Raw genomic sequence first — 140,850 nt, forward strand, 5'->3', positions numbered from 1 at the left:
GAAGAGAAGAGAATAGAATAGAAGAGAAGAGAAGAGAAGAGAAGAGAAGAGAAGAGAAGAGAAGAGAAGAGAAGAGAAGAGAAAAGGAGAAGAGGAGAGGAGAAGGGAATGTGCAGAAATGAATAGGTTAACACTTGCAGTTAAAGAGAAGGAACAAACTGAATATTATATGGGAACTATTCTATCGATGACTGGAGAATAAGTATGAAAGTTAGAAATAAAAGTAGATTAGCGAAGTAAAGAAAAATATATCAATAGAATTAAATAAGTTAAGATGAGGATTGTTACAGTATTAGATATGTTAGGTATATCAGTATTAAGTTAACAGAAGACAAATAATGTACATGGCTGTAAATTTTAATCGTTATTGCACAAGACATTTGTACCCAGACGACAGACTGTTTAATGGAAGATGGATTGTTTGTATTAAAATCAAATTAAAAATTAAAAAAAGAGAATAGAATAGAATAGAATTAAGAATGATAGAATAGAATAGAAACAATAGAATAAATAGAATTAAGAATGATAGAATAGAATAGTAGAGTAGATACAGTAAAGTAGATAGAATAGAATAGAATAGAATAGAATAGAATAGAATAGAATAGAATAGAATAGAATGCAGAATGGAATGGAATGGAATGGACTAGAATAGGAATAGAAATTGAAAACTGAAGCAGTAGGCATGAGCTTCAATGGACTCCAGAGGATGGTAGAGGTACAGGAAGGCCTGGAGGAATGTTGTCCATGGGGTCGCGATGGGTCGGACACGACTTTACGACTAACAACAATAATACTACATTACATTATATTTACTATACTATACTATACCATACCATACCATACCATACCATACCATACCATACTATAAACACTACCCTGTTCTACATTAAATAAGTTAAATAAAGTTTGCACAAACTGATTATAAACAATAAGAGGAGATGGTTGCCAGAATGATTCACTGGAACATCTGTAAAAATGATCAAGTGACGGTAATGAAAAAGTGGTGAGAACATAAATAAGACTTGAAAAAGCAGTAAAAAAAAATGAGCAAGTTAGAAGAGAAAGAACTGGAGAAGGACACAAAATATATAGTAAAAATCTGAAAATCGAGGTTGAGAGATTTTCAAATAGGGGATCAACCTATTTTCCAAAGCACCTGAAGAAACAATGGATGAAGACTAATCAAGGAGAGAAGCAACCTAGAACTAAGGAGTAATTTTTTGACAGTGAGAATAATTAACCAGTGGAACTCCTTGCCACCAGAAGTTGTGGGTGCTCCATCTCTGGAGGTTTTCAAGAAGAGACTGGACAACCATTTGTCTGAAATGGTATAGGGTTTCCTACTTGAGCAAGAGGCTGGACTAGAAGACCTCCAAGGTCCCTTCCAACTCTATTCTGATTGATACATTGAGATTATGGCTGTAGTGATCCCAGCGGTTATCAGCACATTCAATGCTATACCAAAAAAATCTTACATGGCACTTAGAAAATCTGGGCATTGACAATCTTTGGATCTGTCAATTTCAAAAGAGCACCCAGCTTGGATCCACATAGATATTATACTGATATGTTACACCATCCTAAAATCTTTAAAAAGAGCCCTGGTGGCCCAGTGGTTAGAATGCAGAATTGCAGGCAAACTCTACCGATTTCCAGCAGTTCGATCCTGACTGGCTCAAGGTTGACTCAGCCTTCTGTCCTTCTCAGGTTGGTAAAACGAGGACCCAGATTGTTGGGGGCAAGCGGCTGTCTCTGTAAACCGCTTAGAGAGGGCTGCAAAGCCCTGTGAAGTGGTATATGAGTCTAAGGGCTATTGCTAAATTCTTGGAGAAGGACTTGACGCTTATGAAGGCCAACATCAGCTAAACAACGGGTGATTGTTGTGATTTCACACAGTTGTATATACAATTAATCTTGCCTTGGGTGCAATGCCAAAACATCTGGAGCACCGCTTAAACGCCATCGTCCCTGACACAATCCCCCTCAGTCAATTGCAAAAGGCAACTTTATTTATTTATTTATTAATTTTATTTCTTGACTGGGAACAGCTGACATCCTGCAAATGAGGTCTTTAATTCCCTCAAACTTCCACATCTGGCTATCCCAAGTCCTTGGGAAGGCCTGGGGAAGTGGACAAAAATGCCAGATCCAGTCTGAACATCTGGCTGACTCTGCATTCAACCATAATATCTAATATCGACATTGACAATACCAGTCAATTGCAAAAGGCAGCTTTGCTGGGAACAGCTGACATCCTGAGGTCTTTAATTCCCCCCTCAAACTTCCACATCTGGAAGTTCTTGGGAAGGCCTGGGGAAGTGGACAAAAATGCCAGATCCAGCCTGAACCTCTGGCCGACTGTGACCAACCCCAAGAACGGAAATTGATAAGACTTTGAGCTGCTTTAAGTTTTCAACACCCAGTTCAGGCTGCTGCTGCCTCTGCAGAGTGGAGCACTGTTGAACAGAGAGAGGGGGGGGAGGGAGGGAGGGAGAGAGGGAGGGAAGGAGGGAAAGAGAGAGAGAGGGAGGGAAAGGGAGGGAGGGAGGGAGAGAGAGAGAGGAAGGGAGGGAGAGAGAGAGAGAGGGAGGGAGGGAGAGAGGGAGGGAAAGAGAGGGAGGGAGGGAGAGTGAGAGAGGGAGGGAGAGAGAGGGAGGGAGAGAGGGAGGGAAAGAGAGGGAGGGAGGGAGAGAGAGAGAGGGAGGGAGGGAGAGAGAGAGAGAGAGGGAGGGAGAGAGGGAGGGAGGGAGAGGGAGGGAGGGAGGGAGAGAGAGAGAGAGAGAGAGAGAGAGAGAGAGAGAGAGAGAGAGAGAGCCCAAGCTGTGGGCTGAGACGTTTGGAAAACTCTTCAATCATCCATTGAACCACCCAGGTCAAATCTGAAAATTTAGAAATGACTCGTCAATCAACCATCCGGTCAGGAGGCGGGGGGGGGGGAAGGGGAGGCTTTCCAACTGGTTTTTTGCAGGGCTACTTTTCGGAGGGCTCCCTTGGCAGGCACCCCCTCCCCCTCCCCCCGTTTGGGGGTGCCCCCAACCCTTTTTGCAACCCCCCTCCCCTACAACCCTCTTCTCTCCATCAGCAAAAACCCCGGCACGCTTTTTCCATCCTCAGGCCAAGAAAAGACCCCCCCCCTCCTCCCCAACCTTCCTTTCCTGGCGGGTGGGAAATTAAAAATAGCCGCTGAGATACCCCTGGCGTTCCGGCCTGCGGAAGGGGAGGGGGGGCTGGGGGTGGGGGTCCCGCTGCGGGTGGAGCCAATCCCCTCCGCTTGCTATCCATAGCGGCCAATCCCCAGCGCTGGGATTATCTGGCCGGGGCGGGGGGCGCGTGGCAAAGAAACTTCGCCCCATCATCCCTTACTTGTCGATGGGTCCCGGGGCGCGCAGGCATTCCTGGCGGTCCTTCCTCCTGACGTGGGGCGAGGGGCGGGGGCGGGGGGCGAGGGGCTGGCGGAGCCTTTTAAAACACCCCTCCTTCGTCCCGGACCTTCCACTTTTGAATGAGCTCGCCTGCGCCTTCGGCCGGTGGACGCCCAGCAAACCAAAGCCCGAGCCGAGCCGTGAGACCAGAAGGGGACCCCCTGCCCGCCCCCTCCTCTTCAGAGTCCCGAAGACAAAGAGGACCCCACCCCGGCCCAATTCAACCCAACGCCGCTCCTCCGGGTGCTGAAATTCTTACGCTTTTTGGGGCAACTCTTTTTTGCGGGGAAAAAAAGTTTTTTGCGGAGTTTCGAGAACCGGGAGAGGCAAGAAAGCGGACCCCCCCCCCCAAAAAAAAACAAAAAACTCCCCCACGCCAGCCAGCCAGCCAGCCAAGCCAGGCCAAGGGGGCTGACCGCTTTCACTTTTGAGCACTTTCACTCTTAAGCCGGACACTTTCCCTCCCGTCTCCGGTGCCTCTTTGCGTTTTTCCTTTTTCTCCTTCTTCGCTTTCCCGCAGCAAGTTCGGCTCGCGCGCAGCCCCCCGCCGACCCCCGCCGGGATTGCCGGAACCCCGCCGCCATGAACAGCAACAGCTACTACGAGCAGCCCCCCCAGGGCTACTACCAGCCGGGCGAGGAACCCCAACAAGAGGAGATGCCGGCCACGGAGAAGGACCTGGCCGAAGACGCGCCCTGGAAGAAGATCCAACAGAACACCTTCACCCGCTGGTGTAACGAGCACCTGAAGTGCATGCACAAGCGCATCGGCGACCTGCAGAAGGACCTGAGCGACGGGCTGAAGCTGATCGGCCTCCTGGAGGTGCTCAGCCAGAAGAAGATGTACCGCAAGTACCACGCGCGCCCCAACTTCAGGCAGATGAAGCTGGAGAACGTGTCGGTGGCGCTGGAGTTCCTGGACCGGGAGCACATCAAGCTGGTCTCCATTGGTGAGTCTTCCCCCCCTCCCCGCCTCCCCCCACCCCCAGGGATCGGGAAAAGGGGGGCAGCGCCGCTGGGTTTGTCTCAGCCTGTTTCAGGGCTAGGGTGGGTCGGAGGGGGAGCCAGGCAGGAGGGACGGGAGCGAGGAAGGAGTTTGGGGGGGAGCTGGTAGAGAAAGGGGGCTGTGCCCAAGACAGGAGGGTCACTGAATCCGGAATGGCCAACTTAGCACGGTTTGCCATGGCCATTTAGCCACGCCAATTCAACTTGGTCAATCTGCCATGGCCAATTCACCATGGCCAACTCAACATGGCCAACTCAACATGGCCAACTCAACATGGCCACCTCATCGTGGCCAACTTACCACGGTCAACTTGCCACAGGATGACTCGCCGTGGAACAATTCGCCAATTCAATTTCATTCTTTAAAATAATTTTTGAAGAATTGTTTTAATCTTGATCGTTCACATTGTCTTTTATCCCTCCTCTTGTATCCTTTCTTTACTGACTTTATTCTACCCTTTCTTTGATATTAGTGTAACTCGTTCCGTGGCGAGTTGGCCGTAGTGAGTTGTCTAGCAACAAATTGGCGAGTTTGGCTGTGGCCAGTTGTCCTAGACCCCACTGAGTCACCCAGGAAGGGGAGTTATGGGAGGGGGACAACCTCGGGGTCTGGTGGCAGGGACCACTGACTGGGCTTGTGTGGGTGTGTGGTGCCAGCTCAGGAGGTGTTGATGTGATTGGGGTATGGGGGCTCTGGAGGGTTTGATAAGACCGGGGGGGGGGGGTTGTATGGATGCCCACCTGGACTGTCCCTCTCATGCTGACTTGAAGTGGGTCCCAGATTCGGCTGGTTGTGTGAAGGGGGCCTGCCCCACGATGGGGCTGGGTGGGGAGCACTCAGTTGGGTTTGTGTGGGTATCTGATGTTGTGTAGCAGGGTCAGCGAGAAGTCCAGCTCAGGAGGTGTTGATGTGATGAGCCATTGTGGGTGCCAAACCTGTCTGCCCCTCCCATGCTGACCTCGAATGGGTCTATGTTTTCTGTAAACCCAAGTTCGACTGGTTGTGTGAAGGCGGCCTTCTCAGAAAGGAGGACTGCCCTGGGGATGGGAGGGGGGGGTTTGAAGAGTTCTCGCCGGATCAATGGTGTGATTGGACAGGTAATCCTGGACTGACAGTGCTTCATTTAGTGACCATTTGAAGTTACAATGGCATTGAAACGACCGTCGTTCACACTTACGACCATGGCAGCATCCCAGGGTGACCTGATCCAAATTCAGATGCGTGGCACAACTGACTCATATTTACGACGGTTGTTGTGTCCCCGGGGTCACGCGATCCCCTTTATGTCCACGGGGAAGCCCGACCGACTGAACAACCATGGGGCTGAGAAAGAGAGAGAGAGGGAGAGAGAGAGAGGGAGAGAAAGAGAGAGAGAGAGAGAGGGAGAGAAAGAGAGAAAGAAAGAGAGAGAGGGAGAGAGAGAGAGGGAGAGGGAGAGAGAGAGAGAGGGAGAGAAAGAGAGAGAGAGAGGGAGAGAAAGAGAGAGAGAGACAGAGAGAGAGAGAGAGAGAGGGAGAGAGAGGGAGAGAGAGAGAGAGACCCTTTGCCCGAAGAGCCCTAGATGAGATGCTGGGATTCTCTTTGGGCCTCCAGCTGTCCCTCTGGCAGCTGTTCTCGGACAACCTCTGACCGGGTGCCAGGTTCCCAGGTTACACAGAATGCCTCTTAGTCATGGCTGAAATGTGTCCGTGGGCAGAGCCTCTCGGGAGGCAACGGGGGCTCTTGATGGGTGCTGGCAGCTGGAGATGCCGAGTCCTTGGGCCGCCAGCTTGAAAGGAGGTTGGTGGGAAATGCCTCTGGCTTCGGCTCAACCACGCAGGGAGACGTTTGCAAAGGTGGCTCCTGTCCCAGAGGAGGGACTGGCGTGGGGTCCTTGGGGCTCTCTCTGACCTGGGTGGTTTTCTTGTAGACGTTTCCTGGCCCGAGTAGGGAACAACATCAGTGCTAGAAGGGAGTGGGAGAGGAGGAGGAGGAGGAGGAGGAGAAGAATTATGGGGTCCTTAGTGCTCTCTGAGCTTGGTTTTTTTCTTGCAGACGTTTCATGGCCCAACTAGGTATCATCATCAGTGCTAGAAGGAGAGTGGGGTTTGCAGAGAGGAGGTGGAAGAGGAAGGGGAGGACTATGGAGTCTTTGGTTCTCTCTGTGCTTTGTTATTTGTTGCAGACGTTTCATGACCCAACAGGGGAACATCATCAGTGCTAGAAGTAAGGGATTTTGCAGGGAGGAGGAGGAAGGGAGTGTGTCCACAGACAGGGTCAAAAACCACGAAGATGGAAGCCGCCACGGTCTGATCAAAGATGCATCCCACCTGTGACACCCATACAAATAAGGATACTAGTTGGGCGGCCTACAAATTTAATCAATGTATTAAAATGTGCAGAGGGCTTTGATTGACTGGAGATTAACCAGAGACAGGGAGTCCTTGACGTGTGCAAGCCACAAACGAGGATGTTGGTTAGTTTGGGATTCAGAGTGCTGGCTGCATCCAGATCCTAGGTTAATTCGACGGGTTAAGCCAGGTTGTGAAAATGCGACTCAGGCGGCTCGGAGTTTGCAAAACCTCCTGATGCTTGTTGTGGGTCTGTATCAAAAGAGATAGAATAGAAGAATAATGGAGTCGAGAGGGACCTTGGAGGTCTTCTAGTCCAACCCCCTGCTTAGGCAGGAAACCCTACACCACTTCAGATGAATGGTTGTCCAATGTCTTCTTAAAAACTTCCAGTGTTGGAGCATTCACAACTTCTGGAGGCAAGGAGTTCCACCGATGAATTGTTCTAATTGTCGGGAAATTTCTCCTTAGTTCTAAGTTGCTTCTCTCCTTGATTAGTTTCCACCCATTGCTTCTTGTCCATTGCTTTGGAGAATAGCTTGACTCCCTCTTCTTTGAGGCAGCCCCTGAGATATTGGGACACTGCTGTCATGTCTCCCTTAGTCCTTCTTTTCCAGCCAATTCCAGCAACGGTTCTTTGTATGTTTTAGCCTCCAGTCCCCAAATTGTCTTTGTTGCTCTTCTCTGCAGTCTTTCTAGACTGCAGGGATCCCCAAACTTGGCAGCTTTAAGACTTGTGGACTTCAGCTCCCAGAATTCTCCAGCTGGGAATTCTGGGAGCTGAAGTCTACAAGTCTTAAAGCTGCCAAGTTCGAAGACCTCTCTGTTCTAGAGTTTCAACATCTTTTTTTTTACATTTGGATGTTTTTCCAACCCATCCACCCTAATTTCTCCAGGGGGGAAACGACCTTACATTTGTACCAAAATGAAGCTACTTGCAATCCAGAGCTAAGGTTGCTCGAGAAAGGGTCGAGCTTTTTTTTGCTGGCTACTTTTGAGAAGTTCTGCTCAACTGACATCGGAGCAAAACTTGCCAAGGGTTCTGTTTTACGCTGTGTTATTTCTAAAATCCTCCCGTTCCAACAACAGTCGGTCGGTGGGATGAAAGCATCCAAGGCTTTTTTTTTTTTAAAAAAAACACTAAGCTGGAGGCGTCCAGGAAACAGGATGCAAAATTTTCCTCCTTCGTTTCTCTTCTTTTTCATTTCACATTCCTGATTCATTGTTTCCCCCCCCCCCCACTTTTAAAACCCACAACAGACAATTTGAACCCTGAATAGGTTTCGTTGTGGGGCAAATTGGATGGGGGTGTCTGTTACTTTAACTCAGGGGTCCCCAAACTTGGCAGCTTTAAGACTTGTGGACTTCAACTTCCAGAATTCTCCAGCCAGCATAGCTGGCTGGAGAATTCTGGGAGTTGAAGTCCACAAGTCTTAAAGCTGCCAAGTTTGAAGACCTCTGCTTTAACTCGAGGGAGGTATAGGTAGTCCTTGAGTTACAACAATTTGCTTAGTGATGGTTCAAAGTTACAACAGCCTAAAAGTTACAACACTTAACGACCGTTGCAGCATTCCTGTGGTCGCGTGATCAGAATCCACACTCTTGGTAGCTGTCTCATATTTTATGACGGCCGCAGTGTCCCGGAGGTCACGTGATCCCATTTTGCAACCAACAAAATCAACAGGGAAGCCAGGTTCACTCAACAACCCTGTGATTCACTTAACGACTTAGCAGCAAGGAAGGTCATAAAACTGACTGAACCATTTGTCTTACTTAGCAGCGGCAATGTTGGGATCAATTGTCGTCGTACGTTGAGGAATGCCTGCATCAGCCTCCTGTCCCAGTCAGTCTGTGTGTCTCGATTTTTTTGCAAAAAAAAATTGCGCCACCTTATAGGAGATGACCAGACGGAGCCCGAGAGAGTGGTCGAACGTGTCCTTTGGACACAGCCACGGTCATAAATATGAATCAGTTGCCAAGCATCTGAATTTTGATCATGTCATCATGGGAATGTAGCAGCCCTTGTTAAGGGTGAAAAACAGTCCTAAATCACTTATTTTAGTGCTGTTGCACCTTTGAACCGTCACTAAACAAACCGTTGTAAGTTGAGGACTACCTGTATAAAATTAAGAACCATCCTGTAGGAGATGACAAGGCTGAACCTGAGGGAGGGGTCAAATGGGTCATAAATCATGAATCCCTGGGTGCCCGCAAGAAATCTAAGTCGAGCCCACCTTGAATGCCTTTCTTATCTCCTGCTCATTTTCCCTTAACAGTCAGTTGGCCAGATTCTTGTAGAGAGCATAAGCTTGTAATAAATCTTTATACTCATTTGAGCGGCCTGTATCTCCTGATTTCCCAGGTGCTTGACAAAACCATGGAGATGTTAGCCTTAGGAAAGTGAGTTATTTTTTTAGGGGTAATTAGCGGTAGTCCTCGACTTACGACAGTTCATTTAGCGACCGTTCAAAGTTACAATGGCAGTGAAAAAAGTGATTTATGACCGTTTTCCATGTGGTCACGTGGTATCCCCGTGTTTTACATTCGGATGCTTGGCAACTGACTCATACTTATGATGGTTGCAGTGTCCCGGGATCACGTGATCCCCTTTTGTGACCTTTTTTTTTTTTTTTAATTTGATTTATATGCCGCCCTTCTTCGGAGACTCAGGGCGGCTTACAATGCATTAAGCAATAGCCTTCATACTTTTGTATATTTATATAAAGTCAGCTTTTGACTATCAACGTCAATGGGGAAGGCAGATTCACTTAGCAACCGCGTCACTAACTTGCTGATGGCAGGGGTTCACTTAACCACTGTGGCTGCAAAGGTCGTAAAATGGGCCAAAACTCATTTGTCTTGATTAGCAACGGAAATTATGGGCTCAATTGTGGTCACACGTCGAGGACTACCTGCATTTATGACGATTGCAGTGCCCTGGGGTCATGGACAAGCGAAGTCAATGGGGAAGCCAGGTTCCCTTAACAACGATGTTACTAACTTGGTGATGGCAGGAGTTCACTTAACAACCGTGGCAAGAAAGGTCGTTAAATGGGGGCATAACTCACTTAACAACTGTCTTGATTAGCAATGGAAATTTGGATCTCAATTGTGGCCATATGTCGAGGGCTACTTATATTTATTTCAAATATTTATATAGCCTCCTTTCGTTCAGCCAAGTCTTACGTTGGGACCGGAATTTCCGTCGCTAAGCGAGGCAATTATTGAAATGAGTTTTGTCCAGTTTTATGACCTTTTCTGTCAGGGTTGTTGGGAATTGGCTGGGAAGATGACAAATCACTGCAGGATGCTGCAACTGTTCTAAGTGCAAGAACCCAAAATCACCTTTTTCGGTGTGACCGTCCCTGCAACAGTGGCTAAATAAATGATGGAAAATCAAAGTTTACCCGTCTCCTAACAACTTATAAAATAGCTTATGCAATTCCAGGCAAAAGCTGGATTCTTCTCTGGGTTCAAAGATGTATAAACAGAGGTGTAGAATCAAAATCACGTGAAGTATTAGTAATGATTTATAAAAGTAAGGCCACACCTGGAATCCTGCATCCACTTTTAGTCACCACATTACAGAAAAGATGTTGAGAGTTTGGAAAAAGTGTAGAGAGGAGCAACTAAGATAATTAAAGGCCTGGAGACTAAACATACGAAGAACGGTTGCAGGATTTGGGTTTGGCCAGTCTAGAGAAAAGAAGGACTGGGTGGGACATGATAGCAGAATTCCAGTATTTGAGGGGCTGCCCCTAAGAAAAGGGGGTCAATTTATTCTCCAAAGCCCCTGAAGGCAGGAGAAGAAGCAACGGATGGAAACTCATCAAGGAGAAAAGCAACCTGGCCTGATTAAATAAAACAAATTAAAGAATTAAATGGAAAGATTAGAGGTTGAAAGATAGTATTATTACCCTGTTTTCCCCAAAATAAGACATCCCCCTGATAAGCCCAGTCGGGCTTTTGAGCGCATGGCAATAAGGCTAAGCACTTATTTCAGGCTTCCAAAAAAATATAAGACAGGGTCTCATTTTCGGGGAAACACGGTATGCATGCTTAAACAATGTTGTAATTGGCATTAGAATGACGCATTGAAATATTGAATAATTAAATAATGAAGGTTTATATCTTCCTACAAATAGGGGTATTCATACTAGGAGTATATAAGCTTAATCCATGTAACAAACATTATTGATATTAGTATTGTTATTTGTATCAAAATGAACGATACCCAGATGCCACACTCTTCATGTATGGATGTTGTTGTATATATAAAAATAAAATTAAGAAATATATAACAAAAAAAAAAAAAAAAAAAGGAGAGAAGCAACCTGGAATTAAGGAGAAACTTCCTAACAGCGAGGACAATTAACCAGTGGAACAGCTGGCCACCAGAAGTAATGGGTGCTTCATCACTGGACAAATAGGAGAGGGTCTCCTGCTTGAGGAGAGGGCTGGAATAGAAGACCTCCAAGTTCCCTTCCAACTCTGTTATTCTGTAATTCTGTAAGGGTTTCCTGCTTGAGGAGCGGGCTGGACTAGGTGACCTCCAAGGTCCCTCCCGACTCTGTTTTTCTGTTCTGTTAACAAAACAACTTGCCTTCAGAAGTTGTGGCTGCTTCATCGCTGGAGGCTTTTAAGAAGAGATTGGACAGTCACTTGTTTGAAATGGCCATAGGGTCTCCTGCTTATTTATTTATTTAAATTTTTATACCGCCCTTCTCCCAAAGGACTCAGGGCGGTGTACAGCCACGTTAAAACAACATATACCCATAAAATTTTAAAAAACAGTTTAAAATATATTAAAAATTTGGCCCTTATATTAAAAGCTACAAACACCCAATTTAAAATTCATTTTCTAAGCCAGTCCGGCCCGTTGGAACAAAAGAGTCTTTAAGGGCACGCCGAAAGGTACGTAGGTCGGGGATCATGCGAATCTCCGGGGGCCATTCATTCCTTGGTAGTACAAGGGTTTAAGGCACCCTGTTATTAAGCTGCTTAAGACCAGCTGCCTGCAATTACTGCAGGGTTCGAATCTCCCCAGGCTCAAGGTTGACTCAGCCTTCCATCCTTTCTAAGGTAGGTAAATTGAGGACCCGGATTGTGGGGGCAATAAGCTGACTTTGTATAAATATACAAAAGGATGAAGGCTATTGCTGAGCACATTGTAAGCCGCCCTGAGTCTTCGGAGAAGGGCGGCATATAAATCAAATTAAAATAAAATAAAATAAATTCCAGAGGGCACTGAGCAGAGGGATGGATTAGAAGACCTCCGAGGTCCCTCCCAACTCCCTCCTGATTCTGATTCAGTGGGAAAGAGAAGCTGGTGTCAAACCAGAGAGATTTGCCTCTCTGGGGGAGGATTGACTTCCTTCCAGGCTCCGTGAGAGAGACGAGCCTCTTCTCCTGGAGACGCTTCGGATTCCACCGCGCTCCATCAAAAATCTTTTTGTGTGCTCATTGTCTATTTTTGGGCATGGATTCCTCACTCGGCCCTCCTGGACGGGCAGCGGGGAGATTCCTGACCAGCTTCGGCTGCAGACTTGCTGGCCTTTACAAGCAACCGAGTCCTTGCAGGAAGGAAACAACGGAGCTGGAAGGGACCTCGGAGGTCTTCTAGTCCGACCCACTGCTCGAGCAGGAGACGCTGCACCATTTCAGACACACGGTTGTCCGATCTCTTCTGGAAAACCTCCAGGGATGGAGCGGCCACAACTTCTAGTGGCAAGCTGTTCCGCTGGTTAATTGCTCTCACTGTCTGGAAATGTCTCCTTCATTCTAGGTTCAAACTCAGTTTCTCCTGGGATTGAATCCAAGTAATCACACAGCTAGCCCGAGGGAGTCAGAGCCCCCCCTCCCCATATCTATGGGGCAGATCCTAAGCACAGAGAGTGTGTGTGGGGGGGGGGGAGCCCAGCCAGAAGCCCCGAATGCCAGAAATGTCTCTCCAGCCCAAATTTGCTTTCAGCTGTTCGGACGCTCCACCCACTCTTGTCTTGATGGAACCACAATTTGGACAGGTGGGATAACTCGGTGGGGGGGGGAGAGAAGGGGGGCATTCCTGCATCTGAAGGTCTCAACCCCCGCTTCCCCCCCCCCGGCTGGGTTTAACCCGGGATCTTTTGGTGGTGGCGGTGGGGAGAACGAATGCCATCTGCTCCGACCCCTTTCGGAGTGGGCTTTGACGAAAACTGTCCACGCTGCGCAGAGGCCCATTTCTTAAGCGCTGGAGTTGTGTTCATTTTCAGGTTTTTTTTCCCCGTTTTATGTTTTTACAGCTGGTCCTCGACTTACAACGGTCCTTTTAGCGACCGTTCCAAGTTGCAAGATCACTGGGAGAAGGGACTTACGGCTGTTTTTTTCACACTTACAACCGTTGGGCCGTCACGTGATCAAAATTCAGACCTTTTAACGTTGAACCTTCATGAATACGCACCCTAACCCTGCTGAGTTTTGATCACAAGAATGTTTGCAACGGTCCTAAGCAGGGGTGGGCTTCCAAAATGTTAGCAAAGGGTTCTCTGCCCAGTTGTTGGGTGGGCGTGGCCATGGTAGGCGTGGCCTAGTCAGTCTCCTGCACCACGTCGGGAGGGGGGCGTTTTTTGCCCTCCCCGGGTTCCAGAGCCTTTCCTCAAGCCTCTGGGAGGGTGAAAATGACGGCCGTGGCCAGCGGGGCTTTTTATCAGGTCCGCCTGATTCGCCAGTTGCGTCCCTTTCTGGATCGGGACTCCTTATGCACAGTCACTCAGGCGCTCGTCACTTCCCGCCTGGACTACTGCAATGCTCTCTACATGGGGCTCCCCTTGAGGAGTACCCGGAGGCTCCAACTGGTGCAGAATGCAGCTGCGCGGGGGATTATGGGAGCGAGGGGGTGCTCCCATGTGACACCTCTCCTGCGTGAGCTGCATTGGCTTCCAGTGGTCTTCCGGGTGCGCTTCAAGGTGTTGGTTACCACCTTTAAAGCGCTCCATGGCATCGGACCTGCGGGACCGCCTTCTGCCGCCGATAGCCTCCCACCGACCAGTACGCTCCCACAGAGAGGGACTCCTCAGGGTGCCGTCAGCCAGGCAGTGTCCACTGGTGACCCCCCAGGGGGAGGGCCTTCTCTGTGGCAGCTCCTGCCCTCTGGAACGATTTGCCCCCGGAGATACGAAGGATATCGGATCTCTGGGTCTTTCGCCGTGCCCTAAAAACTTTTCTTTTCCATCAAGCAGGGCTGGCGTGAACCCCCCCCCCCTTTTTAATTTTTTTAGTTTTTTTAGCTTTAATCTGTCAATGGGTTTTAATTCAAATTGTTTTAAATTTGGGCCAAAGTATGTAATTCTTTTAATAATTTTAAATTTTGTATTGGTATGTGTTTTAGTTCTGGCTGTGCACCGCCCTGAGTCCACTAGGAGAAGGGTGGTATACAAATTGAAATAAATAAATAAATAAATAAATAAAACAGCCTTCCCAGGCTCTGGAGGCCCTCTGGGAGGGTGAAAATGGCCTCCCCAGACTCTGAAGGCCTTCTTCCCGAATTTCTGGTACGCCTTTTGCCCTCTCCGAGCCTCCGTGCGCGCCCTGCACTTATCTGCATCCAAAACGGGCCGCGTGGGGACTCCTGGGAGGGACGGGGGTGCGGTGTGAGGGGCCAGCCAGGAGTGGGATTTGGGGGGGTTCTTCGAACTGCACAGAATCTTAGCTAGAGGTTCTCCCGAACCCCTACGAACCCCCAGCAGTCCATCCTGTTGGTCCTAAGTGTGAGAAGCTGTCATAAGTCACTTTCTCAAGGGCCGTTGTAACATTGATTGGTCACTAAACGAATGCTTGAAGGTCGAGGATTAAACTGTAATCCTCTGTAAATCAAAGACATTTTGATTTTATTTATTTATTTATTTTATCTAATTTCCACGCCGCCCCCCCGACCCCCGCCCTCTCTCACTACCAGGGTTGCAATAAGATCGACGGCCGAATAAAACGACGATGCGACGACAACGCGAAAATGTCAGGCGTTAAGCAGCTAAAAAAAGGAAAAGGGATTTTTTTAAAAAACAGCCCCAGATAAATAAAAATAAAACTTCCAAGAGTCGAGAGACACCCCTGTCCCGTCAAACTTTTGTAGACTTGTAGATGATGGAGCGGCAAAGAATATTGGAGAAATACAATATAAATATAAGAGAAAATTAGCTCCTTTTAAAATCCAGGCACCAGCAAAGAAAAACAAACAAACAATCAAAAACCACAGCAGTTGATTGACAAAAATGTTCTGGAAGATTTGGGGGGGGGGGTTTGCCAGTCATGTGACCAAACAGAAAACACCCCTTAATACCCTTAAAAGGAAGGCAGCTTTGCTATTTTGGGATTCAGGAGCTGAAGGATCAGATGTTGGGAGACAGAATTTAGGGGGGGGGGGGTCATTGGGGAAGGAAAAAAAAATAGCCGACCCTTGTGGGAAAAAAGGAATTCTTTGGACCTTGGCCCAAGAATATATTTTTTTTTCCCGAACAAGATTTATTTAATTTTTCTTTTACATACATATTTTATGAATAGAGTCTTGACCGGATCACATCATACACAATTTATAACATCATTATATATTAATTTTTATAATCTGTTCCAATCTTTTTTGTTTTTTCCAAATACAATCTACATATTTCAATTTCCACCATAATGTTCTTTTTTTTTTTTAACGATCCTTTTTTTTCTCCCCAAAATTTTTTTATTTTTAAACAAACAAAACATAAAACATCCTTCATCCATTACAATTTCAAGCAGCGTGTCGATCGGTTAGAAATCCCTTGTGCTTCTTCCCCATAGTCATATTTTACTAATGATCTAATTTCTCATATTATCAACCTGATATATTTATTTATTTATTTATTTATTAATTAAATTTCTATACCGCCCTTCTCCAAATAGGACTCAGGGCGGTGCACAGCCAAGATAAAAACAAAGCATACAAAATTTAAGAACAGTATTAAAATAATTAAATATTTTGGCCGAAATTAAGATAACCCAATTTAAAATCAATTTAAAATTTAACTCAGGCCAGCCCAGCTTGTTGAAATAAATAGGTTTTCAGGGCCTGACGAAAAATCCGGAGGTCTGTTATTATACGTAACTCTGGGGGAAGGTTGTTCCAGAGGGTGGGCGCCGTCACAGAGAAGGCTCTCCCCCTGGGGGTCGCCAGCCGACATTGTCTGGCGGACGGCACCCTGAGGAGGCCCACTCTGTGCGAGTGTACTGGCCGGTGGGAGGCTATTGGTGGCAGAAGGTGGTCTCGTAAATACCCCGGCCCTAAGCCATGGAGCGCTTTAAAGGTGGTCACCAACACCTTGAAGCGCACCCGGAAGACCACTGGGAGCCAGTGCAGCTCGCGCAGGAGAGGTGTCACATGGGAGCGCCTCGTCGCCCCCATAATCCCCCGCGCGGCCGCGTTCTGGACCAGCTGGAGCCTCCGGGTGCACCCCAGGGGGAGCCCCATGTAGAGAGCGTTGCAGTAGTCCAGGCGGGAAATGACTAGTGCCTGAGTGACTGTGCGTAGAGAGTCCCGATCTAGAAAGGGGCGCAGCTGGCGTATCAGGCGAACCTGATAAAAAGCCCCCCTGGCCACGGCCGTCAAATGATCTTCTAAAGACAGCCGTGCGTCCAGGAGGACGCCCAAGTTGCGAGCGATATATATCTTTATATCCTTATTCTCATTTATCATTTATTCAACAATGACATTATCATTCCAAAATATATATATATATATTCACATATTATATTCTAACATTTATTTTACATTTCATATTTCATTTCCATGTTTTATTATCTAGCCATAATATTCTTTTTCCCTACTTTTTAAAATCTTATCTTAATCTCTTCTTAATACGTAATGTATAAACAATATCACCAACCGCCCTTCAAGTCCTAATTTCTTCGTATGACTTCAATTAACTGTCTTATTTCTCCATTTTTTTTAATCGGTTTTAAATGGGATTTTAAATATGGGGTTTTATAAATTGGGCCTATTATTTAATAATTTTAATAATTTTAAAATTTTGTCTGTCTTTGTGTTTTTAATTAGGCTGTACACCGCCCTGAGTCCTTCGGGAGAAGGGCGGTATGGAAATAAAATTAATAAATAAATAAAATAAATAAATTTATAAATTATATTTCTCAAGACCCCCATCACTTTTTTAGCTATAAACATCTTAGTCACTTTTTACTTTGAAACCCTTTAACTTAATTGACCTTCTTCCACATTTTATCTTACCTTGACTCAAGAATCGATCCCTGACCAGAAAGGTTTTGTGTAGCACCCCAATAATGTGGGTTAATCATCTGACGAGCTTGCATTGATTCGGGTGCCAATTTAATTCTTTCGCTCCTGGCATTCTACAGCCCCCAACTCAATTGTTGATTATTTTTAACGGAGGGGTGTTCAGTCTTGGCCATTTTAAGAGTGGTGGACTTCGGACAACCTCGTCTGGTACCTTTTTTTTTTTTTTATCTCAATAGAATCTGTCAATTCTCCATCTATCATTACTTTTGCTGTTTGTTTATGCTATATGGCTTCTAATTTATTTATTTATTATTTATTTATTAATCAAATTTCTATACCGCCCTACTCCCGAAGGACTCAGGGCGGTGAACCACCAAGATAAAATACAGATAATCCAAATATTAAAAAAATCCCTTAAAATTATTAAATATTTCGGCCGAAACACAGATTAAAACACCCAATTTATAAAATCACAAATTAAAAAATTTAAAAAATTTAAAAGAGGGGAGTTAGGCCAGGCCAGCTTGCTGAAATAGAATTGTTTGAATAAATGGAATAAATAAATAAACAAACAAACAAACAAATAAATAAATAAATAAATAAATAAATAAATAAATGAGGATAATGATATAAAGATATATATATCAGGCTGAAAATATGAGAAATTAGTAAAATATGAATATGGGGAAGAAGCACAAAGGATTTGTAACCGATCGAACAACCTGTTTGCAATTGTAATGGATGTTTTATGTTTTGTTTGTTTAAAAAAAAAAAAAAGCGGTGGACTTCAATTCCCAGAATCCCCCGGCCTGCCTGCTTGCCTGCTTTATTTATTTATTTATTTATTTATTTATTTATTTTTAAAAAATAATTTTTATTGATTTTACAACAACAACAAAGGCAGTCAGATGGAAGAGGAGTTTTGACTAAGTTGTGCCAAGTTTGTGATTCTATTCCTGAGTTGGACTAGAAGATCTCCAAGGTCCCTTCCAGCCTCACGATTCTATGATCCCTCCTTCTTTCTTCACCCCCCCCAGGAGAAAAGGATCAGAGACCGTGTGTGTGTGTGTGTGTGTGTGTGTGTGTGTGTGTGTCCCCTTTTGGAAGGGCAAGGACCTGTATTTTGATTTTCTCTTTGGTTTTAACCAATTTGGGGATTATTCTCCTTGTTTTGAGATGGGCGGCTGTAAAATTAGAATAAATAAATATCTATATACACTGCTCAAAAAAATAAAGGGAAGGCAAGCAGAAGACATCCGAGATCTGAATGAATGAAATAGCCTTATTAAATACGTTGTTCGTTACATACAGTAGTTTTGTGTTCCCCTTAGTTGTTTGAGCAGTGTATAAACTACTGTTATGTAACAAACAAAGTATTTAATAAGGCTATTTCATTCATTCAGATCTCGGATGTCTTCTGCTTGCCTTCCCTTTATTTTTTTGAGCAATGTATATAGATATACAGGTAGTCCACAATTTACAACTGTTTGTGTAATGACGGTTCAAAGTTACAACAGCACTGAAAAAAAGTCACTTACGACTATTTTTCACACTTATGACCATTGCAGCATCCCCTTGGTCATGTGAGCAAAATTCAAACTCTTAGCAACTGGCAGGTACTTATGACAGTTGCAGAGGTCATGTCTTCACCATTTGTGCCCTGACAAGCAAAGTCAGTGGGGAAGCGAGGTTTACTTAACAACTGTGTTACTCACTTAACAATACAACAATTCGCTTAACAGCTGTGGCAAGGAAGGTCGTAAAATGGAGCAAACCTCTCACTGCTTCTCGGAAAATCACGGAAAATTTTGGGCTCAATTGCGGTCGTAAGACAAGGACTACCTGTATTCGCCACCCGGAATCAGTTCGTTTGAGATTGGCAGGTGTAGAAACGGAATTAAGAAATAAAAAGAAATAGATTTTGTCAGAAGAATCATTTGGGCTTCCAATGTGAGTTGGGGCTGCATAAATAAAAATTAAGAATAAATAAAAATGAAATCCACACAGCCGTGAGGACAGAAAAAAAATATTTATGCCTAAAAGCAAAATAATAATTTGCTTTTAGGGGCCTGCTGCAGAGAAACGGGGCTGCAAAGAAACAGGGTACAGCAGCAGATTTTTTATAGGGGAGCTTGTCCTGGGGGGCCGAAGTGTCTATGTGCTGATTGTGGGGTGACACCTGAGGTGTGTGTGTTTGTGTTTGGGTGTGTAGGTATGTTTATTTTTGTGAACACGCAGTTCCTCTCTAGGAGACCTAATTTCATTCACTCTGTTCGTATTTGCAGACCTTATCCTTTGATATGTAGATTGGGTCCAGGTTAACTTTTTTTTAAAAAAAAGTTTTTATTTTTATTTCTCATAAACACATTTACATGTACAGTCATTTATCCATCATTTTTCATTCATCTTTTCTTTTAACTTTCATTTTTCATTTTTACTTTTTCGGGGCTGCTCTTTTACCCTTTACCTTCACTCCAACTTTTCTTCTCCTCCCCTTCTCTTCCTTCCTGTTTCTCCTCCTACTTCCTTCGTTCTTCCTCTCCTTCTCTTTCCTACTTCCCCTTCCCTTCCCCCACTCCTCTCTTCTTCTCTCCTTCTAACCTTCTCCTCTGCTCCTCTTTCCCATCCCTTTTCTTTCTCTCCTTTCCCCTTTCTTCTCTCTCCTCTTTCCTCTCTCCTCCTTTCCTCTCTCTCTACTCCTTCCCCTCTCTCCTGTTGTTCAGTTCAACAGGAACAGTTCAACCTTTTCAGTTCAATCTAAAGTGGTATTCGAGCAGCCCCAATTTTCTAATTATCTTTATTCTCAGTTCCTCTCTAGGAGACCTAATTTCATTCACTCTGTTCGTATTTGCAGACCTTATCCTTTGATATGTGGATTGGGTCCAGGGTAATTTATTGTGGGGGTTTGAGGGCCTTTGCTCATTTTAGTGGATTAATTTAGCTCCCGCTCAATTGTCAACGATCTATGGGAGAGACCCTGAGTCCCAGACTTTGGTGAATTCCGTTTAAATATTTTTAAGGAGAAGATGGAAACTCGGCAGAAAGAATAAAATAATTTTCGGATAGGAAGCTTCTCACAACAGATTCATTTAACAGCGGTGCCAATCCAGAGGGGCCGAAATGCTCCGGCCACGCTTTGCGGCCAGCAATCAGAGCAGGGATATTGTCCTGTTAGGGATTAACTGTCCTGCCGGCTGATCCTAGGAGACAATCAGTGGCGTGTTCGTTTCATGAGACCAAAATGGAAAGTGAGATCCGTCCTGCACTCAGCCTCCATATATGTATGTGTGTGTGTGTTTAATATTTTTAAGGGAAGATGGAACATCCCACCCCCCCAAACCTCTATTTAGGGGGTGGCTGGTGATTTTTTTTTGCCTCCGGCTGCAGATTTTAACTCTGTGGTCCAGGAAACTCTAAGAAACTCAGAGAGTTACAGACCCAAACTATTTTTTTTATAATACTCTTTTTTTTATACTTTTATACTTTTTTTTTTAATCCAAATTTCTTTTTTTTTTGTTATGCAAAGTTTTTTTGCATAATGCATTTTTATGCAGACTTTTTTTGTTAAGCCAAACAACTTTTTTCATGCAGAGTTTATATATATATATATAAGTCTTAAGTCTGACAACAGACAACACAAAATGTCCGACAAAGCCTGAAAGTGGTGATTTGAGATATCACCCCACTATGGCTATATAAACATCTTGAGCTACGTAGGAAAAAAACCCTGACTAGAAAAGTATTATATATATATATATATATGCAAAAAATTAAAATCTCGGGTGTTTTCCCACGTCATTGTAAATAAGTTGGTGATTTTAACCAGGATTTTAAATATTTAAATAACCAACTTATTTACAATGACGCGGGAAAACACCCGAGATTTTAATTTTTTGCATATGCATACCCGCGATAACTTAAGAAGACATCTATATCTATATCTATATATCTATAATACTGCTGGATAAGGCTTTGGTAAGGCCACTTTTGGAATAGTTGCATCCAAATATTCCCCAAAAAAAGATGTTCAGACTCTGGAAAGAGTGCAGAGAAGAGCAACCGAGATGGTTAGGCGAAATAATTAAAATTTATTTGGAGAACAATGTAATGAGTTGTAGAAGAAGGGGTTCGGTCAATAGTCTCTTCAGAAAATATGTATTGTTTGTTTGCTTATGTGTTTGTTTTAAAAAAATAAAAAAACTTTTTTTTTTTAAAAAAAAAGATGGTTAGGAGATCGGAGGATATTTTATTATTTATTTTATTTTATTAGTCCAATTTGTATGCCGCCCTTCTCCGTAGACTCAGGGCGGCTTACAAAGCATTATAGCAATAGCCTGCATACTTTTTTTTGTACATACCTGCTTATTAGGGCTTTTGGCTCCCCCTAAGCAGTGTTGTTCTATACAAAGTCGGCTTATTGCCCCCACAATCCGGGTCCTCAATTTACTTACCTCGAAAGGATGGAAGGCTGAGTCAACCTTGAGCCTGGTGAGATTCGAACTTGCACTAATTGCAGGCAGCTGGCAGCTAAGTGCTAGCACTTAACAGCACTTTAGTCCGCTGCACCACCGAGGCACATACGAAGAACGGTTGCAGGAATTGGGGATGTCTAATCCAGTAAAAAGGACCAGGGGTGACATGGATAGCAGTCTTCCAAAATTTGAGGGGCTGCCCCAAAGAAGGCGGGGAGGTCAACCTATTTTCCAAAAAACAGAAGGCAGGACAAGAAACAATGGATGGAAACTAATCAAGGAGAGAAGCAACGTAGAATTAAGGAGAAACTTCCTAACAGTGAGAACAATTAACCAGTGGAATGACTTGCCACCAGAAGTTGGCAAGGAGGTTGGACTAGAAGACCTCCAAGGACCCTTCCAGCTCGGTTATTCTCTAGTTTTGGAAAACGGATAGCTCTTTGCAAATGTTTGCTTCCAAAGCAAACATTAATCATACACGTATGAATTCTTTTTTTTTTTTTTTTCGGATAAGGGAAGAAAAACTTCGGGAAAAAGCAACTTAACTTGGTTGCTGCTTTGGCATTTCTCCTGAATTTTAAAATGTGCGGAAACGTCGCTTCTGTCAAAAGACTTTAGAGTGTGTGTTGTTGTGTGTAAGAGGAGAAGAAGAAAACTCTTCCTGCTGGTTTTTCCATGTCCCTCCACATTTCTAGCTCTGTCACTTCAGGTAGTCCTCAACGTACGACCAGAATTGAGCCCCTTCGCATTTCCGCTGTTAAGCGAGACAGTTGTTAAGTGAACCACTGCAGTTGTTACGTTAGTTGCAAGGTTCTTAAGCGAATCTGGCTTCTCCGTTGACTTGGCTTGTCCGAAGGTCGCCAAAGGGGATCATGACCCCCTTTGTGACCGTCATAAATACGAGTCACTTGCCGAGCGTCCAAAATTTGGATCACGTGACCACGGGGACGCTGCAGGGCTCTTAAGTGTAAAAACAGTCCTCTTTTTTTTCAGTCCCGTTGTAACTTTGAACGGTCACTAAACGAACAAGTCGAGCACCGCCGGTGCGGCTCCTTGAACGACCGCGGTGATCCGCTTAATGACGGTGGCGAGAAAGGCACGCGTGAAACGGGGCAAAACTCACTGAACGACCGTCTCGCTTAGCCACGGGATCATTGGGCTCGAATTGTGGTCGTAAGTCGAGGACCACCTGGCCTTGATTGATTCGATAAGACAGGGCAATCGAAACATGCGTACACACGGAGGTGAAGGGGAAGGTGGCCAGGAATCATGCATCAAAATGGAGATCGGAGGGCCGTCTCGGCTGCTGCACCCACAATTTCGTGCAGGGGTCCCTCTGGGGCCGTCGTATCTGGTGGGCGCCAGGTTGGGGAAGACGGACCCTGCGCACAGGAGGCCTGGCTGGGCCGCTGCTGCAGCTCAGCTGATCTCCCCGGAGAGCCGAGAGGCGGCTCGACTTTCCCTGGCTCTTGCAGCCGCTTGACCTCAGTGCTCAGCTATGAGGGGTGGTGCGTGCCTTTGTGTGTGTGTGTGTGTAGTTGTGTGTGCCTGCAGAGAGGAAGGGGAGGAGGAAGGAGGCTTCTCAGAGTAACCGAATTGCTCCTTGCTGGTTTTTTCCCTGCCTGTTCCCTTGGAGAGAAACTTGTTTTTTGCGTGGGAATCTTCAACAGGCGTTGATCCGGACAGTTTCTTGCTGATCTTGGAAGATGTTTGTTTATTTATTTATTTATTTATTTATTTATTTATTTATTTATTTATTTATTATATTTCTATACCGCCTTTCTCCCGTAGGACTCAAGGCGGTGTACAGCCAAGAAAAATATAGATACACAAACATCATAAAATTGCTAATTAAAATTATTATTATAACATAGTTTATAAAAAAAAAAGAAAGTTTAGAAACTTTCCCCCTTTCCCTCCCACCCCCACAACAATCCCGCTGCGTACAGGTGGTCCTCGAACCGACGACCGCAACGGAGCCCCCAATTTCCGTGGCTAAGTGAGTTTGGCCTCGTTGTATATGACTTTTCATGTTGCCGCCGCCGTTAAGTGAATTCCTGCAAAATGGTTCGGTTAGAAACACGGTTGTTGAGCGAATCTGACTTCCCCGTGGACTTGGTTTGCCAGAAAGGGGAAATCACGTGACCCCAGGAGGACACTGCGACCGTCATAACTCGGAGTCAGTTCCCGAGTGTCTGAATTTTGATCAGGTGACTGCGACGGTCGTAAGTGTGAAAAACGGTCATAAGTCAGTTTTTTCAGTGCCATTGTGACTAAATGAACGGTTGTAAATTGAGGCTCAACATTAGGGGCGACTGAGGCTTTGCTGCTGGGCACCCCCAAATCTAACCCACGTTTTCCCTGCTCTTGAGACTCCACCTCCCATCATCCCCTGCCACGCTTTTTTTTTTCCTTTGAAGAGGGGGAGTTTTTTTCCATCTCAGGGGTCTTGGCAGCTGCAATCCCCCCCAAGGCTTTCATGCCTGCGCAGAGCCCTGGAATTTGTCAAATGAAGTTATGAATCATCAAACAAACAGAAAATGCTTTTTTGAATTACGGGCCAAACTCCTTCAGGCTTCGGATTGGAGTCTGCCAGTGACCTTTTTCCAGGGAAGTCCGGCTTTCGGGCCCTTCTTCCTGGTGCTTTTGGGTGCGCAGGGTAACCTCTGAGGATGTGCAGAGTGTTTCCCTTTTGTGCTACCCTTTGCAAAGCTTCACTTTTTATACATGCAATTGGACACCGGAAGGCATCAATGGCTTTTCGGCCTTCTGTGGGTGATCCAGTCCAGGGTCAAGAAGGCCTTGTCCCCACACCTCCAATTCCCTTCTCTTCTCTTCCCTTCCTCTTCTCTCTTCTTTCTTCCCTTCCTTTCCTTTCCTTTCCTTTCCCTTCCCTTCCCTTCCCTTCCCTTCCCTTCCCTTCCCTTCCTTTCCTTTCCTTTCCTTTCCTTTCCTTTCCTTTCCTCTCCACTCCTCTCCTCTCCTCCCCTTCCCTCCCTTTCCCTTCTGTTTATTATTTCCTTTCCTTTCCTTTCCTTTCCTTTCCTTTCCTTTCCTTTCCTTTCCTTTCCTTTCCTTTCCTTTCCTTTCCTTTCCTTTCCTTTCCTTTCCTTTCCTCTGCTCTGCTCTGCTCTGCTCTGCTCTCCTCCTCTCCCCTCCCTTTCCCTTCTGTTTATTCTTTCCTTTCCTTTCCTTTCCTTTCCTTTCCTTTCCTTTCCTTTCCTTTCCTTTCCTTTCCTTCTTTTTCTTTTTTCCTTTCCTTTCCCTCCCCTTCCCTCCCTTTCCCTTCTTTTTATTCTTTCCTTTCCTTTCCTTTCCTTTCCTTTCCTTTCCTTTCCTTTCCTTTCCTTTCCTTTCCTTTCCTTTCCTTCCCTTCCCTTCCCTTCCCTTCCCTTCCCTCTTTTCCTTTCCTTTCCTTTCCTTTCCTTTCCTTTCCTTTCCTTTCCTTTCCTTTCCTTTCCTTTCCTTTCCTTTCCCTCTTCCCTCTTCCACCTTCCCTCCCCTCCCTTCCCCCTCCTCTTCCCGTAACCCCAGGATTCAGCAACAGTTCTAAATACATGCCCGTTGCCAAGTGGCCATAAACACGAGGACCAGTCTTAAAGTCACTTTTTCAATGTCCGTCGTAACCCCGAACGGTCACTCAACGAAGGTTTGTATGTCCAGGACTCCCCGTAACGAATCCAGCTGGATCTTTTCCAACCGCCCAAGCCAAAGGCTGCTCCCCTCTAGACGGGGGTCCGACTCCCCTTTGCTGCGGGGCGTGCCGGCACGAGGAACGGAGGAGGGTTACCTGTGGCATTAGCAAACCGGCTCAAAATGCATCTGGAGAAGCACAGCTGGATTTGGCCACCCTTCACAGGCTCTGCTCTCCCGTTGCTCAATGCGCTTCTGTCTTTCTTTTCTTTTTTTTTTTTTTAAAAAAAGCTGTCTAGGTTGGAGAAAAAGGAAATTTTTACTCAACACCGCCAACAGCCAAACACAATCACTGACCCCGCGTTTCTGCTGGCACCAAACCCAGACCAACACCTGTTCCCTTTCTTTGCTCCGTCCTGCTGCTCTTCCAAGCCGGACGCTCCGATCCAGCCCCCCTTTTCCTTGCCTGGACGGGCGTCCAGATTGGGAACAGCCCCCCCCCAAGCAGCTGTCCTGGCTGGGGCAGGACGTGGGCGGGAGAGGAGAAGGTTTTGCAAGGGATCAAAATCTTGTCGTTTTGGGGAGGTTGCGGAATGTGCCACAAGGCACTCGGGGGATGAGAAAGCTGCTAAAAAAAAAAAAAAAAGACATCGCAGGCGGTCCTCGACTTACAACGGTTCGTTTAGTGACCGTTCGGGTGCTGGAAATAGGGGCTTACGATCGTTGGCAAGGAAGGGAAAATCTTGTCGTCGTCTCAGATTGCAGAGTGGGTGTGCTTTGTGCGCTCAGAGGATGAGAAAGCCACTAAAAGACATCGCAGGCTGTCCCCGGCTTATAACGGTTCGTTTAGTGACCGTTCGGCGTGACGACGGCCCTGGGAAAAAGGCATTTATGGCCATTTTTCCACACTTACCATCCTTACGGCTTCTCCATGGTCACCTGGTCAAAATTAACTCGGCGACTGGCTCATATTTACGTCCCAAGGTCGTGTGACCACCTTCGGGGGACCTTCTGACGAATAACCGGACGCGTTCATTAAAAAAAGATAGTTCCTGAGCATGTGCAGAGGGCCTTTGCTGCGCCGCTGGGTGGTCCTCCCCTCTTCCCCAAAGGGCTGGTCCTGAGGTTACAGATGAGGCAATTTGCAGAAAGGATAAAATTCTTGAGAGGCTGACCTGACCCTGGGGGCCAGGAGAGGCTCCTCTGCTGCCCCCCATTGGGGGGGGGATCCCCTCTCCTCCTGGCATCCTGAGAGGCATCTGACCCTGGGAGGGGAGCGGGTGTCGCCGTGCACGGGCTGCTGCAAACATCTGTAGCCCATTTCCTTCCTGGGCTCCATCCAGAAAGCGGGCGGGGGGGCTCGCCGGCTGCTTTTTCCCCTGGTGAAGTTTGTGCGTGTGAAGGATTGTGAACGTTTGCACGCTTTGGGGAAAGGGTGACCCCCCCCTTCCTTCCTCTCTTCCCCCCCCCCTTTTTTTTTAATGGGGGGAGAAAACAAGCAAGCGGGGTGCCAAACCTCAGCTTTTGGTCTTTCAGGGAATGACTTTGGTTTGAGACTAAGGTTGGGAGTTGAAAAGGTTGGATTCCGGGAAAGCCTGCTCAGTTTGTCTGCCTGTCTCTATCATCTGTCTGTCTGTCTGTCTGTTCGTCCGTCTGTCCTCCCATCCATCCATCCATCCATCCATCCATCCATCCATCCATCCATCTATCATCTGTCTGTCTATCTATCCTCTATCCACCCACCCATCCATCTCTATCATCTACCTGCCTTTCTTTCTTTCTTTCTTCCTTCCTTTCTCTTTCTCTTTCTCTTTCCCTTTCTGTTTCTCTTCCTTCCTTCCTTCCTTTCTCTTTCTTTCTTTCTCTCTTTCTTTCATTCCATCCATCCATCTATCCATCCATCTATCATCTATCTGTCTATTCTCTATTCATCCATCCATCCATCTCTATCATCTGTTTGCCTGCTTTTCTTTCTTTCTTTCTTTCTTTCTTTCTTTCTTTCTTTCTTTCTTTCTTTCTTTCTTTTCCTTTCTTTCTTTCCATCTGTCCATCCATCTATCATCTGTCTGTCTATCCTCTATCCATCCATCCATCCATCCATCTCTATCATCTGCTTGCCTGCTTTTCTTTCTTTCTTTCCATCCATCCATCCATCATCTGTCTATCTGTCTATCCTCTATTCATCCATCCATCCATCCATCCATCCATCCATCCATCTCTATCATCTGCTTGCCTGCTTTTCTTTCTTTCTTTCTTTCTTTCTTTCTTTCTTTCTTTCTTTCTTTCTTTCTTTCTTTCTTTCTTTCTTTCTTTCTTTCTTTCTCTTTCTCTCTCTCTCTCTCTCTCTCTCTCTCTCTCTCTCTCTCTCTCTCTCTCTCTCTCTCTCTCATCTATCTATCTATCTATCTATCTATCTATCTATCTATCTATCTATCTATCTATCTACATTTTTATTCAGGTAGTCCCAACAAATTTCTGTTGCCCAGTGAGACAGTTGTTAAGTGAGGTTTGCCCCGTTTTCCGACCTTTCTTGCCACAGTTAAGTGAACTACTGCAGTTATTTCTTGTCTTTCCTTCCAATGCTTTGGAGAATAGGTGGACCCCCTCTTCTTCGTGGCAGCCCCTCAGATATTGAAATGCTGCTAACATGTCACTCCCCGGTCCTTCTTTCCTCTAGACTGGCCACGCCCAAATCCTGCAACCGTTCTTCATGTGTTTTAGCATCCAGGCCTTTGATCCTCTCCGTTGCTCTTCTCTGCACCTTTTCCCAAAGTCTCAGCGTCTTTTTTGTGACCGAACCCGGGGGCGATGGGGCATTGCGGGTGTGCGGAGGAGGTCCTGACCGCTTCCCCTTCTCTTCCTCCCCTGCAGACAGCAAAGCCATCGTGGACGGCAACCTGAAGCTCATCCTGGGGCTGATCTGGACCCTCATCCTCCACTACTCCATCTCCATGCCCATGTGGGAGGATGAGGACGAGGAGGACGCCAAGAAGCAGACGCCCAAGCAGCGTCTCCTGGGCTGGATCCAGAACAAGGTGCCCCAGCTGCCCATCACCAACTTCAACCGCGACTGGCAGGACGGCAAGGCCCTGGGGGCCCTGGTGGACAACTGCGCCCCGGGTGAGCGTACGGGGGGGGGGGTGAGGTGGGGGGAGAGGGGAAGGGAGGGGGAGAAGCACAGGATGACCCCCCCCAGGAGAGCCTTACTGGACCTGATGCCCTGCAGATTGATTGAATGATTGATCGAATCTGGAGAGGTTTGCAATATATTTAGCCATAAAGGATATAGCCATTTGTCATCCATCCTTCCTTCCCTTCTCCTTCCTTCCTTCCTTCCTTCCTTCCTTCCTTCCTTCCTTCCTTCCTTCCTTCCTTCCTTCCTTCCTTCCTTCTTTCCTTTCCTCCCTTCCTTCCTCCCCTTCCTTTCTTCCTCCCCTTCCTTCCTTCCTTTCCTCCCCTCCATTCTTCCTTCCTTCCTTCCATTCTTCCTTCTCCCCTTCCTCCCTCCCTCCCTCCCTCCCTCCCTCCCTTCCTTCCTTCCTTCCTCCCTCCCCTCCATTCTTCCTCCCTCCCTCCCTCCCTCCCTCCCTTCTCCCCTTCCTTCCTTCCTCCCCTCCATTCTTCCTTCCTTCCTTCTCCCCTTCCTTCCTCCCCTTCCTCCCCTCCATTCTTCCTTCCTTCCTTCCTTCCATTCTTCCTTCTCCCCTTCCTTCCTTCCTCCCTCCCTTCCTTCCTTCCTCCCTCCCCTCCATTCTTCCTCCCTCCCTTCCTTCCTTCTTCCCTTCTTTCCTTCCCTTCCTCCCCTCCATTCTTCCTTCTCTCCTTCCTTCCATTCTTCCATCTCCCCTTCCTCCCTTCCTCCCCTCCATTCTTCCTTCCTTCCATTCTTCCTTCTCCCCTTCCTTCCTTCTTTCCTTCCTTCCTCATCCATCTATCCACCCTCCCTCTCCTTCCCTCTCTCTCTCTCCCTCTCTCCCGCTCTTCCTTCCTTATCATCCATCCAAAAGAATCTTAAGTCACTTTTTTTCAGTGCTGTTGTAACTCCAACAGTCACTAAATGAATGGACCACCTGTATTGTAAGCTCCCCAGAGATACCCTATAAATTTTATAAACAAACAAACAAAAAAATAATAATAAATAAGTGGTTTCAGCCCTTCCTTTGCTTGACAAGAAAGAAAATCGATAAGAAGGCTTATAAAATCCCGTTGGTGTGGAAAATTCTGGAAGGGACCAGATGCTTCTCCAGTGACGTTAGAAACAAAGCCCAGGGAGATTTTTTTTAAAAAAAGGGTATTTTTCCTCCACACATCCAGGCAAGGATTTACATATCCCGCTCTGGAATTTGCTGACTTCAGGGTTTGCTGGTAGCTGCTGCTGAGATGATTTAAATCAGTATTTCTCACTCTGGATAACTTTATGAAGGGTGGGGGGGGGAGACTTCAACTCCCAGAATTCCCTAGTCAGCACAGCTGGGCATTCTGGGAGTTGAAGTCCCCTCTCCTCATAAAGTTGTCCAGAGTGAGAAACGCTGACGTTTAAACTGTGAGATGGGCTTTAATTGCACAGTGCCGGTGGCCATCTTGACTTTTTTGACTCCCTTCCCCCCAGCAAGTGCCCCTGAATTCATTTTTGCCACTGTCCAGGTTCAGTTGCTATTTTCTCCTGGTCCAATGCTGGTTTTCCAAGGACTTTGATGCAACTTGTCTGTCTGTAAGAAAACCACCAAGCTCAGAGACCACGAAGGACCCCACACTCCACCTTCTCTTCCTCCTCTCCATAAACTCCCCCTCCCTTCTAACACTGATGATGTTCCCTAGTTGGGTCATGAAAGGTCCCCAAGAAAACCACCAAGCTCCCAGAGCACCAAGGACCCCCCCCACCACTATTATTGTCATCCTCTTTCTCCTTCTCTCCTCCTTCTCCTTCGTCTCCTTTTCCCTCTCCTTTTCCTTCTCCACCTTCTCCTTCTCCTCCTCCAGTGGAAGTTTTTAAGAAATTGGACAATTATTTGTCTGAAATTGTATGGGGTTTCCTGCCTGAGCAGGGGGTTGGACTAGAAGACCTCCAAAGTTCCTTCCGACTCTGTTATTCTCCTCCTCCTTCTCCTCCTCCCCTCCGTACACAATCCCCACTCTCTTCTAGCACTGATAATGTTACCTAGTTGGGTCATGAAATGTCTGCAAGAAAACCACCAAGCTCAGAGACCACCAAGGACCCCCCCAGTTCTTCTCCTCTTCCTCCTCCTCTCCCTCCTCCTCCCACTCCCCCTCCTCCTCTCCACAAATGCCACTTCCTTCTAGTACTGATAATGTTGCCTAGTTGGGTCATGAAACGTCTGCAAGAAAACCACCAAGCTCAGAGACCACCAAGGACCCCAGAGTTCAACCCTGAGCCAGAAATATTCTCTTCGGTTGAAATCTGCCAGGTTGGGACGCAAACCTGGTGTGTTGGCAGGGGACTGTCCATCGGTCCATCCTGGACCCGGCAAGCAGAAGAGTTTTGCCCTTCTCTTGCCTTTTGTTTGTTCTTTTGTCATTTTTCCTGCCCTTTCCTTCCTTCCTTCCTTCCTTCCTCTCCCCTCTGGCTGCACGGGTGGCCGGCCCTGGCCTTCCTAACCTAAACAATCTGGAAGCAGATTTATAGCCCTGGAGGATTTGCACACACGGACACACACACACACACACACACACACACACACACACACACACACAGAGCACTGAGTTTGGAGAGCTGGCCAAATTTGGACATGCTCAGAGGCTTCGCTGGATCGGTGTGTGTGCAGAGAGAGCCTGGCTAAAATAGAGTCACTTTGAAAGTGTTTCTCCACCTTCCAGAGGGGTCCTTGGTGGGGAGGGGGGTCAGAAAATGTACCCCTCCCTCCCTCCTTTCTTTCCCTCTTTCCTCCCTCCCTCCTTTCTTTCTTTCTTTCTTTCTTTCTTTCTTTCTTTCTTTCTTCCTTCCTTCCTTCCTTCCTTCCTTCCTTCCTTTCTTTCTTTCTTTCTTTCTTTCTTTCTTTCTTTCTTCCTTTCTTTCTTTCTCTTCACTCTCACTTGTTCTTTCTCACTTTTTCTGTCTCCTTTCTTTCTTTCTTTCTTCTTCCTTCCTTCCTCCCTTCCTTTTTCCTCCCTTCTTTCCACCCCTCTTCACGCTCACTTTCTCACTCTCTTTCTCACTTTTTCTGTCTCTTTTTCTTCCCTCCCTCCCTCTCTCTTCTTTCTTTCTTCCTTCCTTCCTTCCTTCCACCCCTCTTCACTCTCACTTTCTCACTTTCTCTTTCTCACTTTTTCTGTCTCTTTTTCTTTCCTCCCTCCCTCCCTCTTCTTTCTTTCTTTCTTTCTTTCTTTCTTTCTTTCTTTCTTTCTTTCTTTCTTTCTTTCTTTCTTTCTTCCTTTCTTCCTTCCTTTTTTTCCTTCCTTCCTTCCACCCCTCTTCATTCTCACTTTCTCTTTTTCTGTCTCTTTTTCTTCCCTCCCTCCCTCCCTCCCTCCCTCTTTCTTTCTTTCTTTCTTTCTTTCTTTCTTTCTTTCTTCCTTCCTTCCTTCCTTCCTTCCTTCCTTCCTTCCTTCCTTCCGTCCTTCCTTCCTTCCTTCCTTCCTTCCTTCCTTCCTTCCTTCCTTCCTTCCTTCCTTTCTTTCTTTCTTTCCTGTCTCTGCCATTCTTCAGCAAAGGAGCAGCTCATTTAACCAAAGGGTGGGAGACCCAAACATTTGGCCCTTAATTGACTCAGGGTGCAGCCTGCCTTCCCCCCCTCCCCCCGATTTTTGTCCTGAACCATTTCCCTGTAAGGTAGGCTGGGCTGAGAGAGAAGGACTCGCTTTAGAGTCAGCCAATTTCCAGGGTTGCAGGTGGATTTGAACCCAGAACCTAATCCCTGTTGGTTCTCATAACACACACACTCAACTTCACACCAGGGTCCCTTGCTGGCCGCATCCTGCATCCTTGCAGAAGGACCCCAGTTGATGGGGGTCTCTGCCTCCTTGCCCCTCTGACCCTCCCCTTTTCTTTTCCTTCCAGGTCTGTGCCCAGACTGGGAGGCGTGGGATCCGAGGCAGCCGGTGGAGAATGCCCGTGAAGCCATGCAGCAGGCGGACGACTGGCTGGGGGTCCCTCAGGTACCCCTTGGAGATCAGGGAGGGGGGGGGCTGGCTGGCTGGGGGCGGGGGGGGGGCAGAACATCCTGGCACCAGGAAGGGGAAACTCCCAGGGAAACGAGCAGGGAGGGGGGACAGCTGGAGCCCGTCTGCAGGCAGTGCTCCTGGGAGCTTTGCAAGAAGCAGGTGGAAATCCAACAGGTTCAGCCTCTCAGCTAACCATATATCACGCTTGCTGGGAAAAACGGGCTGCCCTCTCCGAATCCCCTGAAACCGATTCGTGTTCTCTTTGCAGGTGATTGCCCCCGAAGAGATTGTGGACCCCAACGTGGATGAGCATTCGGTCATGACCTACCTCTCGCAGTTCCCCAAAGCGAAACTCAAACCCGGAGCCCCCCTGAACTCCAAGCAAGTCTACCCCAAGAAGGCCAAGGCCTATGGGCCTGGTAAGCAGCCCTCGGGGGGGGGGGGGTTTGAGGGTCCCAGAGCCAAGAAGGGTCAAATGATGGGGGGGAATAGTTGCCTCCTCCCTCCCTCCCTCCCTCTCTCCCTTGCTTTGTCGTCTTGCTATTTTAGCAAGTCAATGAGCCAAGTTCCAAATTCCAGTATTCCCTTCCCTCCCTTCCCCTTCCTTCTTTCCTTCTTTCCTTCCTTCTTTCCTTCCTCCTCTCTCTCCTTCCTTCCTTCTCTCCCTCCCTTCTCCCTCTCACCTTCCTTCCTCCCTTCTTTTTTCCCCTTCCCTTCCCTTCCCTCCCTCCTTCTTTCCTTCTCTCCCTCCTTCCTTCTTTCTCTCCCTCTCACCTCCCTTTTTCCCTTCCCTTCCTCCTCTTCCTCTTCCTTTCCTGCTTCCCTTTCCCTTCCTTTCTTCCTTCCCCTTTTCCTCTTCTTTTCCTTTCCTTTCCTTTCCCTTCTTCTTCCTCCCCCCTCTTTCCTGCCTCCCTTCCCCTTTCTTCTTCTTCTGCTCCCATTCCTTCTTCTTCATTTCTCCTTCCCCTTCTCCTGCTCTTTCTCCTTCCCCCCTCCCTTCCCCTTCTTCCTCCTCCTCCTCCTCCCCTTCCCCTCCCTCCCTCCCTCCATCTCCCCCTCTTCTGGAGCTAAGGTTGCCCTTCACCCACTTTTCTCACCTTCCCCTAGGTATCGAACCCCACGGAAACACGGTGCTGAAACCAGCCCATTTCACAGTCGAGACTGTTGAGGCTGGCTTGGGAGAAGTGCTGGTGTACATTGAAGACCCCGAGGGACACACGGAAGAGGTATGCCACCCACTCCCCAACGCCCAGAGGGTGCCCCAGGCAGGGCCGGCCTCAACTTCCCCAGCCCCCCTTCCCAAAAGGCCCTACAGCTTCTGCCCAGCCAGGGAGTCTAACCGCTCTCAAAGCTGCAAAGAACAATTAACCTGTGGAACTGCTTGCCACCAGAAGTTGTGGGTGCTCCCTCACTGGAGGTTTTCAAGCAGAGACTGGACAGCCTTTTGTCTGGAATGATATAGGATCTCCTGCTTTTTTTTATTTTTTATTTTTATTTTTTAATTTGATTTATATGCCGCCCTTCTCCGGAGACTCAGGGCGGCTTACAATGCGTTAAGCAATAGCCTTCATCCTTTTGTATATTTATACAAAGTCAGCTTATTGCCCCCACAAACTGGGTCCTCATTTCACCTACCTTAGAAAGGATGGAAGGCTGAGTCAACCTTGAGCCTTGGCGAGATTCGAACCAGCAGAAATTGCAGGCAGCTGTGTTAATAACAGGGTGCACTAAACCCTTGTACTATCAAGGCTCTTACTCTGCTTGAGTAAGGGGCTGGACTAGGAGACCTCAAGGGTCTCTTCCAACTGTGTTACTCTATTCTTTTATTCTGCTATTGTTCTTCTGTTCTTCTTGTTATTCTAATAGTCTGATATTTTGTTATTCTGTTATTGTTAATATTATCTGTTATAGTTCTTGTTCTGTTATTATTCTGTTACTGTTATTCTGTTATTCTGTTATTCTGTATGAAAGGGTCTCCTGTTTAAGCAGGGGGTTGGACTAGAAGACCTCCAAGGTCCCATCCAACTCTCCTATTGTTCTTCTGTTGTCGTTCTGCTATTCTGTTATTCTGCTCGTAGCCCACCCATTTTTCCTTGGAGATCTTTTTTTTTAATTTTTTAATTTTGATTTATATGCCGCCCTTTCTCCGGAGACTCAAGGGGGCTTACAATGCGTTAAGCAATAGCCTTCATCCTTTTGTATATTTTATACAAATTCAGCTTATTGCCCTCACAAACTGGGTCCTCGTTTTACCTACCTTAGAAAGGATGGAAGGCTGAGCCAACCTTGAGCCTGGTGAGATTCGAACTTGCAGTAATTGCAGACAGCTGGTGTTAATCACAATGCTATCAGTCTGCCTCCTGCCCTGTGCAAAAATCTCCTCTTTGGATTTGAAATAAATAAAATGGGTTTTAATTCAATCCATCCCTTCCCACTGAGGGCTCCAAGAGTTGGAAGCTGCCATGGGCTGCCAGCTGGCAGGAAGATGACCGAGTAGCAAATCACAGAGTTGGAAGGGAGCTTGGAGCTCTTCTAGTCTAACCCCCTCCTCAAGCAGGAAAACGTAAGACCACCCCAGTCAAATAGCTGTCCAATCTCTTCTCAAGAACCTCCAGTGTTGGAGCACTCACAACTTCTGGTGGCAAGCTGTTCCACAGGCTAATTATTCTGACACTCAAAGACTCCCGTCCTGCCCTTCTCCTCTCCTCCCTCTGCCCCGAATGGCATGGCAGATCCCCGTTCCCCGCCATGCCCAGGGAAAAGGGCGCCCTCTTCTCTCACTGCTAGGCTGGGTTTGAGACCCTCAGCTGCTCCGACTGGCACCGCCGGGTGACGCTGGCATCCACCTGGGCCGTGACTCTGCAGGCATCTAGGGCGAAGGCGTGAAGAAGTCCGGAGCTTGTGCTGAGCGACAGACGGCAGCTGTTGGCACAAGCCTCTGGCACGGCTGGGTTAAAGCCCCCTCCTTGTTTCTTTCCTTTCCCCCCAGGCCAAAGTGGTTGCCAACAACGACAAGAATCGGACTTATTCGGTCTCCTACGTGCCCAAGGTGGCTGGCTTACACAAGGTGAGATGACTGTCCCGGGGCAGGTGGGGTGGCGAGAGGGACGGGGTGACCTCTGCAGAATGATCTCTCCCCTTAAAAAAACCCAGACCACATAATGCAGGTCAGCCAACATTCCGTTGAATGTCCATTCAATGTTACAACGGTACGGGGAAAAAAGTGATTGATGAGCAGTTTTCATTATTTTTTTTTGCTCCAAAAGACTCATTAGGGCTTATTTTCCAGATAGGTCTTATTTGGGGGGAAATACGGTACTCACTGCATCCCTCTGGCTGACGATTTTAACTGTCTGTTCTGCCCCAGCTACGGACCCCAAAGAACGCAGCCCACACAAAGTCCGTGCAAACCTTAGTTGACTAATGAAGGGCTACTAATGAGCTTTCCTAGTAGTTGTTCAAACACACGTACAGTTTAAATCCGTCTTTTCTGAACGAGGGCTGTTCGTTTAACTTCATTAACAGCCGACAAGAATCCAAAGAATAATAACTCAATTCTGAGGCACAGTCTTTCAGGTAACCGTCATCTTACTGTGTGGTTGGCAGAATGCCCAGAAGCAATTTGCAGGAAAACTGACAAAGAGAGAAACAAGAATCAAACGTTTCTGGAATCAAGACGCGAAGGAATGTGAATGAAGTTGTTTCCTGCAAATTGCCTCAGTCGGCGTCCTTCCTTAAATAGGCTAGGGGAGTGGCCAATTAGCTCCAAGCCTTACTCTCGAGGAGACCTCCTCCTGAGGAGCCACTCCTGCCTTTTGGCAGCTCTGCGCGCCCGTGCATCGAGAAGAGGCTCCTCCTCTTCTTCCTCTTCACCCATGGAAGCTTCTGGAGGTTCGGAAGGCCCTGGCTGAATCCCCACCTTTGGCACCACATCTTCTCCAGCCTCCTCACTGTCCGACTCGAGCGCCAGCTGAACAGGCTGCTGGCCAGAATCACACCAGCCTCCTCACTGTTGGAATCAGCTACTAGCTGCACAGGCCGCTGTGGCTTCTATTACGAGCATCCTGAAAATTCATGCTAGGGTTTATTTTCTGATTGGGCCTTATTTTTGGGGAAGCAGGGTATATACACTCCCCTCTGAGATGTCATTGTGGCTGCTTTTTTCGGCAGCTTTGTTGAAAAGTGGTATTTATTTCCAGTTTTCAGCCAAACCATCCCCTAGAGAACCATTAGTCCACTTAACGACCGCAGGTTTTGCTTAATGGCCAATGCAGAAAAGGTCGTAAAAATCAGGTTGGTCAGCCGCGAGTCTCGATTTATAACTGTCATGATTTATGCCCACGATGGGCAGGCCCCATGACGGTCGTAAGAGGATGTGTTTTTTCTGTCTTGCTTACGATCTTGCAACCGGGAAAGTCCAAGTCAGTTTCTCACTCTTTGCTGTTTTGTCCTGATTTTTCCCTTTGCTGTTCTCCTCCAGGTCACTGTCCTGTTTGCGGGCCAAAATATTGACCGGAGCCCCTTTGAAGTCAACGTGGGCATGGCGCTTGGGGATGCCAGCAAAGTGACTGCCCGTGGACCAGGCCTGGAACCCGTGGGAAACGTGGCAAACAAACCCACTTATTTTGACATCTACACCGCAGGTAAGGGGAGTTCAATCGCGTAGGGCAAGCAGAAAGAGAGCACATTGCTTTGCATGATACAGGTACTCCTCGACATACAACAATTCAATTAGCTATCGTTTGAAGCCACTAATAACCAGTCCTCAAACTTATGACCATCACAGCATCCCTACAGTCACATGAACAAAATTCGGGCGTGTTGATCATCGGCATGTATTTATGAGGGTTATCATATCCGGGGGTCACGTGATCGCCTTTTGCGACCTCTCCAGCCGGCTTCCAACAAGAAAACTCAGTAAGGGAAGCTGGATTCGCTTAACGACCAGCAGAGTCTTGTAACCGCTGCAGTGATTCCCTTAACGACGGTGGCAAAAACGGTCACAAAATCAGGTGTGACTTACTTAACCACTTCCTTGCTTAGCAATGGAAATTCTGGTTTCCCTCGTGGTCGTAAGTCGAGGATTACCTGTATATATTTTTTTGGGAGGGGGGTCAAAAGAAATCTCACAAGCAATTCAGACAGCTAATGAGTGATGCGGTGGCCTAGAGGTGGAGCTCTCGCCTCACAAGCAGGAGGCTGTGAGTTTGATCCTAGGTAGACGCAGGTATTTCTCTCTCTGGGCACAATGAGAATAAATCTGCTGTGAACTCTGCATTGGTGACAGGAAAGGCATCCGGCCAGTAAACATTCGGCTCCATTCAGTTCCCCCAACTCCACCCCACAAGGAGTTACGGATTCATTAAAAGACAAAAAATAAATTCAGGCAGCTAATGGGGGTCTTCCGTCTACAGGGGCAGGGGCCGGTGACGTGGGGGTGGTGATCGTGGACCCCCAGGGACGCCGTGACACCGTGGAAGTGGTCTTGGAAGACAAAGGCGACAACATTTTCCGCTGCACTTATCGGCCCATCCTGGAGGGTCCTCACACCATCTACGTGACCTTTGCGGGGGCTCAGATCCCCAAAAGCCCCTTCACAGTCAATGTGGCAGAAGGTAAGACCACCACCCCTTCTCCCCTCCCCAGCTCTTCTGGGGTTCCCTCTTCCTCCCCTCTGTCTCCTTTCTCTTCCCACTGACCCTTCCCCGCCGTGCTTGTTTGCCATCTCTAATGACCTCCTGACCACTAAACCAGCAGGCCCCCCCACCTCCTTGTCCCGTGGAGACCTCCGGCCAAGCTTATCCAAGCAAAGGACGGCTAGAGGTGGCCGTTAGAAGATCTCCAGATCTTCTGGGTGAAGTCCCAGGTCCAAACAGGAGGCTGACTCAGGCGGCTAAACGGATCCGGTTGATGCCTCTCTGCCAAATCTACCTCGCAGAGTTGTTGTTTTTCGAGGGAGACCCTCTGCTTCGCTTGGGGCAGGGGTCAGCAACCTGCAGCTCTGGAGCCGCATGTGGCTCTTTCACCCCTCTGCTGCGGCTCCCTGTCACTCAAAATATGCATCACAACCGCCAATGTGCGACACCCGCCGGCACGCAATTTATTGAGCTTTTCAACCTCCGGTAGGCCAACCATGGATAAATCCAAGAAAAGGAAAGTTTCAGAAGAAAACAGAACATTTAATTCAACTACGTATGATAGTTTTGTGGCCGCTCGAGAAATAGTTAGGCACGGGAAGGGTTTTGTGGCTCCCAGTGTTTTCTTTTCTGTGGGAAACGGGTCCAAATGGCTCTTTGAGTGTTTAAGGTTGCAGATCCCTGGCTTGGGGAGAAGGTGCGACATGAGTGTGGATGGTTGCCAGACACAGAATTGCACCGTTATCTTAACAGCGGTTAACGTTTCCGGTTTTGCAGACGGGTTTGGTTTGGGAAGAGGGGATGGTTTCCACGCGAACGGCAGCTCCATTTGTGCGAGTGGTGTGCGTGGACGTCCACGGCTCGCACAAACGGAACTTTGCGCGCGCACATAGTTGCCCACTGCTTAGGAAAGTGCAGCTGCGCACGCCGCTGGCTTTGGCAGCCCCGTTCGGAACAGGACACGGCCCGGGGTTCTGGACCCCTGTTTTAAGGGGTGTTCCTCTTTCAAAACTATGCCCCACCCCCACCCAGTGGTGGGTTTCAAATTTTTTTACTACCAGTTCTGTGGGCGTGGCTTAGTGGGCGTGGCAGGGGAAGAATACTGCAAAATCTCCATTCCCTCCCCAATCCAGGGGAAGGATACTGCAAAATCTCCATTCCCTCCCCAATCCAGGGGAAGGATACTGCAAAATCCCCATTTCCTCCCGATCAGCTGGGACTCGGGAGGCGGAGAATAGATGTGGGCGGGGCCAGTCAGAATTTTTACTACCGGTTCTCCGAACTACTTAAAATTTCCGCTTCCAGTTCACCAGAACTGGTCAGAACCTGCTGAAACCCCACCTCTGCCCGCCCCCCTCTTCCCCCCTGTTTCCATGCTGGAGAAGAAAAGAGATTTCTTAGCATGACGGAGACCCATCCTACTGATAAAAGAGAATACAGGTAGTCCTCAACTTACGATGGTTCATTTAGTGACCATTCAAAGTTACAACGGCACTGAAAAAGGGGACGTGACCGTTTTTTCACACTTATGACGGTTGCAGCGTCCCCGTGACCCACCTGGTCAAAATTCCGATGGTTGGCAATGAGGTTCATATTTATGACGGTCCTGAGGTCACGTGATCCACTTTTGCGACCGTCTGACCAGCAAAGTCCACGGGGAATCCAGATTCACTCAACAACCGCGTTACTGACTTCACCATTGCAGTGATTCACTTAGTAACCATTTTACTGACTTCACCATTGAAGCGATTCGCTTAAAAACCGTGGCAAGAGAAGGTCATAAAATGGGGCGAAACTCACGTTAACAGTTTGCCTTGCTTAGCCACGGCCAACTTGGGCTCGATTGCGATCATAACTCGAGGACTTCCTGTGTTTGTGGCTCAGGGTTGGACGGTTGGGGAAGCTGGCTGGGGAATTCTGGGAGTTGAAGTCCACACACTTTCACGTTGTCGAACCTGAGAAAGACCGATTCAGAGGAGTTTAAAAAGGCTGTGTGTGAATTTGTGCAGCAATTGAGGTAGTCCTCGCTTTACGACCACAACGGAGCCCCAAATTTCTGTTGCTAAGTGAGACATCTGTGAAGTGAATTTTGCCCCATTTTACGACCTTCCTTGCCACCATCATTCAGTGAATCCCTTCAGTGGTTAAATTAGAAACAAGGTCGTTAAGCGAATCTGGCTTCCCTGGGGACTTTGCCCGTCAGAAGGTCGCAAAAGGGGGAAATCACGTGACCCCTCCCTGGGGACACCGTGACCGTCATAAAGTTGAGACAGTTGCAAAGCATTTGAATTTCTATCGCGGGATCACGGAGGAATGCTGCAACGGTCATAAGCATGGAAAAACGGTCGTAAGTCACGTTGTAACGTTGAATGGACACTAAGTGAACTGTCGTAAATCGAGGACTACTCATCCTCTTCCTAATCCATTCTTCTGGCCCTCTCCGTTGTCCCCAAATACAGACACCATCATCCCCGGCTGCAAGATTTTGGTCTTTGTAATCCAAGTGGGGGAGCAATTTTAGCTCTGCTTTGCTGCCCCCCCCACATCCCGGGACTTTCTCGGGGGCTGGGGATCAACCCGGGAGCGGCCCATCATCCCCTGCTTTCCTGCAGGGAAAAACAGGAACCGCTGACACATGGCTGCTTCCTGCATCCTGCGACTCCACCCTGCACAAATATTTTTCCTAGATTTCCAAACTTTCTCCCGGAAACAGCTCGGCGTACATTCAAAGCTGCTGTTTTTCACGTCCGTTTTATCGCTTGCAAAACATTTCCCCAAATTACAGGCAGTCCTCGACTTCCAACGCTTCATTTAGTGACCGTTCGGAGTCACTAAACGGGGCTGAAAAAAAGTGCCTTAGGACCAGGTTTTGACACCACCGTTGCAGCCTCCCACGCGGTCACGCGATCCAAATTCCTTTTTGCGATCTTTCTGATGAGCAAAGAGGGACGTCGGATTCACTTAACGACGGGCAGACTCCCTTGCGGCCGTAAGTCAAAGACTACCTGTACGTGAGCCAGATCACCCTTCTTCTTTGGGAGTCCAGTGGAAAATCTCAACTGGTGTGCATTTTTTGTCCGGGTGTAAAATGCATTTCTCATGTAAGAGGTTCATGTAGCAAGAAGTTTTATGAAAATAAACTTGGAGCAGCTTACACCTAGCTGAAGAAACTCCCTCTATACATGCTCAGAGGCAACCCTAAGCTTAGACTCAGCTGAAAGGACTTCTATGACAGGAGTCCCTAATCCAGGGGCCGCATCCCGAATACAGGTCCTGCCCTGTTTGAAACTGGGCCGTGGAAGCAGTGGTGAAATTCAATTTTTTTTACTACAGGTTCTGTGGGCGTAGCCTGGTGGGCATTGTGGGCGTGGTTTGGTGGGTGTGGCAGGGGAAGGATACTGCAAAATCCCCATTCCCTCCCCACTCCTGGGAAAAGGATATTGCAAAATCCTTATTCCAGGAGTGAAATGCTCCCGGTTCGGACCGGATTGCCCGATCCAGTAGCGATGGTGGCGGGTGGTTCGGAGAACCGGTAGCAAAAATCCCTCCCCCTCATGATCAGCTGAGGGGGTCATCAGAGGCTTTTTTTTTTTTAATTTTAAACTCATTTTTTCTACTACTTCTTCGGCTGAAAAAATGCTTTTAAAAGGAAAAAAAAAGTCTCTGATGATCGTGTGGCTCAGCTGGGATCGTCAGAGGCTTTTAAAAGCATTTTTTCTACAACCTCTTCGGCCAAAGAGGTTGTAGAAAAAATGCTTTTAAAAGTAAAAAAAAGCCTCTAACGATCAGGCAACTCAGCTGGGATCGTCAGAGGCTTTTAAAAGCATTTTTTCTACAACCTCTTCTGCCAAAGAGGTTGTAGAAAAAATGCTTTTAAAAGTAAAAAAAAAAAAAAAGTTGGCTACGTCCACCCAGTTACATTACCCCCCCCCCCCACCAAGCCACGCCCACAGAACCGGTAGTAACAAATTTTACATTTCACCACTGCCCCATTCCCACCCCACTCGGGGGCCAGCCAGAGTTGGCATTTGCTGGTTCTTTGAACTACTCAAAATTTCCGCAGCTGGTTCTGCAGAACCTGTGAGAACCTGCTGGATCTCACCCCTGCGTGGAAGCGATGGGTGAGCTTGTGCAAGCGGCGAGCAAGTGCGTGCACGCTCACAGCTTCCGTTTTGCGAACGGTGGGCACGCGTGCCCACATCGCTCATGCATATGGAGCTGCATGTGCACCCAGGCTCGTCCATCGCTCACGTGTAAACCTTCCTTCTCCCTTCCCACCTGCCACAATCCCCCTGGGCTTCCTTGCCCCCCTGGGGCTCATTCACTCCCCCCGTACTAACCCTTCTCTCTTCCCTCCGGCCCCTGCAGCGCGGCCTCCTGCCCCCCCCGCCCGGCGTCTCCCCCATTCAGATCATCCCTCAGTCCGTCTGTACCCCGCCCGCCGATGCCAAGAAAATGCCACCCCCCACTCTGCCCAAGCCGCACAAACCAAGTTAGTATAAACCCACTCAGCTTACCTTCTGCATTTGAGCGTCCTTGGCATGGGTCGATCCGATGAGAGCATGGCATGGGTGAGTTTTCCGGCGATCCTGGTTTTCCTTCCGACGCTTCCTAGCCAGGATGGTGAACCGGGGTTAGATGCAAAGGTTGCCTGGTGTTTTTAAAACAGATGTTTAACCCTGGCAGAGTTTGAGATGTTGGGAAATGTTTGCACGATCCGGGCATCCTCACTCTGAGATGGGCGGACTTCAACTCCCAGAATTCCCCATTCCTGGGGAATTCCTGGGGAATTCTGGGAGTTGAAGTCCACAAGTCTTAAAAGTTGCTTAAAGCAGGGTCCCCATTTTCAGGCTGCGGCCCATTTTGGAACCATTGCACAGCTTCACTTGTACGAGTAGCGGGTGCTCACACATGCGTGCAAAGCTCCATTTACAGGCGTGACGGGTGCTCACACAGAAATGGAGTTTTGCGCACTCACACACACGGCTGCCGCTCGCGCCACGCCCCTTCCCCTCACCGTGCCGGTTTGCCAAGATTGGGGGCTGCTGGCTTAAAGTCCTGATCTAGGATCAGGGCCCCAGAAGCCCATTTCCTTGACGGGAAGAGCTGTGCCCGCATGGGAAGCGGAGTCCTGCTGGGTCAGAATGATGGGAGGATGGAAAAAATCGAGTTTGGTAACCTTCCATGGGCAGCTTGCAATACAGGTAGTCCTCGACTTATGACCGTTCTTATGAGCATTCAAAGGTTACAACGGCACTGGAAAAAGTGACTCGGGACCTTTTTTCACACTTACGACTGTTGCAGCATCCCCTGTGATCACGTAGTCAAAATTTGGACCGTCTTGGCCACAGACTCGTCTTTATGACGGTGGCCGGGTCCCCGGGATCACGTGATCCCCTTTTGCGACCTCCTGACGAGCGAAATCCACGGATTCACGCCGGATTCGCTTAACAACCGTTCGGCTCATTTAACAACGGCAGGGATTCGCTTAATGACTCCGGCAAGGAAGGTCGTGAAAGGGGACGACAGTCGCTTAACGACCGTCTCACTTTGCAATGGAAATTTTGGGCTCGATTGTGGTCGTAAGTCGAGGACTCTCTGTGTCCTGGTGGCTTTGCTTGGAAAAAGGAGGGTGGGGGGCTGGCATGATTCTACTTCGCTGCCTGTTTAGGGGGTGGAATGCAACAAGGGGCGTTTCCCTGGCACGCGTGCGTTGTGCTCTTGGCTGGTCGTGTGACTTCGTGCCCTGCATCGCATGAGCTGAGGAACCTCCCCCCAACCCTGGCATGGTGCACAGCAGACCCGCCATCTTTGGGGGCCGACCCCTTGGGGGTGGGAGGGGCCCGCTCCTTTGGCCTGCTTTGCCCTCCTCTAGTTCTCTTTCTCACCTTCTCAGTCCTTCTCTAACCCTCAATAATTGCTAATCCAATCATAACTTTCCATCCCTCTCTTTTTCTTTTTTCTTTTTTTTGGGGGGGGGGGGTGCTGGAAAAATCCTTCTCTCTTCCCATCTCCTTCCTTCCTTCTTTCCTTCCTTCCTTCCTTCCCTCCCTCCCTCCTTTCCTCCCTTCCTTCCTCCCTCCCTTCCTTTCTTCCCTCCCTCCCTCCCATTTTCCTCCTTCCTTCCTTCCCTCCCTCCCTCCTTTCTTCTTCCTTCCTTCCCATTCTTTCCTCCTTCCTTCCTTCCCTCCCTCCCTCCTTCCCATTTTCGTCCTTCCTTCCTCCTTCCCTTCCCTCCCTCCTCCTTTCCTTCCTTCTCTTCCTTCCTTCCTTCCTTTCCCTCCCTCCCTCCCATTCTTTCCTCCTTCCTCCTTTCCTTCCTTCCTTCCTTCCTTCCTTCCTTCCTTCCTTCCTTCCTTCCTTCCTTTCTTCCCATTCTTTCCTTCCTTCCTTCCTCTCTTGCCCTAGTTGTTAACTGAATGGCTGCCATTCTTAATCTGCAGTGAATCTGTCTTCCCCCTTGACTTTGGCTTCTCAGAAGATCACAAAAAGGGATTATGTGATCCCAGGACATGGCGACCCTCATAAAGATGAGTCAGTTGCCAAGAGTCTGAATTTGGATCGTGTACAAATGTGGGAAAAACAGTGATCAGTCACTTGTTTCAGTGCTGTTGTAACTTCAAACGGTCACTAAGCGAATGGAGGGAATAAGTCCCGAACTGCCTGCGTTCCAGTCATTTAAGTCCTTCGTGCTGGAAGGCCGCCTCTCTTCTTTCTGTCTGCCCCCTCCTTCTCCTAAGGTTGCTTGCCTATCAGGTGGGGTGCATGGGGACCTGTGGGGGGGAACCTGCTCCTTGGCCCTGGGTGCGAATTTTGGTTTGGTTCTTCCAAGTCTCTTTGTGGTGCTGGGTAAATCCTGGGCACATGCAGGATTTTTGGCGTTTCCTTCCTCTCCATCCATCCATGTGATGATCCAATCTCTCCTCTTCTCCTCTCTTCTCTTCTCTTCTCTTCTCTTCTCTTCTCTTCTCTTCTCTTCTCTTCTCTTCTCTTCTCTTCTCTTCTCTTCCCTCCTCTTCTCCTCTTTTTTCTTCTCTTTTCTTTTTTCTTTTCTTCTCCTCTCCTCTCCTCTCCTCCTCTTTCTCTTCTCTTCTCTTCTCTTCTCTTCTCTTCTCTTCTCTTCTCTTCTCTTCTCTTCTCTTCTTCACTTCTCTTCTCTTTTCTCTTCTCTTCTTCTCTTCTCTTCCCTCCTCTTCTCCTCTTTTTTCTCCTCTTTTCTTTTTTCTTTTCTTCTCCTCTCCTCTCCTCTCCTCTCCTCCTCTTTCTCTTCTCTTCTCTTCTCTTCTCTTTTCTCTTCTCTTCTCTTCTTCTCTTCTCTTCCCTCCTCTTCTCCTCTCCTCTCCTCTTCTCTTCCCTTCTCTCCTCTTCTCCTCTTTTTTCTTCTCTTTTCTTTTTTCTTTTCTTCTCCTCTCCTCCTCTTTCTCTTCTCTTCTCTTCTCTTTTCTCTTCTCTTCTTCTCTTCTCTTCCCTCCTCTTCTCCTCTCCTCTTCTCTTCTCTTCTCTTCTCTTCCCTTCCCTCCTCTTCTCCTCTTTTTTCTTCTCTTTTCTTTTTTCTTTTCTTCTCCTCTCCTCTCCTCTCCTCCTCTTTCTCTTCTCTTCTCTTTTCTCTTCTCTTCTTCTCTTCTCTTCCCTTCCCTCCTCTTCTCTTTTTTCTCCTCTTTTCTTTTCTTTTCCTCTTCTCCTCTCGTCTCCTCTCCTCTTCTTTCTCTCCTCTTCTCTTCTCCTCTCCTCTCCTCCTTTCTTTTCTTTTCTTCTCTTTCCTTCTATCCTCTCCATTCCTCTCCTCCTCTCTTCTCTCTCCTCCTCTTCTCTTCTTCTGAGAGATGCTTTTTGTCCCCTTGACAGCCTGCAGCCCGAACGCCTGCCGGGCCATGGGCCGGGGTCTCCAGCCAAAGGGGGTGCGCGTGAAGGAGGTGGCGGACTTCAAGGTTTACACCAAGGGAGCCGGCACAGGCGAACTCAAAGTCACAGTCAAGGGACCAAGTAAGTTACGAGTTTTTTTCCCCTCCTTATCTTAGAAGAAATCTAATCCTGGTCTCCGAGTTGCAAGAAATGTACTTGGTAGTCCTCGACGAAAATTGATCCCAAAATTTATGTGGCTATGTGAGACGTGGGAGGTGGGTTTTGCCCTGTTTTGCGACTTTTCTGGCCACCGTTGTTAAGTGAATGGCCGCAGCTGTGAAATTAATCGCACCGTCGTTAAGCGAAGCTGCCTTCCCCAATTGACTTTGTTGGTGGTCGCAAAAGGGGATCACGTGGCCTTGGGAGACAGCAACGGTCATAAGGGCGAAGCAGTTGCCAAGCACCTGAATTTTGATCCCACGATCCTGGGGATTCTACCCAGGTTGTAACTGTGAAAAGTGGTCCTAAGTCACTTTTTCCAGTGCCGTTGTCACTTCAAACCGTCACTAAGCGAACTTAGCCAAATTATTGTAAAGCCACGTTTTGTTTTTTTTTTAAGCTGAAAAAAAAAAAAAGCTACAGCTGCTTTTGTAAGTTGCTATGAAGACCCAGAAGCTTACTCCTCTGCTGGGGAATCTCCTAGTGGTCTCCTTTCCTTTCCTAGTGATGCTTCAAAAGGAACCCTCAGGCTCGCTCGTTTGTACAAAGAGATGCTAAAAGAAAGTTGTTGTTTCTTTTTTTCCACCCCAGAAGGAACCGAGGAGCCGGTGAAGGTACGAGATGTCGGCGATGGGGTTTACGAGTGTGAATATTACCCCAAAGTGCCTGGAAAGTACATGGTGTCGATTACGTGGGGCGGCCACGCCATTCCGAGGAGGTAGGCCACTCAACGGCGGATAAAGGTTGGGAAATGTGGCCCTTTAAGAACCTCCACAATTTTGAAGCCCCACCCCCTTCGTTTTACGCTTCTAGTGCAGGGTTCCTCAACCTTCCCAGAGTTGGGAGGGAGCTTAGAGGTCATCTAGTCTAGCCCCCCCACCCCCCACCCGATCAGAATAAGATCTGGTGGAGCAGCTCTGACCATCCACATTTCCACCTCAAGGGCACGTGGCTCCAGCCAGGCCTCTTTTGATTGAACAAATGATAGTTTAGTAAACAGGTTTGAGCCTCATGTCTGCACTCAGACGTAAAGTAGTTTTCGTTCTTCTGCTTGGTCTTTCTCCACCTTGGCCAGTTTTAAGAGGGGTGGGCTTCAACTCCCAGAATTCCCCAGCTGCCAAGAATTCTGGGAGTTGAGATCCGCTCGTGCTAAAGCTGCCGCAGTCGAGAAACTCGGTCCCAGTAGCAGTGAGTTCCACAGGCGATGCTCAGAGAATGTCAACTGATGCAGAAGCTGATCCAAAGGGCTTCTGGGGATGCAACTGGACAGAAGCCTCTGGACGAATTCAGAGAGGGAGTTTCCAGTTTGCTGGATGTATCTAGAATCTGCTTATTTGTTTATTTTTATCTTGTCTTTATTATCCTGATAAATAAGGCAGTGAACATATCCAATATTCTTTTCTTCTATTTTCTTCACAACAACCTGAGCTGGGCTCAGGGAAAGAGACTGGCCCAAATTCACCCTGATGCCTTTTTTTTGTCTAAAGCAGGACTAGAACTCACCATCTCCTGGTGATTGGCCCAAACTCACCCAGTCAGCTTTCATCCCTTAAGACAATACTAGAATTCACCGTCTCCTGGTGACTGACCCAATGTCACCCAGCCAGCTTTTGTTTCTTAAGACAATACAATACTAGAACTCACCGTCTCCTGGTGATTGGCCCAAAGTCACCCAGCTGGCTTTCATGGTTAAGACGGAACTAGAAGTCACCGTCTCCTAGTGATTGGGCTAAGGTCACCCAGCCAGCTTTCATGCCTAAGGTGGGACTAGAACTCACTGTCTCCTGGGGATTGGCCCAAAGTCACCCAGCTGGCTTTCATGGTTAAGACGGGACTAGAACTCACCGTCTCCTAGTGATTGAGCTAAAGTCACCCAGCCAGCTTTCATGCCTAAAGTGGGATTAGAACTCACCATCTCCTGGTGATTGGCCCAAAGTCACCCAGTCAGCTTTCATCCCTTAAAACGATACTAGAACTCACCATCTCCTGATGATTGGCCCAAACTCACCCAGCCGGCTTTCATAGTGAAGCAGGGACTGGAACTCACCGACTCCTGGTGATTGCTGCAAAGTCACCTCCCCATCTTTTGTGCTTAAGACGGGACTAGAACTCACCGTCGCCTGCGTTTCTAGCCTGATGCTTTAACCCCCATTCTTCCTTTCTTCTTTCCAGTCCCTTTGAAGTGCAGGTGGCCCCTGAAGCTGGGTTGCAGAAGGTACGCGCCTGGGGCCCCGGCCTGGAAACCGGCATGGTGGGCAAGTCTGCGGACTTCGTTGTGGAGGCGATTGGCACCGAAGTGGGCACGCTGGGTACGTGAAAGGAGTGTTGGGGACGGGAGACTGGCAGGGTGGGGGGGAACAGTGGGCTTAACTGGTGGACCCAAGGAGAAATATCAAATTCTCCTCCCGTTCAAAACTCCTGAATTTGCCTTCGATGAGATTTCAAAAAGCGCAAAGAAGAGCAACGAAGAGGATCAAAGGCCCGGAGACTAAAACGTACAAAGAAGGGAATATGCAGGATTTGGGTTTGGCCAGTCTAGAGAAATGCAGGTTGTCCTCGACTTATGACCACAATTGAGCCGAGACATCCATTGCTAAGCAAGACCGTTGTTATGTGAATGTTGCCCCATTTTGCTAACTTTCTGGCCACAGCTGTTAAGGCCATCACAGCAGTTGTGGAGTGAGTAACACGGTTGTTAAGTGGATCGGGCTTACCCATTTCCCCCCGCAAAAGGGGACCCAGGGACACCCCAACCGTCATAAATACGACTCTGCTGCCAAACATCTGAATTTTGATCGCCTGACCATGGGGTTGTTGCAACCGTCGTAAGTGTGAAAAACGGTCTTGACTTGCTTTTTTTCAGTGCCATTGTAACTTTGAAATGGTCACTAAACGAATGGTTGTAAATCGAGGACTACCTGTAGTCTTTGACGGATGGCCAACGATTTTTGTCCTTCAGCGAGAGAGTTGTTCAGTGAGTTTTGCCCCCTTTTAGGACCTTCCTTGCCACTGTTGTTAAGTGAATCACTGCAGTTGTTAACTGAGTCACATGGTTGTTAAGTGAATCTGGCTTCTCCATTGACTCCTCCACCCCGTTTCCTAATCCTTTGGCCTCCCCACCGCCCTGCAGGGTTCTCCATCGAGGGTCCCTCGCAAGCCAAGATCGAGTGCGACGACAAAGGAGACGGTTCGTGCGACGTGCGATACTGGCCCACCGAACCGGGCGAGTACGCCGTCCACGTGATTTGCGATGACGAGGACATTCAGGACAGCCCCTTCATCGCCCACATCCTGCCGGCCACCAACGAGTATTTCCCCGAGAAGGTGAGCCTCTCCTGGCCCACGGGGTCTCCGTCAGGGGGGCGGATGGGGGGGGGTCCAAGCGTTGTTGGGCTGCTGGGCTAAGGCTGGTCCCAATCCCCCCCCCTTTTTGCAGGTCAAAGCGTTCGGTCCCGGGTTGGAGCCAGTGGGTTGCATCGTGAACAAACCGGCCGAGTTCACCATCGATGCCCGAGGGGCCGGGAAAGCAGCCCTCAAGATCTATGCTCAGGTCAGTTTGGGGGGGCAGGAGTTGAAGTCTGGAGGCCTGGAAGCCTCTTCTTTGTTTTTGTTATTTTGATGTTTTATTTTCATTTTTAAAATTTTTTATTGTATTATTTATATTTTATATTATAAATTTTATTTTGTTTTGTTTTATTATTTATTTTTTTAAATTTTTAAATTTCTAATTTAATATTTAATTTTCATTTATTTTATTTTTTATTTTATTTTTATTGTTTTTTTACTTTTTATTTTATTTTATTTTATTTTATTTTATTTTATTTTATTTTATTTTATTTTATTTTATTTTATTTTATTTTATTTATTTACATTCTGAGTGTATTATTTTTATAAGCAGCTCAAGGTGGTGAACGTATCTCATACACCTTCCTTGTATTTTCCCCCACGAAAACAGCCCTGTGAGGTGGGTTAGGCTGAGAAAGAGAGGAATTGGCCCCAGGTCACCCAGCTGGCTTTCGTGCCTAAGGCAGAACTAGAACTCACCGTCTCCTAGTTATTGGCTCAAAGTCACCCAGCTGGCTTTCATGCCTAAAGCAGGACTAGAACTCCCCGTCTCCTGGTAATTGGCCCAAAGTCACCCAGCTGGCTTTCATGCCTAAGGCGGGACTAGAACTCCCAGTCTCCTGGTGATTGGCCCAAAGTCACCCAGCCGCCTTTCAATGCCTAAGGCAGGACTAGAACTCACTGTCTCCTGGTGATTGGCCCAAAGTCACCCAGACGGCTTTCATTCCTAAAGCGGGACTAGAACTCACCGTCTCCCAGTTTCTAGCCTGCTGCCTTCACTCCTAGACCAAGCTGGCTCTCTTGCTTGAGGAAGGGAGCCCAGGATCGCTCCCAGCGCCCTGCCGGAAGTGATGACACTTCAGCCTGAGCAACGAAGCCACCTCTACTTGGGACCCTCAGGATGTGCCCAAGGACTTCTTTGACCATCTGGGAGTAACTCAAGAGTTGGTTTTCACTAAAGGTACTTTTCTTCCTAGGATGCCGAAGGCGTCCCCATTGACATCAAAGTCAAGGACAATGGCAATGGGACCTTCTCCTGTGTCTACGTCCCCACCAAGGCCATCAAGCACACCATCATCATCAGTTGGGGAGGCGTCAACATCCCCAAGAGTCCATTCCGGGTGAGTACCTCTGGGATGGAGAAGTGTGTTGGTGTTGTGGCTGTCGGCCGCCGGCCCCTCCAGCAGCCGAATCAGAGGAGGAGGAGGAGAAGATGGCCTGGGAGTCAGGGTCAGCATCAGGGCAACCTGAGACCTCCGAGGGGGAAGAGGGAATGGAGCTGTCAGAGAGAGAGAGAGAGAAAGAGAGAGAGGGAGGGAGGGAGGGAGGGAGGGAGAGAGAGAGGAGGAGGAGCCTGGGCCGTCCATCAGCCCTCAGGTGGAGAGTCAACAGCCCCCGGGTCTGGAGGTGGCTGATAAGGAAGAGGAGGAACACCTGGGTCTAGTGCCTGATGCGCAGAAGGCAGAGGAGAGGAGAGCAGTGGAAATCTATGGGCCGGTTCTTGGGACGGAAGAGCCACCACTGCTAGTGAAGCCCCACCCTGGCTCTGGGGATAAAAGGCGGGGGGCGGAGATGAATAGATGTGGCAGACAACTATTCATCTTCCGGATGGACAGACTTGTTAGCCTGAGAAAGAAACTTTTTGCCGGGGCTGCTGGCGCTCCTAATAAAGGAATCTTTGAGTTGACTTCAGAGGGTTTGTTGGGGAGCTGGGTCAGAACAGTTGGGGGGGGTTCTTGGCCATCTTCTGCCAATGGTCCTTTGGGGAGCAGGGAGCAGTGTGTCCACCCACCCATGGACAGGCAGGAGATCCCTGGCCAATCTTCTACTGAAGCTTAGAGATGGGAAGGTCTCAGTCTGAGCATATGGAGGCAATCAACTCTTCCAGCTTCTTCTTACCATCACACTCATCTGGTTTAGGACCATTCTAATTTTGAACAGTCACTAACCGAACTGTTGTACGTTGAGGTCCACCTGTACACATCAAATGTCCTCCCTGGTTGAATCCTGATCAATATATTTCAAAAAAAAAACATTGATCGCATGACTATGAAGACGCTGCAGTCCTTGTCAGTGTGAGGAACAATTGTCGGTCCCTTTTTTTTGGTGCCATTGTAACTATGAATGGTCATTAAACAAACGGTTGTAAGCCATGGACTACCTGATTCCATAATTCTATTTTGCTCTTCATATGTTCCTCTGCTTTTCTTCCTCATCACAGGTGAGTGTCGGAGAAGGTAGCCACCCCAATAAAGTCAAGGTGTACGGTCCTGGAGTTGAGAAAACTGGGCTGAAGGCCAACGAACCCACCTACTTCACCGTGGACTGCAGCGAGGCTGGCCAAGGTGCTCCTGAGATCCAGGGGGGAGGCTATGAGATGAAAGCTAACCACAAACATTAAACAGAAGAGCAGAGCTGAAGGGACCTTGGAGGTCTTCTAGTCCAACTGTTGTTGGGTTGAAACACCTCCCAAGGTGTCCATTCTGGAGAAGACATCCCACTTTTGAATGCTGATCCTTCAACCACATCCTATTGCTAAGACAATCCTTTCTGTTGGATTCTGGTGGGGCTCATAGCAGTGTTTCTCCCCCTGGGCCACTTTAAGATGGGTGGACTTCAACTCCCAGAATTCCCCAGCCAGCAACGGTTAGTGTTAGGTTTGCTGGCACGGGAATTCTGGGAGTTGAAGTCCACCCATCTTAAAGTGGCCCAGGTGGAGAAATATTGGTTTATAGGAAGACACTGATGTTGTGCACCCTTCCAGATTCATCTGACTAAATTGCCCATCATCCCCAGCAGCAATCTGGATGCTATTCAGTTGGGGAAGACCTTCTGATGTCTTCCAACCTTCTGACGGAGTTCCATCAGCCAGGCTTTCTGGAAGGATTCAAACTGGAGAAGCCAACAATGGATGTTGGCTCGTCCAGAAGAATCTCAGGGAGAAGCTTCATCCTGTTGGGTGCGGAGACCCTCCAAGATGATGCTGAGCTTGGAGTTAGAGATGACCAAATCTGGTCCCCAAACTCTCTAGACCCTTAATCCCATTTTGGCTTTGCAGGAGACGTGAGCATCGGGATCAAGTGTGCCCCTGGGGTGGTGGGCCCAGCAGAAGCCGACATCGATTTCGACATCATCAAGAATGACAACGATACCTTCACGGTGAAATACACACCTCCAGGTCCTGGGCGTTACACCATCATGGTGCTCTTCGCCACTCAGGTAAGGTTCATGTCGCCATGGGGCTGCCCAGCCTGGGAGCCTGTAGCTATGCCAGATGTGGCCTTAGGACCCGTGATCTGGATCAAAACTTTTGGGTCCCTGAGGGTTCTTCTGCTTCTCCATTGCCAAGTTGCACGACTTCATGGCCAGTTTGGTCTAGGGCAGGGGTCAGCAACCTGTTGCTCTGGAGCCGCATGTGGCTCTTTCACCCCTCTGCTGCGGCTCCCTGTCACTCAAAATATGCGTCACAACTGCCAATGTGCGACACCTGCCGGCACAGGATTTATTGAGCTGTTCAACCCCCGGTAGGCCAACCATGAATAAATCCAAGAAAAGAAAAGTTTCAGAAGTAAACAGAACATTTAATTCAACTACATATGCTAGTTTTTGGGCCGCTCAAGAAACAGTCAGGCACGGGAAGGGTTTTGTGGCTCCCGGTGTTTTCTTTTCTGTGGGAAACGGGTCCAAATGGCTCTTTGAGTCTTGCAGGCCCCTAGTCTAGTGGTTATGGCACCAAGCTAAAAACTGGGCGAGAGTTCCTTCTAATTCCACTTTAGGCATAAAGGTTAGCTGGGTGATTTTGGACCAGTCACTAAGAGATGGTGAGTTCTAGTCCCGCCTTAGGCATGTCAGCGAGCTGGGTGACCTTGAGCTATCAGGAGACAGTGAATTCTAGTTCCACCTTAGGCATGAAAGCCAGCTGGGTGACTTTGGGCCAGTCACTAGGAGACGGTGAATTCTAGTCCTGTTTTACGCATGAAAACTGGCTGGGTAACCTTGGGCCAATCACTGGGAGACGGGGAGTTCCAGTTCCACCTTAGCCATGAAAGGCAGCTGGGTGATTTCGGGCCATATATTTATTTTAGAGCTGTAGGAGAAGAGAGAGCAGAGCTGGAAGGTGGAGTTAAGTGCATCATCCACGTAGAATTGTTGGGTTCCCACAAATATTCGAAATCCAGCCCCTCTTGAATTCCGTTGATCCTTACCTGGCGCCAATTTAGCATGGAACTTGAGTTGACCAGATTCTTGTGTGCAGGCATGAGCAATAAATCTTCTACACTGCAACCTCATGTATGGTCTTCCTGATCCATTACCCATGGAAAAAGAACAGATGAACCAAGGAATATAAGATCCTCCCGTTTAAGGTTATGTGTCCGGCCCGATCCCCCCCATCTTCCTGATTCCTCTTTTCTACTGGGTCCCTGCAGGAAATCCCCATAAGCCCTTTCCACATCAAGGTGGATCCCTCGCACGACGCCAGCAAAGTGAAGGCCGAGGGGCCTGGCCTCAATCGGACGGGTGAGTGACCCTCCCCCAAAGGAAATTGTGCATATCCTCTTGACAAAAATAACAAATTTGAAGGACCTTGGAGGTCTCCAACCCCACCGGCCAAGCAGGAGACCGTCAACCATTCCAGAGAAATGGTTCTCCACCATCTTCTTGAAAGCCTCCAGTGATAATTAGAATAACAGAGTTAAAGGGACCCTGGAGATCTTGTAGTCCAGCCCCTTGGTCAAGCAGGAGATGCTATACCAGGGGTCTCCAAATCTGATTCCTCCTTCTTGGTGTTTCCTCCCCAGGCGTGGAGGTTGGGAAGCCCACTCACTTCACCGTTTTCACCAAGGGAGCGGGCAAAGCCAAGCTGGACGTCCACTTTGCCGGTGCCACCAAGGGCGAGGTGGTGCGTGACTTTGAGATCATCGACAATCACGATTACTCCTACACGGTCAAATACACAGCTGTGCAACAGGTGAGCAAGGATCTGCTGTTCTTGTCCTTATTTCTGGTGGTGTTGTGGCCTATCGGCCACCGGCCCCTCCAGCAGCCGACTCAGAGGAGGAGGAGGAGGAGGCGTGGGAATCGGGGTCAGCATCAGGGCAGCCTGAGAGCTCGGAGGGGGAAGAGGGAAGGGAGCTGTCAGAGAGAGAGAGAGAGAGAGAGAGAGAGGAGGAGCCTGGGCCGTCCGTCAGCCATCAGATGGAGAGTCAACAGCTCCCAGGTCTGGAGGTGGCTGATGAGGAAGAGGAGGAACAGCTGGGTCCAGTGCCTGGCACATGAATATGCAGAAAGCAGAGGAGAGGAGAGCAGCGGAAATCTATGGGCTGGTCCTTGGGACGGAAGATGCTACCGCTGCTAACGAAACCCCACCCTAACTCTGGGGGTAAAAGTCAGGGGGCGGAGACAATCTCTCTAGTCAACCTGCGCCTGTCCTGGGAATCCCCCACCCACCTGCAGGTTTTGCGGGACCTTACATAATATATTCCTGTCCTCACTAACCAGGGAAACATGGCAGTGACGGTGACCTACGGCGGTGACGCCATCCCCAAGAGCCCCTTCCCGGTCTACGTGGCGCCCCCTCTCGACCTTGGCAAGGTCAAAGTGCAAGGACTCAACAACAGTAAGTTTGAACTTGGGTCTACTCGTTGGGTACAGTTGAGTTGAAAGGATGGCAAGAGTTGGAGCGCTGGGTTGTGGTAGGAGAGGACCAAGTTGAATCCGAGGGTGGGGTCAAATATGTCATCAGTTTGGGGTGATGAAAGAAGAAACTTAAGCCCAGCCCCCTCCCCTTGAAGTCTGCTGACTCTTATCTGGGGCCAATTTGGCTTGATGATGTTGACAGAGTCAGCCTCGTGCCCCCAACCATCTGGGTCCTCGTTTTACTGACCTGGGAGGGATAAAAGGCTGAGTCAACCTTGAGCTGGTCAGGATCAAACTGCTGACAGTCGGAAGAATTAGTTTGCAATATTGCATTCTAACCACTGCGCCACCACAGTCCTTCCTTCCTTCCTTCCTTCCTTCCTTCCTTCCTTCCTTCCTTCCTTCCTTCCTTCCTTCCTCCCTCCCTCCCTCCCTCCCTCCCTTCCTTCCCACTTAGCAATAGCCCTTAGACTTATATACCGCTTTACAGTGCTTTTACAGCCCTCTCTAAGCGGTTTACAGAGGCAGCCTCTTGCCCTCAACCATCTGGGTCCTCATTTTACCCACCTTGGAAGGCTGGAAGGCTGAGTCAACTTTGAGCCGGTCAGGATCGAACTCCTGGCAGTGCGCAGAGTCAGCCTGCAATACTGCCGTTCCAACCTCTGCACCACCAGGGCTCATCTTGACAGAATTCAATGTGTTTACCTCTCCTGTTCTGTCCACGTGCAGAGGTCAATGTGGGTCAAGATCAAGAATTTACGGTCAACACGCGAGGAGCCGGTGGCCAGGGACAGCTGGATGTGAAGATCAGTTCGCCTTCCCGCCGGCCCATTCCTTGCAAGATGGAGACCGGGGCCACCAACGACGTCCACTCGGTCAAGTACATGCCACCTGAAGAGGGCCAGTATAAGGTGGACGTCACCTACGACGGGAATCCTGTGCCTGGAAGCCCCTTTGCTGTCGAGGCAGTGATGCCCCCAGACCCAACCAAGGTCAGCTCCAGCCGGATGTTCAGTGCTGCGGGATGTCGGAAGGGGAGGGGGCGAGATTGCCTTGGGGGGTGGGAACTGGGTAAGGATTCTGATGCCCTCCTGCAGTGTCTTGCTTTTTAAGGATAACTTTATTAAACTTTTAAGGAAGAGAGATAAAAATGAACAGGGACTCTTAATTGAGGTGAGAAAAAGAAAGAGGAAAAAGGAAGGAAAGGCAGGAAGGAGAGACGAAGAAAGAAGAAAGAGAAAGGACATACAGAAAAAGAAGAGGAAAGAAAGATGGGAAGAAAGAAAGAAAAAGAAAGAAAGAAAGAAAGAAAGAAAGAAAGAAAGAAAGAAAGAAAGAAAGAAAGAAAGAAAGAAAGAAAGAAAGAATCAGAGAGTAAGAAGGAGTAACAGATGGGAAGAAAGATGGGAAGAAAGAAAGAAAGAAAGAAAGAAAGAAAGAAAGAAAGAAAGAAAGAAAGAAAGAAAGAAAGAAAGAAAGAAACAGAGAGTAAGAAGGAGTAACAGATGGGAAGAAAGATGGGAAGAAAGAAAGAAAGAAAGAATCAGAGAGTAAGAAGGAGTAACAGATGGGAAGAAAGAAAGAAAGAAAGAAAGAAAGAAAGAAAGAAAGAAAAGAAAGAATCAGAGAGTAAGAAGGAGTAACAGATGGGAAGAAAGATGGAAAGAAAGAAAGAAAGAAAGAAAGAAAGAGAGAGAGAGAGAGAGAGAGAGAGAGAGTAAGAAGGAGAAACAGAATGAGAATGAAGCCCAAACTGCAGAAAAAAATAGCCAATCACCAGAAGATGGGGAGTTCTAGTCCTGCCTCAGGGATGAAAAGTGGCTGGGTCACTTCAGATCAATCACCCGGGGACAGTGAGTTCTAGTCCTGCCTTTAGCATGAAAGCCAACTGGGTGACTTTGGGCCAATCACTAGGAGACAGGAAGTTCTAGTCCCACCTGTGGCATGAAAACCAGATGGGTGACGTTGGGCCAATCACTAGGAGATGATGAGTTCTAGTCCTTCCTGGGGCATGAAAGCCAGCTGAGTGATTTGGGCCAATCACCAGGAGACGGGGAGTTCTAGTTCAAACAGGCAACCAACGAATGAACGAATGAACGAATGAACGAATGAACGAATGAACGAATGAACGAATGAACGAATGAACGAATGAACGAATGAGCGAATGAATTGAAAAACAAGTAAACCTAACACTTATTCTCTGCTAGGTGTGTGCCTATGGGCCTGGCCTGAAGGGGGGCTTTGTGGGCAAACCTGCCCCTTTCACCATCGACACCAAAGGAGCCGGGACAGGCGGGCTGGGCTTGACCGTGGAAGGTCCCTGCGAAGCCAAGATTGAGTGCCAGGACAACGGCGATGGCTCCTGCTCGGTCTCCTACTTGCCCACGGAGCGCGGCGAATATAGCATCAACATCCTCTTCGCCGAGACTCACATCCCGGGGTCCCCCTTCAAGGCGGACATCAAGCCCGTCTTCGACCCAACCAAGGTGACGGCCAGCGGGCCTGGTCTGGAGCGTGGCAAGGTGGGAGAGGTGGCCACCTTCACCGTGGACTGCTCCAAGGCGGGTGACGCCGAGCTGACCATCGAGATCATCTCCGATTCGGGCGTCAAAGCCGAGGTGCTGATCCAGAACAACAGCGATGGCACCTACAGCATCACGTACATTCCTTCCTTCCCGGGCACCTACACCATCACCATCAAATACGGCGGGCATCACGTGCCCAAATTCCCAGCTCGGGTCAACGTGGATCCCGCCGTGGACACCAGCAACGTCAAAGTCTTTGGGCCTGGCGTGGAACCTCGAGGTAGGTTGTGGCGAACAGGGCGACGGCCATTTTACTTCGGCAGGAGGAAAAGGCCGAGTCCCAAAGTGGGGAAAATATATTATGAAATTAATATATATATATTAACAAGATAACAAGGCTAAACCTGAGGGAAAGGTCAAATGAGTCATAAATCATGAATCCCTGGGTGCCCGCAAGAAATCTAAGTCGAGCCCACCTTGAAAGCCTTTCTTATCTCCTGCTCATTTTCCCTTAACAGTCAGTTGGCCAGATTCTTGTAGAGAGCATAAGCTTGCAATAATATTCATACAGCTCGACTTCATTTAGTGATGGTTCAAAGTTACAATGGCTCTGAAAAAAGTTACTTATAACCATTTTTCATAGTTATGACCTGTGCAGTATCCCTATGATCATGTGATCAAAATTCGGGTTCACGCTTGGCACCTGACTCATATTTATGACGGTTGCAGTGTCTTGGCATCACGCGATCCCCCTTTTGCGAACTTCCGACAAGCAAAGTCAAAGGGGAAGCCAGATTCACTTAACAACCGTATGCCTAACTTAAGAATTGCAGTGATTCACTTAACAACCGCGGCAAGAAAAGTCGTAAAGTGGGGCAAAACTCCCCACTGATTTTCCTTGTCAGAAGGTCACAAAAGGAGATCACATACTCTGGGACGTTGCAACCGTCATAAATACGAGTCAGTTGTCCAAGCGTCTGAATTCTGATCACTTGACCGTGGGGGAGGCTGCAACTGTCGTAAATGTGAAAAACAGTCGTAAGTCCCATTTTTCAGTGCCGTCGTATCTTTGAATGGCCACTAAACGAGCTGTTGTAAGTCAAGGACTGTCTGTATTCCTCTGTTTTTACTGTTGTAAACCACTGAGGGTAGTCCCATGATCAAACAAGCAGCAAATAAATTTAATAAAGCAGAAGTAAATTTTTGGGGTGCCCCCCAGATCCAAGCAGGGTGCTCATTATTGCTCACTCCTTCGCTGTTCTCCCCAGGGGTCCTGCGTGAGGTCACCACGGAGTTCACGGTAGACGCCCGCTCTCTCACCAAAACGGGGGGCAACCACATCCAAGTGCGAGTCATTAACCCTTCGGGGGCCAAGACGGACACCTATATCACCGACAACGGGGACGGCACCTACCGAGTCCAGTACACCCCCTTTGAGGATGGTAAGTCTTCCCTGATGCGCCCCCTCCCACTACTCTCCCCCCCACCCCACGCTGCTTCAATTTAAGCCCTTCTCGGACCCTTGGATGCAAAAAGTACAATTCAATAAATCAAAGTTAGCAACTGGGGTTTTCCTCCTTGCAACGGTGGCCTAGAGGGTGGAGCTCTCGCCTCACAATCAGGAGGCTGTGAGTTCGATCCTAGGTAGAGGCAGATATTTCTCTCTCCGGGCACACTGAGAATATAATATATCTGCTGAATAAAACTCTGTGTTGGCAACAGGAAGGGCATCCGGCCAGTAAACACTCGGCTTCATTCAGTTGCCCAGATTCCACCCCGATGCAAGGGATTATTATGGGGTTGTTAAAAGAAGATGATGATGTTGGGAGCATTATAATAATGGAAGGGAAATGCAGAGACCCCCACTGCCACAGGTAAGGGGGCAGTGATGTTTGCCCTGCACAGGGGATGAAGGCTCATGTGAACTCTTCGTCTCACAGGTATGCATCTGGTGGAGGTGACATACGATGACGTGCCGGTGCCCAAGAGCCCCTTCCGGGTGGGCGTCACCGAAGGCTGCGACCCCAGCCGCGTCCGTGCCTATGGCCCCGGTCTCGAAGGGGGCCTGGTGAACAAGTCGAACCGCTTCACCGTGGAAACCAGGTGAGTCTCCCCTGCCTCTCTCAGAGGCAAACCGAGTTGGACGGTGAGGATCTTTGCAGGTGGAACAGGATCTAAACCGGTGTGTTTCAAAGCCGGCCATTTTAAGATGGGTGGACTGCAACTCCCAGAATTCCCCATTGAAGTCCCTCCATCTAAAAGTCTGGCCAAGTTTGAAAACTGATATAAACTGTATCACAATCGAGAAAGGAAAATTTGCAAAGGGTGAGAAGTACTGGAAACTAAAGCAAAGAATTGCAGTTCTTGTTGTGAGTGCATCTATCTATCTATCCATCCATCTATATCTATCAATCTATCTGTATCCATCTATCCATCCATCCCCCCATCTATGGTATCTATTTATCATCTATCTGTCTGTCTGTCTGTCTAGATAGATAGATAGATACTGTAGCTAGATATAGATAGATTACATTAGTTTAATTTATCTAATCTATATCTATCTATATCTATCTATCTATCTTTCTCTCTCTCTATCTATCTAATTAAATAGATACTGTAGATAGATATAGATTAGATAGATAGATTACATTAGATTAATTTATCTAATTATCTATCTATCTATCTATCTATCTATCTATCTATCTAAATAGATACTGTAGATAGATATAGATTAGATAGATAGATTACATTAGATTAATTTATCTAATTATCTATCTATCTATCTATCTATCTATCTATCTATCTATCTATCTATCTAAATAGATACTGTAGATAGATATAGATTAGATAGATAGATTACATTAGATTAATTTATCTAATTATCTATCTATCTATCTATCTATCTATCTATCTATCTATCTATCTATCTATCTAAATAGATACTGTAGATAGATATAGATTAGATAGATAGATTACATTAGATTAATTTACCTAATTATCTATCTATCTATCTATCTATCTAAATAGATACTGTAGATAGATATAGATTAGATAGATAGATTACATTAGATTAATTTACCTAATTATCTATCTATCTATCTATCTATCTATCTATCTATCTATCTATCTATCTATCTATCTATCTATCTAAATAGATACTGTAGATAGATATAGATTAGATAGATAGATTACATTAGATTAATTTACCTAATTATCTATCTATCTATCTATCTATCTATCTATCTATCTATCTATCTATCTATCTATCTATCTATCTATCTATCTATCTAAATAGATACTGTAGATAGATATAGATTAGATAGATAGATTACATTAGATTAATTTACCTAATTATCTATCTATCTATCTATCTATCTATCTATCTATCTACCTCCCTCCCTCCCTCCCTCCCCCCCTCTCTCTCTTTCACCTACCTACCCACCTACCTACCGAGTGTATATCTATATCGCCCATTTCATTGGCATGCCTCCAGGCAGTTTACAGATAAAACAATAAAATGAAATAACAGCTACAGGTTTAAAAAAAAACAACAAGTTAAAAACCAGATTAAAACAAAAAAATACAATTATAAAGTTAAAAAAACAGAGGGAGGCAGATTCAAAGCAAGAAACCAATCAATCATCACCCTAAATATTGGGATGAAATTCAAGACCATGAAGATCCCTTGGTCTGTTTATGCTGCAGCATTTTTGGAGGTTTGCTGACCTTTGGACCCCAGGTCACGTAGGACCTTTATTAGGTCTGGGGTCTTCTGCATGCAACCCTAATAGATTTCATTTGCATCCACATTTTCCTGTGGTTTTAATTCACCAAACGGAGTTGAACTTCTTGTAGGAATGTTGGATGGGTTTGTTCCCGGTGGCTTTGGCCACAGGTCCTATTTTTGGGTGGGATTCTTTAAAGGGCTCCCTTTTCTTCCCAGGGGCGCAGGGACCGGGGGTCTCGGCTTGGCTATCGAAGGCCCCTCGGAGGCCAAGATGTCCTGCAAGGACAACAAAGATGGCAGCTGCAGCGTGGAATACATCCCCTTCACGCCCGGGGACTACGATGTCAACATTACCTTTGGTGGACGCCCCATTCCAGGTGGGTGAGGAGGATGGGTGAGGAAAGGGGGCTCACCAAGACACGTATGAAGATGGGAGGAGGGGGGGAGGGAAGGGACAGGTAGTCCTCGACTTACGACAGTTCGTTTAGTGACCATTCAAAGTTGGAACGGCACTGAAAACAGTGACTGATGAGTGCCGACTGCTGAAAGCATTTATTTATTATTTTGTTCGTTTGTTTGTAACATTTATTGGTCGCCCATCTTACCACAGGGTAACCTTGGGCAGCTTGCAATACAGGTAGTCCTCCACTTACGAATGTTCGTTTAGTGACCATTTGAAGTTACGGCGTCACTGAAAAAAGGGACTTAGGAGCATTTTTCACACTTACGATGGTCCTAAGTCCCTTTTTTCAGTGACGCCGTAACTTCAAATGGTCACATTGCAACATCCCCACGGTCACATGATGAAAATTCGGACGATTGGCAACTGACTCGTATTTATGACAGTTGCAGTGTCCCGGGGTCACATGATCCCCTTTTGCGACAAGCAAAACCAGTGCGGGCACTGGATTCACTTAACAACCGTGCTCCTAACTTAACCACTGCAGGAATTCGCTTAACACCTGTGGCAAGAAAGGGTGTAACATGCGGCAAAACTCACTTAACAAATGTCTCGCTTAGTGTCAGAAACGTTGGGCTCGATTGTGGCCGTAAGTCGAGGACTACCTGTATTGTTCTAGATCCAGGAACTCTTTTGTGGAAGCCCCTTCAGGTTCTCCAGATCTTCAGGAAGAGATTCCTGAGGGGGGGGTTGTTGGAGTAGCCCGTGTTCCCTACAGATCTCATTCTCGTTCTCCTGGGGTCAACCTTATCTGATAACCCTCTTCCTAAGAATTGCATAGATGAGAATGGGCTTTCCTGGGAATGGTCCACCTTGTGATGGGTGGTATGGCCCAGTTCTAGGCCTTCTTCTCAAAGTTCCTCCAAGAAAGCCTGGATGAGCAACCAGATGTGGTCCAAGAGGCCAAAGAGTTGTGGCCTGTTGACCCCTGGCCCCCCCAACAGCTGACTCAGAGGAGGAGGAGGAGATGAGGGAGTCAAGGTCAACATTAGGGCAATTTGGGAGCTCCGAGGGGGAAGAGGGAAGAGCTTTCAGAGAGAGAGAGAGAGAGAAAGAGAGAGAGGAGAGAGAGAGAGAGAGAGAGAGAGAGAGAGAGAGAGAGAGAGAGAGAGAGAGAGAGAGAGAGAGAGAGAGAGAGAGAGGCAGAGCCTGGGCCGTCCATCAGCTCTCAGGTGGAGAGTCAACAGCCCTCATGTCTGGAGGTGGCTGATGAGGAAGAGGAGGAGCAGCTGGGTCCAGTGCCTGATGCGCAGAAGGCAGAGGAGAGGAGAGCAGTGGAAATCTATGGGCTGGTCCTCGGGACAGAAGAGCCACCGCTGCTAGCAAAGCCCCACCCTAGCTCTGGGGATAAAAGGCAGGGGGCGGAGATGAATAGATGTGGCAGACAACGATTCACTTCCTGCCGGACGGACTTGTTAGCCTGCGGAGAAAGAGAGAGAGTTTTTGCCGGTGCTGCCAGCGCTCCTAATCAAGGAATCTTTGAGTTGACTTCAGAGGGTTTGTCGTCTTTGGGGAGCTGGCTCAGAACACAAAGGATGATCTTCTGCTGGGCACTCATGGTGGATCTCTCTTCCCAGGGAGCCCCTTCCGTGTTCCTGTCAAAGACGTGGTCGATCCCAGCAAAGTCAAATGCTCGGGACCCGGATTGGGGGCCGGTGTGAGAGCCCGGGTCCCTCAGACCTTCACTGTTGATTGCAGCAAGGCTGGGCTGGCCCCCCTGGAGGTGAAGGTGCTGGGACCTTCAGGTATGGTGATTTGGGGGGTGGAGCATTGATTCAGAATGGATTATGGGATGGGAAGAAGGGCCTCAAAGAGGACAGAGGTCAATGCCTAGATCTTCAAGAAGACATTGGACAACCGTTGGTCTGAAATGATATAGGGTCTCCATCTTGAGTTGTGGGTCAGACTAGAAGACCTCCAAGGTCCCTTCCATCCCTGCTATTCTGTTATCTTGGAGGCAGGGGACACAGTTGACCCCCAACAATGTCCCCTCTTGATGGCCTAGCTCCGATGAGAGGGGTTAAAGGTCAGAGAGCTTGCCTTTTGGTTTACTCTCTTGAGAAGGCCACACTTGGAATATTTGCATCCAGTTTTGGTCGCCACGATGTAAAAAAAGATGTGGAGACTCTGGAAAGAGTGCAGAGAAGAGCAACAAAGACGATTAGGGGGCTGGAGACCAAAATATACGAAGAACGGTTGCAGGAATTGGAAATGTCTAGTTTAGTCTTTTAATGAAAAGAAGGACTAGGGGAGACATGATAGCAATATTCTGATATCTAAGGAGTTGCCACAGAGAGGAGGGGGCCCACCTATTCTCCAAAGCACCAGAAGGCAGGACAAGAAGCAATGGATGGAAACTAATCAAGGAGAGAATCAACCTAGAACTAAGGAGGAATTTCCTGAGAGTGGGAACAATTAATCAGTGGAGTGACTTGCCTCCAGAAGTTGTGGGTGCTCCAACAATGGAGATTTTCAAGAAGAGATTGGACAGCCCTTCATCTGAAATGGTGTAGGGTTTCCTTCCTGAGCAGGAGGTTGGACTAGAAGACCTCCATGGTCCCTTCCCACTCTGCCATTCTGTTAAGAACTTGATGGGTCAATCCTGCCGTAGTTGGCTTCAGTTGACCCAAAGCCACCTTAGATGCCTTCTAATGCTCCTCTTCTCTTCCTTCTCTGTCCAGGAGTGGCTGAGCCGGTGGAGGTGCGTGACAACGGAGACGGCACACACGCTGTGAAATACACACCGGCTACAGATGGACCGTACACCATCTCTGTCAAATACGCCGGGCAAGAGGTGCCCCGCAGGTGAGAGAGAGTTAAAAGCTCCTGGCCAATTTCTCCTACAATCGCTGGAGGATCCTTTCTTGATGCCCCCGTGATTCACTTAACAACTGTGGCAAGAAAGGTTGTAAAATGGGGCAAAACTCACTTCACAAATGTGTCGCTTAGCAACAGGTGTTTGGGGTTCAATTGTGGTCCTAAGCCGAGGAGTATCTGTACCAAATTCCTCTGGTTTTATTTATGAAAGTGTCTGTTGGGTAAAGTCTCTTGGAGACCTGGGTTTGCTACTGTAGAATTGCCCAGCTGGGTTGCCTTCTGAGTGATCCAGACTACAATCTCCAGCATTCCCAGCCACAGAGAATCAGGGATGGGAGTTGTAATCTGATTGACCTGGCCTCTGATTCTGCAGAAGGAGGTGCTCGGGTCCTTTCAGGGTTGTGAGGAACCCCAACTCACATGACATGACATGAATGAATGAATGGATGGATGGATGAATATGTCCCCCCAACTGAAAGGGTTCTTGGCTGCAAGGAGAGGAGGGGAGGCCCAGCCAGATCCTCTCTGATCTCCCAGCTTCTGCCTCTTTCAGCCCCTTCAAGATCCGGGTCCTTCCTGCTCACGATGCCAGCAAAGTACGGGCCAGCGGTCCTGGACTCAATGCCTCGGGCATCCCTGCCAGCCTGCCGGTGGAGTTCACCATCGACGCCCGTGATGCCGGTGAAGGGTTGCTCACCGTACAGATCCTGGTAAGTGGTGGGGCTAGGAGGGAGCTATGGGGTGGCTTGGAGGACTTCTATTAGTCCTGAGTGTGGCAACAGAGAAATGCCCTTGGGGAGGTGGTGGGTGGTGGGAGAGGGGCTTGGGATTGTCAGCCCAAATGCTGGCTTAAAGTTGCTAAGGTTGAAAAAAAAAAACCCAACAATCTTGCAAGCCTGAAAATACAAATCACCCACTGTCTGTTTTTAATGCCGGATTAATTAGGATGGATCCTTTCTAAATTCCTTTCTCTGTCCGTTGTACAGCTGAGGGCTCATCTTCCTTTTCTCTGATCCTTTCTAGGCTACATCTCTTCCTCCTACACACACACACACACCGTTTTCCAAGATCATTCTCGCATTCCATTACAGGCTGACCCTTGACTACACCCTCTGCCTCTTTTTACCCCCCAGGACCCTGAGGGCAAACCCAAGAAGGCCAACATTCGGGACAACCGAGATGGGACCTACACGGTCTCCTATGTTCCAGACATGACGGGCCGCTACACCATCACCATCAAATACGGCGGCGATGAAATCCCCTACTCGCCTTTCCGCATCCACGCCTTGCCCGCTGGAGATGCCAGCAAGTGTCTGGTGACAGGTAGGCAGTTGCTCTTCTTCCTACCTGTGTGTGTGTGTGTGTGTGTGTGTGTGTCTGTGTGTCACTTTCTTGGGGCAAGAACGATTTCTGACAAGGATGCTCGTTTCTCTTTCTGTCTCTCTGCCTACAGTGTCCATCGGAGGCCACGGACTGGGTAAGCTTTGACGCGGATTGCAAGAACATTTTCATGGCCCAGTTGTCTCATCATGCGCCCTAACATTTTGAAGCTCACTTTTACTTGGGAACATTGAAGTTCTGGAGGTTCTCTTTGCAAAGGATGGGTTCCAGCTTCCTCCTGGAGATTTGGGGGAATCTTCTTATTCCATCTAGATCAGTGTTTCTCAACCTTGGTAGCTTGAAGATGGGTGGACTTCAACTCCCAGAAATGTCCACCCATCTTCAAGCTTCCAAGGTTGAGAAACACTGATCTAGATGCCCCTTGAGATTTTTCTTTTCTTCCATCCTTTTATCATTCAGGTCCCTAATTTTATTTGAGGCTATGATTTTCATTATTCCTAGTTTTAATCTTAAATCCACCTGCTGGACTGAGACATTGGCCGAGTGACTCTTTTTTTGGTGACTCTTAACTTGAGAGCCTCCTCCAGCATTTCTTTCATCCCCTCCATCGCCGAACCTAACCCTACCTCAATGGTCCCGTGATGTAGGAGAAGGAATGGCAGAAGCTGGGGGTGGCGTGAAAAGAGGAATCAGTTTAGAATCCCTACATAGTCACAAGCCAACTAAGTCAAATCGCCCTTAACCCTTATTTAACTCCAACAAGGTGCTGAATGTTAGTTGAGAAGATTCCTGCGCAGATAGGCTTTTAGTAAGAAGGAGTGGCGCGGTGGCCTAGAGGACAGAGCTCTCACCTCACAATCAGGAGGCTGTGAGTTCGATCCTACGTAGAGGCAGATATTTCTCTCTCTGGGCACAATGAGAATAGATCTGCTGAACAAAACTCCGGATCGGCGACAGGAAAGGCCTCCGGCCATTCAAACACTCTGCTAACTCCATTCAGTTGCCCAGACTCCACCTCGCAAGGGATTATGGGGTCGTTAAAAGAAGATGATAGGCTTTCAGTAAGAAGTCCCTTCAATGGGACCTTCACCTGTAGACTTTTTTTTTTTTTTTTAATTTGATTTATATGCCGCCCTTCTCCGGAGACTCAGGGCGGCTTACAATGCGTTAAGCAATAGCCTTCATTCTTTTGTATATTTTATACAAAGTTAGCTTATTGCCCCCACAAACTGGGTCCTCATTTCACCTACCTTAGAAAGGATGGAAGGCTGAGTCAACCTTGAGCCTTGGAGAGACTTAAATCTTCAAAGCTGACAGGCGTGGTCTCTGGGCTTGGCTGCAACCATTGTCTTCATTTCCTTGTAGGAGCATGCCTTGGTCCCACCATCCAGATCGGAGAGGAGACGGTGATCACGGTGGACGCCAAGGCAGCTGGGAAGGGCAAGGTGACCTGCAAGGTCTCCACGCCCGATGGGGCCGAGCTGGATGTCGACGTGGTGGAGAACCACGATGGGACCTTTGACATCTATTACACGGCTCCCGAGCCTGGCAAATACGTCATCACCATCCGTTTTGGAGGCGAGCAGATCCCCAACAGCCCCTTTCACGTGGTGGTGAGTACAGGACGTGCCCAGACAAAAACCGCCATCGGTGGGGTAGTCGGGACACAGAGCAGCCACCCTTTTCTAAGGACCATCCAGCAACAAAAGTATCAGTAGAAATGTGGAGCTCAAGATTGAACTGTGGGGTCCCTGGTGCCCTCTGAGCTTGGTTGTTTTCTTGCAAGCGTTTCATGACCCAACGGGTTAACATCATAGGTGCTGGAAGGGAGAGAGTATTGAGCGGGGAAGGAGAAGGAGGACGACTGTGGGGTTCTTGGTACTCTCTGAGCTTGCTTGTTTTCCTGGAGATCTTTCATGACCCAACTAGGGAATATCATCAGTGCTAGAAGGGAGTGGATTTTGTGGAGAGGAGGAGGTGGAGGAGGAGGAGGAGGAGGAAGAGGAGGAGGAGGAAAATTGTAGGGTCCTTGGTGCTCTCTGAGCTTAGTTGTTTTCCTGGAGACCTTTCATGACCCAACTAGGGAATATCATCAGTGCTAGAAGGGAGTGGATTTTAGGAGGTGGTGGAGGAGGAGGAGGAGGAAGAGGAGGAGGTGGAGAAGGAGGAGGAGGAGGAGGAGGAGGAGGAGGAGGAGGAGGAGGAGGAGGAGGAGGAGGAGGAGGAGGAAAATTGTAGGGTCCTTGGTGCTCTCTGAGCTTGCTTGTTTTCCTGGAGATCTTTCATGACCCAACTAGGGAATATCATCAGTGCTAGAAGGGAGTGGATTTTGTGTAGAGGAGGAGGTGGTGGAGGAGGAGGAGGAGGAGGAAGAGGAGGAGGAGGAGGTGGAGAAGGAGGAGGAGGAGGAAGAAAATTGTAGGGTCCTTGGTGCTCTCTGAGCTTACTTGTTTTCCTGGAGACCTTTCATGACTAGAGAATGTCACCAGTGCTAGAAGGGAGTGAATTTTATGGAGGGTGGAGGAGGAGGAGCAGGAGGACAATTGTGGGGTCCTTGGTGCTCTCCGAACTTAGATGTTTTCCTGCAGACCTTTCATGACCCAACTAGGTAGCATCATCAGTGCTAGGACGGAGAGCTAGAAGGCTTCTGATGATGTTACCTATTTTGGGTCATGGAAGGTCTGCATGAAAACAGCCAAGCTCAGAGAGCACCAAGAAGTCCTCTGGTTGTGTTTGGTGGCCACCCCACAACTGTTCAGCTCTATCCCAGCAGCCGTCTGATACCGCGAGGTTGTGGGGTGAAGAGGGCTCTCAACATGCATGCAGGACCATCCTCTGACGTCTCCCTTGCTTCCCGCCAGGCCTGTGACTCCATTCCTCAGGTGGAGGAGCCCTGCGAATCCAACCAGCTTCACCAGCCCTTCCCGGTGCACCACCCTGGTGGCTTCCCTCCACACTGGGTACCAGGACTGTGTCCTTGCTTGCCTTTGTCTCCTCTCACTGTCTCTCTCTTTCTGTCTCGGAAAGGAGGGTCCTCCTGCCCCCATGCACCAATGCCAAGAGGGTCCTCAGGATGTGGTGGAAGGAATCAAGACGGTGACCATGATGTGCAGTTGAAGCTCTGCCAACTTTGGATGGTCAACATGGAGAGCTTCAATTGCACACTTTCAGCTGCCATCTTGACTTTTTTGGACACATCCTGCAGATACCCCTGGCCAAGGCTAAATTCCAACCTTGGTTTTCCTCAGATATTTCTGTCAGACTTTCTTGCAAAAATCAAATCCAGAAGCACACACAGATAACTGATTCAGCTGGATTCCTTAACTTCTTTATATACATAATAATACATGAAGTAGATTTTACAATACCAATAGCAGATTCACAGTTTCGTTTCAGCTCGAATCAGCAGACAAGTTCACGCTCACCGGTTTCAGTTTCGTTTCTCTGCACAGACTCAGAAGCTGCAGACTAAGACACGCCTTGGCTCCAGTCTGTCTCAGCTCCCAATTGGCTAACTTAGTTGCTATGCCTATTCATTGGCTGACCTTGTTACCATGTCTTCCCAGTCATGAATATTCTAACAATTTCTCTTCCCCCCCTGCCCCCCTTCCATCCTTCCCAGAGGCCTGGTAGCATGAGATAATAGCAGTCCTCCAGTATTTGAGGGGCTGCCCCAAAGAAGAGGGGGTCAAATTATTCTCCAAAGCACCAGAAGGCAGGACAAGAAGCAACGGATGGAAACTCATCAAGGAGAGAAGCAACCTAGAATTAAGGAGAAACTTCCTTAACAGTGAGGACAATTAACCAGTGGAACTCCTTGCCACCAGAAGTTGTGGGTGTTTCATCACTGGAAGTTTTTAAAGAAGAGATTGGACAATCATTTGTCTGAACTGGTATAACTTCCTGCCTGAGCAGGGGGTTGGACTAGAAGACCTCTAAGGTCCCTTCCAGTTCTGTTATTCTGTTAGGTCCCTTTGGTCCCGTCCCCCCCAAATGTAGGTATTATTGGGACCCCAAACGGCCAGGCCAGACCTCCTTGTGGGACTGGCAGCCGTTCTCTACTAAAATGGTGCATTCTATCTGCAGGGGAAAATTTGAGCTCTTCAAAGCCCAGAGTGGAAATGTTGGCTCGAGAAAGTTTGTAGAAAATCCAGTTCCAGTTTTTTAAGCAGTTAAGCACCTGTAGAATTCAGCACAATGTGGTAGCATCCGTGAAGTCCCTTCAGGGTTTGTGCCAGACAAATTCACCCGTCATCCTGGCCACCAAGTGAGTCATTTGTGGCTCAGTAGGTGGTGCAAACTGAAGAGGGGTAGTCCTCAACTCACAACCGTCTGTTTAGTGACCGTTTGAAGTTACAACGGCACTGAAAAAAGCAACACCCTTATGACCAGTGTGGCACCCCCATGGTCACATGATCAAAATTCAGACCCTCGGCAACTGACTCGTATAACTTGTATTATGACGCAGTGTTTTGGGGTCACGCCTCTTTGGCCGAAAAAATGCTTTTAAGAGTTAAAAAAAAAAGCCTCTGATGATCCCGCGGCTCAGCTGGGATCAACAGAGGCTTTTAAAAGCATTTTTTCTACAACCTCTTCGGCCGAAAAAATGCTTTTAAAAGTACAAAAAAAAGCCTCTGATGATCCCGCGGCTCAGCTGGGATCATCAGAGGCTTTTAAAAGCATTTTTTCTACAACCTCTTCGGCCGAAGAAAAAATGTTTTTAAAAGAAAAAAAAGCCTCTGCCGATCAGGCAAGTCAGCTGGGATCGTCAGAGGCTTTTTTTTTTTTTTTTTAAAAAGAAAGTTTAGCAATCATGTTACTAAGCTAACAAGGGCAGGGTTTCACTTAACAACCGTGGCAAGAAAGGTCATAAAATGGGTCAAGGCTCACGTAACAGCTGTCTCGCTTAGCAGCACAAAATTTGGCCTCGATTGCGGTCGTAAGTCGAGGACTACCTGCACGGTGGTTAGCTGAATGCAGTCGTACAAATCCAGCTGTTTTGGCAAGGGCGGGGGCAATCAATGGACAGTCCTGGACCTCCTCTTTGCCATTCCTGGCTGCCCCCCAAACCCCCTTTCAGGGTGTCTTGGACTCTTCTTCTTTTTTTCGGGGGGGTGTGTCATTGGTCTCCTTCTTTCTTACAGCCCCGTTTCTTCCAGCCTCTGCACCCCAAGATTGTTTCGCCTTCCGAATCTTCCTTTTCAGTTTGCCTCGTCTTGGGGCGCTCTTTCGCTCTCTCTGTCCGCCCTTCCCACTCCTTCTCTATCTGGACTTAGTCTCTCTTTCTTTCCCTCCCCCCCCCTCCGTTTCCTCTCTTCCCCTCCACGCCAGGCCACGGATGAGCCCGTCGCCCCGCCGGAGAACGTGGATGCCATGCTGCGGCCCTTCAACTTGGTCATCCCCTTCGCCGTGCAGAAGGGAGAGATTACAGGTAGCCCGTCCGTCCGTCCGTCCGTCCGTCTGTGGATTGGGGTGTAAGGGGGGGGGAGGGAACCACGGTGTGGAAGCACAAGCTGGAGTTTTGGGGTGGGTAGGGGTTCGAGCCAGATCATCTTGGAATCCCTACTGAGTTTCTGCATTACAGGTAGTCCTTGAGTTGCGACCGTTCGTTTAGTGACTCCTTTACCTATTTTTAGAATACGTTTTCCCGAAAATAAGACATCCCCTGATAATGAGCCCAAATGGGCGTTTTGAGCGCGTGCACTAAAATAAGACACCCCACCCAAAAATACCCCCCCCAAATGCACCCCAAAATAATAAGACCTCCCCGAAAATAAGGACAAGCGGTTTTTTGGGGGTTCAAAAAATATAAGACAGGGTCTTATTTTCGGGGAAACATGGTACAATAGAATTAGAATTAGAATTAAAATTAGAATTAATAGAATAGAATAGAATAGAATAGAATAGAATAGAATAGAATAGAATAGAATAGAATAGAATAGAAAAGAATAGAAAAGAAAATATGGAATGGAGTGGAAGGGAGAGGAGAAGAAAAGAGAAGAGGAATAGAATAGAATAGAATAGAATAGAATATATAGTAGATAGAATAGAGTAGAGTAGATGGAATAGAATAGAATAGTAGAGTAGATATAGTAGATAGAATACAGTAGAGTAGATACAGTAGAGTAGAATAGAATAGAATAGAATAGAATAGAATAGAATAGAATAGAATAGAATAGAATAATAGAGTAGATATAGTAGATAGAATACAGTAGAGTAGATACAGTTGAGTAGAATAGAATAGAATAGAATAGATATTGGAATGTAGAATAGAAAAATAATAGAACAGAATAGAATAGAATAGAATAGAATAGAATAGAATAGAATAGAGTAGAGTAGAGTAGAGTAGAGTAGAATAGAATAGAATAGAATAGAATAGAATAGAATAGAATTCTTTATTGGCCAAGTGTGATTGGACACGCAAGGAATTTGTCTTTGGTGCATAAATTCTCAGTGTACATAAAAGTTATAAGTGATCAATCACGATCATCGTCATCATAAAAATACATTCATCGTGAATCATAAGATACAACACTTTAGTGATAGTCATAGGATACTAAGTAAGCAATCAAAATCATATTAGGAAACTAAATAAAACAATATAAATCGTAAAGATACAAGCAACGAGGTTAGAATCCTCAGTAGAAAGGAGATTGGTAATAGGAAGGATGAGAAGAATAATAGTAATGCAGTCTTAGTAAATCGTTTGACTGTCGTGGGAATTAGTTGTTTAGTAGAGTGATGGCATGCAGGGAAAAACTTTACTGGGTGCTTTGAAAGCACCCAGATTTTTTGGTGCTTTGTCACTTCCTGCCAAGGTTTCCATGGAATCGGGATGCCATGATTTTTAATTAACTTTAACATTGATTTTTTAATTCATCCTTGCCGGTCTAAATAAGTTTATATACTGTATACTGAATCTCCATAGACATTTATATATATATATATATATATATATATATACTGTTTTTAAAGGTTTTCCTATTTTACTTGCGCACCGTACAAAGCCCCTCTATAAGGGAATGGGCTGTTTGCATATTTGGGTGCCTGGATTAAAATGAAATAAATGATTCAAGAAAATCCAGTTTGAGAGATTAAATTAATAATCCCAAGAGGAAAATGAGAGATGGGCTAGAGGAGAAACGGATCCGAGCTGGGGGAGCCGAAAGAGAACAAGGAGGTTGGAAGCCTCGATCTGTGGTTGTTTGCTAGGTTAGCTCAATAGAACCTCCACACCCAGAGGCAGTCTACCTTTGCGTTCTTGGGGGTGGAGTTTGTAGATTTCCCCCCCCCTGCTCCTCCCACAATTGCATTCTGGGACTGCACAGTGTGCCATTGTTGAAAACCTGTATTCCGTTGTTCCATTCTTTCCCATGATGCATTTGGAATAGAGCATCTCGAGTAAATTATTTTTTTTAAAAAAATCTCTGGGGTGGGGGGCAAGCTTGTGGCCGCAGGGTCTTTCTGAGCTGACTCCTTTTGGGGAGGGTCTCGGAGGGGGAGAAAAGGTGGGGTAGCCAGAAGCAGACAGCAAGGTAAATCTTGCCAGCCCCACCCACCTCTAGCCCCGCCCAGATTTAGCTCCTCCCCACCACCTGCAGCTTCCAATTGCTGGACATCAGCTCTGCTTCGACTCTAGATAGGTTGGACCAGTGGTGAAATCCAAATTTTTTTACTACCGGTTCTGTGGGCGTGGCTTGGTAGGCGTGGCAGTGGAAGGATACTGCAAAATCCCCATTCCCTCCCCACTCTGCGGCCAGCCAGAGGTGGCATTTGCCAGTTCTCCGAACTACTCAACATTTCCGCTACCAGTTCTCTAGAACCTGTCAGAACCTGCTGGATTTCACCTCTGGGTTAGAGTCAGCCCAGAAGTGGGCAATGTTAACGAACTATAACCCCCAGGATCCCTCACTGTTGTCCAGACTGGGATGCTGGGAGTTGTAGTTTGGGGAGGTTTCCCCACACCTGGCTAGTCCCATTCTCAGGAGAGAAGTGGGAAATGTTACTGAACTATAACTCCCAGCATCCCTCACTTTGGCCAAGCTAGGCTGCTGGGAGTTGTAGTTTGGGGAGGTTTCACATGCCTGGCTAGTCCTATTCTCAGTCCAGAAATGGGAAATGTTATGGAACTACAACTCCCAGGATCCCTCACTGTTGGCCAAGCTAGGCTGCTGGGAGTTGTAGTTTGGGGAGGTTTTCCCATGCCTGGCTAGTCCCATTCTCAGTCTAAAAGTGGGAAATGTTACTGAACTATAACTCCCAGCATCCCTCACTTTGGCCAAGCTAGGCTGCTGGGAGTTGTAGTTTGGGGAGGTTTCCCCACACCTGGCTAGTCCTATTCTCAGTCCAGAAGTGGGAAATGTTATGGAACTACAATTCCCAGGATCTCTTAGTGTTGGCCAGACTGGGCTGCTGGGAATTGTAGTTTGGGGACGTTTTCCCACACCTGGCTAATCCCATTCTCAGTCCAGAAGTGGGAAATGTTATGGAACTACAACTCCCAGGATCCCTCACTGTTGGCCTGACTGGGATGCTGGGAGTTGTAGTTTGGGGAGGTCTCCCATGCCTGGCTAGTCCCATTCTTAGGGGTGGAAGTCACCATGGCTTGTGGGGGGTCTCATCTGCCTGTTTTCTTCCTGCTCTGCAGGGGAGGTCAGGATGCCTTCAGGCAAGACGGCACGTCCACACATCACGGACAATAAGAATGGGACGGTGACTGTGAAATATGCCCCCACAGAAAAGGGGCTGCATGAGATGGACATCAAATACGACGGCAACCACATTCCAGGTGAGAAAGAGAGAGTGAATGGGGTCAGATGGGTTCCTGGGGAGAGTAAATGGCTGGCTGGGGAATTCTGGGAGTTGAAGTCCACCCACCTTAAAGCAAACTGGCTGAGGAATTCTGGGAGTTGAAGTCCTCCCGTCTTAAAGTGACCAACTTCGAGAAACTCCAGCCAGAAGAACGAAAACACACTACGTCTGGGTGCACATGTTATGCTAAACCCACTTTATTAAACTACAGTTTGTTAAACAAAATAGAACCAGATCCTCTTGAAGAGGAAATATGGATGGCCGTCTGCCAGAGCTGCCCCACTAGATCCTACCCTGATCAGGGGGCTAGACAAGATGACCTCTAAGCTCCCTTCTAACTTTAGGACTTTCAGAAAGATGAGCTTCCCCAGAGTTCCTCCTTCCTCCCTGTCTAAAGATGGCAAGATGCCCAGGATTATGGGATTATGGCCCCTGAGTCCATTGCTTTTTTTTCCCCCCAACCAGGGAGTCCCCTCCAATTTTACGTGGACGCTATCAACGCCCGCCACGTTAGCGCCTACGGACCTGGGTTGAGCCATGGCATGGTCAACAAACCCGCAACCTTCACCATCGTCACCAAGGACGCCGGCGAAGGTGAGTCCCCCTGTACCCCATGTGAAAAACATGGTCAGAGAGTCGTGAAGTGTGCCCAAGAGGGGCCCAAGGAAAGGCAATGAATTAAACTTTGAAAGATGCCACAGAGTCAGGACATAATCCACGGGTTCAAAATCACACCAGTATCGGGTGCGAACAGCCACCAGACTCACAGGTGTAGAGTTCAAACTGGGTAGAGGCAGTCCCTGACTTACAACAGTTCGTTTAGTGACCGTTTGACGTTACAACGGCACTGAAAAAAGTGACTTGGGATCGTTTTTCACACTTATGACCATTACGGCATACTCCATGATCACCTGATCACAATTCCGGTAACTGAATGGACAGCTTGGTTACTGGTTCATATTTATGACGGTTGCAGTGTCCCGGAGGGGGGTGCGGGATATGTGATCATCAACTTGAGGTGGGAGTGAAAAGAGGAATCAGCCTAGCATCCCTACGTAGTCACAAGTGAATTAAGTGCCACCTCCCTTGAATTCCATGGAGTTTTATCTATCCTAGCAGGTACTGACCGTCCCTTGATGTTCTGCCTTAGCTACGGACCCCAAAGAACGCAGCACACACAAACTCTATACAAAGTTTATTTTACTCAAATAACTTAGTCTTTATCAACCAAAGGCTGTTAATAAACTGTCTTAACAGCCGACCAGAATTCTAAGATAAGGTCATCAGTCTTACTAGAGTTGGCAGAAAGCCCAGGAACAATTTTGCAGAGAATCCAGACACGAAGGAGATTGAACTAAAGTTGTTCCCTACAGCTTGCTGCAAGTGGCGTTCTTCCTTAAATAGGCTAAGGGAGTGGCCAATTAGCCCCAAGCCTTACTCTCGAGGAGACCTCCTCCTGAGGAGCCACTCCTGCCTTTTGGCTGCTCAGTGCGTCCGTGCATCGAGAAGAGGCTCCTCCTCTTCTTCCTCTTCACCCATGGAAGCTTCTGGAGGTTCTGAAGGCCCTGGCTGAATCCCCGCCTCTGGCACCACATCTTCTCCAGCCTCCTCACTGTCTGACTCGAGCGCCGGCTGCACAGGCTGCTGGTGCAGCACCACACCAGCCTCCTCGCTGTCGGAATCAGCTACTAGCTGCACAGGCCCCTGATGGGCCACAACAGTTGAGAATAACAGAATACAGATAGTCCTCGACTTAACAATAGTTCATTTAGTGACCATTCGAGGTTACCATGGCACTGAAAAAAAGCGACATGACCGTTTTTTTCACACTTACAACCACTGCAGCATCCTCAGGGTCACATGATCCAAAATTCAGACACTTGGCAATTGACTCATACTTATGACAGTTGCCGTGTCCCCGGGATCACCTGACCCCCTTTGGCGACTTTCTAGGACCAGCCAAGTCAGTGGGGACGCCAGATTCACTTAATAACCATGTTATTAACTTAATACCTGCAGAGATTCGCTAAGGGACTATGGTAAGAACAGTCATAAAATAGGACCAAAGTCACTTAACAACGGTCTCCCTTAGTAATGGGAATTTTGTGGTCGAGGATTACCTGTACTTTGTTGTTCTCTGCCTATAATACAGGAATCTTCCTAGACTGGCAAATTCACCTGGGAAAGCTCAGATAAAGTTGAAAGGCATTCAGTGGAATCAGATCTTGCCCTCTTGTGCTCACATAATGATTCCAGGCTAATTCCCCACTTGACCCCACCTCCAACACCAGAAAAGCAGCTAAGGAGCAACATTGCTCTCACCCCAAAACTAATCTTCCCTCTTGAAGCTAATTAGGCTCTCCTCTCCCCCCCCACCCCCCCACAGGAGGCCTGTCCCTGGCTGTGGAGGGCCCGTCCAAGGCGGAAATCACCTGCAAGGACAATAAAGACGGCACCTGTACCGTTTCCTACTTGCCCACGGCTCCCGGCGACTACAACATTATTGTCCGCTTCGACGACAAGCACATTCCTGGCAGCCCCTTCACTGCGAAGATCACAGGTAGGCCTTCTTTCCTCCCCACCCCCCCCAACCTCAACTGCTTTTTATATTTAATTTTTTATTTTTATTTCATTATTTTATCATTTCATTTCATTTCTTTATTCCATTTCTTTATTCCATTTCATTTCTTTATTTCATTTCTTTATTTTATTATTCTTTCTTTCTTTCTTTCTTTCTTTCTTTCTTTCTTTCTTTCTTTCTTTCTTTCTTTCTTTCTTACTTACTTACTTATTTATTTATTTATTTATTTTATTGAATTTATTTATTTATTTATTTATTTTATTGAATTTATATACCACCTACTCCCGAAGGACTCAGGGCAGTGAACAGTCATAGAATAAAACATATTATTTTATTATTTTATTACATATTTTATTACATATTTTATTATTTTATTTTTTATTTTATTTTATTTTATTAATTTTATTTTGTTTTATTTTATTTTATTTTTCATTTTATTCTTTTTATTTTTATTTTACTTTACTTTCATAAAACATAGGAAGAACGGTTGCAGGATTTGGGTATTGCTAGTCCAATGAAGAGAAGGACTAGGGGTGACAGGAGGGCAGCCTTCCAGTGTTTGAGGGGCTGCCACAAAGAGGAGGGGGTTAACCTGTTCTCCAAAGCAGGGGTCTCCAACCTTGGCAACTTTTAGCCCGGAGGACTTCAAGTCCCAGAATTCCCCAGCTGCTGGCTGGGGAATTCTAGGAGTTGAAGTCCTCCGGGCTAAAAGTTGCCAAGGTTGGAGACCCCTGCTCCAAAGCACCAGAAGGCTGGATAAAAAACAACGAAGGGAAACTCATCAAGGAGAGAACCGACCCAGAAAGAAGGAGAAATTTCCTGGCAATGAGAATAATTAACCAGTGGAACTCCTTGCCTCCAGAAGTTGTGGGTACTCCAACACTGGAAGTTTTCAAGAAGAGTTTGGACAGCCATTTGTCTGGAACGGTGTAGGCCATATCTGTGGGCACGTGGGCATTGCCCTAACTCAGCTCCAGCACGCGCATGCTGATTTTCGGGTCATCCGGAGCCACCGGAAGTTGGGAAATGGGCCATTTCCAGCCTCTGGAGGGCCTTTAGGGGTGGGGGGAGGCCGTTTTCGTTCTCCCCAGGCTCCAAGAAAACCTTTGAAGCCTGAGGGCGAAAAATGGGCCTTGCAGGCCCACCGGAAGTTGGGAAACAGGCCGTTTCCGGCCTCCGGAGGGCCTTGGGGTGGTGGGGGAGGCTGTTTTCGTCCTCCCCAGGCTCCAAGAAAGACTCTGGAGCCTGGGGAGGGCGAAAAAACGGGCCTACCAAGCCCACAAGTAACATTTTTGTCGTTGCATGACAAAAGCGAGGGGAGTACGAGGGGAGTCATGCGCACATTCGTGGGGGGCTGGAGCAGGGGGGGCATTAAACTATGGGTGTGGGCACGCACGTGTGCAATCCCTCCGGTCTCCCCCCACTTTTGGCACGCGACCGCAAAAAGGTTAGCCATCACTAGTGTAGGGTCTCCTGCTTGAGCAGGGGGTTGGGTTAGAGGTCCCTTCCAACTCTAGAAATATAATAAATAAATAAATAAATAAATAAATAAATAAATAAATAAATAAATAAATAAATAAATAAATAAACTCTGTCATTGTGACATCTTTCAAATGCTTTAGAGAAGTCTTGAACCCTAACCGTGACGGCTTCTCTTATCACCATTCTTCTGACCCAGGGGACGATTCCATGCGCACCTCCCAACTGAACTTGGGCACTTCCACCGACGTGTCGCTGAAGATCACCGAGAGTGACTTGAGCCTCTTGACCGCCAGCATCCGGGCCCCCTCTGGGAACGAAGAGCCCTGTTTGCTCAAGCGCCTACCTAACCGCCATATCGGTGAGCTCTCTTTTGCCGCTTCCGCTTAGCCTCGTTCGGAACGGACACGCAACCGTGCAACGAGGAATAGCCGCTGAAGTTGTAGAGGACAGAGGGCTTACATTACAAGCTGTGAAAATCGGGAGGGAAGCTGGAGGAGCAGCAGAGAGACAAAAAGAAACCACCACTGGCTCTTTGCTGCTCCTAGTGGACATTTGGAGTTCTGCAGTCAGATCTGGTATACCTAAAAAGAGAGTAGTCACAGAGGAGAATGATTGTAGCTCAGGATCAAAATGTCGGGGTCCTTGGTGCTCTCTGAACTTGGTAGTTTTCTTGCAGACGTTTCGTTATCAAACTGGGGAATGTCATCAATGCTAGTGGGAGTGGGGTTTGCAGAGTGGAGGGGGAAGGAGAAAGAGGAGGAAGAGGAGAGGAGGAGGAAGAGGAGAATGTTGAAGTCCTTGGTGCTCTCTGAGCTTGGTTTTTTTCTCGCGGACATTTCATACTAGAAGGAAGTGGGGTTTGTGGAGAGGAGGAGGAAGAGGAGGAGATGGAGAAGGAGAAGGAGAAGGAGAAGGAGAAGAATAGAATAGAATAGAATAGAATAGAATAGAATAGAATAGAATAGAATAGAATAGAATAGAATAGAATAGAATTCTTTATTGGCCAAGTGTGATTGGACACAGAAGGAATTTGTCTTGGTGCATATGCTCTCAGTGTACATAAAAAGAAAAGATACGTTCATCAAGAATCATAAGGTACAACACTTAATGATAGTCATAGGGTATAAATAAGCAATCAGGATACAAGCAACAAAGTTACAGTCATACAGTCATAAGTGGGAGGAGATGGGTGGTGGGAACGATGAGAAGATTAATAGTAGTGCAGATTTAGTGAATAGTTTGACAGTGTTGAGGGAATTATTTGTTTAGCAGAGTGATGGTGTTGGGAAAATACTGTCCTTGTGTCTAGTTGTTCTGGTGTGCAGGGCTCTACAGCCTCGTTTTGAGGGTAGGAGTTGAGACAGTTTATGTCCAGGATGTGAGTGGTCTGTAGATATTTTCCCAGCCCTCTTTTTGACTCATGCAGTAGACAGGTCCTCAATGGAAGGGAGATTGGAAGAAGGATTGTGGGGTCCTTGTGCTTTCTGAACTTGATTCTTTTCTTGCAGACATTTCATGACCCAACTAGGTAACATCATCAATGTTAGAAGGAAGTGGGGTTTGTGGAGAGGGGCAGGAGGAAGAGGAGGAGGAGGTCTTGGTAGTTCTTCGATTAGGCTGTTGTTTACCTTTGGATTGTTTGTCTGAGTTGGTAGTTCCTCGATTGGGGTATTGCCGACTGCTTGATTGTTGGTCTAGTAGTGTTAACCTTGGGGTTAACCTCTGCTCACCTGGGCCTTGATTGCGGGTATTTTTTTGTTCCCTTTTTAGCTGTTAGATCGTCTTTTGGGAATGGTGGGTAGATGTTCTAGAGATGTTCCGTTCCATTCCAAAATGAGATAAATTCTCCTCTTTACTTAGGACAATTAATCTTTGCCTCTTCTCCCTCCATCACTTTCTCCCTCCGTTCTTCCATCGTGGGGATTCGTGTGTCTCATTTCCCAGAATTCTTTGGGAGTCCCCTTCCCTTCCTCCCTGGCAGTCCGTGCATTTTGAGGAAAGAGCTCCTGGCTTTGGTGAAACCTTGGGGCTGCCAGCTGCCCCCCAGACCCCATTCGCCCTTGTCCTGCCCCCCCTTCATTTCCCACTCTGTCTCTCCCCCCCCCAGGGATCTCCTTCACCCCCAAGGAGGTTGGGGAGCACGTGGTGAGCGTCAAGAAAAGCGGCAAGCATGTCACCAACAGCCCCTTTAAGATCATGGTGGGACAGTCGGAAATTGGCGACGCCAGCAAGGTTAAAGTCTCCGGTAAAGGGCTGGTGGAAGGACGCACCTTCGAGATGTCCGAATTCATCGTCGACACCCGGACTGCAGGTGAGGAAAAGGAGGTTGTGAGGCTTCAAAACACCTTTCACCAAACTACACAACTTGGTGGCAATGATGGGGCCTTCAGAGCTAGGAAAAATTGACGTAATATAGGCAGTCCTCCACTTATGACCACTGTTGAGGAATTAGCAGAGCAACCCTTGAGTAGCAAGGGTGTGCACATGAAAGCGACTGAGAACAGTTGCAAATAATCACAGTCAACACACAGATACACTGAGTTGTGTTTATTTTTAGGAAAATAGTAATAAGGCACAGTCCAATAAACAGTCAAGGTCATACACAGATAAAGCAATAGATAGTAAAACAATAGTCCAGGGATAATCCAATAACAAAGTCTTCTTACCAGTCGTTGTAGTTATACACGATAAACAGTTGCAAACAGTAGCAAAATTGCAGTAAATAGCAGTAACGATCAGTAACGTTCAGCAAAGAGCAGTAGAGAGCAGCAAAGAGTAATACTAATCAGCAGAGAGAAACAAACCATATTTCTAGCTCCCTCTTAAGGACTTTGGCTACAGAGCTAACCAATCAGGACACAGTATGATGCAATACAGCAATACAGTCTTAAAGCTATATTGAGGTTTTATATATTGCCAACCCAACAAGTTAGGTAACGATCATTTCCTACCAAATGCTGTGGATCATTTATGTCGCTAAGCGAGATAGTTGTGAACTGAATTTTGCCCCAGCTCACGACCTTTCTCGCCACGGGTGTTCAGCGAATCGCTGCCGTTGTTGAGTTAGGAAGACGGTTGTTAAGCGAGTCTGGCTTTCCCCCGTGGACTTTGCTGGTCAGAAGGTTGCAAAAGGGGATTGTGTGACACCCCCCTCCCCCCGGGGACACAGCAACCGTCATAAAGATGAGTCAGTGTGCCAAGTGTCTCCAATTTGGATCACCTGACCACGGGGACGCTGCAATAGTCATAAGTATGGAAAACAGTCGGGTCCCTTTTTTTCCAGTGCCGTTGTAACTTCGAAATGGTCACTAAATGAGCTGTTGTAAAACAAGGACAACCTGTATTCTGTTATTCTCAACCAAAAGCCGGCACCTGCTTGGAGTTAGATAAGGCTCCATGGAATCCAAGGGAGATGGCACTTAGTTTGCTTGTGGTTACGTAGGGATGCTAGATTGATTCCTCTTTTCACACCCACCCCAAATTCAGCCGCTCCTTCTCAACAAGCTGATATTCAAAGCTTGCCAGGAGAATAAACTGATTTATTGGTTCTAGGCTACGGAGGTCTCGGCCTCTCCATCGAAGGTCCCAGCAAAGTGGACATCAATTGTGAAGACATGGAAGATGGCACCTGTAAAGTCACCTACTCGCCTACCGAGCCCGGAAATTACATCATCAATATTAAGTTTGCCGATAAACACGTGCCAGGTATGTCTGTCTGTCGGTCTGTCTGTCCCTGTCTTCCTCGTCCAACTTGTGGCCGAATTTCAAGTTTCTAGCTCTCAGGTTGAAAGCTGGGGGCGGGGAAGGGGGGGATTAGGTCAGTGTTTCTCAACCCGGGTAAGTTTAAAGAGGTGGTAGTCTTCAGCTACCAGGAACATATTATCATATGTGGTGGACATGTCCGGAAGCTAAAAACTATTGGATTAAATTTAAGACTTGGTTGGAGGAAATGATACATCAGCGTATCGAATTTAAACCAGAGCTATTCCTACTGGGTATCCTACCTGAAAAAATTAGCAAGGAAAATGTTTATTTTGATAATACATGTAATAACAGCTGCAAGGATTGTTTATGCACAAAATTGGAAAGTGGAGAAAATACCTTTGGAAGGAGAAGTAATAAAAAAAAAAAATCTTAGATTGTGCAGAAATGAATAGATTAACTTTGATGGTTAAAGATAGAGAAGACTCAGAATGTTTTAAAATAAGGAATGATTTTTATTATGGGTTGGAGAAGAGATATAAATGATGAATTATATAAGTATGTAAAAATATGCGATGAGTAGAATATTATGTTCGTGATGATATTGTGGACTGGGTAAGGATCAAGATAGAAGTAATGACAACTATACAGAAAAAGAAAGAACTTTGGAAGATAACACCGAGATGTCACAGGGAAGAGAAAACTGATGTATTAAATGTTTTGTTTGTCTAAAAAATAAAAAAGTTTTTTTAAAAAAAAAGTTTAAAGAGGTGTGGACTTCAACTCCCAGAATTCCCCAGGCTGCAGCAATCCTGGGTCCTTCAGCTGGGATGGGGATGTTCCAGGCTGTTGAGATAACCACTAGTCTTGCTGGCCCTTTCAGGAAGCCCCTTCACTGTGAAGGTGACCGGAGAGGGACGGATGAAGGAGAGCATTACTCGCCGGAGGCAGGCGCCCTCCATCGCCACCGTGGGCAGCACCTGTGACCTGAACCTCAAGATCCCAGGTAAAGGTTCTCCAGAGGTTGGCATTAAGTCAGGAGAGCCTGGCTGCATTGGGGGGTTCCCCCACCCTGGAGGGAATCCTTTCAAGGCTGCCGGGCGGTCCAAGGTTGCCCACTCCAAAGCTATGTGCAGCCCCCACCTCTTTGTCCCACTTTCTAACTGGCTTCCTCTTCCTCCTCTTCCTTTCTCCTTCTTCTTCCTTCCTTTTTTCTCGTTCCTGCTCCACTTCCTCCCCCTTCCTCCTCTTCCTTCTCCTTCTTCCTCTTCATTTCTCCTTCCGCTTCCTTCATTCTTTCTCCTTCCTGCTCCACTTCCTCCTCCTCCCTCCTCTTCCTCCTCTTTTCTTCTTCTCCTCTTCCTCCTTCTCCTTCCTCCTCCTCTCCTTCCTCCCCCTCTTCCTCCTTCCTGCTCCACTTCCTCCTCTTCTTTCCTTCTTCCTTCTCCTCCTCTTCTTCCTCCTCTTCCTCCTTTCTCCTCCACCTCCTTCCTCCTCCTCCTCCCTTCCTTTCTTCTCCTCCTCTTCCTCTCCTTCCTCCTTCTTGTTATCCTTCCCCTTCTCCTCCTCTTTCCTTCCTCCTTTCCTTCCTCTTTCTCCTCCTCCTCCACCTCCTCTTCCTCCCCCTCCTCCTACTATCTCCTTATCCTCCTCCTTCCTCCCCTCCCCCTGCCCCCCTTCCTTCCTCCCCCCTCCTTCTCTTTCCTTCTTTCCTTCTTCTTCCTCCTTCTTCCCCCTCATGGCTGCTGGCGCAGGGAATTGGTTCCAGATGGTCTCGGCCCAGGAGCGTCTGACTCGCACTTTCACGCGCAGCAGCCACACTTACACGCGCACCGAGCGGACGGAGATCAGCAAGACGCGCGGCGGGGAGACCAAGCGCGAGGTGCGGGTGGAAGAGTCCACGCAAGTGGGCGGGGACCCCTTCCACAACGTCTTCGGCGAGTTCCTCGGCCGCGAGAGCCTCGGCTCCTTTGGCAGCATCGCCCGGACCCAGGAGGGTGCGTGGGCCTTGCCGGTGTGCCGTGCGCTCGCTCGCTTGCGCCCGTGTGTCTCGCACCCACAGGAAGCACGGAGGGGAGACACGGCAGTGTGTGAATTGCATGTCAGCCTCACTCGGGCAGGAAGAGAAGCTGAATTGGCATGGGGGCTTTCCCACTGGAGGTTAATTTGAGGGGTGGGTCACAGTAGAGTTTTATCTGTCCATTCTGAGCAATGTTACCTTGACAAGTTTAAGCGGGGTGGACTTCAACTCCCAGAATTCCCAACTTCAACTCCCAGAATTCCAGACTTCAGTTCCCAGAATTCCCAACTTGTTCTCAGAATTCCAGACTTCAACTCCCAGAATTCTAGACTTCAACACCCAGAATTCCAGACTTCAACTCCCAGAATTCCCAACTTCCAGAATTCCAGACTTCAACTCCCAGAATTCCATAGCTAGCAAGCTTTAGAATTCTGGGAGTTGAAGTCCACGCTGCTGAAAATTGCCAAGATTGAGAAAGATGGATTTGGAGCTCGAACGTGGTTTCCAATTCTACCTGATCCAATGGTCAAGCTGAAATGTCACAAGCGCTTAAAAAAAAAACCCAGATTGTTTACCCTTTAAATACAGTTAGTCCTCGAGGTACGACCGTACAGGAGCCTGGGGATTGTGGTTCTAAGCCGTGACAGTTGTAACACGTGTCCCCGGACCTGATTGGATGACTTTCTTCATGACGGTCGTTAAGCGAGTGAAGCAGTTGTGAAGTAAGCACCACCGTGATTAAGGAAATGTTTTCTGTGGTGTAGTTTTCACCAGAAATTGGAAGCAAATGCTGCTTTACAGCAAAACCGTCACAAATCGTGGTAATGTCACCATAGCACTGAGGACAATTAACCAGTGGAACAGCTCGCCACCAGAGGATGTAGGTGCTCCTCCATCACTGGAGGTTCTTAAGAAGAGACTGGAAGTCTGGAATGGTATAGGGTTTCCTGCCTGAGCAGGGGGTTGGACTAGATGACCTCCGAGGTCCCTTCCGACTCTGCCATTTTGCATTCTGTATCTCCTATGCATGCTGCTTTTTGGAGTGCTGTGTTTTTGCCCTCGGTCCAACAATGTCCCTTTTACTAAACGTTGGCTAAAAAAAAACAAAAAACAAAAGATATTTAATCAGGAAAAAAAAAATGTTTGCCTCTTGTTTGTGAGTAAATTCTACTAGCGTTTGTATGCCTTTAATTTATGCTCCTGTGTGGTTTTGGCACTTGCGGGAAATTGTTTGACGTGTATTTCAACACGGAATTAAGGACGGGTGTGGAAAAAACTTGGAGGTCCAGGAACTGAGCAAAAAGCCCACCCCCACATCCCCGATGTTGAAAAAACCGAAGCCCTGAAGTCTCAGCTTTCTTGAGGACTAGAAGCATGATTTATTTCTTTGTTTGAAAGGGAATGCATGGCCACTTTCCCGAAGCCCTGGTTTGGTGGATGAGGAGGAAGGGAAGGGTGTCCGGCTTCACCGTCTGACCCTCCTGTACTCTTATCTGTCCTTTGCAGGGGAGGCCGGCCTCCAAGCCATGACTGCTCAAGTTACTAGTCCCTCGGGAAAGTTGGCCGAAGCGGAAATCATCGAGGGAGATGACAGCGCCTACTCGGTGCGCTTCGTGCCCCAGGAGATGGGCTCCCACACCGTGAACGTCAAATATCGGGGGCAACACGTGCCCGGAAGCCCCTTCCAGTTCACTGTGGGGCCGTTGGGCGAAGGAGGCTCCCACAAAGTGCGAGCAGGAGGGCCTGGCCTGGAGAGGGCCGTGGCCAGCGTGCCAGGTAAGGGTGGCGCCATCCTCCATGCCCCGGCATGGCCGGGTGTGGCTTTGAACCCCCCTTCTTTTCCTCCAACTGAATTGGAAGTGAAAAAGCCGCCAGTCTCGGCATCCTTGAGGACTAGTAGTATGCTTGGTTGGTTTGAATGGAGCAGCATGATTCAGGATGCTGGATCTGTGATCCTGGATCTCTGAACGCTTGGAAGCTCATGGCCAACCCGGTCGGTCTCTGTTCGGGGAGGCCCACCACGCAGGGAGTTGAAAACGCCCAAATGCCGAACGGAGGCCTTGCCTCTTTTTAGCACCTGTTGCAGGTAAAAAAAAAAAAGAGGGCGGCTTCTACTGCGCAGCTGCATCCGCCATTGTGACTTTTCTGACCCTCCCTGGGTCGCCTCTGACGCGACTTCACAGTGGCAGGAACAGAGATGCCACGGCTGAACGGGGGGGGGGGGGGTTGATTCCCCCAGTTTCTTCTGCCCTCAAATGGGCTGTCAGATTTAAAAGGTTCATTATTAGACTGAATTAATTAACAGCCTTCTTTTCTGGTTGGGGAATTGTCACCCAGCAATCTTCCTTCCTTCCTTCCTTCCTTCCTTCCTTCCTTCCTTCCTTCCTCCTCCCTCCCTCCCTTTTCCCTCCTTCCCTCCTTCTCCATCCTCCCTCCCTCCTTCTTTCTCCTGCTTCCCTCTTTCTCCCTTCCTTCCTAATCCTCTCTCTCTCTCCCTCTTTGTCTCCTTCCTTCCTCCCCTTTTTCCTTCCTTCCTTCCTTCCTTCCTTCCTTCCTTCCTTCCTTCCTTCCCAATCCTCTCTCTCTCTCCCTCTTTGTGTCCTTCCTTCCTTCCTCCCCTTTTTTCCTCCTTCCTTCTCTTCCTTCCTTCCTTCCCAATCACTTTCCTCTCCCCCTCCCCCTCCCTGTCTACTTCCTCCCTCCCCCCTTTTTCCTCCTTCCCTCTTTCTCCTCCCTCCCTCTTTCTTTCTCCTCCTTCCCTCTTTCTCCTTCCTTCCTTTCCTTCCTTCCTTCTTTCCTTCCTTCCTCCTTCCTCCCTCCCTCCCTTTTCCCTCCTTCCCTCTTTCTCCATCCTCCCTCCCTCCTTTCTCCTGCTTCCCTCTTTCTCCTTCCTTCCTTCCTAATCCTCTCTCTCTCTCCCTTTGTCTCCTTCCTTCCTCCCCTTTTTCCTCCTTCCTTCTCTTCCTTCTTCCCAATCACTTTCCTCTCTCTCTTCCCCTCCCTTACTTCTTCCCTCCCTCCCTTTTTCCTCCTTTCCTCTTTCTCCTCCCTCCCTCCCTCCTTCTTTCTCCTCCTTCCCTCTTTCTCCTTCCTTCCTTCCTTTCTCCTTCCTTCCTTCTTCCCTGACTGTCTGCTGACTCCGTGTTCTCTTCCCAGCTGAATTCAGCATTTGGACCCGGGAGGCCGGCGCCGGGGGTCTCTCCATTGCAGTGGAGGGGCCCAGCAAGGCCGAGATTGCCTTTGAGGACCGGAAAGACGGTTCCTGCGGAGTCTCCTACGTGGTCCAAGAACCAGGTAGGTCTTTGGGTGCATTGGGGCTCAAGCCAGGGCCAAAATCAGTGCCAGCAATAATTTAGAAATAATGTCCCAGTCAGGCTGTCCAGAAAGCTCAGCAGCTTCTTCCTTCCTTCCTTCCTTCCCCTCTCCTCTGCCAGGTGACTATGAGGTCTCCATCAAATTCAACGATGAACAAATCCCGGACAGTCCATTTGTGGTCCCCGTGGCCTCACTCTCGGACGATGCCCGACGCCTGACGGTCACCAGCCTCCAGGTATTCGATGGAAGAGAACATTTGCAGCTCACGGTTAAACTCTGGGCTCCTTGGTGCTCTCTGAGCTCGGTAGTTTTGTTGCAGACGTTTCTTGACCCAGCTAGGTAACATTATCAGTGCTAGGAAAGCCCGGGGGCTGTAGAGAGGAGGAAGAAGAAGGGGAGGAGAAGCGGAAAGGTTGGAAGAGAAGGAGGGGAAGAACAAGAGGTGAAGGGGAAGGAGAAGTAGAGGGAGGAGGAGAAGCGGTGGAGGAGAAGGAGAAAGAGAAAGGGAAAGGGAATTGGAGAGAAAGGTCATAAAATGGGGCAGATTCACTTCACAAACGTCTCGCTTAGCAACAGAAACATTGGGCCTTAATTATGGACGTATGTCGAGGACTACCTGTATCTTGGCAGGAAGCTGGGGAAGGTTGGGGCCTGGTACGTTGTGTGAATCTGACGTTCCGGGGTTTCTGCAGGAAACGGGTCTGAAGGTGAACCAGCCGGCTTCGTTCGCGGTGCAGCTTAACGGGGCACGGGGCGTGATCGATGCCAAGGTCCACACGCCCTCCGGCTTGGTGGAAGAATGTTACGTCTCCGAGTTGGACAGCGGTGAGTGCCAACTTAGGCTGGTGGCCCTCAACTTTTTGGGGCACTGGGGACCCGTTCCGTGAAGAGAGGTTTTTCCGTGGATTGATGCAGACGGGGTTTCACGTGCTGCCTACATCCCGCGGATGGAGCTTCCCTGATTTGCGTGGACCGGTTTCTGGCATGCTGCGGCCCGGTGTCAGTTACTGGAATGGAGATTGGGGAGCCCTGTGTCGGGGCATCGTTGCAAAGTGAGACCATCCAAATACGTTCACTTCTCGCCATCTGTTGAGACCCAAGTAGTTATTACCAGACACAATCAGTCCTAAACAAACAATATTTTATTAGAACGGCTGAGAATTACATCATTCTCAGCTTAGTCCAAATTAATTCCAAAACAAATTCTTCATAAACAGTCCTTCGGCTTTATCACCAACCTTTGTCTTCTTTGGCACCCTGCCAAAGGCTTTTCTTGGCTAAGGTTCAGAAGCAAGAGATGCTGACAAGAAACAAATGTAGCAACGTTGTTTTCTGACAAAGAATCCAAGAGCCCTTGCTGCTCTTTTAAGCCTTATGGGAGGGGCCAATCATCTCCTGGCCTTACTCCCGAGTTGTCCTTTTTGCTTTAGCTGCTCTTGCCTTCTGGCAGCTCTTCGCATGCGTGCACTCCTGTTCCTAGTGCAAAGCTGGCTGAGGAATTCTGGGAGTTGAAGTCTACCAGTCTTAAAGTTGCCAAGGTTGGAGAGCCCTGGTATATAACACATAATTTTCAACATTTTGGGGACTGTTTTGCGGCACATTTAATTTTTACACTCCCCCTGCAAGGTAGGCCAGCCGCCAGAGGAAAACATACCTAAGGAAATCATGTGGCAGAGGCGAGATTTGAACTGGAGGCTCCTGAAAGTGCCCAAATGGCCTTCCCAGCCCCCGGACGATGCCAGTTGCCCACCCTTAAATTGGGGAGGGGTCTTTAAAAAGTAGTTGGCAGGAGCTCAGAGTGATTTGCCAGGAGACTGAAAGGCATGGGGAGGTTTCCGGCTGAGGGGGGCTTCCTTCCAGAGACCCCATTGTTGACTTGCATTGCTGAGCTTGACCTGTTGGATTTCTCCCCCCAGACAAATACGCCATTCGCTTCATCCCCCACGAGAATGGGGTCCACTCCATCGACGTCCGGTTCAACGGACGGCATGTCCCAGGCAGCCCCTTCAACATCCGTGTGGGGGAGCAGAGCCAAGCGGGAGACCCCGGGCTCGTCACGGCCTATGGCCCAGGCCTGGAGGGAGGAACCACAGGTAAGGCGGGGAGGGGATGGGGAGACAGGCAGGGCTTCAGGGAGGCTCTGGAAGAGGGACGGTGGGCAGGTGGGCAATCAAACCTCCCCAAGTTCTCTTCCCTTCCCCGCCTTCTTCCTTCCTCCTTCCCTCTTCTCCCTCCTCCCTCCCTCTCCCTCTCCCTCTCCTTCCTTCTCTTTTCTCTTCCTTCCTTCCTTCCTTCCTCCTTCCCTCTTCTCTCTTTTCCCTCCACCCTCCCTTCCCTTTTCCTCTCCTTCTTTCTCTTTTCTCTTCCTTCCTCACTCCCCTTCCCCTGCTTCTTCCTTTTCTCTTCCTTCCTTCTATTTTCTCATTCCTTCCTCCCACCCTCCCTTCTCTCCTTCCTCTTCTCTCCGTCCTTCCTCCCGTCCTCCCTCCCTCTCCTTCCTTCTCTTTTCTCTTCCTTTCTTCCTCTATTCTCTCCTTCCTTCCTTCCTCCTTCCCTCTTCTCTCTTTTCCCTCCTCCCTCCCTTCCCTTTTCCTCTCCTTCTTTCTCTTTTCTCTTCCTTCCTCACTCCCCTTCCCCTGCTTCTTCCTTTTCTCTTCCTTCTATTCTCTCGTTCCTCCCTCCCTCCCTCCCTTCTCTCCTTCCTCTTCTCTTCTTCCTTCCTCCCTCCCTCCCCCTCTCCTTCTTTCTCTTTTCCTTCCTTCATCTATTCTCTCCTTCCTTCCTCCTTCCCTCTTCTCTCTTTTCTTCCTCCCTCTTTCTCTTTTCTCTTCCTTCCTCCCTCTCCTTCCCCTGCTTCTTCTTTTTCTTTTCTCCTTTCCTTCTATTCTCTCCTTCCTTCCTCCCTCCCCCTCTCCTTCTTTCTCTTTTCTCTTCCTTCCTTCCTCTATTTTCTCCTTCCTTCCTCTCTCCCTTCTCTCCTCCCTCCCTCCCATCCTTTCTGCCTTCTTCTCTCTTCTTCCTTCCTTCCTTCCTTCCTCCCGCCCTCCTTGCTTCCCTCCCTCCCTCCTTGCTTCCTTCCCTCCCTCCGCATTGCTGCAACCGTTGTAAAATACAAGCCAGTTGCCAAGTGCCCGAACTTTTGACCATTGTATCAGAGTCGTAAGTCAGTGGTCCTAAGTCTTCTGTTTCAGTGTTTTTTGTAACTTTGAGCAGTCGCTAAATGAATAGTCCTAAGTGGAAGACTACCTGCATTGTGGGTAAAACTCTGCTCCGCCTTCCAAGGAGTTTGCTTGCTTTCAGGGAGCAGGGCTTGGCACCAACACCCCCCCCACCCCAAATTCTCCCCTAAAAATCCTTTGTGTGATCCCAGAGCACACAGGTCCTTCCGTCGCTTGTAAAAGGGCCTCATTGTGTTAATACAGAGGCAATGCCATCTGGGTTTTTTTCCTGCAAGAGAGATGGGCATCGTGCCAGTCCCGGGACCAACAGAGATGGCCCTGGCTAATCGCAAACCTTCTTTTCTTGGCAGGGGTCTCCTCCGAGTTCGTCGTGAAGACCCGAAACGCCGGCTCCGGGGCCCTTTCGGTCACCATTGACGGGCCCTCCAAGGTGCAGATGGACTGCCAGGAATGCCCCGAGGGCCACAAGGTCACCTACATGCCCATGGCACCTGGAAGCTACCTCATTTCCATCAAGTACGGGGGTCCCCAGCACGTCGTCGGCAGCCCCTTCAAAGCCAAGGTCACGGGTGAGTGAAGTCTCCCGGGTAAGGTTTCAGGGCCCTGTGTGGGAGAACACTGACCCCTCTCAGCCAGCATTCCCACCACCCCAGTCTTGGTTTGGGGTAGGGGTAGATATTCTGTCCATGCCCAGAGGAACATTGTTTTTCACCTCCGGTCTTGGACACGGCCAGGGTGAGTCTCCAATATATTACTTGAATATGTCTGACAGCCATTTTGGTCTAGTAGTTGGGGCGCTAGGCTAGAAACCTGGAGAATGTGAGTTCTAGTTCCACCTTAGGCCTGAAAACTGGCTGGGTGACTTTGGCTGAATCACCAGGAGACAGTGAGTTCTAGTTCCATCTTAGGCATGAAAGATGACTGGGTGATTTTGGGTCAATCACCAGGAGACAGTGAGTTCTAGTTCTGCCTTACACATGAAAGCCAGCTGGGTGATTTTGGATCAACCACTAGGAGATAGTGAGTTCTAGCTCCACCTTAGTCATATAAACCAGCTGGGTGACTTTGGGCCGAATCACCAGGAGACAGTGAATTCTAGTTCTGCCTTAGGCATGAAAGCAAGCTGGGTGATTTTGGGTCAATCACCAGGAGACGGTGAGTTCTAGTCTCACCTTAGCCATGAAAGCCAACTAGATGAGACATTAAATGAGTTTGGGGGGGCTTTAGCGGTTTTTCAAATAAACAAACAGAAAAACAACAGTGTGGATTAAGAACCTGTCCTGTCAGGATTGTGATGCATTGACTAAAAAGTCTGGTTTTTAGAGTCGAGAAAAAGGTGAAATATTGGGGAGTTATGTTGACAAACACAAAACTGTTCCAGAAATAATTATGCGCCTCTTTCTGAAGGATATTAAAAAGATCCCCTTGATTCTTAATCTAAGTCTGGTTTTAGGGTCGAGAAAAAGGTGAAATATTTGGGGGTTAAGTCGACAAACACAAAACTGTTTCAGAAATAATTATGTGCCTCTTTCTGAAGGATATTAAAAAGACCCACTTAATTCTTAGTCTAAAACTTGAGCTGCCATCTAAGGGGTCTCCACCTGTGAAGATGGCCCTGGGTGACGGTTTTTTTCCCCCCCTTTCTCTCTGCCCCACCAGGCCCCCGCCTGTCTGGTGGGCACAGCCTCCACGAGACGTCCACGGTGCTGGTGGAGACGGTCACCAAAGCCACCTCCTCGGTGGGTGGCAGCTACAGCGCCCTGCCCAAGTTCTCCTCAGATGCCAGCAAGGTGGTCGCCCGTGGGCCTGGCTTAACCAAGGCCTTCGTGGGCCAGAAGAATACCTTCACCGTGGACTGCAGCAAGGCAGGTGGGTATCCTGGTGCCAGGCGGGCTGAGAGGGGAGAGGGGCTGGCAGGGAGGACGATGGGTGTCCTCCCTGCTCAGAACTTCAGATCTGGGCCATATAAAACCTCTTTTCCAAGTAGTTTTCTAAAACGTCATCGATTCGGGGAGCATATTTGGTGCCGCCGTCATTAGCACAGGTCGTCCTCGATTTGCGGCCACAATTGTGCTCAACGTTTGTGTTACTAAGTGAGACCTTGGCTGAGTGAGTTTCGCCCCATTTTGCGATCTTTCCTGCCTCGGTTGTTAAGTGAATTGCGGCGGCCGATAAGCGAGCAACCCGGTTGTGAAGTGAATCGGGCTTTCCCTTTGCTTGTCAGAAGGTCGCTAAAGGGGAATTGTGTGACCCCGGGACAGTGCGACCGTCATAAGTTTGAATCAGCTGCCGAGTCCCGAGTAGGACATAAATATGTCATAAATACGAAACAGTTGCCAAGCGTCTGAATTTTGATCTTGGTGAGCTTTTTTTTTTTGGTCGTAACTGTGAAAAACGGTCGTAAGTCACTTTTTCCAGCGCCGTTGCCACGTTGAACGGCCACTAAACGAATGGCCGTAAGCCGAGAACCACCTGTATCAGACCGCCATTGGTCCGGAATGGCACAGGGCTTCCTGCCTGAGCTTGGAGGGGCTGGACTAGAAGATCTCTGAGAGGCCTCTGTGATTCCGCAATTCTGTCATTCCTCGCAGGCACCAACATGTTGATGGTGGGGGTCCACGGGCCCAAGACCCCCTGCGACGAGGTCTACGTCAAGCACATGGGCAACCGGGTGTACAGCGTCACCTACACCGTCAAAGAGAAGGGCGACTACATCCTCATCGTGAAATGGGGAGACGAGGGCGTGCCCGGCAGCCCCTACCAAGTCAGCGTGCCCTAGGAGGGGGGACGGAGCCCCACCCGCCTCCCTCCCTTGGCCCCACCCGCCCCTGCCTAGAACTGGCACCCACCCGTGACCAAGGCGGGGCGAGGGAGAAGGCACAACTGTCGGACATTTGCTTGCCTCGTTGAGTTGGACTTTGGCGCTTGAGGATTTCTCCAGGCGGATCGGGGACCGGGAGGGGGAGAGGGGGAGAGGGGAAGGGGGAGAGGGAGGGGGGATGGGAGGGGGGAATGCCCTTTGAGCTGTGGAGGGTGCAGGGGGCCCAGCGAGGCCAGTCTGGGAAAGGGGGGAGAAGAAGGGAAGTTGTAGTACGAATCGAGGACGCTTGCAAGAGACATTTGGGCACCTTTGCTGTGGTGGCCCTGCCCAGGAAGTTTCTCCCTGCTTGGCATTAATTTGGATTTACCCAAAACCACAAAAAAAAGGGGCTAGTCCTCAGTCTGCCTTGCGGGGTCGATCTATATGACCTTACGTGGCCTTTACTTGGGGAAAGCGACTTTGGTGACGTTGTAAGAAGAAGCGAAGGAAGAAGAGTGGAATCCCGAAGCGGCTCCCAAACTCCTGCCAAATTTGAGGGGGAGGGCCGAGCGGGGGCCCCAAGCACCCCCTTCCCCCCCTCCCCTTCAAGGTGCCACCAAGGGGTGTTGAGTGGAGGGGGCGAAGAGAAAAATAAGCGTGAGTGCGGGTCTGTGAGAGGAGAACGCAAAAGGCATCTCTGCATTTCCCAGCAGAGCCTTTTGGAGCGCCTCCTGTTAAGACTGGGAGCTGGGTTTTGGATTCGAATCCAGCACCTGCTCTCCTGAAACACAGCGAGGGCTTGGAGCTTTTTAAAGCGGCCGCCTCTTTTCCTGGAGTCGCACAGCCGCCGCTGGATCCCAGGAGAAAAAATAAAGGATGAGGCTGCTTTAAAAGGCACTAGTGCAGTGTTTCTCAACCTTAGTAGCTTGAAGATGAGTGGACTTCAACTCCCAGAATCCCCCAGCCAGCAACGCTGGCTGGGGGATTCTGGGAGTTGAAGTCCACTCATCTTCAAGCTTCCAAGGTTGAGAAACACTGGACTAGTGGGAATGCCAACACAACTGCCAAGTGTGAAGGGGCTAGCTCATGCCAAAGAGATTTTGTGTTGTTGTTGTTTTTTAAGAAAAGGAGGAAGGAGAAAAAATATATATTAAAAATGTAGAGGAAAGGGGAACACAGATCTTGGCCCCAGTGGGCAGGGGAGGGGGCTTTTCTCTCTCTCTCTCTCTCTCTCTCGCTCTCTCTTTTTTTAAAAAAAAGTGTTTTGAGGCTGTGTGTGTTCACTGCGGCTGGGATGGGATTACCACTAGTAGCTGTGGCCAAATCCGAGCAGCGACCTTGCACCCAACCGACCTGCCCCTCAGCAATAAAGTTTACTTGCTTTTAAAAAAAAAAAATTAAAAATCAGCATTGTGGTTTTTGCTTTACCGTTGGGGTTTTTTTTATTTGGTGGGGAAGGGAGGGTAAAACTTTCCTTCAATTTTTTTCTCCCAGGCTCCTTTTCCAACCATGGTGTGTGTGTGTGTGTGTGTGTGTGTGTGTGTGTGTGTGTGTGTGTGTTGGTATTTAGGGCTGATGATGTTACCAAGTTGGGTCATGAAATGTCTTCAAGAAAATAATCAAACTGATTATTTGAGAGCCCTGGTGGCGCAGCAGACTAAAGCACTGTTATTAACATCAGCTGCCAGCAATTACTGCAAGTTCGAATCTCCCCAGGCTCAAGGTTGACTCAGCCTTCCATCCTTTCAAAGGTAGGTAAAATGAGGACCCAGATTGTGGGGGCAATAAGCTGACTTTGTATAAAATATACAAAAGTATGAAGGCTATTACTTAACGCATTGTAAGCCGCCCTGAGTCTCCGGAGAAGGGCGGCATATAAATCAAGTTAAAAAAAACTCAAGAGAGCACCCGGGCCTCCTCCTCCTCCTCCTCTTTGCAAAACACACTATTCCTGTTTAGCACTGATCATGTTACCAAGTTGGGTTATGAAATGCCTGCAAGAAAAGTACGGAGCTGAGAGAGCACCCAGGATCTCGCAGTCCTTCACCACTACCTCCTCCTCTTCCTCATCCCCACAACCACCCTACAAATCCCCCTCTCTTCTAGCACTGCTGATATTACCTAGTTGAGTCATGAAACATCTGCAAGAAAAGATATTGAGAGAGCGCCAAATATCCCACAGTCACCATCTTCTTCCTCCTCCTCCTCCTCTCCCCCTTTTCTCCTCCACAAACCCATTCCCTTGAGCCCTGATGATGTTACCTAATTGGGTCATGTAATGTCAAAAAGACTTGGCTGAAGACTTGGCTGTTCAAACAAATAGGCTGACTCTGATTCTAGGTTTTATTATTATTTATTATTTATTAGTTAATTTGGTTTAAAATGGGATTTTGTTGTACATGTTTTTAACTTGTGTTTGCCGCCCTGAGTCCTGGAGAAGGGTGGCATATAAATACAAGAAAGAAAGAAAGAAAAAGAAAGAAAGAAAGGAAGGAAGGAAGGAAGGAAGGAAGGAAGGAAGGAAGAAAGAAGAAAGAAAGAAAGAAAGGAAAGAAAGAAAGAAGAAAGAAAGAAAGAAAGAAAGAAAGAAAGAAAGAAAGAAAGAAAGAAAGAAAGAAAGAAAGAAAGAAAAAGAAAGAAAGAAAGAAAGAATAAATAAATACCCACCAAGTTCAGAGAGCACCAAGAAGCCCGCACTCCTCCTCCTCCTCCCCACCACAACCACCCCACAAACCCCCCTCCCTTCTAGCACTGCTGGTGTTACCTAGTTGGGCAATGAAACGTCTGCCAGAAAACCACCAACCTCAGAGAGTACCAAGGACTGCCTAGCGAATGAATGAATGAATGAATGAACCCTTCCCCCAAAATTAGCAGGGCGGACTGCTGTATATAAACAGAAAGCAACCCCCCTCTCCCTTCTAGCACTGATGATGTTCCTTAGTTGGGTCACGAAACGTCTGTACGAAAACCACCAAGCTCAGAAAGCACCAAGGACCCCACAGTTCTCCCTCCTCCCTCCCCTCTTCCTTCTCCTTCTCCCCTCCACAATCCATTCCTTAAACCCCACTCCCTTCAGCACTGATGATGTTACCTAGTTGGATCATGAAACGTCTTCTGGAAAACCACCCAGCTGAGAGGTTATCAAGGGCCATCGTTCGTATCCTGGGGGGCAGGAAGGCGTGGGGAACCCCTAGAACCAAAGTGGCATCTTTTCAGAGCCACTTGTCAGTGTGTGATGGACGGCAGAGAAATTTAAGAGATAAAAAAACTTTGGAGAAGGCTCTTCTGAGCTTAATCTTAGAACACAATTGGGATGGAGGCAGCCACCATCTCTATCCAGGTGGGCCCGAAGCTTGAATCAGACACAGCCAAGTTTTGGCAGCCGAGTTTTTGTTTCGTGTGGGTTTCTCGGCAGCCTCGTGGACATCCACGCGTGGAATCCTCCTGTAAAGGGCAGGGCTTATCTGTGAGAGATGTTAGAGCAGTTTCTCAGTCTTAAGCATTTTAAGACCTCTGGATTTCAACTCCCAGAATTCCTCATTCATTCATTCATTCATTCCATTTATACAGCATTAAAGCATGCTGGCTTGAGGAATTCTGTAATCTGAAGTCCACCCATTTTAATGTTGAATTTTTCTTCTTCTTCTTCTTCTTCTTCTTCTTCTTCTTCTTCTTCTTCTTCTTCTTCTTCTTCTTCTTCTTCTTCTTCTTCTTCTTCTTCTTCTTCTTCTTCTTCTTCTTCTTCTTCTTCTTCTTCTTCTTCTTCTTCTTCTTCTTCTTCTTCTTCTTCTTCTTCTTCTTCTTCTCCTTCTCCTTCTCCTTCTCCTTCTCCTTCTCCTTCTCCTTCTCCTTCTCCTTCTCCTTCTCCTTCCTCCTCCTCCTCCTCCTCTTCTTTCTCTTCCTCTTCCCCTTCTTCCTATTCCTCTTCCCCTTCTCCTCCTCCTCCTCTTCTTTCTCTTCCTCTTCCCCTTCTTCCTCTTCCTCTTCCCCTTCTCCTCCTCCTTCTTCTTCTCCTCCTCCTCCTCTTCCTCCTCCTCCTCCTCCTTCTCCTTCCTCTTCTTCTCCTTCTCCTCCCTCCTCTTCCTCCCCCCTCCTCCTTCTTCCTGATTTTTCCAATCCTTGCAAGATAATTAATGAGAAAAAGGCGTACGCGGAACCCGTATTGTCCACGTCCGTACATGCATCTTCATTTTCTTATCTCTATAATTCCGATGGCTTCATAGGTAGCTTTTCAACGACGCATGCGTCGAGATAAGGACACGTTTCCCCACCCCCCCCGAACACTCTTCATTTCCTATCTCTATGCTTCCGATGATGTCATAGAAGGCTTATTTTGAACAACGCATGCGCCGAGGCAGGAACACGGTCCTTGGAACGCTGCGCATGCGCATCCCGGCGCGTTTAATCAGCTGGCTACGGCGCCTGCGCGACGAGACAGCTGATTTTGCTGGCTGTTTCTCCGTCCTTGGAGCGATCATGGCCGGCCGGGGGAAACTGATCGCCGTGCTGGGCGACGAAGACACGGTGACCGGGTTTCTGCTGGGCGGCGTGGGCGAGCTGGACAAGCACCGGCGCCCGAACTTCCTGGTGGTGGAGAAAGAAACGGCGCTGACCGAGATCGAGGAGGCTTTTCGGTGAGAAGGGGGGGGGTGGCGAAGGAGAGGGAAGAGCCGGGAGGCGGTTGCCCGGGAAACGGCAAGGGAAGGACCATTGATCTTGGAAAACGGGGGGCGCTGCATTTGGGAAAGGACCATTGCTTGTCATGGGGGGAAGTTTGGATGAAACCAAGCCAATGTAAAGCGGCAAGGCGGAAGAGACCACCTACTCTTTCGGGGGGGGGGGTGTCGCAAAAAAGGAGGCTAAACCATTCCAGGCCGGGGGAGGGAAATAATTACATTTAATGGGGAAAAGAGAAGGAACTCAATTGGGGAGGGGGGAGGAATTGGGGAGAAAGGATGGGTTGAGTCTGGAGAGCCACCCTATCTGAAATAGTACAGGGTCTCTCCTGTTTGAGCAGGGGGTTGGGCTAGATGACCTCCAAGGTCCCTTCCCACTGTTGTTCTGCATTTTTAAATGCTTTCAGCTCAGGGGGATTCTATGCAGACCTCCCCCCCCCTCTTTAAATTTCCTCCCTGTTGGGTTTCTAAGTTGATCCTGGTTAGAACTGGCCGACGAGATCCCGTATTCGCCTCTTGCAAAATATGGCCAGTGTTTTGCCCATAAACAACCAAACTACTTTTGCAAAATCCAGCTTTGGCTGCTTTCTGCCAGTCTTGGTTTACTTGGGAAGGATCTGCCCACTGTCATGTGTGACCTTGAGAGAGGAGGAGGAGAGTCAAAGGAGGCAGGATTCGATCTCTGCCCAGCATTATTAGTATGTGGTGAGTAGTTTTCCACGGTTCGGGGAATTCCTCATTTGGATGAACTCAGTGGGCCATGCATTTAATTCAGAAATTAAATTAAATCAGTTGGTTTCTCAATCTCTGCCGCTTTAAGATGGGCGGACTACAACTCCCAGGATTCCCCAGCCAGCTGGCTGGGGGAATCCTGGGAGTTGTAGTCCGCCCATCTTAAAGTGGCTGAGGGTTGAGAAACACTGAATTGGATGGTGGAAATTTCTTCCACCGGAAACTCTGTGAACTCAGAAGTTGCTTCCCAAAATAAGTTTTATGGCGTCTTCTTCCTGTAGAGAAGGTCTGCCTTTGGCTTGTTTTAATCTAAATTATTTTTTATTTCCATAATCTGTGCAGGTAGTCCTCCACTTACAGTAGTAGCAAGTGCAGCCCCAAGGAGCTGATGGAGTCCCAGTAGTAGCCCAAGGAATAGATGGAGTCCCAGTAGTAGCCCCTGTAGTAAAGGGAGTCCCAGGAGTAGGAGGGGGAGCCTCAAGGAACTGATGGAGTAGCCCCCCGTAGTAAAGGCAGTCCCAGTAGTAGCCCCTGTAGTAAAGGGAATCCCAGTAGTAGCCCCTGTAGTAAAGGGAGTCCCAGTAGTAGCAGGGGGAGCCTCAAGGAACTGCTGGAGTAGCCCCAGTAGGAGACGGAGCCCCAGTAGTAGCCCCTTTAGTAAATGGAATCCCAGTAGTAGCCCCTGTAGTAAAGGGAGTCCCAGTAGTAGTAGCAGGAGGAGGCTCAAGGAACTGATGGAGTATCCCCAGTAGTAGCCCTTGTAAAGGGAGTCCCAGTAGTAGCCCTGTAGTAAAAGGAGTCCAATAGTGGCAGGGGGAGCCTCAAGGAACTGATGGAGTAGCCCCAGTAGGAGACAGAGCCCCAGTAGTAGCCCCTGTAGTAAAGGGAGTCCCAGTAGTTGCAGGGGGAGCCTCAAGGAGCTGATGGAGTAGCCCCAGTAGTAAAGGGAGTCCCAGTAGTAGTAGCAGGAGGAGGCTCAAGGAACTGATGGATTATCCCCAGTAGTAGCCCTTGTAGTAAAAGGAGTCCCAGTAGTAGCCCCTGTAGTAAAAGGAGTCCAGTAGTAGCAGGGGGAGCCTCAAGGAACTGATGGAGTAGCCCCAGTAGGAGACAGAGCCCCAGTAGTAGCCCCTGTAGTAAAGGGAGTCCCAGTAGTTGCAGGGGGAGCCTCAAAGAGCTGATGGAGTAGCCCCAGTAGTAAAGGGAGTCCCAGCGGTAGCTCCAATAGCAGAGGGAGCCCAGCAGGAGCCCCTATAGTAGAGAAAGCCCCAGTAGCAGCATGGGGAGCCCTCAAGAGCTGACCCCTCGTGACCTCTCCTCCCCACTCCCCTCTGCCCGCAGGAGCTTCCTCGCCCGCGAGGACATCGGCATCGTCCTCATCAACCAGTTCATCGCGGAGATGATCCGCCACGTCATTGACGCGCACAATAAATCCCTGCCGGCCGTGCTGGAGATCCCCTCCAAGGAGCACCCTTACGACGCCTCCAAAGACTCCATCCTACGCCGCGCCAGGGGCATGTTCACCGCTGAAGACTTGCGATAGGCGGGGCCAGGAGAGCCCACACACCCTTCCCGGGCCAGCTTCTGCTTCGCGGCGGTCCACCATTCTTGACCCCTCCCTCTCCTTGTGTTGCCTTGTGGTCCCTCACCTTCTGCTCTTCGTCGTGCGGAGGAACGAGTCTTCGTTGGAGACTTCTTCTTTGGTCCTTTTGAGCGTCCAGGCTGCTCTTCACCCTACCCTGTTGACCTCATGGGAGCCAGGAACCCAGAAGAACCGTGGTTCTAAGCGTGGCTGGCTGGGGAATTCTGGGAGTTGAAGTCCACCGGTCTTCAGGTGGCCAAAGTTGAGAGTAAAGTTCCACCATCCAATTCAGTGTGTCTCAGCTACTTTTAAGACGGGTGGACTTCAACGCTGGTGGCTTGTTGTCCACTTCCTCTTCATCTGGGACTCTTGGGAGGAGACCCCCATCTTCTCCATGGGACCCAGGTTGGGTTCCCCATTTTCTCTGAGGCCAGAATTGGCCTGGTTGCCATTCCATGTTCCTGCTTCGATCCTTGTTCTTCATGACCAGTTATAGGTCCTCACCGTGGATCTAGAGATACTTTGGCCCAAGTCCTCTGCTGCTTCTCCCTGTCTTCCTCATTCCTGCTATTTAAACCCTTTCCTTCAGGATGGAACCCCAAAAATGGGTTTGATGTTAAGATGGGATATCCTGGCTTGTTGCCTGCGAGAAGCTGGTTTGTTTGTCTTTTTCCTACAGTGCAATAGTTAAACATCTCCTTCCCTGAGATATTGCAACCCAGATGAAATTTTTTCCTAATTTTTGTCTTCCCTCAAAAGGGAATTCTGCTTCCGATGGCCAAGATGTCCCCTTGAAAATTGGTTGTCTAGAAGGAAGTTCTCCGATGAACCATTTTGAGTCATCTTCAGCCTAGCGTCGAGTTTCCCAACCTTGGCTACTTGAAGATGTGTGTGGACTTCAACTCCCAGAATTCCTCAGCCAGCAGGGTTCTAAGCACGGCTGGGTGGGGGATTCTGGGAGTTGGTCCATACGTTTTCAAGAGGCCAAAGTTCCACCATCCAATTCATAATTTCACAAACGTAGCCACTTTAATGTGTGGACTTCAATTCCCAGAATTCCCTCGACAGCATAGTTCTAAGCCCGGCTTGCTGGGGAATTCTGGGAGTTGCATCCATCTTAAAATTGCCAAAATTAAGAATGAATTTCCACCGTCCAATTCAGTGTGTCTCATCCTCAGCCACTTTTAAGACGCGTGGACTTCAGCTCCCAGAATCTCCTGGTTCTAAACGAGGGTGACTGGGGAATTCTGGGAGTTGAAGTCCATATGTCTTCAAGGGGCCAAGGTTGAATTCCCACCATCCAATTCAGTGTTTCTCATCCTTACCACTTTAGGATGTGTGGACTTCAACTCCCAGAATCCCCCACCCAAACTTGCTGGCTGGGGAATTCTGGGAGTTGAAGTCCCTGTGTCTTAAAGTCAAATTGAGAAACCCTGGCCTGGTGGCATCACACAGTCCATCTGGGGGGAATGTTTGGGGTCTAGGCCCCCCCAACTGGGAGACTCTAATCCCCTTTCGCCCCTACCCTGCCTACAAAGTGATTATCTAATAGCAGTTGCAATTTCTGGGGTTTCGGAAGCAACCTTGCCTGTTAAACCAAAACCCGACTGGATGGAAGGAATTAATAAAGCTGATTTCTGTTTAATTTCTGTCTGTTTGAGTGCTCAACTTGGGTGAAGTGGGAGGCGATTCAGATGTAAAATGGGTGTTTCTGATTGCAAGCTATTTTCAGCCCGGCTGGAGTAGAGTCAGACTTTCCCTGCAATCTGTCCCACGGGGAAGTTGGCGGTGCCCGTCCTTGGCACGCACTTGTGAGTCACTTCCTGGGTGCCGCGTGCAAACCAGCCTCTCATGCAGAAAGAAATGGCCGCATCGATCGGTTTCTTCCGTTGGGACGGATTTATTGTGGTTTGCTTCTGGTTCATGGTGGTCTTAAAGGACAAAGCAGCTCAGACTGAAAAGTGTTGATGCTGTTTTCCCGATTAGTTCAATTCATAAGCTACCTGACTCATTCAGAGAGGGATCTAGGTGAAGGGTTTCTTTCTTTCTTTCTTTCTTTCTTTCTTTCTTTCTTTCTTTCTTTCTTTCTTTCTTTCTTTCTTTCTTTCTTTCTTTCTTTCTTTCTTTCTTTCTTCTTTCTTCCTTCCTTCCTTCTTTCTTTCTCTTCCTTTCTTTCTCTCTCCCCTTCCCTTTCTTTTTCTTCTAATGCTAAGAAAGTAGGCATTATAATTAGTTTTTATTTAGTAGTCTCTTTTTTCTTTCTTTCTCTCTCTCTTTCTCTTTTTCTTTCTCTCTCCCATCCCATCCCTTTCTTTCTAATGCTAAAAAAGTAGGCATGATAATTAGTTTTTATTTAATAGTCTCTCCTTTCTCTCTTTTTTCTCTTTCTTTTTCTCTCTCCCATCCCTTCCCTTTTTTTCTTCTAATGCTAAGAAAGTAGGCATGATAATTAGTTTTTATTTAGTCTCTCTTTTCTTTCTACTTTCTTTCTTTTTCTCTTTCTCTCTCCCTCTCCCTTTCTTTTTCTTCTAATGCTAAGAAAGTAGGCATGATAATTAGTTTTTATTTAGAAGTCTCTTCTTTCTTTTTTCTTTTCCCCTTTTTCTTTTTCTTTTTCTCTCTCCCCCTCCCCCTCTCCATCTCCCTCCCTCTTGTCAAGTTTGGAGATCCCTGGCTTAGAACATAGAATAACAGGGTTGGGAGGGACCTTGGAGATCTTCTAATCCAGTGTTTCTCAACTTTGGTAGCTTGAAGATGGGTGGACTTCAACTCCCGGAATCCCCCAGCCAGCAGCGCTGGCTGGGGGATTCCGGGAGTTGAAGTCCACCCATCTTCAAGCTTCCAAGGTTGAGAAACACTGTTCTAATCCACCTCCTTGCTCAAGCAGGAAGCCTTATATATCATTCCAGACGAAAGGGTTGGGTTGGGTTGGGTTGGCTACCAAGAATGGAAAATGGCCTGAGCCAATTCAAGAGACCACTGGTGATGGGGACGCCATGATTTTGGCCCCTCCCGGTTGAGGTTCTGGGTGGTGGGGTTGCCTCTTTTGTCTCACTCCTGGAGGAAGAGGGGGAAGACGTGACCTCACAAGAGGCTGTGACAGCAGCTGTGAAGTAGCAGCTCACCAAATTTGATGGCCACCACTGGAAGCTCTCAAGAACATCCAGCTCCACCCTTAACAGCTGAAAGGAAGACCAACTGGCGGATTGTCTCTATGCCGCTACGAGAAAAGAGCTTAGGAAGGGAAGCCGGCATCTGGGGTCCCGGTCAGATAAGTCTCGTGGGTAGCCAAGCAGGGCTACGCTCTTGTCCAACTCAGCCATGGCGCGTCCACTCAACATGGACACCCTTCAGCAGAACTTCTGGAAGGAAGAATATGGGAAGGAGATCATGCTCCGTTTCGGCTGGCACCAGAAGTACGGGGCCTTGGTCAAAGCCAAGCAGGAGAGCCTACGCGAACGCCGCAAGAAAGCAGAAGACACTACCCTCCGCCTGCCCTCCGTCCGCCCCCCGCCTCCGGTCAAACCCAGCTCTCCCCCTCCACCCCTCCCTCCTCCCCCACCCAAGCTGGTCCGGCCGCTGGCTCGGCAACGCGACCTGACCGGACTGGACAAGGCCCTCCTGGAGATGGAGATGAAGCCGGCTCCCCGCGAAGTGCGCAACCTTCTCTACCAGGGTATCTCCCACGAGGACGAAGGACGTTACCGCTACTTGAAGCTGCGCCTCCTCGTCCCGCCAGAGGAGAAATACACTTTCCCCATCACCACCAACTTCACCTACGGCTGGCAGATGGGTGAGTGGTTGGGCAGGAAGGACAGAGGGGGCAGAGGGCATGGGATATGCGTGTACAGTAAGTGGACAGACAGAGGATCCATCCGGAGGGAACACGATGCAGGGAGCCTTGGTAGTACAGTGGTCTAAAACACCCTGTTGTTAAGACCAGCTGCCTGCAATTACTGCAGGTTCGAATCTCGCCAGGCTCAAGGTTGACTTAGCCTTCCATCCTTTCTAAGGTAGGTAAATTGAGGACCCAGTTTGTGGGGGCAATAAGCTGACTTTGTATAAATATACAAAAGAATGAAGGCTATTGCTTAACGCACTGTAAGCCACCCTGAGTCTCCGGAGAAGGGCGGCATATAAATCAAATTTTAAAAAAAAAAGGGTCAGAGGTGAGAAAAACAAGATTCTGCATTTAAGGCAGGTAAAATTAAATGCACGGAGGTAGAATAGATGGTAGGTGGCTCGCCAAATGAAATTCAGTGGTGAAAAAAAGGAAGGTGTCTACGTTTAGGAAAGAAAAACCAAATACATAGGTGAAACCTGGCTCAATAGTAGTAACTGCGAAAGGGATCTTGGAGTCCTTCAACATGAGCCAGCCGTGTGCAGCAGCCGCCAAAAAGGCCAATGCAATTCTAGGCTGCATTAACAGAGGGATGCAATCAAGATCACATGCAGTGTTAATACCACTTTACAAGGCCTTGGTAAGGCCACACTTGGAATCCTGCATCCAGTTTTGGTTGCCACGATGTAAAAAAAGATGTTGAGAATCTAGAAAGAGTGCGGAGAAGAGCACCAAAGAGGATTAGAAGCTAAAACATGAAGAATGGTGGCAGGAATTGGCTATCTAGTCTAATGAAGAGAAGGACTTGGGGTGATATGATAGCTGCTATCCAATATTTGAAGGGCTGCCACAGAGAAGAGGAGGTCAACTTATTCTCCGAAGCCCCTGAAGGCAGGAGAAGAAACAATGGATGGAAACTAACCAAGGAGAGAAGCAACCTGGAACTACGGAGAAACTTCCTAACAGTGAGGACAATTAACCAGTGGAACAGCTTTTGCCTCCAGAAGTCGTGGGTGCTCCTAAATATGAATATATAAATATAAATATACTAAATATGAGCCAGCAGGGTGTAGCAGATGCCAAAAAAGCCAATGGCAGTCCTAAATTGCATTAATAGAGGGATGGAAAGATTACATGAAGTTCTAGTACCGCTTTACAAAAAGCCTTAGTAAGATCACACCTGGAATAGTGCATCCAGTTTTGATCACCACAATACAAAAAAAGGATGTGGAGACTCTGGAAAGGGTGCAGAGAAGAGCAATGAAGAGGATTAGGGGACTGGAGGTTAAAACCTATGAAGAACGGTTGCAGGAACTGGGTGTGTCTAGTTTAATGAAAATAAGGATTAGGGGAGACATGATAGCAGCCTTCCAATATCTCAGGGGCTGCCCCAAAGAAGAGGGAGTCAAGCTATTCTCCAAAGCCCCTGAGGGCAGGACAAGAAGCAACAGATGGAAACTAACCAAGGAGAGAAGCAGCCTAGAACTAAGGAGGAATTTCCTGACAGTTAGAACAATTAATCAGTGGAACTCCTTGCCTCCAGAAGTTGTGAATGCTCCAACACTGGAGGTTTTCCAATAATTTTAGCGGACTGGAGGCCAAAACACAGGATGAACAGATAGGGGAACTAGGTAGGCTTAGCCCAGGACTCTTCAAACTTGGCAACTTTTAAGAATTGTGGACTTCAACTCAGAATTCTCCAGCCAGCTGAAGTCCACCAATGTTAAAAGTTGCCAAGTCTGGAGATCCCTGGTTTAGCCTAACTAAAAGAAAGGTTAGGAGTGACATGACAGCTGTCTTCTCATAATGGGGGGGTTGTCACAGAGAAGAAGGGGTTGTCCTATTCTCCACAGCACTTGAGGGCAGGACGAGAAGCAATGGGTGGAAGTTCATTAAAGAGAGACCCAACCTAGAAATAAGGAATTTCCCAATTTCCAATTAATAGCTTACCTCCTGAAGTTGTATTGTGCCATCTTTGGAGGTTTTCAATCAAAGGCCGGACAACCATGTGTGAGGACTCCTGCCTTGAGCAGGGGGTTGGACTAGAAGACCTCTAAGGTCCCTTCCGACTCTACAATTCTATGAGCCACTCCTTGGTCTTCTCCTAGCCCTGTCCACCTAGGCTCTCTCAGGCCCACTTAGGGGAAGGACTTTAACCTCAAAGGGGTCACACAACTCCATCCTCTTATTTTTCCTCTCCTCACACCTCAATTTCTGTCTTCCAGGGAAAATGGCCGCCTCCCACGTGGCCCCCACGGCCAAGACTCGCACTGACAGCTTCTTCCGAAAGAACGGCGCCTTTTCTCTGCTGCATCCTCGGGATGTGGCCCTCTGAGTGCCAATTCCACAAAACAAACGAGACTATGTGATTACTTTGCTGCCCGTCTCCTTCCTTGGCCGGTATCTAAGGTGGCTTCAGGATGATCTAGAACAGGGGGGTCAAAAACTCAATTTCATTGAGGGCTGCATCAGGGTTGTGTTTGACCTCGGGGGGCGTGGCAGGCCTGGCCAGCTTGACGTCACTCATTGAGGCTCTGCTTTTGGCCGCGATGGCCTCCCGCATTCCTCTGCCAGCGAAAACGGAGCCTGGGAGGCCCACATTTGGCCCTCCTGAGTAGTAGTAGGTTTCAAATCCTGCCACTACCGGTTTGCTCAGGGCATGCACACTTGCGCGAGTGACACTTCTGCGCATGTGCAGAGACATCCAGGCGGGTGGGCAGAGCTTCCCGCCACTACCGGTTCGCCTGAACCAGTGCGAACCGGTACCAACCCACCACTGGTCCCGAGCTCTGTTTTCGCTTGCAGAGAGCTGCAGGAGGCCGTCGCAGCCAAAAACAGAGCCTGGGAGGCCCGCATGTGGCCCTCCCGAGCAGTAGTGGGTTTCAAATCCCGCCACTACCGGTTCGCTTGTGGGTAAGCGCGCACTCATACGCGCAATGCTTCTGCACATGCACAAAGACGTCCGGCTGGATGGGCAGAGCCTCCCGCCACTGCTGTTACTGGTTTGACTGATCTGGGGCGAACTGGTGGCAATCCACCATTACTCCTGAGCTCCGTTTTCTCTTGCAGAGGGCTGCAGGAGGCCGTCACGGCCAAAAACGGAGCCTGGGAGGCCTGCATGTGGCCCTCCCGAGCAGTAGTGGGTTTCAAATCTCACCACTACCAGTTCGTTTGTGGGTGCGTGCGTGCTCATGTGCACAATGCTTCTGCGCATGCGCAGAGACGTCCGGCCGGGTGGGCAGAGTCTCCCACTGCCGCTGTTACTGGTTCACCTGATCTGGAATGAACTGGTGGAAACTCACCACTGCTCCCGAGCTCCGTTTTCGCTTGCAGAGGGCTGCAGGAGGCTGTCGGGGCCAAAAACGGAGCCTGGGAGGCCCGTGTGTGGCCCTCCCGAGCTGTTTTCACTGGCAGTGGCACCGTGGGCTGGTCCGTTGCTGTTTCCAGGGCACCCAGTGGGCCGGATGAGGCCCGCAGTCTTTGAGTTTGACACCCCTGATCTAGAACCATCCATCCAAGGCAGGCTTGGCCAGTGGAAAGAAAGGCCTTGCTTCACTCTCTCCGGGATCTTGGAGAGGTCTGTGACTCACTGAAGAACCGTTTTCCTTAGCAATGGAAATTCCGGCTCCAAGGAGTAGTAGCATCCTATGAGGGACTCCAGATTTACACCATCCGATGTCATTCAATGGGCTTTCAAACTCTCTTCCGGAGTTTTAAATCCATGGGCAATTTGGCATTTTTGGACAACTGCAGTACACTCAATATGAGGGGCTGTAGGTAGTCCTTGACCTAGGACCACAATTGAGCTCAAAATTTCTGCTGCTAAGCGAGACAATTGTCAAGGGAGTTTTGCTGCATTTTACGATCTCGCCTGCCACAGTTGTTAAGTGAATCACAGACTTAAGTCAAGGCACACGGATGTTAAGTAAATCTGGCTTCCCCATAGACCAGTGTTTCTCAATCTTGGCTGCTGGACGATGTGTGGACTTCAATTCCCAGAATTCCCCAGCCAGCTGGCTGGGGAATTCTGGGAGTTGAAGTCCACACATCGTCCAGCGGCCAAGGTTGAGAAACACTGCCATAGACTATCCTGATCAGAAGGCCGCAAAAAGGGATCATGTGACCCCAGGACACTGCAACCGACATAAGTACATGCCAGTTGCCAAGCCTCTGAATTTTGATCACATGACCCGTGGGGAGTTCAGTCGTAAGTCATTAATGGCCCTCCTTGAATTATGGCCGTAATTAAGCCTGCCATTTCTAGTTCCTTCGTCAGTTTTGAGGGTTTTGAACCAAGGAATTCTGGGAATTGAAGTCCACACATCTTAAAAACGGCCAAGGTTGAAAAAAACATGGGTTTAATGGATTCCTGATAAACACCATTTCCAACTCCATACGTTGTACAATTCTGTGAAATAAGACGGCAACACACAGCAACAAGAACATATTACCCTGTTTCCCTGAAAATAAGACATCTCCGGATAATAAGCCCAATCGGGCTTTTGAACGCATGAGCTAAAATAAGCCTTCCCCCGAAAATAATTCCCAAAATTATTTAAATGCAGAGCTGGAAATCAGATGGCAAGATGGCCCCATCTCACTCCACGCGCACCAAAATAATAAGATCTCCCCAAAAATAAGGCCAAGGACTTATTTCGGGATTCAAAAAAATATAAGACAGGATCTTATTTTCAGGGAAACATGGTAGAAACACTGTCTGCTACATCATGGATCAAATAATCTACAACCCAGTGGTGAAATCCAATTTTTTTAACCACCGGTTCTGTAGGCGTGGCTTGGTGGGCATGGCAGGGGAGGGATACTGCAAAATCTCCATTCCCACCCCACTCCAGGGGAAGGATATTGCAAAAATTCCATTCCCTCCCCACTCCCAAGGCAAGGATATTGCAAAATCTCCATTCCCACCCCACTCCTGAGGAAGGATATTGCAAAATCTCCATTCCCTCCCCACTCCCAAGGCAAGGATATTGCAAAATCTCCATTCCCACCCCACTCCTGAGGAAGGATATTGCAAAAACTCCATTCCCACCCCACTCCTGAGGGAAGCATATTGCAAAATCTCCATTCCCTCCCTACTCCTGAGGGAAGGATATTGCAAAATCTCCATTCCCTCCCCACTCCTGAGGGAAATTGCTGTTGGGATGAATGGACAATGAATAAAGACAAATGAATTTTCACCCACGGGAGACAACGATGTGCTGAAGTTGTCTTGCAAACTAGAACACAACACAACTAATAATAAGGGGAAGGTTTTCATCAAGAATATTCCTGCGCTTATAAATCCAACGAGGTAATTCTTGGCCAATTGTGACTATCCTTCTGCCGTTTAGTCTTTCTGTGATTGTCCACCAAAGATTATTGTCTTCTTTTCCTTCTATTTCTTTCTTTCAACCTCTCCTCTCCTTCTTCTTCTCCTTCTTCTCCTCCTCCTCCACCATCACCATCTTCACTCTACCTCCTCCACCACCATTCCTCCTCCCCACACTTATTCTTCTTTGGGAATCATACGGGAGATGTGAGAAAGAGCCTCCAACTTCACTCGGTCTCCAGGGGATCCAGAAGGACAGAGGTTTCCCCTCTGCTGAAGCTCCTCTGCTTGTCTCGGCATAGGCTTCTCCCTGGGGACCACCATTGGGTCCAGGAGCTCCTTGAACTTCAGGGTGTTCCTGTGGGAGGGAGAGAGACAGAGATGGGGCAGCCAGGGCTTCCAGGGCATTAAGGACTACACCAGCCATCAGGAAAGTTCCATCTCAGCTTTCCTAAAGTTACTTTTTATATAGACCAGTGTTTCTCAACCTTGGAAGCTTGAAGATGGGTGGACTTCAACTCCCGGAATCCCCCAGCCAGTGCTGCTGGCTGGGGGATTCTGGGAGTTGAAGTCCACCCATCTTCAAGCCCCAAGGTTGAGAAACACTGATATAGACAGTGGTACCTCAGTATCAGGGGTGAACCAGCAGATTCTAACAGGTTCTGGAGAACCGGTAGCGGAAATTTTGAGTAGTTCGGAGAACCGGCAAATACCACCTCTGGCTGTTCCCAGAGTGGGGTGGGAATGGAGATTTTGCAATATCCTTCCCCCTGGAGTGGGGTGGGAATGGAGATTTTGCAATATCCTTCCCCTGCCACGCCCACCAAGCCACGCCCGCAGAACCGGTAGGGAAAAATTTTGGATTTCACCCCTGCCTAGTATTCATTGTTAATTGACTCCAGGAGGCGTAAGGAGTACCAAAAACAATGAGTACCAAACATTTTCCCCCATAACGAACAATGTAGTGAGTCACCCAGCAGCCACCAACAAGTTCTAGCTTGTGGGTTGAAGACCAAACAAACAATGAGTATCGGGGCAAAATTTTCACATCAAAATGCGTTGAGTATCGATGAATTTCAAAGCAGCTGAGTACCAAGGTACATTTCTCTCTATATACCACACTTGAAATATTACATCCAGTTGTGGTCACCACAATATAAAAAAGTTGGAAAGAGTTCAGAGAAGAGCAACAAAGAGTATTAGGGGACTGGAGGTTAAAACATACGATGACCGGTTGCTGGAACTGGGTATGTCTAGTTTAATGAAGAGAAGGACTCGGGATGACATGATAAGCAGTGTTCCAGTATTTGAGGGGCTGCCACATAGAAAAGGGGGTCCACCTATTCTCCAAAGCACCTGAAGGCAGGACAAGAAGCAACGGATGGAAACTAATCAAGGAGAGAAGCAACCTAGAACTAAGGAGAAATTTCCTGGCAGTTAAATAATTAACCAGTGGAACCACTTGCCTCCAGAAGTTGTAAATGCTGCAACACTGCAGGTTTTTAAGAAGATGTTGAAAAACCATTTGTCTGAAGTGGTGTAGGGTTTTCTGCCTAAGCAGGGAGCTGGACTAGAAGACCTCCCAGGTCCCTTTCGACTGTTATTCTGCATTCTATCCCACATATATTTGTTGCACACACTTGAGTTCTACATGTCACTTTCGTAGATTGTGTTCTACCAAATACAAAGTCTTCCCCATCCCTTATAGCACGGGTAGGGAATTCTGGTCCTTTTATGACTTGTGGACTTCAACTTCCAGAATGTTGTGGCCTGTCAGCGGCCTGTGTGGATTGTTGCTGATTCTGACAGCGAGGAGGCTGGTGTGGTGTTGCGACAGCAGCCTGTGCAGCTGGCGCTCGAGTCGGACGGTGAAGAGGCTAGAGATGATGTGGTGCCAGAGGTGGGGATTTAGCCAGGGCCTTCAGAACCTCCAGAAGCTCCCTTAAGTGAAGAGGACGAAGAGGAGGAGCCTCTTTTCGATGCACGGGCACAAAGAGCTGCCAAAAGGCAGGAGTGGCTCCTCAGGAGGAGGTCTCCTCAAGAGTAAGGCTTGGGGCTAATTGGCCACTCCCTTAGCCTATTTAAGGAGGAACACCAACTGAAGCAATTTGTAGGGAACAACTTTAGTTCACTCTACTTCGCGTCTGGATTCTCTTGCAAAATTGCTTCTGGGCTTTCTGCCAACCTTAGTAAGATTGTGATTACTTTATCTTTGGTTTCTTGTAGGCTGTTAAGAAAGTTGATTAACAGCCTTTGTTTTGAAAAAGACTGAGTTATTTTAGTAAATTCAGTTTTGTACAAACTTTGTGTGTGCTGTGTTCTTTAGGGTCTGTAGCTGGGGCAGAGTAGAGAATTCCTGAGCCAGTTTGCAGGAACTCTGGGAGTTGAAGTCCACAAGTCGAAAAGGGGCCATCGCTCCCCTTTGCCTCTGCCTTATGGGAAGATATAAAGGAAACTCCCAGTTGAGGATCCCCAGAAATTTTAACACCTCTCTTGAATCTGGATCAATGGAATTGGGAATGGAAGAACCTGCGACACAGGTAGACATTCATATCCTGACACACTCCTACCTCTCTCTCTTGGACTGCATGATGTAGGTCCGTTCTCTCTTGATCTTCTCCAGATGGGTCTTCACGGCCATTTTCTGCCCAGCTTCATCCTGCCAGATGGGAAAGTCCAAGGGTTAGTCCCAGCTGGCCACCCATGGGTGCAAAGAATAGCACACCCTAGGGAAGAGACCTCCAGCTTCACTGGCCTTAGCTTGCTCCATGGTGTGGCCGAAAATCAGTTCGTAAAGGAGTGGAATTTTTAATCAGTTCCAGTTGATTTATAGAGATATAAGGCTAAAGGATATAGGGACGCAGCGGCTCAGTGGCTAAGATGCTGAGCTTGCCGATCGAAAGGTCGGCAGTTCAGCGGTTTGAATCCCTGGTGCCGCGTAACAGGGTGAGCTCCCGTGACTTGTCCCAGCTTCTGCCAACCTAGCAGTTCGAAAGCAGGTAAAAAATGCAAGGAGAAAAATAGGGACCACCTTTGGTGGGAAGGGAACAGCGTTCCGTGCGCCTTTGGCGTTGAGTCATGCCGGCCACATGACCACGGAGACGTCTTCGGACAGCACTGGCTCTTCGGCTTTGAAACAGAGATGAGCACCGCCCCCTAGAGTCAGGAACAACTAGCACATAGGTGCGAGGGGAATTTTACCTTTACCTTTAAGGCTAAAGGTTTGCTATGTTTTGGGAACAGGCCCATGGATTTGCCCATGGGAAGTGTTTTTCTTTTGGGGGTCTGGAACTCCCAAAGGTCATGAAACGACTCCACAAATCTCACCCCCTTCTAGCACTGATGATGTTCCCTAGTTGGGTCATGAAATGTCTGCAAGAAAACCACACAAGCTCAGAGAGCACCAAGGACCCCACAGTTCAACCCTGAGCTACAAAGATTCCCTGCTATTGGTAATTAATTAATTTCATAGATATGCTACCAATACCACATAACACATCATCATCATCATCATCCTTTAATGACCCCATAATCCCTTGCATCGGGGTGGAGTCTGGGCAACTAAATGGAGCTGGAGTTTTACTGGCCGGATGCCTTTCCTGTCACCGATGCGGAGTTTTGTTCAGCAGATACATTCTCATTGTGCCCAGAGAGAGAAATATCTGCCTCTACCTAGGATCGAACTCACAGCCTCCTGATTCTAAGGCGAGAGCTCCACTTCTATGCCACCGCACCACTCACCAATACCACACACATACCTGACCCAAACACATTGAACAAACTCCCTGTTGTAAAGTACTTAAAGCTCCAAAGACCTTGAATTCTCTTCCTCCCTTCTCCCCCAGGAGTTAATTTTTATTACCGCAATAATTTTATTCCAATGGGAAAATCCATACCTGGCCTTCAGAGATTGCTGATGCCCAGGGCCCTCGGTCTCCTGGACCATCTCCCAGAAGATCCTGCGTGGACCTCCGGCGTTTGGCTATAGAGAGCCGTTCCTGGAACTTAAGGGAGGAAGATCTTTCTCTCCATGTTGCTTTCGGCAAGTTTTAGGGGTGTAATACTGTGTTTCCCCCCAAATAAGACCGATGTCAGACTTCGATGCTATCTCAAAATAAATGAATTTCCAAACTGCCAATCTTTAAGGAAATCTTCTCTTTATTCGAGTACAGCAACTGGATCATGACTCGTGTGGACAAGACTGATCTTTTGCCCCCCAATCCCTCCCTTTCCGATCCCCAATTCTCTGCTTCTCATTGGCTATCTTTCAAGTCACTCTCCTGACTTCTTGTCTCGTCATTTCACAGGAATGTTCCCCCCTCTTCATTTCCACGGAGACCGAGCTTCAAAGGGATTTAGCAGGCAAAAGTTCAGGGCTTATCTCCCTTTTCTATGTCAGCGTTGAGACGCTGACAACCGGGTCTTATATTACCGTATTTTTCAGAGTATAAGACGCATCTTAGTTTTTGGGGAGGAAAATAAGAAAAAAGCTGATTGGCAGGTGGATCGGCCTCCTGGAATACTCCCAATCAGCTGTTCCCAGAGGTCAATTTTAGCAACAGGTTCCTTGGTTGTGAGTTCTGTGCCTTGCTTTTTTTATTTTTTTTTTCCCTGCCTCTGAAACTCTGTTTCAGAAAAAACTTTTTTTCCTGCCTCTGAAAGCCTCCGAAACAGAGCTTCAGAATAAAAGCCTCTGAAGCTCTGTTTGGGGGTTTCTTTTCTGAAGTTTCGTTTCTGATGCTTTTTTCAGCCTCTGAAACCTCCGTTTGAGAAGCTGGGTGGGGCTACATTCAGAGTATAAGACACACCCAGATTTTTACCCTCTTTTTTGGGGGGAAAAAGGTGTGTCTTATACTCTGAAAAATACGGTAATTTTTGCTCCAAAAGACGCATTATGGCTTATTTTCCGGTTAGGTCTTTGGGGGGAAATACAGTACTAAACGCCTCTGTCTGCTGACGATCTTAACTGGGGCTTATTTTTGGGGTAGGGCTAATATTACGAGTATCCTGAAAAATCATGCTAGGGTTTATTTTTGGTTGCGTCTTATTTTCGGGGAAACAGGGTAGTATTCCTGGGGGCAACTGATGCCTTCCTCAATGGTTCTGTAAACCAGAACACCTCATGTACCCCAATACTTTAGAACAGGGCTCACCAACTTTGGCAACTTTAAACCTGGTGGCTTCAACTCCCAGAACTCCCCAGCCAGCTGGCTGGGGAATTCTGGGAGTTGAAGTCCACCAGGCTTAAAGTAGCCAAGGTTGGAGACCCCTCTCTAGAATGCTTGGGAAGTCCATTGGTCTCCTCCACCATGACAGGCTGGTCTCTACATCCCTTCTACCTGGAATACCCAGATCCCTCTTCGTTGGGGTTATGCTCCGAGCCATCACACAGGCAGGAGTGGCTAACTCTCGGAGCCACAAAACACACATCCTGGAGTTCCAGATGTTACAGGTTGTGTTGATGTGACTGCTACTGGTGAGCCGTGGTGGCCCAGTGGTTTAGAATGCAGCATTGCAGGCTGACTCTGCCGACTGCCAGGAGTTTGAACCTGACCGACTCAAGGTTGACTCAGCCTTCTGTCCTTCCGAAGTCGGTAAAATGAGGACCCAGATTGTTGGGGACAAGAGGCTGACTCTGTAAACCGTTCAGAGAGGGCTGTAAAGGACTGTGAAGTGGTATATAAGTAAGTGCTATTGCTAAGTGCTAAAGAAGGGAGAAAGAGTGAGTGAGTGAGGGAGTGAGTGAGGGAGTGAGTGAGTGAGTGAGGGAGGGAGGGAGGGAGGGAGGGAGGAAGGAAGGAAGGAAGGAAGGAAGGAAGGAAGGAAGGAAGGAGAGAGACAATGGCAGGGGGGAGAGACCCAACCTGGAAATAAGAGAAATTTCCTGACAATGGGAACAATCCATCAATGGAACTTGGCTTGGCTCCAGAAGTTGTGAGCGCTCCAATCTTGGAGGCTTTAAAGATCTCCTGGGTTGGACTAGAAGACCTCCATGGTCCCTTCCAGCTCTAGGATTCTGTGAAATGCCTCTCGGATCAGCGAGAGTTACGCCAGTTCCCGGGAAAGAGGGGGCCACTTCTCCTGGGTCTAAGATGGATCGGGGACCAGAGGATGCTCACCCGGAGAGCTTGCCGCTCCTTATCCCGCTGGTGCCGGCGTTCGCCCTCCGCCTGGGTTTCTGCCAGTCGCTGCAGAGCGTCCTTCTTGTCCTGGGGGGAGAGCCAGAGGAAGGCCTTCTCCCCGCTGGGCGGCCGAGGGGGGAGCAGGGGCTGGTGGGTGAAGGAAAGGTAGGTCAGAAGGAGGCGGGTGAGACCAAGAAGGACCGAATAACAATGGCAGCACCAAAGGGGAGCGGGACTTCTTGGAGTAATGTTCTTAGTACAGTGGCTAGGAGTTTGAGTAATGGTTTTAGTACTGTAGATGGGAGACGACAATTGAGTCCAAAATTTCCATTGCTAAGTGAGATATTTGTTAAGTGAGCTTTGCCCCATTTTACGACCTGCCTTGCCACCGTGGTTAAGTCAATCACTGCAGTCGTTCAGTTAGTCACACAGTTGTTAAGTGAATCCGGCTTCTGTTGTGGCCCGTCAGCGGCCTGTGCAGATTGTAGCTGACTCTGACAGTGAGGAGGCTGGTGTGGTGCTGCGTCATCAGCCTGTGCAGCTGGCGCTTGAGTCGGACAGTGAGGAGGCTGGAGAAGATGTGGTGCCAGAGGCAGGGATTCAGCCAGGTCCTTCAGAACCTCCAGAAGCTTCCATAAGTGAAGAGGAAGAAGAGGAGGAGCCTCTTCTCGATGCACGAGCGCGCAGAGCTGCCAAAAGGCAGGAGTGGCTCCTCAGGAGGAGGTCTCCTCGAGAGTAGGGCTTGGGGCTAATTGGCCACTCCCTTAGCCTATTTAAGGAGGAACACCGATTGAAGCAATTTGTAGGGAACAACTATAGTTCACTCTACTTCGCGTCTGGATTCTCTGCAAATTGCTTCTGGGCTTTCTGCCAACTTTAGTAAGATTGTGATTACTTTATCTTTGGTTTCTTGTAGGCTGTTAAGAAAGTTTATTAACAGCCTTTGTTTTGAAAAAGACTGAGTTATTTTAATAAATTTAAGTTTTGTACAAACTTTGTGTGTGCTGCGTTCTTTGGGGTCCGTAGCTGGGGCAGAACAGCTTCCCCTTTGACTTGGCTTGTCAGAAGGTCGCCAAAGAGGATTACGTGACCCCAGGACATTATGACTGTCATAAATACGAGTCCGTTGCCAAGCGTCTGATTTTGGGTCACGTGATCACGGGGATGCTGCAACGGTCATAAGTGTGAAAACGGTCATAAGCCACTTTTTCCAGTGCTGTTGTAACTTTGAATGGTCACTAAATGAACTGTTGTAAGTCGAGAACTACCTGTTGGATGGTTGGACCAGTCCTTCAGATGCACCTTTCTAACTCCTCCATTGAAACCAGGCAGCGGAAGCTCTGGAAAATATTGGACAATTGGCAACCCCATGAACGATACCCCAAGAACTTGGTCACTTACCTGTCCATCCACTCCTTCCCCAGGAAAGCTGCTGATGGCCTTTTGGTTGGGTTCACCTGGCTGGGGTTGATCAGTTGACTTCTCCAAGGATGGAGAGTCCCCAGGACAGGTAACCCTTATGTGGACATTGATCTCCTGAGAAGAAGAAGAAAAAATAACACTAAGTAGGCAAAAACCCTCAAAGAAGGGACAGTCAGTCTGGTCATTGGGTGGATAGGTGGGAGGTACCTCTACCTCTTCTGACCTCACATGAGTTTCAAGAAGGACTTTCCCCAGAATTCATTCATTTCGATATCTTCCCTCCCTAGCAAAAAATATCTTATATCATTTTACGTATGCCATTGTTCTGAAGACACCAAAACCATCTTCCAGATTTGGCCCAATTGTAGAGAAATGCGGCCTCTGAGGAGAAACCATCATCTGGAGAACCTCAATAGATGCTCATACCTCCTGTTCAAAGTTGAACACCACTTTGATTGATTTCAAATGTCAGAAATTATTTCAATTCCCCCTTGAAGCAACAGCCAAAACAATAGACAACTGATGGAATTTCACAGAGCAGAAGCCAGAAGATATTTTAGTGTCCCAAGGTCCCCCATCCAGCTCCTTCTAAAAGTTGGGCTACATCTCCTAGGATGAGAATGGCAGCTTAACGTGCCTGAAAACTTTAGGTCAGAAAATGCTGACATGGGTATCAATTAAAGGTTTTCTTAAAAGGTATGGAAGGACTACATCTGTATGTGACTTGGGTAGCAACATCATGTCAGTCTGTTGTCTCCAAAGATACAGTGCCACCAGTTCAGAAGACTCTGTCTCTTGTGCACATGAATGCCACCAATCTCAATGTCTGGCTTTTGGCATGGGTCATTGGTGGACATCTCAGTTTAAGGGCAGGCCAACAAATGTCTTCAGATAATTTCAGACTCCCAACCTGGTCAATCTACAGAGAAGAAATACCCGCTGTTAGATAGAGAAGTTTCTGGTCAACTTATGGACAGAGGAGATGTTTGTAACCTTCTCTGTCCTCATCTCCAGTTTATCACCTTCATAAACCACCTTCATCCTTTAACGTTAAAATTTAAAGCTGAAATAGAGCTGTCTCCACCCCTGTCCTGGTTTAGTACATCTCGGCTAAATGTTAGATCTTCTTACCCAAGATGGTGAAGAAGACTGGGCCGCGTCAAAAGAGGTCTCTCTGGAAATGTCGAGCGAGCTGGGCTCCCATATCATCTCGCTGGGCTTTCCAGGGCTGGAGGGAGAGAGCAAAGTCATAGCTGTGGTCTCTGTGGTCTTCTGCTCCCAGAGTCTCTCCAGTCTTCTGCTCTCATCTTCAGGCTCAAGATCTCCCAGGTTCAGTAGGCCCTTCTCACGGGTTGAACGATTCCTTGGTTGAGTTCCTTCAGCCAGAAGAGTTCCTGCCTTTCTCCATTCCTGAAAAGCTTGGTTTTCCTCCATCCATTGAAGCTGAAGAGACTCCAGTTCCTGGCCCTTCCATGATTTTAGGTTCCTTCCTTCTTGGAGCTTCAACCTCTTATGCTTCTCCTGAAAATGTTGGCCTACTTGCTGGGTCATTGCTTCCTTCTGATTCTGAGGTAAAAGAATGCTCTGTTTTTCCTGTTTTGTGGGAAATTTCTGGTTTTGGGAAGAAATAGCTTCTGCTTGGATGTTTAATGGTCCTTGGGAAATAGGTCTACGTTTAGTGACCATCTCTTTATCCAAGGAAGGTAGACCTTTTACTGTTTTTGTTCTCTCATGCTGGAACTCCCGAGTCCTTGATAATGACTGAGGTGCAAGGGATTTTGATTTTGCCATTAAAAGTTCTTTCATATTTGAGGGATGATCCTTTCGTAACTCTCTGACCATTAGTTCTTTCTCTCTCACTTTCCCTTCAAGATTAAGGGGCTCCTGGAGATCCAAGATCTTTGCTTCCACATTTTCCAGTGACTGAAGGAAAGGAGGATCTGTCATCCCAGACACCACAATTGATTTTTTTGACAAGTCTTCTTGCCATTGGACCATCTGTGGTGCCTTCTGCATTGGTGACCCCATGTTCCTCGCCAACTCCCTTTTTACTCTTGGCATCTGGTCAGGGCCTTGGCTTTGGGGAGATTGAAGAGACGGCGGCTGCATCTTAGAAGGTTCAGAGAAATCTCCTGGTGATGATGGTGGTGGTGGCTGCAGAGATGTTGCTGTGCTCCATTTCTGGTGCTGGAGAACCTGAGAACCCGTATTTATTTGTGGTTCAGCTGGTATTTGCTGCTGTGGTTGACTGGAAACTTTAGCACTTTGGGGACCAATGGCCTTCCCATCCTTTACTTCCTGGGATGGTCTGAGGGTACTTAATTCATTATGCAACCTCCCCAACTCCTGGAGAAATTTAATACCAAACTGTGGAATGTCACAAGGTGGAACAACGTGGGGTACACTGTCCTGTGGAACTATGTGTTGTGTATCTTCTTGTTGTTGAGGAGGTTCCTGGTTTGCATGTAGAGATATCTTGGATTTTATGGACCCCATCTCTATTTTGTGAGCTTCCTTTGGGCAGTTGGGTTGTCCTCTAGATTCCCCAATGCTTTCAATGTTTGCTATCTCCCGATGTTGAAGAACTTCAGGTTTAATTATCTCCTGGATTATTTGTGACTTTGGTCCCTCAAATCTCTGCAGCAACTGCTTCTCGACATGCAAGCTGTGCCCTTCTGCAGGTTCTTCTTCCCTTTGGACATCCTGGATGTGAGGATCAACTCTACTTGTTGGTTCCTCGTAGCCAAATGTCTTGGACTTCCTCAGCAGGTTCCTGAGACTAGGAGGACTTTGTAGATTTCTTTCAACCTGGTGATTAAGTGGCTTTCTTAGTCCTTGAGATTGGGATTCTGTCTGCACACCCTGATCGGTACAAAGAGGCTCCTTCAAGCTCTGGGAATTAACCTGAAGTTGAGGAGCTTCCAATTCTCTGTATTCCTTGGAACAGAACATCTGGATATCCTCCAGTTTCTGGAAAGCCATGATTTCTCTCTCATGCGTCAGTAGCTCTTGGGACTTTTCAGCTTCCAGCTCCATGTGATCCGTTTTCTGGTTGGCACAATGGTTTTCTTCCTGTTGGCCAATCTTATCTTTTGAACTAAGGTCCTCAAGTGGTTGGGTTTTGGAGAAGACCAGCGGAGTCCTGCATTTCCGTTGTTCATCCTGGAGATTTCTTTGTGGTTGAGACAGATTGGCTGAAGGCATCTTCTGGGTTTTAGAACAATCCAACTCTCCCAGAAGTGACTTTAGAGAGGAGACTTGATGTTCTCTAAAGTCAAGAGACTTCGATTTTCCCAGGGGCCACCAGACTGATAGAGCTCCTTTCTCTGTAGACACTAAGGACAACTGAGTTATGGATTCCTCATGTTTCTCAAATTCAAGAGTTTCTGGTATTACGGAGTGTTTTTCAGGTTGAAGAACATCTGGATGGTTTAAATCTTCGCATCCAAAATACTCTGGATGGCTTTGCAGGTTCCCCTGGATCTGCAGAAAAACACATTCCTGAGGAACTCCTGAAGAAGGAAGAAGTTCCATTCTTTCCTGTCTTTGGAGCTTCTGGGTATGATCATCCTCAGGATTTAAATTGGCTGGCTTATTTTGGCCAAGTTCTTCCTGAGGTTGTGAGTCCTTCAGTTCCGTTTGTGTAGGACATCTACTCTTTTTCTCCTGTGAAGACATATTCATCTCCCGTGATGATGTTTGGTCATCAAGGATCTGAGGACATTCCTTCACATTTTCTTGAGATCGGGAAATGTCTGGTCTTTTCAACCCCTGAAGCAGGCCAATGTTTCCTTTGGGAAATTCCAAAGATTTTGATTTCCTGAACGTATCTGCCAGAGGGTATAAGATATCTTGGACAAGGAAAGACTGAGGAGATCTTTGCAGGTTTCCTTGCATTTCAGGGTGACTATCTTCTACTCCAAGTTCACAGTTCTCTTCTTGATGGTGTCCCTGTAGCATCTTGGAGTTTGTGGTTCTTTGGAGTTTGGAGCTCTGGGGCTGAATCATTTCTCTGAGTTCCTGGCTCTGCAAGGAACATGAGTCCATCTCAGGAAGTACTGATGTTTGCGTCGATGAATTCTGGAGAACGGAAGGGCTTTTAGAAGCCGATTCATGGGACTGCAGTAGTTGTGGGGTGTCCTGGTGACCCTTTTCTTGAGATGAAATGGTCTGCGAATCTATCTTTTTCTGGTTTTTCTTTGGAAGGTCTTCCCGAATCTTCAAGACTTCGGTTGTTTGAGTTTGAAAAGATCCTTTCTTCAGTGGTTCCTGAGTCTTTGAAATTTGAAGCTCCCCTAAGTCAAAAGACTTTGATTTTCCCAGTGGTTTTTCCAAGGGCAGGTCAACTTTGATCTTACTGTGCTCCTCAGAAGGGTCAATAATTGGGAAGTCATCCTGTTTGACTCCCTTCAATGTCTCACCATGTGCTGGTTCCTTTGGGTGAAGATCCTGGGATCCATTTAGAAGGCCACAATGTTCTGCATCTGTTTTCAACCTCTGGAGTTGTACAGATGAGGGTGAGGGGTCTAGGGAGTCCATGTTCCCAAGCGTATCCAGAGTTTGATGGTCATGCGAATGAATTACTTTATATGACTCACATGGCTTGGACATCTCTTCCTGTACCAGACACTCCAAATCCTTAGGTTTCATGGGAATAAGTGTCTTTTGTGTCATTGAAGATCCTTTTCTACTCTGAACATCTCCTTCTGAAGATTCCTCAACTGAGACAGGTTCTCTCTCCTTTAACTGATGGACCTCAAGATCCTGAGGACTTCTCTTGGGACCTTGAAATGATTTTGCTTTCTCCTGATCCAGAAACTGAAATGCTTCTGAGACTGAAACTCCAGGGCTAGTGATCTCTACTTGAGGAACAATTTCATGAGACTGGGAAGGTTCTAGATCTTTGCATTCCTGGGACTGAAGATGATCATCTGCTGTCCTGCTTCCTTCAACTTGGAAGGATTCCTTCTGTGCTTGAGGAACCTCTAGTTTCTGCACTTTCTTAGCCAAAGACACAATTTGATTTTGTGGATGTTGTGCCTCTGACTCATTCTGGGGCCATTCTTTTCTTTGCGTCTCTGGGACATAAGAACTGAACTGCTGAGGTTGAGGAGAAACATTATATAATATTCCATGATGAGCTAACTCCAAAACCCACCACAGAAGAGGAGGTGTTTCTGGACTACTGCGTCTTGCATGCTGAAGATGTTCTGCTTTTCTTTCTGGAGCTGGCTGAGATGTTAAGGCCCCGATATTCTTTCCGTGTGGTCTCAAGTTTTCTAGTTTCTCCAGTTCTTCTTTGTCACTCTGGGCTTGAGGAACTTCTAGATCTCTCAGCTCTTGAAGCTCCAGGATCTGAACGTCCTTTGACTCCTCCAGCAGATGCTGCATTGAAATAGAATCTGGAGTCTGGGTATAAACAGATTTCCCAACTTGGATTTGAGGGACCATCTGCTCCCCTAGATCTGTTGGGTGATACACCTGTGGAGTTCTGTGCTTCTGGGTTCCTTGGGATTCTGGTTCCATCTGTAGCATTCCTGAGGGTGGGATCATCTCTAACTTTGAGCTCTCTTCTACATTAGAAGCCTGGAAGTCCTGCTGAGATCTTGGTGAGGTGGCCTCTGAGCAGTTCATCCGAAAAGTCTTTGACTTGATTAGCTCAAATGATTTTGCCTTTATTTCTAAGGCTCTTCCCAACAAAGGAGAAGGTCCAAAGCTTCTACTTTCCTCAGGATAAAGAGGTGTTTCCAGACGCTTCATTTTGCAAGGCACAGAATTCTGTTGATCTCCCAGTTCTCGAATGGCCATTTCTGGATCCTTTATCAGTTCTACAACTTCTTGGGGTATTTCAGAAGATTTTGGCTTTTCTTGTGAAGCTATCCAGGTTTGAGATGATCCCATCTCTTTTATTTCTTGACTCATTAAGACTTCTCTTTCACCTGGGGAAGGAGAGACGATCGTCCTGGGCCCACCTTCTTGAGACTGAGGAATTTCTGAATTATTTACTTTTGGGGACCGCGACTCTTGAGGATATGTAGGTAGGATTCCCCCACTCTGAAAGGTTCCCATCTTGGACCTATCTGGAGGAGAGTCAACTTCCTTTAGGTCTTGAGAAGAAGTGGCATCAAGACCTTTACATTTTTGAAGTGTAGAAGATTCTGGTTCTGTGTCTGCTCTTCTCCGTAATGGAGCCATTGGTGAGTCCTTCAGCTCCTGAGCTTCTATGTCACATGATGTCCTCAACTCAAAAGACTTTGACTTCAGGTCCATGACCCCCCACAGAAGAGGAGGAGAATCTGGACTTCTGTGTTCCTGGAGTTGCTGGACAAATACCGCTTTTTGCAACACCTTCTTTTGAATCTGGACTTTTCCCAGAATTTCTTTTGTGGGGGGCTGTGTCCCGCTCAGATCTTCCTGTAGGAAGGATCCTGAATGTTCCAGAAATTCTAGCTCCCTCTGGGAAATCTCTTCTCTCTGAAGCTTTTGAAGCCTGCTCCGTGGAGCTTCATGGGATGAAGCATTCTCCATCTCCCCTGTTTCTCCTGGATGTTTCTCTCCAAGATTTACTTGTCCTACTGATATTTCCAGAAGAACCTCTGGTGTTTTCTCTCCCTGATGCTGATACTCCTGAGGGTCAGTCTGTATGCATTTCTCTGCTAGGACAACCTTTTCTGTTTGGGTCTGGGGCATCACTTCCTGTTGCTTCAAATCCTGGAGATAAAGGACGTTGGACTTCTGGAGTTTCTGATGTTCCATTTCCACCAGTGATCCTTCTTCCCGTTGAACCATCAATGCTCCCTTTGTTTCCTGGGGAAGTTGAAGGATGGGCATTTCCTTCTTAGTCATTCTCTGGATTGCCGTTTGTTCTAGCTGTGGGCCTAGAAGAAGACGACACGGTTTCATTTGTTCAAATGACTTTGCCTTCTGCCATAAGATGCTCCACAGGAGAGGTGGGCTTTCCAAACTTCTGAAATCCTGGGACACAGAAAGGTCTTCGTGCCTTTCTGAACCCAACTTCTGGGGCTGAAGTGTGAGGGATTCTCTCAAGGTAAGAATTGGCCATTCCAGCTGAGCTTTCTGGGACTGGAGAATTTCTCCACCAATTCCTTCCGTGGCTCCTGAGTTAGGAAGCTCTTCTGATTCACCCACATCTTGCAAAAAATCCAACTTCTCTTTCAGCATAGGTGTCTCTGACATTTTGGGCAACGGTCCTGGTATCTCAACAACTTCTTCTTTGCATTTTGGAATGTTTGGGTCCTGGAGAACCTCTACCGAATCAGGTAACTTCAAAACTTCTCTTTTTGAAATGTTCTGGCTTTTCATCTTTTCCCATTCCTGATGTTGAGAGTCTTGAATGTATCTATTTTCCAGTGGAATCTCCAAAGAACCACCGGATTCATTGGCCCTTGTCTGCAATAGCTCTTGAAGTTCAGGTGAGTTTGATTTCTTGAGAGGAGGCCCTTGACAACAAGAGAATTCTAGGATCTTCTGTTCCTGATGACAAACATCTTCTGAAGGTCTCTTCATTTCTGAAATGTGAAGAATTGGTGATCCCTCATGGAGATTGCTGACCAAGTCAGGTTCCTCCCAGTCCTGGGGCTGAGCCATTCGTGTGCCTTGGGTGTGGAACATTTTTTCATTCCCGCCATCTTGGGAGTCCACATCTTTTTGAGGTTTTTGCTTCCCTTGAAGAGAAATGTGAGGTTCTGGAGTTATCATCTTAGTATTTGTTTGAGCAACTTCTGTTTCACTCTGTAGAACAGTCTGGAGGCTACTTGGACTTTGTTGGGAACGTATATTTTCCATCTGTGTTTTTGGGGAAGGACCTCTCTGCAGATTCTCTGATAATAGTTGGAGAGAAGTTTCTGGGTCTCTTGATCCTTGGAACAGCAGACTCCAGGGTGTTACAACTTCTAAGCACCCCAAAGACTTTGTCCTCCTTAGTATCTCTCCCTGATGATGCAAGTTATTTACAGTCAATCCATGGAATGGACCTTCTTGAGAACTTTCCTCTTGAGTATTACATTCCTTTTTCTCAGGAAGAGTCTGGTCTATGGCTGGAGTTTCTAAAGCCTGGGAGATCTCTAGATCTTTTACTGCTTGGTGTCCACAAGGTTTCCAAGGTTGAGAAATCTCTTCCATCTTCTCTAAAGCTCCTGCACGTTCAAGAATCTCCTGTGGCTTAGATGTGGTCTGAAGACCATCAATTTCTCCTTTACTGGAAACTTCAGATTCCTTCTTGTCAGAGTGTTCTGGAATATTTTGAGGTTCATGAGATATCTCCTTTGGGAGACTGAGAATTTCTGGATCTCTCTGGTGTTCGCTTTGTTTTTGGGAGAACTCAAGATGTCCAGGACCAGCCAGCTTCTGATTATCTTCTCCCTTCCTAGATAGGGTTTCCAGATGCTTCTTTTCCTGGGGACCACCAGACTGCAAATCCTTCACATCTTGAATATTTGGATCTTTTTGGAGTCCCCTAAGAACTTGACATGATGTTGATGGTCCCTGAAGCCAACGTGACTTCTCTGGTGGTCTTTCAGCCTGAAGTACATTAGCATCCATCTGTACAGTGTCTTGGAGCCTGAGGTCTTCTCCTCTGACATTGATCCTTTGCTGAAGATCAGGTTCTTCTAACCCGCTCTGTGGAGACCATCCTGGACCTTCCCGTTGTGACTCCAGGTTCTCCTGGACTGGAAACATTTCCAAGGTGGTCCAGAAATGCTTCTGGACTCCACTCTTGTTCACTTCTTGGGCAGTCTCAGAGAACTCTCTCTGCAGCATGGATTTCATGGAGAAGGCCCTGGTATCTGGGGGCTCCATCGGAAGAGAAAAGGCATTTTGGTCCATCACCAAAGGGTCCTGAAAAAGAAACACATGGATTCTATAAATGTACTTACTTATTTTGTGGATGTTCTTATTGTTTTTATTATGCTTTTACCAAGTGTTTGAATTGTTTTATCATTTTAGAATTGCAAGCTCAAAGAGCAGCAAGGACTCTATAGAACACCTCCTCCTCCTCCTCCTCCTCTCTGCAAACCCCACTCCCTTCTAGCACTGACAATGTTATCTAGTTGGGTCATGAAATGTCTGCAAGAAAACCACCAAGCTCAGAGATCATCAGAGACCCCACAGTCATCATTCTCCTCCTTGCCTCCTTGTTCTTTTTTCCTCTTCTCTGTTTCCTATTTCTCCTTCTTCTTCTCCTCCTCTTTGCAAAACCCCTCTCCCTTCTAGCACTGATGATGTTCCCTACCTGGGTCATGAAACATCTGCAAGAAAACCACCAAGCTCAGAAACGATCAAAAGTCCCATGTTGTCCTTCTCCTCCTCCTCTTCTTCCATCATTCCACAAACCCCACTCCCTTCTAGCACTGATGATGTTCCCTACTTCGGTCATGAAATGTCTGAAGAAAACCACCAAGCTCAGAGAACACCAAGGCCCTTGCAATCTCCTCTTCCTCCTCCTCTCTGCAAACCCTTCTCCCTTCTAGCACTGATGGTGTTCCCTAGTTGGGTCATGAAACATCTGCAAGAAAACCACCAAGCTCAGAGAGAATTAAGGACACCCCCATCAAGAGACACCCCTTATGGATACATATTTATTTATTTGCATCCTGCCTTTATTGTTTTCGCAACTAGAGGATTACTCTTGATTTTGGGGAAGAGGCACCTTTGACCTCCACAACTTTGTGGGATGAGACAATCTTCAGTCCCTGCAGCGAAAGTGATCTCAGCAGAAAAGTTGCTTGCATGAGGTTTCTTGGACGGAGCCAGAAGTGGCATTCAACCGGTTCGGTCTGATTTCAGCGAACCAGTAGGTCCCGGCACTATGCCTTCCTATTTAGCCATGTTCCTGAGGCCGGGGGCATGCATGGAAGGTGCACACGCGGGGCAAATCGGTGGTAAAAATAAGTGAAAATAAGACAGGTGTGAACGAGGCCTCTCTGCTCCTCACCCTTCTACTGGTGGCTTCAGCCAGCTTCTCGATGGTCCATCTCAGCTCCTCCTCCTGCTCCTGCTGCAGGGCCACCAGCCTGGTGACAGCACCATCCCACCACAAAGGTCCTGGGGTAGCCTCGGTTGGCCACGGTTCCTGGACCAGCCTCGGCCCCAGGCAGGTGGGTTCCTCTGGCCTAAGAGAAGCCTCTGCCCCATCACTTCCTGCGGGAGAGAAGGAGGTCATTGCCAGGCCTGGATGTGGAAAGGGTCTGCCGGTGGGGGTGGGGGTCCTCTCCAGACTGATATCCATCCATCATTCATGAGGTTTGGGGAGCTCCGAGCCTGGCACTAGATGGGGGAAGCAGGGTGGTCTCTTTCAGCAAGGATGTGGGGTTGGTTTCCATAGTAACAGGGTTGGAAGGGACCTTAGAGGTCTTCTACTCCAACTCAATACTCAGGCAGGAGACCCTACAGTCTGTCATTCTCCTATTGTTATTCTGTTATTGTTATTCTCTTATTCTCTTATTTTTATTTTATTATTCTGTTCTTGTTATTTTGCTATTGTTGTTATTATTTTGCTATTTTGTTATCGTTATTCTGTTATTCTATTATTCTTATTCTAGTATTCTGTTCTTGTTATTCTGATATTCGGTCATTGTTATTGTTTGCTATTTTGTTATTTTTATTGTTATTCTATTTTTCTGATATTGTTATTTTGTTATTGTTATTCTCTTATTCTCTTATTCTTATTCAATTATTCTGTAATTGTTATTCTGATATTCTGATGTTATTGTTATTCTGATATTCTTTCATTGTTATGGTTTGCTATTTTGTTATTTTTATTTTTATTCTATTTTTCTGATATTGTTATTTTGTTATTGTTATTGTTATTCTCTTATTCTGTTATTGTTATTCTCTTATTCTGATATTCTGTTATTTTGCTATTCTGTTATTATTTTTCTATTTTATTGTTACTCTTATTCTATTATTCTTATTCTATTATTCTTATTCTATTATTCTGTAATTGTTATTCTGATATTCTGATATTGTTATTGTTATTTTGCTATTCTTTCATTGTTCTGATTTGCTATTTTGTTATTTTTATTTTATTCTATTATTATTTTATCATTCTGTTATTTTTATTCTATTATTCTGACATTGTTATTTTGTTATTGTTATTGTTATTTTGCTATTCTGTTGTTATTCTGTTATTGTATTGTATTCTGTTATTGTTATTCTATTATTCTGTTATTTTGTTAATCTGTTATTCTGTTGCTATTGCTGTTATTTTCTTATTCTCTTATTGTTTATTCTGTTACTGTTATTCTACTATTCTTTTATTCTTCCCTGGAGGTCTGCAAGGATTTTGAGACAGTGCCGCCAAACCATCTCTTCCCAATCCTACATTGGTCTTTTTTCCTCCCCCAAGATAAGGCCTCGTGCTTGCCCTATTGAACATCTGCCTGTTGTACTTGGCCCTGTGTTCAAAGCAGCCCACGCTGTGTTCAATTATCAGTTTGTGAAGAGAACAAATTCTCGGAGGAGTGAGTAAGATAGGAACCTCGAAGGAATGTGTGCTAATTGGGGCAACTTGGAAGTCCTTGGTTCCCCGTAGACCTTATCAAACATTTCTTTGGCCACGTAACTGGAATGTTTCTTTTTCATAAGACAATCACTCTTTGTTGAGGAGAGTCACAGCAGAAGAACGGGGAAATAATTTGAGGTTTGCTAACCATGACTAGGAGTAACTTCCCTCTCCGTTTACGAGGGTCTACCTTCTCCCAGGGGGGTTGACTCTGCGCCGGGATGGGCTCGTGCCTTTGGTTCAACCAGGACCATCAAGGACGTGATGAGAGAACTTCGGTCCCTCTCCTGATGGAGCAGAAGCTGGTCCAGCACCACCTGCTTTGGGAGAAGAAGAGACAGGGGAGGTGGGCTTCACAATTGACCGGTGGAACGACTTTCCTCCAGAAGTTGTGGGGGCTCCAACACTGGAAGTTTTTAAGAAGTGGTTAGACAGCCATCTGTCTGAAATGGTGTAGGGTCTCCTGTTTGAGCAGGGGGCTGGACTAGAAGACCTCCAAGGCCCCTTCCAGCTTCCATTCCATTCCATTCCATTCCATTCCATTCTACTCTATTCTATTCTATTCCATTCCATTCCATTCTATTAGAATAGAGGAGAGGAGGGAATGGAATGGAATAGAATAGAATATGGAATGGAATAGAATTGAGTAGAGTAGAGTAGAGTAGAGTAGAGTAGAGTAGAGTAGAGTAGAGTAGAGTAGAGTAGAGTAGAGTAGAGTAGAATAGAATAGAAGATATAGTAGATAGAATAGAGTAGAGTAGATAGAATAGAATAGAATAGTAGAGTAGATATAGTAGATAGAATACAGTAGAGTAGATACAGTAGAGTAGAGTAGAATAGAATAGAATAGAATAGAATAGAATAGAATAGAATAGAATAGAATAGAATAGAATAGAATAGATATTGGAATGTAGAATAGAAAAATAGAATAGAATAGAATAGAATAGAATAGAATAGAATAGAATAGAATAGAATAGAATAGAATAGAATAGATATTGGAATGTAGAATAGAAAAATAGAATAGAATAGAATAGAATAGAATAGAATAGAATAGAATAGAATAGAATAGAATAGAATAGAATAGAATAGAATAGAATAGAATGGCAGTGGGAAGAGTCAGCCTGCAATGCTGCATTCTAACCACTGTCCCACCAGGGCTCGCCCTTCCTTCCTTCCTTCCTTCCTTCCTTCCTTCCTTCCTTCCTTCCTTCCTTCCTTCCTTCCTCCCTCCCTCCCTCCCTCCCTCCCTCCCTCCCTAGCAATAGCACTTAGACTTCTATACCGCTTCTAAGCGGTTTACAGAATCAGCCTCTTGCCCCCCAACAATCTGTGTCCTCGTTTTATGAACCTCGGAAGGATGGACGGCTGAGTCAATCCTGAACTCCATCAGGATCGAATTCCCGGCAGTGGGCAGAGTTAGCCTGCAATGCTGCACTGTAACCACTACGTCACCAGTATATGGTTTACCCTTAAATTAATTAAATTAAATTTATATATATATATATATATATATATATATATATATATATATATATATATATATATATATACCAGAACTATCGCCAAAACTGAACACTTTAACAACAGAATAATCAGAGAAGCCATTGAGATAGAAAAACGCCCACACAGCATGAACAAACGAGACGATACCTCCCGCCTACCAGCCATTTGGAAACCCGCCCTTATTGACAAACGAGTCCCTAACACGACGAATGACACCAGACCCACACTCACGAGTGCCACACCTGATGTCACCACCACACATCCACGCAGAAAGCAGACTCAAACCCACACTGATAATGAGCCACGACCAAGGACCAGAAGCCAGACCGCAGCTGCATCATTAGCCACTTTAAACCCCTCCAATCCATACATGAAGCAGACTGACACCCACCATGAAGAGCTCGCACGGCCACAAACACGAAGCCAAACAACAACAACGCAGCTCACCAGCTCAAATCCCCCTGCAACTCAGACTAAGCTGAGCACAACCAAGCCCCCACCCAAACAGAACACAACCCCAGCCAATCAGAGCACAGCCAAGCCCCTAACCAATCAGAACACACCTCCACCCAATCAGAACACAGCCAAGTTCCCACCCAATCAGCTCACACCTCCACTAGCAGTTAAAAGGAAGAGACAGCTGCGATCTCACATTGCTCCTGGAAGCACGAAGCCGAGAACACCAGCCTGAAGATGACGAATGAGACTTCGTCGAAACGTCGCCAAGACCCGAATAACCAAAGACCTACATATATATATATATATATATATATATATATATATATATATATATATATATATATATATATATATATATATATATATATATATATATTTAATTTGATTTATATGCCGCCCTTCTCCGGAGACTCAGGGCGGCTTACAGTGCGTTAAGCAATAGCCTTCATACTTTTTTGTATATTTATACAAAGTCAGCTTATTGCCCCCACAAACTGGGTCCTCATTTAACCTACCTTAGAAAGGATGGAAGGCTGAGTCAACCTTGAGCCTTGGAGAGATTCGAACCAGCAGTAAATTGCAGGCAGCTGTGTTAATAACAGGGTGCTTTAAACCGCTGTAGTACCAAGGCTACAAGGCTTAAACCAAGGGGAAAAAAAACACCAAGGAAAAAATACCTTCGTTGATCTTCGGGGCGCCATCCTGGCCTGCGGCTGCCATGCCAATCCTGTGTTCCATCGTGCCGCCAGGCGCAGCTCGGCCAGCTCCCGATGGCAGGCCTCGGGCACGCTCGGCTGAGAGTCCCAAAACCTGCAAGGCACGGGACCCCCCAGGACTCAGCTGCCACGCCTGCTTGCTGAGGGTGCAACGGTGCCCTTCTGACGGTTTCCAGCGGGCACAACCTCACAACAGCAGCTTCCAGGCGGCTTTTGTTGCCTGGGGCTGGGAGGCCTTGAATTAGAACCGCTCAGGAAGTGACCGAAGTTAAGAAAGGACCTGAAAAAAAGGGACTTACGGCCGGTCCTCGGAATTACGACCGTCACAGCATCCCAAGGGTCACGTGGTGAAAATCTGGGCGCTTGTCAACTGGCATGTATTTATGAGGATTGCGGTATCCCAGGGTCAGGTGATCATAACTTGGAGCTCCCAAATCCGGGAGAGGGGTGGGTTATGAAATATGAAGCATAATTTTCTTTCTTTCTTTCTTTCTTTCTTTCTTTCTTTCTTTCTTTCTTTCTTTCTTTCTTTCTTTCTTTCTTTTTCTTCTTTCTTTCCTTCCCATCTTTCTTTCCTTCCCTCCCTCCCTCCTTCCCTCCCTTTTTCTTCCCTCCCTCCTTCTTTCCTTCCTTCCAATCTTTTCTTCCCTTCCTTCCTTCCCTCCCTCTTTCTTTCCTCCTTCCCTCCTTCTTTCCTTCCTTCTCATCTTTCTTCCCTCCCTCCTCCTTTCCTTCCTTCCCATCTTTTCTTCCCTTCCTTCCTTCCCTCCTTTCTTCTTCCCTCCCTTCCCATCTTTCTTTTCTTCCTTCCCTCCTTCCTTCTTCCCTTCCTCCCTCCTTCTTTCCTTCCTTCCCATCTTTTCTTCCCTTCCTTCCCTCCCTCCCTTTTTCTTCCCTCCTTCCCTCCCTTTTTTCCCCTCCCTCCCTCCTTCTTTCCTTCCTTCCCATCTTTTCTTCCCTTCCTTCTCTCCTTCCCTCTTTCTTTCCTCTTTCCCTTCCTCCCTCCCTCTTTCTTCCCTCCCTCCCTTCTTCTTTCCTTCCTTCCCATCTTTTTCCTTCCTTCCCTCCCTCCCTCTTCAAGCTACCAAGGTTGAGAAACACTGTTCTAGAGGTTATATTTTGCATTTTGAAGGGTGGGAAGACTCACCGCTCCCCCGTCAAGAGCTCCAGGGCAAGCAGGGCAGCTGGCAAAGTCGCTTCCTTCTCGACTAGCTCGGCTTCGGCGTGCCGGCGGAACTGCTGGCGCCAGGACTCTGGGTCCCTGCAGCGAGAAGAGAAATCGGACAGAATTAAAATCCTTTATTTGGCCAAATGGGATTATTAGACGCACAGGGCAGATGCTCTCAGTATAACGTTAGTCCTTGAGTTACGACAGTTCATTTAGTGACCGTTCGAAATTACATCACTGGAAAAAGCGACTTGTGACCATTGTTCACACTTACGACCCCATGGTCACGTGATCGAAATCTGGATGCTCGTCAACTGGCTCATTTTTATGACGGTCCTGCAATCCCCTTTTTTGCAGCCTTCTGACGAGCAAGGTCAGTGGGGAAGCGAGGTTCACTTAATGGCCGGCTCACTATTTGAACAAGGGTGGTGATTCACTTAACAACGGTGGGAAGGAAGGTCACAAAATGAAGCCAAAGTCAAATAAATGTCTCACTTAACAACAGAAATTTTGGGCTCCATTCAGCCCGACATTTCCCTAGCTAAGCGGAAAACTTGTGAAGTGAGTTTTGCTCCATGTCGCCACCTTTCCTGCCACCGTTAAGTGAATCACTGCCATCAGTAACCCGGTTGTTACAGGAATTCGGCTTCCTTGACGACGTTGCTCATCAGAAAGTCGCCAGAGGGGGATCATGTGACCTTGGGACACCGCCGCCGTCATAACTATGAACCACTTGTCAAGCGTCCGAATGCAAATCACATGACCAAGGGGATGCTGGAATGGTCGTAAGTGTGAAAAATGGTCGTAAGTCCCTTTTATCAGCACCATTGTAACTTTGAACAGTCACGAGTTGAAAGGTCGAAAGTCGAGGACTATCCGTAATGCCTAATCTGGTGTCTGGCTATACGGAAGCTCCTGGGATGGTTTCGACATAGAAGGAGACTCACCTGCCCTCCAGAAGACGGGGCTGGGCCAGGAGAGCAGCTATCTCTCCCTGCTTCCTCTGCTGCAGCTGTAGGAGAGCTTGTCCTGTTGTGGGGCGATACTGCCCCACATCGGAGCCGGTCCCGGAGCTGGTAAGGAAGAAGATCAAGAATTCACAAATGAAAAGCGAAAACTTTATAGGAAACTAATTCGGGGGGGGGGCTCTTTTATTGCGCAGTCAGATGGAAAGTTATTTCTTTGTCTACAGAAAATGGAGAATACAGGCAGTCCTCGACTTATGACAGTTTGTTTAGTGACCGTTCGAAGCTACGTCACTGAAAAAAGGGACTTACGACCGGTTTTCACACTTACGACCGTTGCAGCATCTCCTGCGGTGACGGGATCAAAAATCAGACGTTTTGCAACTGGTTCGTATTTATGATACGTTAGGTTCGCCATCATGGCTCTATACTATTGGGGACAAATGGCTGTCCAGTCTCTTCTTGGATCTACTTAGATTGAATCTACTTCTCATCTAGGGGTGACAAGATAACAGTGTTCCAATGTTTGAGGGGCTGCCCCAAAGAAGAGGGGCTCAACCTATTCTCCAAAGCACCAGAAAGCAAGAAAAAGAAACAATGGATGGAAACTCATCAAGGAGAGAAGCAACCTGGAACTAAGAAGAAACTTCCTAACAGTGAGGACAATTAACCGGTGGAACAGCTTGCCACCGGAAGTCGTGGGTGCTCCATCACTGGAGATTTTTAAGAAGAGACTGGACAACCGTTTGTCTGACATGGTATAGGGGACTCCTGACTGAGGAGATGGTTGGACTAGAAGACCTCCAAGCTCCCTTCCAACTCTACGATTCTGTTATAGTGCCATTTGGCAGTCCGAATTGGAGATGCAGTTGGGTTTCCCATCAACTGCTGGAGATCTTCTCCACCAACCTTCTTCACAGGAGATCGGTGGCCGTGGTGGGGTCAAAAAACTCAAGAGGACCCCCGAGATCTCACAGTCAGATCCACCACCTTGGATCCAGATGGCCTTGCAGTCCTTTTCCAAACCTTTGACCATTTTTGGTTGCAAGATCTTTGGCTGATCAGAGCCATACCTGATCTGATACCCGGCTCCTGGGAGATTGGAGAGGGGCAGAAGGCTCCCCTGGGGCAAAGCCAACTCCACCAGCGCCATCATCTCCAGGATCTTCTCCTCCTTCGTGTGGTCGGCCAGGGATGTCCATAACTGCTGTCCTGCGAGAGGAAGAAGAAGAAGATGAAGACTGCGTGTGGAGCCTTCAACTGAACAGCCCTTCCTCAACTGAAGGGGAGGGAGACAACATCTCCCATCTACAACACAATCCTTTCAGCAGTTCCAAGAAGGCTCCACACCCAGCAGTTGCTTTCCTATATTCTTATCACTGGTTCTCCGCGTGCGCACACGCTCGCTTCACGTGTGCCCCTTCCGGGGATGCGCCCACTCTTGAAAACATGCCTAAATAGGACGCCATAGAGGCAGGGCGGCTGGGTACGATCTCTGCTACCGATTCGCTCAAACCGTTACGAACCGGCTGAATGCCACCTCTGTCCCCACCCATTTCCAACACTCAGGTGACCCCGACGACACAGGTGAACCTCCAAGTGGCCTCAGCGACTCTCAGAGAGACTACTAATGACCAGAAGACTGCAAGGAATAGAAATCAGGTGCTTTTTCAAGAGGCAACTGGACTTTCTGGGTTTTTTTTTTAATTGATACATTTTTCTTTAATAAACATAAAAATTCAATATTTATATCAGGGGTCCTCAAACTTGGCAGCTTTAAGACTTGTGGACTTCAACTCCCAGAATTCTCCAGCCAACGGCTGGAGAATTCTGGGAGTTGAAGTCCACAAGACTTAAAGCTGCCAAGTTTGAAGATCTCTGATCTATATGAACAGCGTGTTTTCCAAGTACAATTCGTTTTGAATAACAAAAAACAAAAAATAGAAATAATAGACTTCCGGTTGGCACCGCCGGCGTTGTGGACGGTCTCTCCGGCCCGCCGGCCCCGTGATCTCGTAAAAGCCGCTTTGACAGCGTTAAGCAGCTGTCTGGCGGCTTGAAAACCTCTCCATCGGGAGAAGAAGGAGAGGAGAGCCGGTGGGTGTGGGTAGAGCTCCCCATAAACCTCCTGGATAATTCCACTTATCCCTACTAGGAAACCTTTATTATATAGCTAATCATTCTCTTAAGCTTTTTAATTTCTAACCTCTGTTTCTGCCAGTTAGCCATTGGTAAAACAAATCCCATGTTGAAAAGTATTCTGTTTCTTCCTTCTCCTTTATTTTGAGTGTTAATCTATCCATCTCTGCACATTCGAATATTTTTTTTTTTATAACACTTTCATCTGAAGGGATCTCTTCATTTCTTCGCTGTTGTTCAAACAGAATTCTTGCTGCTGTTAACACATGTAAAATTAGGTATGTATTCCCTTTATTTATACTGCTCTGATAAAATGCCCCAAAGAAATATTTCTGGTTTAAAATCAATCTGTTGTTTTGTCGTTTTTTTCTAACCATGTGAGTATTTTTGTGACTTTCTGGTTTTTGTTTGAAGACATTTCGCTTCTCAACCAAGAAGCTTCTTCAGCTCTGGGAAGCTCTGAAGCTCATCCAAGAAGCTTCTTCAGAGCTTCTTGGATGAGAAGCGAAACGTCTCCAAAGAAAAACCAAGAAAGTCCAGTTGCCTCTTGAAAAAGCACCTTTGGGACAACCGTGACCTGGAGGACTTGAGAATCTCCATAGACGTTCAATCAGAACTGAGGAAGCTTCTCGGATGAGAAGCGAAACGTCTTCAAGGAAAAACAAAGTCCAGAAAAAGCACCTTCTTCCTGTTTTTCTCAGCTTGGGTGGACTTGGAGATGTCCTCTCCATTCCTCTACTGCTACCACCTTGCTCTGAGCCCTCAACCTCCCAGGTGGAATTCCTGCATCCCGGCCAACATCTTCTCACCAAAATGCCCTCTCAGCATCTCCTGGCAGAGCTTCCCTTGAAGGGCCTGGTACTTCCGTTCCAGTGCTGCCATCACTTCTGAAGCCTCTTCCGCCTGCACCGAAGGGGCCAGGCCCCTGGAGTCCCACCTGTGGAAGAGAAGGCCCTCCGTCATCTGCAGCAGCTCCCTGCTCTCAGGGTAGCGGTTCCTCTGCCCTTGGGAGTCTTTGGAACTTGAGGTCCGATTTACTTACAACATGGAGAAAAACTTCGCCCATGCTTGCCGTGGGGTCTCCTAGGAATAGGGAGGGACCTACTGTGGTCTTGAGCTATTTCTATCCTCCCAATTGGTTCTTAACTGTGTCACTTTGATAGGACTCATTAGTCTGGAGCACATTTGGCATCTGAATTTATTCACTCTCTCTCTCTCTCTTTCTTTCTTTCTTTCTTTCTTTCTTTCTTTCTTTCTTTTTTCTTTCTCTTTCTTTCCTTCCTTCCTCTTCCTTTCTCTTCCTTCCTACTTTCCTTTCTTCCTTCCTTCAATTTTTTCTTTCTTTCTTTCCTTTTCTCCTTATTTTCCTTCCTTCCTTATCAATCTCCTTCCTCCCTCCTTTCAATTTTCTTCCTCCTTCCTTCGTTCCTTCTTCCCTCCCTCCCTTCTTTCCCGTTTTCTTATTCTTCTATTCCTCCTTCCCTCCCTCCCATCTTCCCTGTTCCTCCTTCCCTTTCTTTCTCTTTCTCTTTCTCTTTCTTTCCTTTTCTTTCTTTCTTTCCTTCCTTCCTTCCTTCCTTTCTTTCCTTCCTTCCTTCCTTCCTTACTCACTCACTCACTCACTCACTTACCCATCTCACCATCCACAGTGATTTTGGGTGGCTTACAATGCAATATCTTTCCCTCCTTTTGACTCCCTGGCCTCCTTCCCACAACTTCTTGGTCCCAGTCCTTCACTGATGGGCTGAAGACTAAGTTTGGTGTCTACCTTTTTGGATTCTTTCAAGACTTTCCTGAAATACTTTTGTCCCCCCCCCAGGTTTTTCTCACCATCTGGGGACCCACCTGACCTCCTGTTCCAGGGGTTGGGCCGTGTGACCTCTGGTTCCCCACCGAGAGAAGGATCTGTCCATGGTAGCACCAACGGCCTTCACAAGATGAAACACTCAATGAGCTTCAGCAAAAAAGGCTCCCATAATTTCACGTCTGTGTTTTCACAATATTTTGCCCCTCCCCAGTTAACCACACTGTAACCCGACTTTGAATGTTGTGCAAATCTATTTCCCGAGATTAATCCATGACTCGGTTTATTGGCCAGGCCCAGAAAATGTAGTTAATTCAGTAAACCATGAGTTGGTTAACCCTGGATACGGACAATGGTGTCTAGTGGTTGGATAGGTTCATTTTTCTTCCAAGATCTCACAGGAATGATTGACTTAACCTGGTTAAAAGAATTGACCCTTTTCTGTACCAGAACTGAAGAAGCTTCTTGGATGAGAAGTGAAACGTCTTCAAGGAAAAATCAAGTCCAGTTGCCTCACGAAAAAGCACCTTTGGAGACAACCTTGACCTGGATGACTGAGAAGCTCCACAGACAAGTTGGTTGTTCCTACTTCTCAAAAGTTAGATGGTCTGAAAGGGAATGTGAGGTGGCTGTCCAGATTTGCATGCCTTCCTGAGAATTGGGTGAGGGATAGTCTTCAAGGAATGCCTAGAAGGTCTAGAACCATCTCTTGCCTTCACCCATGGCCCCAACTCACCCATTGCTCTGGGGCATTTTGTTGTCCTCTTGAGAGGTCCTTCAGCAGCTGGTGGGCACAGCAGCCCTCCCAAGGTTGTCCACCAAAGACCTGAGTGATTGAGAAGGTGCAGAACGGAGGTGGGTCACCTTCGTAGTAGAGCAGCCATTATAAGAGGATGGGTAGGGAACAGCTTCAGAGGGAAGGGTGGGTAGCCCCTCATCCTTCTACCCCAGCATTTATTGCCCTGAAGGACACCTGGAGATCTCCTGCCTCTGCTTGGACACAACCCACCGTTGAGTTTTCATCCAAGATCAACCTTCTACAAGTCCCATCATCCACAATGGCTAGGGATGGTGGGGATAACAAAACAGCAGAGTTGGAAGGGACCTTGGAGGTCTTCTAGTCCAACCCTCTGTTCAAGCAGGCGACCCTACCATTCTGGCCAAATGGTTGTCCAATCTCTTCTTGAAAACCTCAGTGTTGGAGCACCCACAACTTCTAGAGGCAGGCTGTTCCACTGGTTAATTGTCCTCACTGTATTCTCCTTAATTCCAGGTTGCTTCTCTCCTTGATTGCTTTCCATCCGTTGCTTCTTGTCCTGCCTTCGGGCGCTTTGGAAAATAAGTGGACCTCCTCTTCTTTGGGGCAGCCCCTCAAACACTGGAAGGTTGTTATCATGTCAACCCTAGTCCTTTTTTTGTCCAGAATGGTCTCCTGCTTGAGAAGGGGGTTGGGCTGGAAGACCTCCGAAGTCCCTTCCAAGTTTGTTATTCAATATGCATGTATCCCATGTAACATTTCAAGAAGTTTCCCCTCATCCCATCAAGTCTCATACACGTTGAGCCAATATGGGCAACTTTTATCACCTCTCCTCCTCCAGATCGTTTCTCAAAACTGTTTTGGGTCAACGTCTACTCTTCTTCACAGAAATCCATGACTTCCTTTGGTCTAAAAGTCCAACCTTCTCTTCTTGTAGAGCAATGCTTTGGTAGAACTTAGAACATCTCCTACCTGGTAGACAGCAGCTCGCAGCTGGGCCCTTTCTTCTGGCGTCTGGAAAGGGCCACGCAGGAGGTCCCCATGTCCCCGAAGCCCCTGGGTCCCTGGGTGAGGTGGTCTGGCATCCATCTGGAGGCCGTGAAGGCCAGCAACTCTCTCCTTCAAAGAATGGGGAGGAAGTCGCTTTGATGACGATTAAGGTGTATTATGGCAGGACTGCCCTCTTATTCATTCTCCTAGAATACAAACCCCATCATCCAGGCTGGTTGGGGATGATGGTATACCCAAACCCAGGCATGAAAGAAGTTGGCGCCTTTCTCTTGGCTTCTTGCTCAGAGCAGGTTGGAGTTTGATGACTTAAAACAATGTTTCTCAACCACAGCATGGGGGATTCTGGGAGTTGGAGTCCACCCATCTCAAAGAATGCTAGCTGGGGGATTCTGGGAGTTGGAGTCCACCCATCTTAAAGCCTGCTGGCTGGCCCGAGGGAGGATTTTTCCCAAGGCCAAAGCCGGCAAAGTCCTCAGACTCTCCCACCCCCTCAAAAAGAGCTGGTTTTGCAGAGCCCACAAGCCAGGGGGAGACCTCACTTGGTACTGATTAGGCTTTAACCTTGGTTACTTTCCAGAGGGGGTGGGTGGGTGGGGGATGGTTGCTGAGCTTGGCCATCAGGAAGAGGGGCCCTTCAGCCTATAAACCCCTGCAAGGGGGGAGCCCCTCCTCAGCCCCAAGTGGGGTGGGGGGGGCAGGCAGGGGAATTGGCCAATGTTACTCAGAGGAAACACGGAGGGGCACCCCTGAGGATTCAAGAGGGACCAAGGAAAGGGGGGGGGAGCAGAAGGGCAGCATTCCACCACCCCCACCTCTATCGGCTGTTCCTCCCTACCTGCTTTGGGGGAGAGAAGGAAAAGAGCCCACCCATCCCCATCCCCAACCTCCTACCTCTACGACTTTGGAGACTTGGTTGCGGAGAGTGGGGGACAAGACAGGTACTCCCCCGCTTCCCTCCAGGGAAGAAAGACGCCAGGAACCTCTCAGCTGACACCCCCCCCCTCCCCTGGCCTCAATTATTCAAGGGCTGCCTGATATACGAGAGCCGCAACTCTCCCCCACACCCAGAGAGAGCGGCTGCAGAGCCACTCCGGTTACAGGCGCCGGCTTCTCTCTTTCTCCCTTCCTTTCATTCTCTTTCTATCATTCATTCTTTCTTTCTCTCTCATTCTCTTTATTGCTCATCCTTTCTCTCATTCTCTCACTCTC

At 47.8% G+C, this 140,850-nt stretch overlaps 3 protein-coding genes across 4 annotated transcripts; all 3 read left to right on the top strand.

Annotated features, from left to right (window-relative positions):
- Positions 1-3,510: 3,510 nt before the first annotated feature.
- Positions 3,511-94,057, top strand: FLNC (filamin C). Of its 2 annotated transcripts, XM_070947825.1 has the most exons (47): positions 3,511-4,371; positions 27,986-28,234; positions 32,130-32,227; positions 32,502-32,652; positions 33,341-33,459; positions 35,223-35,300; positions 36,714-36,876; positions 37,648-37,848; positions 45,715-45,852; positions 46,522-46,648; positions 48,103-48,239; positions 49,061-49,254; positions 49,367-49,480; positions 50,472-50,615; positions 51,716-51,839; positions 52,553-52,713; positions 53,922-54,012; positions 54,294-54,463; positions 54,994-55,111; positions 55,861-56,123; positions 57,339-57,936; positions 58,925-59,098; positions 59,597-59,759; positions 61,600-61,760; positions 63,421-63,588; positions 64,525-64,648; positions 65,214-65,370; positions 65,794-65,983; positions 66,114-66,137; positions 67,367-67,614; positions 71,333-71,432; positions 74,649-74,789; positions 75,278-75,406; positions 77,199-77,372; positions 79,072-79,233; positions 80,983-81,186; positions 82,428-82,580; positions 83,461-83,583; positions 84,332-84,574; positions 86,104-86,373; positions 87,754-87,891; positions 88,032-88,147; positions 88,605-88,737; positions 89,829-90,005; positions 91,442-91,660; positions 92,751-92,960; positions 93,683-94,057. In XM_070947825.1, the coding sequence occupies exons 1-47, from the start codon at positions 4,005-4,007 to the stop codon at positions 93,868-93,870; spliced, it is 8,094 nt and encodes a 2,697-aa protein (XP_070803926.1). In that variant the 5' UTR covers positions 3,511-4,004; the 3' UTR covers positions 93,871-94,057. The 2 variants fall into 2 exon arrangements, with proteins under 2 accessions (XP_070803926.1, XP_070803927.1); XM_070947826.1 differs by lacking the exons at positions 3,511-4,371; positions 27,986-28,234; positions 32,130-32,227; ... (3 more) ...; positions 36,714-36,876; positions 37,648-37,848 and adding an exon at positions 42,285-42,361.
- A 4,276-nt stretch (positions 94,058-98,333) lies between these two features.
- ATP6V1F (ATPase H+ transporting V1 subunit F) lies at positions 98,334-102,526 on the top strand. Its single transcript, XM_070947849.1, has 2 exons — positions 98,334-98,525; positions 100,641-102,526. Exons 1-2 carry the CDS (start codon positions 98,368-98,370, stop codon positions 100,840-100,842), a joined length of 360 nt encoding a protein of 119 aa, XP_070803950.1. The 5' UTR covers positions 98,334-98,367; the 3' UTR covers positions 100,843-102,526.
- Positions 102,527-104,202: 1,676 nt separating this feature from the next.
- SPMIP1 (sperm microtubule inner protein 1) lies at positions 104,203-107,057 on the top strand. The gene is made up of 2 exons (XM_070947839.1): positions 104,203-104,674; positions 106,948-107,057. The coding sequence occupies exons 1-2, from the start codon at positions 104,203-104,205 to the stop codon at positions 107,055-107,057; spliced, it is 582 nt and encodes a 193-aa protein (XP_070803940.1).
- The last annotated feature ends 33,793 nt before the right edge of the window (positions 107,058-140,850 follow it).

The sequence above is a fragment of the Pituophis catenifer genome, unplaced genomic scaffold (assembly GCF_029215685.1).
Source record: "Pituophis catenifer annectens isolate HBS135680 unplaced genomic scaffold, rPitCat1.0.hap2 SCAF_7, whole genome shotgun sequence".
NCBI classification, from domain to species: Eukaryota; Metazoa; Chordata; class Lepidosauria; order Squamata; family Colubridae; genus Pituophis; species Pituophis catenifer.

What these genes read in the sequence shown, in the direction of transcription:
- ATP6V1F (XM_070947849.1), top strand. Translation starts at nt 98,368, where the DNA reads ATGGCCGGCCGGGGGAAACTGATCGCCGTGCTGGGCGACGAAGACACG. An exon ending in GAGATCGAGGAGGCTTTTCG is followed by an intron (nt 98,526 to 100,640) that starts GTGAGAAGGGGG and finishes CTCTGCCCGCAG; the next exon opens with GAGCTTCCTCGCCCGCGAGG.
- SPMIP1 (XM_070947839.1), top strand. Translation starts at nt 104,203, where the DNA reads ATGGCGCGTCCACTCAACATGGACACCCTTCAGCAGAACTTCTGGAAG. An exon ending in CACCTACGGCTGGCAGATGG is followed by an intron (nt 104,675 to 106,947) that starts GTGAGTGGTTGG and finishes TCTGTCTTCCAG; the next exon opens with GGAAAATGGCCGCCTCCCAC.
- FLNC (XM_070947825.1), top strand. Translation starts at nt 4,005, where the DNA reads ATGAACAGCAACAGCTACTACGAGCAGCCCCCCCAGGGCTACTACCAG. An exon ending in CATCAAGCTGGTCTCCATTG is followed by an intron (nt 4,372 to 27,985) that starts GTGAGTCTTCCC and finishes CCTCCCCTGCAG; the next exon opens with ACAGCAAAGCCATCGTGGAC. An exon ending in TTTTGACATCTACACCGCAG is followed by an intron (nt 36,877 to 37,647) that starts GTAAGGGGAGTT and finishes TTCCGTCTACAG; the next exon opens with GGGCAGGGGCCGGTGACGTG.